Genomic DNA, 144179 nt, shown 5'->3' with positions numbered 1-144179 from the left:
GATCTGATGATCTCTTGTTTGAACAAAAAACTTCCCAGGTACTTTGCAAGGTACAGGGATCCTAAAGCAGAGTTAGTGGATTCTCTAGTAGCTCCATGGTCATTTCAACTGCTTATCTATTTCCTCCTCCGGGAAATCTACCCAGAGTTATTTCCAAGATATGTTTAGATAAATATTCTGTAATCCAGATTGCCCCAGCTTGCCTTCCAGGATTTGGTATGCAAATCTAATTCAGATGTCCGGAAGTCCTCCTTGGCCTCTGCCTCTGCAGTCAGACCTTCTGTCTAAAGGCCCATTTTTCCATCAGGATGTCAAGTCTTTGAGCTTGATGACATGGAAATTGAACAGTTAGTCCTTAGACATAGGAGTTAGTCAGATTCAGTAACTGAAGCCTTAATTCAAGTCATAAGCCTGTTACTAGGAAGATTTATCATAAGGTCTAGAAGGCCCTTATTTTTTGTGTGTGGATCATAGTTTTTCCTGCCATTCATTCAGAATTCCGAGTTTTCTGCTGTTTTTTAAAGGATGGTCTAGACCAGGACTTATATGCTAGTTCTTTGAATGGGCAGATTTGTTTCATAGGAAGAGTGCTAATGTTCATGATATTTATAGTTTTGTTCAGGTTTTGGTTTGTATTAAACCTGTAATCAAGCCAATTTCTCCTCCATCTTAACTTGGTGTTAAGGCTTTTACCGTCTTACATGCAAAACAATTTCTGTTTTAACCCCCATTAACCCCTTTAATTCAGGCATAGTTTTTTTGCAGCAACCCCCTTGGATATTTCCATATATGGAAGGTGCTATCCAGACCAGCAGAAAGCACACATGAACAATAGGAGGGCAGAGTCGTGATACAACAGAAGCTATTACAAAGCATGTGAGATCATCCCCATGGAAACAAGCAAGCCTCTTAACAACAAACAATAGCAATACCTGTCCTGTGAAAGTTATTGGATTTTAAACATAGAATAATATTTTAATCATCTTATTGTGCAATATAACACTCTTGAGCAGAGTATGCCTAAGGCAATAATATTAACTTTGTATGTTCATTTCTGATTAAAGGGTGTCATCTTATATATATGCATACATAATTTGCTGCTTATGTATATGAACAGTATATATATATATATATATATATATATATATATATATACACATATATACATATATACATATATATAGCACTGCAGATCGTTTTCTGAAGTTGGGGCAATATTGAGAAGTCAGATGATGTATGGATCTATGAGTATTATATATATATATATATATATATATATATATATATATATATATATACTGTGTGCACAATTATTAGGCAAGTGAGTATTTTTACCAAATCATCATTTTATGTATATTGTCCAACTCCAAGCTGTAAAAACTTGAATGCTTTTTGGATTTAAACATATCAGGTGATGTGTACTTGTGTAACGAGGGAGGGTGTGGCCTTAGGAGATCAACGCCCTATATCAAGGTGTGTATAATTATTAGGCAGTTGCTTTTCATCAGGCAAAATTAGCCAAATAAGAGATTTAACTGACTTTGAAAAGTCAAACATTTTAAAAAGTATTTCAGATGGATGCAGCACTCTTGAAAGTACTAAGATATTTGGGCATTATCACAGAACCATCAAATGTTTTGTTGCAAATAGTCAACAGGGTCGCAAGAAACTTGTAAATTAACTGCCAAAGATTTCAGAAGTGTTCAGTGCTCAGAGACATGGCCAAGGTAAGGAAAGCTGAAACCTGACCACCACTGAGCAAGACACATAAGTTGAAACGTCAAGACTGGACCAAGAAATATCTGAAGACAGATTTTTTTAAAGGTTTTATGGACTGATAAGATGAGAGTGACTCTTGATGGACCAGATGGATGGGCCCGTGGCTGGATCAGTAATGGGCACACAGTTCCACTTTGACTCAGATGCCAGCAAGGGGTACTGGTATGGGATGGTAATATTAAAGATGAGATAGTTGGACCTTTTCGGGTTGAAGATGGACTCAAAATCAACTCCCAAACCTACTGCCAGTTTTTAGAAGACACCTTCTTCAAGCAATGGTACAGAAAAAAGTCTGTATCTTTCAAGAAGCCCATGATATTTATGCAGGACAGTGCTCCATTGCATGCATTGAAGTATTGCACTGCGTGGCTAGCCAGTAAAGGCCTTAAAGATGAAAAAATAATGACATGGCCCCCTTCCTCACCTGACCTAAACCCTATTGAGAACCTGTGGGCCCTTCTTAAACAGGAGATTTAAGGTGAAGGAAAATAATACACTTCTCTGAACAGTGTCTGGGGAGCTGTGGTTGCTGCTGCACAAAAAGTTGATCGTCAACAGTTCAAGAAACTGATAGACTCCATGGATGGAAGGCTTATGACTGAAAAGAAGGTGGCTATATTGGTCACTGATTATTTTTTGTGGAAATTTCAGAAATGTTTATTTTAAAATTTTGAGTTGTTTGTTTATTATTCCCACTTTAACAGATAAAAATAAACAAGTGAGGTGGGAACATTTTCGTTTTTCATTTAGTTACATAATAATTGTGCACACTAATAGTTGCCCAATAATTGGATGTACATTTACATTAATATTATTTGTTTAATTGTTGTGTATTGGAACTTGTTCTATATAGTAGTTACAAATATGTTTCCATATACTTTTTATAAAAACATTATCCTTTTTTCAGTAGATAGCATATGACGGTGCTGTCCCTCTTCTACCCCCTTTGTTTGCATACATAATTATCCTCACAAGCATGACACCACAAGGACACTTATAAGGGGGGGGGGGGCAGGCTTCACTTGGCAACACTAAACAGTAAGTAATTTTGCAGATTTTTGGAAATGTTATTTAAATACTTTTAAGTGTCATGGGCCATGCCCGGATTTGAACCTAGGACTCCTGATTCTCTGCCTGCTTCTCTTTTCTTGGACCACTAGAGGTATTTGCTTATGCTTGCAGTTTTTTGGAGATCTGTTATCTGCAGTGGATTGCTTTCTGGCTCCACCTGCTTGTCAGCTGCAGGTGGTTTTGTAATCAGCTCTGCTATAAAAGGCTGCTTCACTATTCACTTTCTGCCCTGACATTGGGATTGATTCCATTGTTTTTGCCTCTGTTCAGCTTCCTGAATTCCTATTTTGTTGGTGTATTCCTGGCTTCTGAACTCGGCTTGCTAATTGACCATGCTTCTGGATTTTCCCTGAGCTTGATGAAAGATTGGACTGGTTTCCTGGTATACAGACCTTGGTTTTAATTCTGATGATTCCTGTGTCTCCAGTCTGTTCTGTCATGCTCAGCTGAGCAAGTTAAGGGATATGGAGCATATGCAAGGTGATAGCAGGCTAGGATAGTCTGGAGTACAGAAAGGAGCTAGTGGTTAGTGCTTTTTCAGGAATACCCCTATTAGAAATGTATTTAGTAACAGACAAGAAGAAGTAGATTATAGTACTGGAACTGGAGACGCCCACTGGAGGCCAAGACTGGATAGATGCAATCTGGATGGCAGGATACCAGCAGGCTCTGTGGCAGGATACAGGTATTACCGTAGAGATGCTTTGTTTCAGGAACAAGGTAAGCGTACACAGGTATTACCGTAAAGAAACTTGGTTTCAAGAGCAGGGCAAGCAGACACAGGTTCATATTAGTTTTCAACTACTCTCTTAGTACTATTAAAATGTAAGTCTCATGCATATGCATGTTTTCTGGGCCATACCTGTATTACAAATTGTGTTTAGGAATATTACGCTCTGATTCGAGCACTGATGGCCCATTTATATGCAAATATTGGAATACCCATACAGAACATGTGATTACAATATGATGCATACTCTGTGCCTCCCATAATTCAATTAACGCCCCCGATTATGTTGAATAGGAGATGGGGCAGGCATTGCTATTTAATGGAGGTATCAGATGCGAACATCTGCTCTTGACAAAGTTCCAACGTTATGGAACAAAACCCGTAGACTTGTATAGCTATTTTGTCCCTGTGAGGCATCCGTTACACCTTATGTTTGCTAACACTTGCCGGGAAAGTATACCGGAGTAGGAATGAATATGGTAAGCACGTCTCAATTCCCTGATATCCCTGTGAGGCAGCATCTACATAGGAGTTTTACGGACTAGTGCCGAGGGCATTTTTATCCTGTATGACAGTTATGCTTTTAAAGTTTTTAGACTATTATTCATCCCATTATGAGAGCTTACACACTTGGATGTGGACAGGGATTTGGGACACTATCAATCCAATTATATCTACACAGTTGTGACGAAAGGGGTGATACAGTCTGATGTTTTAATATATGCATGTAATCTTTTATATCTTGTGAGTAGCCTATTGTGTGGGGCAATAAATCAATGTTGTAACACTACTCTTGAATCTGCAGTGTGCATCTCTTTTCTTGTTTCATCAACGTTAAGATGCTTGTTTTCAGGAACAGGGTTAGCATACACAGGTATCACCGTAGAGATGCTTGGCTTCAGGAGCAGGGTAAGCATTCACAGGTATCACCTTAGATATGCTTGGTTTCAGGAACAGGGTAAGCATACACAGGTATCACTGTATAGATGCTTGGTTTCAGGAACAAGGTAAACATACACAGGTATCACTGTAGAGATGCTTGGTTTCAGGAACAAAATAAACATGCACAGGTATCAACGTAGAGAAACTTGGTTTCAGGAGCAGGGTAAGCATACACAACACAGGTATCACAGTAGAGATGCTTGGCTTCAGGAGTAGGATAAGCATACATAGGTATCAACGTTGAGATGCTGTGACAGGCTGGAGACACAGGATACACAGATACTGCTGTGACAGGCTGGAGACACAGGATACACAGGTAATGCTGTGGCAGGCTGGAGACACAGGATACGCAGGTAATGCTGTGACAAGCTGGAGACACAGGATACACAGGTACTGTTGTGACAGACTGGAGACACAGGATACAAGAGAATCGTCAGAATTCAAGCCATGGTCTGTATACCAGGAAAGCAGTCCGATCTTTCATCAAAGATACATAATAGATACAAATATATCAATTTGAATGTTTCTATTTTGAAAATTTCATAATTTGAATATTACATTTAGAGAAAGCATTAGAAATAGTATTACAAATATATAGATTAAAAAAATTTAAATTTGAATATTGCATAATTCAAATCGAATTATTAGAAAATTGAATATTAAATTTAAAGAAAGTATTAGAAATACTATTACATTAAAGTGATGATAAATTTCAGACTATAAAAATGTTGCAATGAAAAATATATCAGTTTTTTAAGTATATATATATATATATATATATTATATATATATATATATATATATATATATATATATATATATATGTAATAATAAAAGATTTATAATTGCTATTGTCTGTATTGTCTGTTCCTCCACCCCCTGCATGTCCTCTCTTGGCTGGGCGGTGATATATAAAGCAGTCCCACCCACTGTCTACATAGGCTTTCTAAGGGCTTTAAAGGGGCCGGACTTCAAGATTGTCAAATGACACACATGTTGATTGGATGTTCACTGGATTTGTCAGAAAAAAAAAATAGTTTATCCCAGTGGGCCGGCATAACATTGCAATAGAAGCATTATTTTTTGCAATAGTTTAACCCTTTTACAGATGGATTAAAAAAAAAATGTACACAGATACCTTTTGAATAGAAGAGATTAAATATATGGCATTTGATTGGTTAAGGTTTACCATCACTTTAAATTAATGTTAGAATGTTGTACAAACATTAAAAATTCGAAACGAATGAACAAATGTGTTAAAATTTGTTTCATGTTTCGAATTCACCCATCCCTAGTTGTGGATTTAATTCCTCATTGTAAAAAGATGTTTTTAAATCTCTCCCTTTATGTTATTACTCATGGACACAGCTTAAGTATTAGTTACCAGGAGTAATGGATTGTGGAGTTTTACCACCTGTATGAAAGAAAACAATTTAAGCTTACCTCTTTCCCTGCTCCTTTTATGGCTCTCATTCCTTTCCCTTACCTCACTATGCTTGTCTATACTTTAGACTGAGGTATATGTGAGGTGGGAAGGGTTTTATAGGGACCTTGAAGTTTGGGAATCTTTGCCTCCTCCTAGTGGTAGAGAATAATAATTCCCAGGAGTAATGGATTTTGGGCTCTCACCACCATGAAAGAAATGAATTTATCAGGTAAGCATAAATTATATTTTTATGCACCTTTCTCTAATTATGGGTGCTGCCATTTGGAAACCAGGTTTCACTGCAGGTATCTGAAGGAAAGTTGCTGCACATGTGCAAACATATTTGCAGTAAAAGCTAGATTTAAACATGGCGGCACCCATCACTAGAGGGTGGCAGGGAATAACCTCAGTCCTATGCTTATAAAATGTATTTAGGGCCAAATTACAAGATGAGTGCAAAATATCGCTACTGCTAAAGCGATATTTACGCTCAACTTAGTAATACCAGCGCACGCAAATGTGCGTTGATATTGCAAGTAAGATGCTTTGCACTCACGAGAGCGCGCTTCCATAGGCTCCTATAAGAGCCTCGTTCTCATGCCGACAGACAGGGTAATTCACGCAGCAATGGGCAGCAAATGTATATATATATATGTATATTATTATATACATATACAGGGAGTGCAGAATTATTAGGCAAATGAGTATTTTGACCACATCATCCTCTTTATGCATGTTGTCTTACTCCAAGCTGTATAGGCTCGAAAGCCTACTACCAATTAAGCATATTAGGTGATGTGCATCTCTGTAATGAGAAGGGGTGTGGTCTAATGACATCAACACCCTATATCAGGTGTGCATAATTATTAGGCAACTTCCTTTCCTTTGGCAAAATGGGTCAAAAGAAGGACTTGACAGGCTCAGAAAAGTCAAAAATAGTGAGATATCTTGCAGAGCGATGCAGCACTCTTAAAATTGCAAAGCTTCTGAAGCGTGATCATCGAACAATCAAGCGTTTCATTCAAAATAGTCAACAGGGTCGCAAGAAGCGTGTGGAAAAACCAAGGCGCAAAATAACTGCCCATGAACTGAGAAAAGTCAAGCGTGCAGCTGCCAAGATGCCACTTGCCACCAGTTTGGCCATATTTCAGAGCTGCAACATCACTGGAGTGCCCAAAAGCACAATGTGTGCAATACTCAGAGACATGGCCAAGGTAAGAAAGGCTGAAAGACGACCACCACTGAACAAGACACACAAGCTGAAACGTCAAGACTGGGCCAAGAAATATCTCAAGATTTTTCTAAGGTTTTATGGACTGATGAAATGAGAGTGAGTCTTGATGGGCCATATGGATGGGCCCGTGGCTGGATTGGTAAAGGGCAGAGAGCTCCAGTCTGACTCAGACGCCAGCAAGGTGGTGGAGTACTGGTTTGGGCTGGTATCATCAAAGATGAGCTTGTGGGGCCTTTTCGGGTTGAGGATGGAGTCAAGCTCAACTCCCAGTCCTACTGCCAGTTTCTGGAAGACACCTTCTTCAAGCAGTGGTACAGGAAGAAGTCTGCATCCTTCAAGAAAAACATGATTTTCATGCAGGACAATGCTCCATCACACGCGTCCAAGTACTCCACAGCGTGGCTGGCAAGAAAGGGTATAAAAGAAGAAAATCTAATGACATGGCCTCCTTGTTCACCTGATCTGAACCCCATTGAGAACCTGTGGTCCATCATCAAATGTGAGATTTACAAGGAGGGAAAACAGTACACCTCTCTGAACAGTGTCTGGGAGGCTGTGGTTGCTGCTGCACACAATTTTGATGGTGAACAGATCAAAACACTGACAGAATCCATGGATGGCAGGCTTTTGAGTGTCCTTGCAAAGAAAGGTGGCTATATTGGTCACTGATTTGTTTTTGTTTTGTTTTTGAATGTCAGAAATGTATATTTGTGAATGTTGAGATGTTATATTGGTTTCACTGGTAAAAATAAATAATTGAAATGGGTATATATTTGTTTTTTGTTAAGTTTCCTAATAATTATGCACAGTAATATTCGCCTGCACACACAGATATCCCCCTAAAATAGCTATAACTAAAAACAAACTAAAAACTACTTCCAAAACTATTCAGCTTTGATATTAATGAGTTTTTTGGGTTCATTGAGAACATGGTTGTTGTTCAATAATAAAATTAATCCTCAAAAATACAACTTGCCTAATTCTGCACTCCCTGTATATTTATGTGTTAATATGTCTATATACACATATTAACACATAACTATATATGTATATACACATATACATATATATTTACAGGGAACACATAGTTCCCATAGACTGCAATGTCTAAAACCCTACAGCCACCAACTTTAGCCCCTAAAAACTGCCTAGTGCAGTTGTTATTATTATTATTTTTTTTAAAGAGACATTACACATTTTTTTGAGGGGGCAGTTGGGGCACATTTAAAAAATTAACAAAAGGTTAATTTTTGAGTGCTAATTTCTACCACTTGTAATAGCTGGTTATTTATTGCGCCATAAATTAGTACTCCACTTGTAATCTAGCCCTTCGTGTTTAGTTTCCCTTTAGTAACTCATTGTTACGTCTACGTTCTTCAGGTACCATATCAGTGCATAGTGCAGATCTGCTCTAGATGGTTGCTTTAAAGAATCACAGTATTTTAATTTTTGATTTTTTCCTGAAAGGGCCATAATACCCAAATGTTTAAACACTTGAAAGTGATGCAGCATAGCTGTAAAAAGCCGACTAAAAAATATCACCTGAACATCTCTATGTAAAAAAGAAAGATATTTTACCTCAAAAAATCCTCAGTAGCCACCTCCCATTGTAAAGGATTTCTAAGCATCATATTAGTGTGTCTGTCCCGGGACAACTGAAGCGATGAGCATCGTGAACTCTCATATTATTTCACCAATCAGGTAAAGGAAGCTTACTATGAAATCTCATGAGAGTTAAGTCAAATCTCATGAGATCACAGTAAGAGTTCATGACCTCAGCACTGCTGATGCTGATTGGCTGCTGTTCATTTCTTCATTAATTTATTTATTTTTTTACCTGCAGCTGGGAGCAGCTGAGTATAACTTTTTACACAGAACTTACTCTGCTGAGCTGAGGAAATTGTGAGGTAAAATATCTTCCTTTTTTACATAGAGATGCTCAGGTGATATTTTCCTGTCAGCTTTTTACAGTTATACTGCATCAGTTTCAAGTGATTTAGCATATGAGTATTATGTCCCTTTAACTTCTATGTCTTTGTGCCCCGGGCTGCATCCTATGTTTGGTAAGGTCATGGCGTAGACGTAAGGGCTTGTGGCCGCAGTATTGTTATGTACTTATTTCATTTTGTATCCTTAATAGCTGTTATTTGTGTGTGATAGTATGAATATATACACTTGTAGTTACAATCTCTACAAATACATCCTCTGTATTTAATTCCATGCTTACTGAGTATAATATAAAGTATAGCATCTTTGATACGTCGTTCTCATAAAGCCCTGAACTGCGTCTCATTTCCCAGAGTTAATGTTAAGATAAATATTCAACGATTGCTTGAGGTAATCTAAAAAAACCTCTGTGGTATGTTTGGATATAATATTTTGTTTTTTTTTAATGTATTTTGTGGAATGAGGTGTTTTTGTCACTTTTTAGCCTATACAATTGCTTATCCCATCTCTAACTTATCAACAGGAACACTTAGTTAATGGAAAGATAGCGCTTGTTTTAGAACAGTGTACTTCAGAGACATAACATACTTTTGTGGTTTTTTTAATCCATTTTGTCCCTTCAAGAATGCTTGAATCTTTCTGCTATTAACATATTTGCCACCATCATGAACATATTTTCTACCATCGTGTTTTCCTATCAGCAAAGTTCTTCTGTTTGCATGATTCTATTTATGTATTTTGTTAAACATTAAAAAAAATTCTTCAACCTTTTTTTTTTTGTATTTTTTGTTTAATATTTTTGTAATGACTACATTTTAAAATGGAATCTTCCCTTTCAGGTAATTTGCAATTTCTTTTGTGCAATACTTAGAAACCACCTAGACACAACTTTCATTTCTATCATTTCATAGAATTGTGTACATAGACACATCAATTATTCATATTTCAATTCATTATTGACTCCTGTATACAATCAGTTGGGAACAATAATTTAATAACAAGTTTTTTTTTTTTTAGCAAGATGGAAATGTAAAATAACATAAGTGACATTTAATACGTAAAAACAGGTTTCTCTTTAAAGCTACATCATTTAATTTACACTTATACATAAGAACAACAGCAAGTGAATATCTATGCTTGTGCACCACAATCATTGTGTGAATAATGATAAATATGTGATTGATGGAGTAATGTCTGTGCACTTCACTTGAGTGTGTCGCTGTGAATATCTGTTAATAAAGTATTATGCCTAGTATATGCATCTGTTTATTTGTGAGAATAAAGATTTTGTGTGAATACAAGGAAGAATAGGGTCTCTCCAGCCTCTCCATCTTTACATAGTCCTGTTTTAGTTTGCACAGCTGATTCACTGAAATATGGAGAAATACGTGAGATTTAGGAGTACATTTATTAAGCTGCAGTTTTTGAGGCTATGTGGAGTAGACTCACATGCGCGAGCCTGCATCCACATGTTTAAGAGGCAGAAACGGCTTCTTTTGCCTCTCTGCCACCTCAGAGGTGGTGAGATCAGTCACCCAAAAATTCACTTGTTTGGTGTGATTGACATTCCCTGCTCTTGCTCAATTGCTGCACAGGAGCAGGAGTGGCATTGCACAACAAACATTTTGTGCAATGTCAATTTCGCCATGTGATGCAGTGACGATTGCAGTTGGACAGGATCGCTACTTGTGTACTTGTGAACCTGCAGTGATAAAACATTCTCCGTCAGAGAATCGTAAATCAGCTGTATATAATAACACAAGAACAGATGATTCTGAAGGTAGTGTGGCCTGTTTGTTGGATAGATCCCTTAGTGAAACCGCAGAGTGAGACATTGGCCTAAATGAAAAAAAAGATGTTTGTTAAACTAACATTTCACTCAAAAACTCACAGCAGCATCGCTTCTTGTAAATGGTGAGATTCAAAAAGATTTGTACCAGCCCCTCTTCAGATTGGCCAGTGTTGAGATCAGGTGCATTAAATGCAGCTGTTTATATTTTTCATCCATTAACTTCTCACAGCATTGCACTAAAACACTTCCACTGTCAAAAATACTGGTTTCACAAAAAATGCTTACAAAAATAAAAAACAAACAAATGAAAATGATGTCCTCTCTCATATGCGCCAAAAAAAAATTAGAAAAATAGAATAAAGTTAAATACATATATATATATATATAAAGACAACCTTGTCAGCTTTAAGATGGTGAAACACAGCCGCTAGACAAGATACTTCATAAGCGCAATAACATCTTTTTAAATCCCACGGTTTGGGTGAATAATAATGGACACTTCTTAAACTCCCCAAAACCTCTTGGAACACTCACTGCCATACCCCTTTTTCACATCTGTGAGAAACACATACCTTAACATAACAAAACCTTATTAAGAAAGAATGATTTTCCTGGAGTCATTCTGAAATAATTGATAACTCCAGACTAGTCATCAGAGCCATCCTGAAGAATGTCCACAGGCCAAAATATTTAAATGAGATGACTCTAGAGTCATTCACTGACTGTTCATGAAGTAATCAGTAAGGTAATCTGCTAATCATTCTGAAGTCATCACCCAGACTTTTTTTTACCATAGCCGATGACTTTACAAGCCTGATGATGTCTGATGATGTGCAAATGATTTCTACAGTAGTTTTATGATCACCAGATGACTGCCGGGTGGTCAATATACCCATCATGTCATGATTGAAATGAAATATTTGGACATTATAAAATTGTTAATTAAAAATGAGCATACTACAAAAGGAAAAAAGGTAAATTTCATAGAATTGCAAAGAAATGTTTGTTACACGCTTGGCAGTTATTAGTAGTGATGAAACAATCTTTGCACAAAATTTTCCTTCTCCATTTTCTGCAAATTCTTTGCTTCCATACATGTCTGTGAAAGTTTCTCTAACATTTAGGTTTTCACGTTTACCTTATCTAAATGTGAAAAATCTAGTTCTCATTTTATAATTAAACTTATTATTATTAATAATAATAATATTGTTATTATTAATAGTATTACTCTATTATTATTTTAGTAAAATTTTTAAATGCTCGCTGTTGTTCTATATACCAAGAGTTTCTTGTCACACTTGCAGACTTGTGTTTTGCTCCCCCAAAAGAGCGGAAGAGATGTCTTTATGAGTCAGTGAACATTATTAAGAAGTACTTAACTGATATTTTTTATATTAGGCTATGTTCACATAGCTGCAGATAATAAACAGTTGTAAAAATTAGCACAGAACCCCTCATCTGCTTCTGTGTAACTCACAGTTTAATACTCCCGCATTCCATTTAACCAGCAAATAACTCAGCAGTAAGTAACCATAAAAAAATGTGTTTTTTACGTCAACACAAAAAACATATATATAAACAGTGTTTTGCACATGGAGTCTTTTGTTTGTGAATCATTTGAGATAAACACAGTCTAGGAAAGTGGGTTTGACAGTTTTGTTAAATAGTGGTAGCTTGGTAATTATAGACTTCAAATGCATATAGGTTGTTTATCTGAAAGATATGTAAAAGCAATATATTGTTAAGATTCATATTTGTTATCCAGTGTAATTTTTGGCTAATCTTCGGTAGCCATTAAATAATTTCTGCAGTGTAAATTATTTGCACTTGGTTCAAATTATTGTTGATCAGTTACCAGTGATGTCAATGGGAGCCAATGATTCTAAACCGATATTTAGTAAAAAAATCTTTAGTATGTAAACTGCTGCTAGGCATAAATCATTAACATGGAATAACAGGGTAGGTCTGTCAGTCATTTCATCCATCATCCAAATCATTATACAGAGCAGTATGAGCCAGATTTATCAAAGGATCCGGTTGAAGACTCGCGTGAGCGAACTTGCAGCTGAGAGTTAAGAAGTTAGGTTTATCCTTTGGGGGTTTAAATATTAGTGTGTTTAGTGGTGGAGAATCATATCTGGGAAAATTACATTTTGGAAAAGTTTAGAAGGCGTGTATGGTATTTTCTGTGTATGGTATTTTGCAATGTATATTGTGTTCCTAGTAAATATATATGTGTGTGTGTGTGTTAATATGTGTATATACACATAGTAAAACATAAATATATATGTATTTATTCAAATACATATATATTTACACTTTTTTGCCATCTCTGCATGACTTACCCCTTTCACTGCACTAGTTCTTTTGCTGTGTCTCACGGCATGAGAACGAGGCTCCCATTGGAGCCTATGGAAGTACGCTCTTGTGCTTCCAAAATTTCACAAAATTTCTGGCTACTTTTCAGACACTGCATGAGAACTAGCGCAGCGAAGGGGGTAAGTAGCACCGCAATGGCCAGCAAAATTTAAATATATATTTATATACACATAAATATATATTTATATAAGCGTATAAATATATATTTACAGGGAACACACAGTTCCCCATAGATTGCAATTTAAAGGCACATTTTTTTAGTGACGTTTTTTCCAACTCCCCGTACCCACCACTTTTAACCCCTAAAAACTGCTTAGTGCAGTTTAAAAATAAAATAAAATAACAATGCTACATTTTACAGGGACCTCACATTATGTGGGTTGTTGGGAGACATTTAAAAAAAATTAACCAGAGGTCTGACCTCTGGTTAATTTTTTTAGCGTTAATTGCTACCATGAGCTCGGTATAACAATAACCAGCAACTTGTAATGGCTGGTTATTTATCCCGTGTCCGTAAACCTTCAAATGTAACCGTAGCCCTATATCGGTCCCTAATTGAAAGTAAAAGTGGTTATAAATGAGTGCTAGATGCATGGTGATATGTGGAAAAGAGTAAAAATTGGGAATTATAAAACATGGTGTGATGTGTCAAATGTAATAAAACTAATATATAAACACAAGTGGGTGTCATATGTTGATATGAAGTGAAATAACCTCATTTTACTAAATGATCCTAAATGTACATATATGTACATGTGTGGTGATGATGGAGATAAAATAAACCATTTAACCAACCACATGAAGAAATGCAATTAAAAAACTTACTGTTAAGAAAAAAGTAAAAAAAAATCAAGAAAAAAAGAGGGGGTATATATATATATATATATATATATCTATATCTATATATATATATATATATATATATATATATATATACACACACACATACATATATATATATATATATATATATATACACACATACATATATATATACACACACATACATATATATATATATATATACACACACATACATATATATATATATATATATACACACACATACATATATATATATACATATATACACACACATACATATATATATATATACACACACACATACATATATATATATATATATATACACACACATACATATATATATATATATACACACACATACATATATATATATATATATATATATATATATATATACACACATATATATATATTCTTCCAAAGAACGTAGGCACTCACTGGTCTTTAAACATAATCCATTTATTGATCCATAGAAAAAAGTCACATTAACATGACGTTTCGGTACATCGTTGTACCTTTATCAAATGTAGCAAAAGATAGATATTAAAAACTTCCTAAATAGCTTACCCCAATCCACAACCTAAATACCCCTAGTGTACACCACATGCCGCCAAATCTCCGTGAGTGTAGTCGGCGTCTGACGTCATCAAGGCGTGTTGGACTATGCGCCCTGTGAGATCGTAGAGCCGAAGTTGCCATAGCAACATGTAAACATAACACGGTTCATATGGTGGCGCTGATGTAACTCTGTGCAGCTATGTCAACCCCAAGTTATACAGCGCTATATGCTTAAACTGTGAAGCACATCCACACATATTACATCTGAGTAAAAAATACCCAAAAATCTGTAATAGTAGATCCAGCACCTACATGACAGCGCAGTATACAGGGAGACGACAGACTAAAAACTAAACTATGTACATATGTGTATCAATACAACATTACTATCAATCCTAAAATCTGTAATAGACCTGTGTATATTTATATGCCATAGCATCAATTAACAGTATCTAATTACATATATAGGAAAAACTGCCGGTTTACATTCATACCTAATTGTCATATGGTAGAAACATAGGAACACATGTGAGGGCCATTATGAGCCAAGTTATAGTCCATATGAGCACTTGCAGGTTGAAAGTGATCGCAGATATATTATTAAACAGATGTATGATGTTTCAATAGAAGGGACTAAAGTCCAGAGAGGTATTAAGGCCATATGGAGAGATGGTATTCAGTCTGTAGATCCACTTGGTTTCATATTGTAGTAGAAGATTTCCTCTGTCACCGCCCCTTGGCAGGGGGGGTATGTGATCAATAAGCATCGTGCGTAGGCTGGAGACCGCATGTTTGTGCTGAAGGCAGTGCCTTGCTACTGGCTGATCAGATTCACCAATGCGGAGGGCCTCACGTATCGCACATCAATGATTCGCCATGCGTTCACGAAAAGTTGTTACGGTTTTGCCAATATAGACACTGGAACATGGGCAAATGATCATATACACTACATATATGCTAGTGCATATTAAACAATGCCTGGTGTCAAACTTATGGTTGTTGTGAGGGTGCTGGAAGGAGTTGCCCCTAAGCATACCATTACAGGTAACACATCCCAAACAGGGAAAACAGCCCATCTTTGTAGGCTTGAGCCAGGTATCCTTCTTGTAATTTCTCATTGGGTCTGATTTGACCAGTATATCCCTTAGATTCCTTGTTCTTCGGTATGCTATTCTCCGGGTAGAGACCCTCCCAAATGGTAGCGTAGGATCACAGCTTATAATTGGCCAGTGTCTCCGGACCGCCTCAGTAAGATGCCTGGAGCTTGGTGTATATGTGGTAACCATGTTGATCTGTTCAGGGTCAGATTTTATAGTACGTTTCTTCATTCCTGACTTGGTAGGATCCATGAGGTCATCCTGTGCCTTTTTAACCATCTCCTTTGCGTAGCCCCTCTCCACTAATTTGGCATTCATCTCCTCAAGCTGTTTTTGCATCATAGGCAACTCACTGTTGTTCCTGATGACACGAGTGAGTTGGGAGGTGAGAATCCCCTTCTTTTGGTGCAGAGGGTGAAAGCTCCTCACATCCAACAAGGAATTGCGGTCGGTTGGCTTAGTGTAAAAAGAGGTGCCAAATCGAGTTACACCCTCTGCATCAACCTTGAAAATAGTGAGATCCAAGAAATGTACAGATGCTATGCTATCTTCCAATTTGAATCTAATGGGACTGGCCATGGTGTTCAAATGTGACACCCACTCAAGCAATGCAGTTTCACCCCCTCTCCACACTAAAAACACATCATCTATGTATCGCGTGTAGTACATGATATTACTGTTCTCGTATGGCCGCATCAATTCACGCTCGTACCACGCCATGTAGAGGTTTGCATAAGTGGGTGCCACATTCAAACCCATGGCCGTACCAGCTTTCTGTAAAAAGTAGTCACATTCAAATTTGAAATTTTTCTCAAGGCAATATGTCAACATCTCACAAAGAAATTCATTGGGTGGACCATTGTAAAATATATTACCAGCCACCATGGACCTGACAGCCTCCACACCCTCATGATGAGGTATAACCGTGTAGAGGCTGTCCACATCCATGGTCATCATCGCGTAGGTCAGCATATCCCTTGAGAATACGAATCATGTCTGGAGAGTCCTTTAAGTAGGACTCAGTATGCTTAACAACCTCTTGGAGGTGCGAGTCAATGTATATGGCCAAACTGGATAATATTGATCCTCTGCACCAAAGAAGGGGATTCTCACCTCCCAACTCACTCGTGTCATCAGGAACAACAGTGAGTTGCCTATGATGCAAAAACAGCTTGAGGAGATGAATGCCAAATTAGTGGAGAGGGGCTACGCAAAGGAGATGGTTAAAAAGGCACAGGATGACCTCATGGATCCTACCAAGTCAGGAATGAAGAAACGTACTATAAAATCTGACCCTGAACAGATCAACATGGTTACCACATATACACCAAGCTCCAGGCATCTTACTGAGGCGGTCCGGAGACACTGGCCAGTTATAAGCTGTGATCCTACGCTAGCATTTGGGAGGGTCTCTGCCCCCAGAATAGCATACCGAAGAACAAGGAATCTAAGGGATATACTGGTCAAATCAGACCCGATGAGAAATTACAAGAAGGATACCTGACTCAAGCCTACAAAGATGGGCTGTTTTCCCTGTTCGGGATGTGTTACCTGTAATGGTATGCTTAGGGGCAACTCCTTCCAGCACCCTCACAACAACCATAGGTTTTACATCAGGCATTGTTTAACATGCACTAGCATATATGTAGTGTATATGATCATTTGCCCATGTTCCAGTGTCTATATTGGCAAAACCGTAACAACTTTTCGTGAACGCATGGCGAATCATCGATGTGCGATACTTGAGGCCCTCCGCACTGGTGAATCTAATCAGCCAGTAGCAAGGCACTGCCTTCAGCACAAACATGTGGTCTCCAGCCTACGCACGATGCTTATTGATCACATACGCCCCCTGCCAAGGGGCGGTGACAGAGGAAATCTTCTACTACAATGGGAAACCAAGTGGATCTACAGACTGAATACCATCTCTCCATATGGCCTTAATACCTCTCTGGACTTTAGTCCCTTCTATTGAAACATCATACATCTGTTTAATAATATATCTGCGATCACTTTCAACCTGCAAGTGCTCATATGGACTATAACATGGCTCATAATGGCCCTCACATTTGTTCCTATGTTTCTACCATATGACAATTAGGTATGAATGTAAACCGGCAGTTTTTCCTATATATGTAATTAGATACTGTTAATTGATGCTATGGCATATAAATATACACAGGTCTATTACAGATTTTAGGATTGATAGTAATGTTGTATTGATACACATATGTACATAGTTTAGTTTTTAGTCTGTCGTCTCCCTGTATACTGCGCTGTCATGTAGGTGCTGGATCTACTATTACAGATATTTGGGTATTTTTTACTCAGATGTAATATGTGTGGATGTGCTTCACAGTTTAAACATATAGCGCTGTATAACTTGGGGTTGACATAGCTGCACAGAGTTACACCAGCGCCACCATATGAACCGTGTTATGTTTACATGTTGCTATGGCAACTTCGGCTCTACGATCTCACAGGGCGCATAGTCCAACGCGCCTTGATGATGTCAGACACCGACTACACTCACAGAGATTTGGCGGCATGTGGTGTACACTAGGGGTATTTAGGTTGTGGATTGGGGCAAGTTATTTAGGAAGTTTTTAATATCTATCTTTTGCTACATTTGATAAAGGTACAACGATGTACCGAAACGTCATGTTAATGTGACTTTTTTCTATGGATCAATAAATGGATTATGTTTAAAGACCAGTGAGTGCCTACGTTCTTGGGAAGAATATACATTATTGGTTTGTAGTGCACCTTGGCAGCTGGATTGTGTAAGATAGTGCTGTCCTTAACCTGGACTGTATTTATACATATATATATATATATATATATATATATATATACACATACACACACAGACACATACAAGAAAAAGTACATCTTGTTTACAAAGGTAGTGCAAATGCTATAGCAGAAAAAAACCTATACATCATAAAGCTGCCAGATCCATATTGGCATTCAACCCAGTTGGAGATAACATGCCCAGTTTATAAATCCAATAGGTCTCCCATTGGCATAGTTGGGTGAATCTATTGGAAGAATAAGATTTAACTATTTGTTCTATGGGAGTGATCATGAAGAGGTTAGAACATCCTTTATGTTTAAGATAACTATGTTTAGAAACACTATGATACTTAAACTTCTTTTTGACATTCCTAGAATGTTTGCCCCATCTGTCACTGATCCATCAACAAGTAAGCCCCACATATTGGAGTCCACATGTACAGTTAAAGAGATAAAAAACATACATGGAAGTTCAAAATAGGCGACTGTTAATGGGAAAAATTTTGCTTGTCATCCACATCCATGTGCCACAAATCTACACATCTGGCACTTGGCCCTCCTACATCTGTATACACCTGTCTTGTAAAGAAAAGTTTGTGCACTCTGTTCTCTGTTAATAGCCATATTTTTTGTGTAAAACCACCTTACTGGTGGCTAATTTATTCTTCAGCATGGGGGCTTGCCTATATACACATATAGGTCTCTCACCTATAATATTCTTAAGAACGGTATCAAGTCTTAAAATACTCAAATGTTTATGAAGAATTTTCTTAAAATTACTATTATAGGTAGAAATAAACAGATCATTATTATTAAAATTCCCAAATTCTTGTTAATAACCAATGGTAATTTCTCAATTTTTAGATAGACAGCTCTATCCTCATCCTTAGCTCTTTTATAGCCAAACTCAACGATCTCTCTAGGATAGTTTTTCTTGAGGAACCGTTCTTTGAGAATTTGGCCTTCTATCTCATAATCATCCAAGGTGCTACAGTTTCTACTGATCCTTTTAAAAATTGGCCATATATCACATTATTTTTCCAGGACTTATAGTGATTGTTGTGATAATCAATAGCTTTTCCAATCCACTGGTTTAAAATGTGGTCCTAGATTTAATTTCTCCTGAAGCAGTAAATGACAAATCTAGATCTAAAAACACTAGAGCTAGGGGTCAATTTATTATAGTGCGAGCGGACATGATACAATGTACATGATGAACATGATACAGCATATGCTGTCGGCATTTATCATTGCACCAGCAGTTCTTGTGAACTGCTGGTGCAATACCGCCCCCTGCAGATTTGTGGCCAATCGGCCGCTAGCAGGTGTATCAATCAACCCGATCATATTCGATCTGGTTGATTTCTGTCCACCACCTCAGAGCAGGCGGACAGGTTATGGAGCAGTGGTCTTTAGAAACAGGGCATCAAGCCCCTAGAATCTATATGACATGAAAACTGTAAACCCAAATCATCTATATAATGGCCATAGAATACTAGGTTTGCCTCTTTGGGTAAAGTCATAAATATATGACTCCTCAAATTTTCCCATATACAGATGAGCAAAATGAGGGGAAAACCTGGCCGTACCTTTAACCTGTAAATAAAATTGGTCTTGAAAAATAAAGTTGTAAAACATACTGCGCCAGAATACAAATGGAGCACTATCATTAGCGCGAGGAGCATTGACACAAGTGCCAGATCGAGGTTTTCTTTACGCTCATATTAAAAGTGGCGGGCTGTTAAAATTACCGCAAATTCATTTACGTGAGCTTGCAGTAATTTGAAAGTAAATGGGATCACGCGAACACAATCGCATTTACTGCTAAAAATTTTTTACATGACCTGAAAGGTCTGGTAGAGAGTTTATCCCGAGGAATAAGTAGCACTAAACTACACTGTGAACCCTTAAACCACCACCCCCATAAACCACCCCACCCCGACTGCAAAGTAAGCTTCTACACTGTTAACCCCTAAACCGCCACACACCCTACAGCAAAGTAAGCTTCTTGGCTATTAACCCCTAAACCGCCATCCCCCACATCACAAAGTCCCCACTTAACTATTAACCCCTAAACTACCAGCCCCCAAAACAAAATAGTCCACTAACATTTAAACACCCTAACCTAACACCCCCTAAATTAACCCAAAATAGACTAACTACCTTTGCAAAAACAAAACTTATTACCTTTAAAACCGTGGAAATCCATTTTGAATACTATCATGTACTGACCACAAATTTTGTTGAAACAATGCCGGTGATCGAACAGCAGTACCATTCTGTAAATGTCCTCTAATTCTGCCAAGTACATATTTTTTTAAAACCATTCTATGGGGTAAATTTATCATAGTGCGAGCGGACATGATACGATGTAGTGTATCATGTCCGCTGAACATCGATAAATGCAGACAGCATACGCTGTCGGCATTTATCAGTGCACCAGCAGTTCTTGTGAACTGCTGGTGCAATGCCACCCCCTGCAGATTTGCAGTCAATCAGCCGCTAGCATGGGGTGTCAATCAACCCGATCGTATTTATAACTTCTGTTTCCCGGTGAGCCTTAAGGCTCGCGTGGAAACAGGGGCATCAAGCTTCATAAGGAGCTTGATAAATCGGCCCCTATAACTTCACCGGCTTCTTCAGACATATGTGGCTTTAGTTTATTAAAAGCTCAAATCTCAATAGCAGGCAGAAATGTCAATGCAGATAAATGACGCATTTTTGTTGTTATTTTTGCACCTATTAACATTTATCCAATCATTCTCTTTAAAATGATTGGTATTATCCAGCCTAGGGTCTTTTTGGTTCTTTTTTACTCGGTTATAAGTATAAACCACCACTCTAAAGTAGTCATCCTGATTACTCGTCATTTGTAGTTTTTTAGTACTAATCTAATCATTTTGAAATGTATCTTTCCATTCTAAGACCTTTTTATTCACTTTATCATTTTTGGCCCCAGTGGAATTGTCGGAGACAGAATGTTAAAATCCAGAAAGATCATAATCCTGAATGTCTAAAGTCCCGAAAATAAAAATACAGAAAGAACAAAATCCCTAAATTAGAAAATCCCGAAAACCAATATCCCAAAAAAGCAATATCCCTAAACTTAAAAAAACTATAGATATGATGTTCTGTGGGGTCATCTTCACTATCATTTTGCCAACGCTTGGGGGGTTCACGGGGGGCGGATGCTAGAGGATCGGCGGGGCACCTCCTTGAACCCTGCAGGCAGAGGGGAAAAGATAGTGAATATATGGACTGCAGGATTTATTGGGAGATTATAGGGATAGATTATCTGCAATTGCACGAAGGAAGTCAGTAACAGCTGGAAGACTTTCACGATCATTAATTATATTTTGAATTGTTGCATCACAATGTATAGCGTCTTTTCTTCTTTTAGGGCATGGCTCTCCTCTGAGAATGCATTTGCATTCATTTTCAACATGGCACTGCACTTTTTGAAATTCTTCAATTATGTAGTATACACCAACATGAGCATTCCCTATTAAATTTTCCCATCTTCTGTGCCACGCTTCTACATTGTTTTGGGTACGTGGAAATCCATTTTAAATACTCTCATGTATTGATCACAGGAAACAATATAGGTGATCGAACAGCAGTACCATTCTTGAAAATGTCGTCTAATTCTGCCAAGTACATAATTATTTTCAAACTTCACCGGTTTCTTCAGGCATATGTGGCTTTAGTTTATTAAAAGCTCCTGGAATCTGAATAGCAGGCAGAAATGCCAATGCCGATATATGCTGAATTTTTAAACTGAAGTTTCCGTCACTGCCATATTGTATGACTAGCCCACTTGTCTGAATTTTTGAAATGGAAAAAACACACTTTATTGCTAACATCTATTCACTTTGAAAAGCTTTGATTGTATCTAATTCTAAATCTGTCATTATTGTTTGGGGATTAAATTGAAATTGATTTTCTTCTGCAAAGTGCACCAAATCTTCAAATAAGCGTTTATAAAGTGCATCACTTTTTCCAGTCATTAATACATAAACGAGTGGATACGTTCTGGAATTTAGTGCTCCAATAGGGGCATGAATTGTATATACTTGGTAAAAAACAGCTGGGATTGTTTTGAAGGTGCCATCCATTATCCAAAGTGAAGCACGCGCTAGTTTTTCAATGTTATACTTAGTGCTGAATATAAGAAGTCTGTCTTCTTCGATTGTCAAATCCCTAATTAGGAATTGTTCACCATTTAATGTGTTTTGTAATGCTGGAGGAACTTCTATGACAGCAAGAGTCCTTGGTTCTGAAGGTTGCTGAGATTTTCGAATTCTTTGATGAAGGGAATTTGTAGAAGGTAAGTATGGCGCTATTTCTGCAGAAAGATTGACAGGGGTGATTTCTTGTGTTTTTTTGCCTTCGTTTTCACTTCTTGTACAATCTTTGAAACATTTGCTCTACTTGTATTTGGAGAGTGGTTGTGGTCGACAATTTTTTTAAGTATATGCTGTGCATTTAAAAGTCTGGTTACTGCTTGACCGTAGCAACTCATTGATTTTCTATTTTCGCATACCCAATAATAATTATTGTCTACACTTTTATCTTTCACCATTAAGTAGCCTTGTACATTTAATTTATCAAAGCCTTTTTGTGAGGAAACAACTTCACAGAGCTCTTCCATTATTTGTTGTGTTCACCGGCAAAGATACATTAACAAGGTAATCTTGCGGGAATTTATTGTTTCGGAATTTTGGTTTTTGGTATTTTACCAGTTAGGGATTTTATTTTTCTGGAATTTTAAAATTCGGGATTATGAGGTGTCAGCATTTTTAAATTTTGATATTTAGAACTTCGGGATTTTGGTGTTCAGTCTTGTATATTTCGGTCTTTTGATATAGACCCAACCTTTTCACCTGTAGCAAAAGAACATGTACATTCCTCAAAGGAAAATAAATGTAAAGGTTACACCAATGGTCGGTATCTGTTTATTTCAAATGAGACAAATAACATGGGCCAGGAATATTCTAAATTCAAAGTATTTTGAATATGCAGAATGAACGATTGGTCCAAACCAAACATTTTGCTTGTGCACACGTCTAATGAATTCTCAACTTCATTCAATTTTGTCAGTGTGTTTTTCTAATCATCATTAACACCTCTGAAGCAGGAAATAGTTTCAATCTTGCTATTTTGTAATCAAAAAGATCATGTTTAACATCAAGCAAAATTGCCATTACAAGTTTGTAAAAAACTTATTTAAAGTGAATGTAAATTTTGATGCTAAAGTGCCCGGTTTTTAAAAATTTGATCAAAAACAGGGGCACTTTAATTCATCAAAATTTACATTTCACTCCTGTTGTGAACAAAAGCTTACCATTTAATCTTCACAGCAGCTCCTGCTTCCTCCACCCTTTGCAAAGCCTCTTGCTGGGTCTAAAATGAGGAATCCGGCTTCCTCCAATCACGGCGTTGAATCAGACACTGATTCCCCCGGGGGGAAGCTGTGATTGGAGAATGACCTATCCATCATATCTGACATCAGAAATGGCTTGCAATGACGGAACGGAGGAAGCTGGAGCTGCTGTGAAGATTAAAAGGTAACGGCTAGATTTAGAGTTTTGTCGGTAAAGACCCGCGTAGCTAACGCAGCTTTTTTTCCTACCGCTGTATCCAAACAATGCTGGTATTTAGAGTTGTCTGAAGGGCTTCGTTAGGCTCCAAAAAGGGAGCATTGAGCCGAATTTACCGCCACTTTAACCCTCAATACCAGCGTTGCTTATGATAGCGGTAAGCTGGCAAAACGTGCTCGTGCATGATTCCCCCATAGGAAACAATGGGGCAGTTTGGGCTGAAAAAAAACCTAACACCTGCAAAAAAGCAGCGTTAAGCTCCCAACGCAGCCCCATTGTTTCCTATGGGGAAACACTTCCTAAGTCTGCACCTAACACCCTAACATGAACCCCGTGTCTGAACACCCCTAACCTTACACTTATGAACCCCTAATCTGCCAACCCCGCTATCGCTGACACCTGCATTACACAATTAACCCCTAATCTGCCGCTTCGGACACCGCCGCCACCTACATTATCCCTATGAACCCCTAATCTGCTGCCCCCAACATCGCCGACACCTACATTATATTTATTAACCTCTAATCTGCCCCCCCTCAACGTCGCCGCCACCTAACTTCAAGTATTAACCCATAATCTGCAGACCGGACCTCACCGCTACTATAATAAATGTATTAACCCCTAAAGCTAAGTCTAACCCTAACCCTAACACCCCCCTAAGTTAAATATAATTTTAATCTAACAAAATAAATTAACTCTTATTAACTAAAGTATTCCTATTTAAAACTAAATACTTACCTGTAAAATAAACCCTAATATAGCTACAATATAATGAATAATTATATTGTAGTTATTTTAGGATTTATATTTATTTTACAGGTAACTTTGTATTTATTTTAACTAGGTACAATAACTATTAAATAGTTATTAACTATTTAATAGCTACCTAGTTAAAATAATTACAAAATTACCTGTAAAATAAATCCTAACCTAAGTTACAATTAAACCTAACACTACACTATCATTAAATTAATTAAATAAATTAGCTACCAATACCTACAATTAAATACAATTAAATAAACTAAACTAAATTACAAAAAAAATAAACACTAAATTACAGAAAATAAAAAATATTACAAGAATTTTAAACTAATTACACCTAATCTAAGCCCCCTAATAAAATAAAAAAAACCAAAATAATAAAAGTCCCTACCCTATTCTACATTACAAAGTAATCAGCTCTTTTACCAGCCCTAAAAGGGCTTTTTGCAGGGCATGCACCAAAGTAATCAGATCTTTTGCCTGTAAAAAAAAAATTCAACCCCCCCCAACATTCCGATCAGCCAATAGAATGCGAGCTCAATCTGATTGGCTGATTGGATCAGCCAATCGGATTGAACTTGAATCTGATTGGCCGATTGAATCAGCCAATCAGATTTTTCTTACCTTAATTCCGATTGGCTGATAGAATCCTATCAGCCAATCGGAATTCGAGGGACACCATCTTGGATGACGTCATTTAAAGGAACCTTCATTCGGCGAGCAGGCGTTGGTTGAAGAGGATGGATCCGCGTCGGCTGGGAAGAAGATGGCTCCACTCTGCATGGATGAAGATAGAAGATGCCGCTTGGATGAAGATGTCTGCCGGTCCGGATGTCCTCTTCTGCCCGGATAGGATGAAGACTTCTGCCGGTCTGGATGTCCTCTTCTGCCCCATCGGATGAAGACTTTGGCCCGGCTGGGTGAAGACGACTCAAGGTAGGGAGATCTTCAGGGGGGTAGTGTTAGGTTTATTTAAGGGGGGTTTGGGTGGGTTAGAGTAGGGGTATGTGGGTGGTGGGTTTTAATGTTGGGGGGTATTGTATTTTTATTTTCAGGCAAAAGAGCTTATTATTTTGGGGCAAGGCCCCGCAAAAGCCCTATAAAAGGGCTGGTAAAAGAGCTGATTACTTTTGTATTTTAGAATAGGGTAGGGAATTTTTTATTTTGGGGGGCTTTTTTATTTTATTAGGGGGCTTAGATTAGCTGTAATTAGTTTAAACTGCTTGTAATTCTTTTTTATTTTTTGTAATTTAGTGTATTGGTTTTTTTTGTATTATAGAATAGTTTATTTAATTGTATTTAATTGTAGGTAATTGTAGGTAATTAATTTAATTAATTTAATGATAGTGTAGTGTTAGGTTTAATTGTAACTTAGGTTAGGATTTATTTTACATGTAATTTTGTATTTAATTTAACTAGGTAGCTATTAAATAGTTATTAACTATTTAATAGCTTTGGTACCTAGTTACAATAAATACAAAGTTGCATGTAAAATAAATATAAATCCTAAAATAGCTACAATGTAATTATTAATTATATTGTAGCTATATTATGGTTTATTTTATAGGTAAGTATTTAGTTTTAAATAGGAATAATTTAGTTAATTTTAGGAATACTATTTAGTTTAATATAATTTAGATTTATGTTAGGGGGTGTTAGGGTTAGGGTTAGAGTTATGTTTAGGGGTTAATAACTATATTATAGTAGCGGCGACGTTGCGGGCGGGAGATTAGGGGTTAATAATTGTAGGTAGGTGGCGATGTTATGGAGGGCAGATTAAGGGTTAATATTATTTATTCTAGTGTTTGCGAGGCGGGAGTGTGGCGGTTTAGGGGTTAATACATTTATTATAGTGGCGGCGAGGTCCGGTTGGCAGATTAGGGGTTAATAAGTGTAGTTAGGTAGCAGCGAAGTTGGGGGGGGCAGAGTAGGGGTTAATAAATATAATATAGGGGTCGGGGATGTTAGGGGCAGCAGATTAGGGGTTCATAAGTATAACGTAGGTGGCGGCGATGTCCGGTTGGCAGATTAGGGGTTACATTTTTTTATTAGAGTGGGGCGATGTGGGGGGGCCTCGGTTTAGGGGTACATAGGTAGTTTATGGGTGTTAGTGTACTTTAGAGCACAGTAGTTAAGAGCTTTATATTCCGGCTTTAGCCCTTAAAGCTCTTAACTACTGACTTTTTTTGGCGTTAGGAGTCTTGTCGGTAGAGGCTCTACCGCTCACTTCTTCCAAGACTCCAAATACCAGCGTTAGGCAGATCCCATTGAAAAGATAGGATAGGATACGCAATTGGCGTAAGGGGATCTGCGGTAGCCTGGAATCGCAGTAGGGAAGTGAGCGTTAGACCCTTTCCTGCCTGACTATAAATACCAGCGGGCGGCCAAAAGCAGCATTAGGACCCCTTAACGCTGCTTTTGACGGCTAACGCCAAACTCTAAATCTAGCCGTAATTTTTTTTTCACAACAAGAGTGAAATGTAAATTTTGATGAATTAAAGTGCCCCTGTTTTTAATCAAATTTTTAAAAACCGGGCACTTAAGCATCAAAATTTACATTCTGACTATAGAGATCAATGGAGAAATAAATGTTGAAAAAAAACCCTAACACCTGTGATTGCGAAATTGCCATCTCATTTTCTCATTCTCCATTGAAGTCTATGGAGAGAAAAAAGTGGATAAAAAACACCCTACCCCTAAACCGCCATCCCCCCACATCGCAAAGTATCTAAATACATCTATGAACCCCTAAACCCCATCCCAACATTGCAAATAATAAATAAATCTATTAACCCCTAAACCGCTATCCTCCACATCGCAAAGTATCTAAATACATCTATTAACCCCTAAACTGCCATCCCACAAATAGCAGACAATACATCTATTAACCCCTAAACTGCCATTCCCCCACATCACAAACAATAAATAAATCTATTAACCCCTAAAACTCCCCCCCACAACTCAAAGTATTAAACTAATAAATAAACCCCCTAACCTAACACCCCCTAATTTAACCCCATTTAAAATACACATAAATTAAAAATATGCTTACCTGTAAAAGAAAATTAAAACATAATCTTAAGATAAAAAAAAACCTAACATTACTTGAAGAAAAAAAATGACAAAAAAATAAAAATCCTACATTAAAAAAAAATAAAAAAAACCCTGCCATTTGGGGCGGAGCATGGCCATGCTGGTGAATGGCGGTATGGCGGTGGGTAGGTGAAGCAACGTGCTCACTCACCACTCTAAGCCTAAACAAGGGAGAATCAAGACGCTCAGAAACTAAAATTTGGTAGCTATAATCCCAGAACACAGGGATCAAGTAAAATATGCGGTGAATAACAAAGGATCAGTGAATAGCCAAACACAGAGCGGCAAGACATCTGATGGAGTGAAAGCAGGTAGAAGTGAATTACTTGCTGCGCCCCGACACATGCTCACAAACCGAGACAGTCCAATTGTCGACTCCCAAATGCAGAGAACCACTGCCCATAGAGGAAAACTGAAAGCATCAAGAGCCGTAACAAACGGCATATAAAATATAACCGCAATTCCAAAGACGCCAATGCAGCCTAGAACTGCGCTTCCGGAATGCGGACCTAACATTAAGAAGCTGAAAACACCTTCCAAGCAGAGGTAAATAGTGCATACAGACACCGCACTTCATAACACCAGCATGAGTGAGTATCTAGATGCCAACTCTACACATTCATAACATGTAGATCTTTCTCTGCAGATCACACTTGCTTGGGGACATAGGATGGCCTAAGTATCAGGCATTAATATAAAAGCAGCAATTTAACATATTATTACTGATACTAGAACAGATCATACAGCATAGTCTATTACAGACACCTTATTGCAGCTGCCCACAACAAATATTATAACAAATATATAACAAGTGGGGAAAAAAATGGCTTCTAAATTTAGGGCAAAATTAGATAAATCGACCAAAAGCCAACCAGGGATGCAGACTTTAGTCAGCAATTTTTTTTTTCAGAATAGTAACAAATCTCAGCCAGAAATTGATCCAATAATACAAGATAACAATAGTCAGGAGAACACCATATCACCCTCTGCAGGGATATCAATGGACTATGTGAACCAAATTAAAGCTCATATAGCTAATCTTCCAACTAAAGCAAACTTTGATGTCCTTAAAAACCTGATCACCTCAGAATTAATAAATATGAAGAGGGAGATAAAGGTCATTGGTCAAAGGATTGAATACCTTAAAGAAGGGAAAGATGCCTTAAATACAATGTTTGATTCTATTTTTTCCGAGTCTAACATATACAGTTCTCAAATTGAAAATCTTCAAGAGAAAATGGAAGATTTAGACAATAGAGGATGCCGTAATAATTTATGGATAAGTGGGACTCCAGTATCTGTGACACACACAGAATTACAGTTATTTACAAGGCCTTTTCAAATATATACTAAAAGACCCGCAAGCTCCAGACCTAGAACTCAAAAGGGCGCACAGAGCACTGAGGCCTCCTCCTCTAACAAATGCACCACCCAGGGATATCATAGTAACATTCCTATGATACACAGATAAGGAAAAAATTTGGTAGAACACACAATCTTCTGTGACTATCAAATACTTGGACCACAGTCTTCAAATGTACCTAGATTTAAGTCCAACTATGGTGCAAAAGAGAAAAGAAAGAGAAACACATCAAATATCATTGGGGGTTCCCCTTCAGTTTAAAAGTAACACATAAAGGCAAGACAAGTACCTACAGAAACATTCAAAACTTACAATCCTTCTCAGAGGCATTGAATCGCTCATTCCAACAACCTCATCTGTCCAATACTAGGATACATGATCCATCAACATCCAAGCTTCACACCTCTTCTAGGGACTCATGTTTAAAGTGGACTAAAGTGTCACAAAAAAAGGAGAAAAGCAAAGCTAATACAGGACATGCCTTCTCAGAAGACAAGGAAGCCAATTAATTATTTCTTAGAAAGCACGAAATGGGTGAGAACTTTCCTTTATACATCTAGTTAATGATGTTAGGTTTAGAATTCAAAGTTAAACGTCTAGGCAATAATGACCTTTAATGGTTCCTATACAAAAATGGTTATGTTTTCCACACAAAAGTCTCATAATTTTCACAAGGTTATAATCTATTTATATATATGTGCTGTTTATCAGAGACAATGGACAATGAATACAGCAGTAATTATTGTCAAGTAAAGACTCAACGTACTATGAAGATGACTCTCGATTGAGATTAAATATTTTATAAAGCTGAAAGTGGTGCTGAGCTTTCTCCTCAGTACTTTGTTCTATAGAATGTTGTATCTAACTCTTAAAGTTGGATATATATTGCTTGTTGTTATGTTTGTTATGTTTATTTCAAGTTTATGTTTATACTTGTTGTCAGAATGTACTCATATATACAATTAACAAAGACAGTAAACATTTGTCCTACATAATATAATATACCAAGACATACATAATTCGTCAATAGTGATTTACTTCACCTCAAGCTTCAAACCCAATAACACATGTACACCAAAGATACTTTCTTCAATGCCAGAAAAAGAGATAAGCAATATAACATTCCTTACAGCTAACACCAAAAGCCTAAATAATCAGTATAAAAGAAACATAGCAATCAGAGACTTTAAACAAAAAAAAAGGTGATGTGATATTCATACAAGAAACACATTTTATTCAGGGTAAAGAACCAAAAACATTTTCATACAAATTTGGAAATGCTTATTACACTTCGAATAATACTAAAACAAATAGGGTGGGCATTCTCATAAGAAACTCTGCCCCATTTACTTTACTTAAAAAATACAAAGACAAACAAGGACGATATATTATATTGTTAGGAAAATGTTATAATTCCATGGTGACTTTGGTAAACATCTACGCTCCTAATTTTAAACAGGATAGTTTTTTAGGCAAGTGTCAAACAAAGTGCTGGAGATCTCTAAAGGAGCGATTATAATGGGCGGGGACATTAACCTTGCGCTAAACCCCGCTCTTGACAACTCCAATGGCTTGTCCTCTGTCCCACACAGAGTAATAAATTTGGTTAAACTTTCCCTAAAAGATCTCACAGTACATGATAAATGGAAAATTACATACCCTGATAAAAAAGAATATACTTTTTACTCACATCCACATCAACGACACTCACATATTGACTATTTTATGGTAGATGTCACTAACCTAGCAAAGGTCATTTGATTAAACATTTTACCAAATTCCTGGTCAGATCATTCCATAGTGAGTTTCGAATTCCATTGGCCGCACATACCTCAACGCCAATACGTATGGAGATTAGAGGACAATATATTGGATGACCCTATTGACTCTCAACGGGTGGAGAAAGCTATCATAGAGTACTTTAATATTAATAATGATATAAACATAGATAGTAGAACGTTATGGGATGCCCACAAAACAGTATTAAGAGGAGAATTAATCAGTATCCAATCCTATATGCATAAACAAACTAACAAAATTCTTAATGACACACTTAATAAATTGGCCGACCTTGAGACTAGACACAAAATCAACCCTCTAGATCAAGAATTGCTCCAAAAGATTTTTGAACACAAAACTCAAATCAACACTATGTTGGGCAAGGAATGTAAAAAAAGAACACATAAACTAGATCAACAATACTTTGAAGGAGATAATAAAAGTGGCCCAATTTTAGCCAGAAAATGAAAGAGGAAAATGCATAAAAATTATGTTTTAACGCTACAAAACAATCAGAACAAAGAACTACATACATCTGAACAAATAGCAGATGCATTTAAACATTATTATGAACAACTATATAACTTAGAATCTAAACAGGGTAGTGCAGAGAATAGCATAGCTGAAAAATCTGAACTTATACAGGATTACTTAAGTAATATTAACCTCCCCCAGTTAACACCTGAACAGAAAACCTCTCTCAATAAAAGTATCACATATAAAGAAATTAGTGAAGTAATTAATCAACTCCCAATAAAACCAGATGGTTTTACCAATTACTATTATAAAAAAATATAAAGACATATTAATACCACATATTTAAACCCTTTTCAACTTCATAACAGAAGACGCACCTTTTGCAGCGACAGAACTAGAAGCCCACATTGTAGTCCTACCAAAACCAGGAAAAACACCTAATAAACCCCAGAATTTTCATCCGATCTCTCTGTGGAATACAGACTTAAAAAATGGATGCAAAAATACTTGCGGACAGACTAAGCTCAACTCTCCCCACCCTAATCAACAATGATCATGTAGGCTTTATCAATACTAAAGAAGCTAAGGCACAGTTAGAGCCCTACCCCTTATAAATCCCATACAACTGAATAGCATACCCACAACGATAAACAGACGGGGAAAAAGCAAGATTTCAAACAAACTCAACCTAGGGAACCCATTCATATCTAAAATAATGGCATTATATGCAGCCCCCTCAGCCAAGGTCAGAGTCAATGGAATTTTGTCCGATACATTCCACATATCTAACGCAACCAGGCAGGGGTGCCCTTTTTGACCCCTACTGTTCGCATGCGTAGTAGAGGCAGTAGCTAGTAAGATAAGAATGAATGTAAATATATCAGGATCAGGAATATATCAGAAATTCATATTAGAGATACAGAACACTATACTATACTATACTACTATACGCGGATGGCATACTTTTCTTCCTTAAAAACCCAATGAAATCTATTCCCGTTCTACTGGTAGAACTAGATAGCTTTAACAAAGTCTCCAATTTCTTAATTAATAAATCAAAATCAGAGTTGCTGGCATTACACTGTGATAAGAACATCAAATAATGGTTTCATACCCTTTTTGAATACAAACATCACAACTAAAATATTTTATTGATCAACTTAACTCCTACAATAGAAGAGACGTTCATGGCCAACTACATACCCCTACAAAAAACTGTAATAGCAAATATGTCGTCATGGAGGTCAAAGAATATCACCTGGTTGGGCAGAATAAATACTATTAAAATGAATACCTTGCCTCACATTTTATATCTCCTTCAAACTCTGCCTATCCCTTTACTAGTACATTTTTTATCTTCCCTACAGAATAGAATATTTGAATTCATATGGGATAGACGTAAAGCTAGAATCAATAAAAAACTTATGTGCATACCCTTTAAAGGTGGAGGTTTGGGGGTATCCAATTTAAAAAATATAGACAGGCAATATATATGCAGAGAATAATAGACTGGTTTACCAACTTTCAGGCTTGGCTGAAGTTAGAACACGACATTTCTGAACAAAATCACCTAGGGTCGCTTTGCTGGCAGCGATGTTCCATATTTCCATAGTCTGTCACACAAAACACAATTATTACAGAAACATTTAGGATATGGGACACAATCCTAGTGGAATATCCTAATCTGTCTTTGAAATTTTCACCCAAGACACCACTGACAGATAATATTGACTTCTCACCAGGGGCATATCTACAGCATACGCATAAAACATCTCCCCAACAACTGATAATGATCTATCACTTAGTAAATGAACATAAATTACTCTCTTTTAAAGAATTTATTGACAAAGGTCTATTGGCGTTCAAAAACGGGTATTTTCTAAGACAATGCCACTCCTATATCCGAAAATATAAAGACAGAAGAAATTTGCTATGTTCCCTGACCCCTTTCGAGCTATTATGCAAATCCTCAACACCAATAAAGAAAACAATTACTTTATCATACTCACTACTACAATCAAATATACAAGGATTTATACCACATTATATTGACAGATGGAATGATGAACTCAACATAGAATTAACAAATAAAGACATGTCATACATATTCTAAAATATAACCAAAGTACCAGCCTCTAGCAGGATAAATCTAAAAAATATCCAAAGGTGGTATCTCACTCCTTCAAGAATACACAAGCTATTCCCATCAGCTGACGACAGATGCTGGAGGTGCGAACAATATTTGGGAACAATGACTCACATATGGTGGAATTTTCCCAAGCTTAAAATAATATGGGAAGCAATAGCTAAAGAAACCTCAAAAATGATAGATGTTGTATTACCACTAGACCCTTGCATATGGTTGTTAAACAATATCCTTAATATGATACCGTCTTATAAAAGGAATCTTCTATTCATTGCTAGCAACAGCTTAAAAGTTATCATAGCCAAAAATTGGAAGAGCAAGGAGAGTCCTACCATGGTACAATGGCAGAGTAAGTTCCACCATCTCCTAGAATTAGAGGAATATGTATATACCAAAAATAAAATGAGTATAGACATATACACACAAATAAAAATAACATATAAACATGGGTATAAAGCAAAACTGATAAAAGACATACACGAAACAGGACATCTCACAATTGGGGATGTTATGTACTTAAATATAACTCAGTGAAGTTAGTAAATAATTGACAGAATAAGAAAAAAAAAGAAATCTGACAAGGATATTTTTTCAAGATTTGTTATTTATTGTTATGTTAAAAAGGAAAAATTGACAGCAATACAGAAAAATTTAACCAACAATGTACTCTGTTACAAAAATGCATCAATACTAAATGTACATTATATATTTGGAATATTCTTTTTCATTATAAAGCTGTTTTAAAAAACAAAACAAAAAAAACCTGCCATTACCAAAAATAAAAAACCTAGCATTACCGAAAATAAAAAAAAACTACCATTACAGAAAATAAAACAACCTACCATTAAAGAAAATAAACCTACCATTACAGAAAATAAAACAACCTACCATTACATAAAATAAACCTACCATTACAGAAAATAAAAAAGCCTACCCTTACAAAAAATAACAAATTAAATTATCCAAAATAAAAATACATATATTTGTATTCTAATGCCCCTAAAAAAAAAACCCACCCTAAAATAAAAATAAAATCTACAAATAAACTACCAATATCCCTTAAATAGGCCTTTTGTATGGCCATGCCCTAAAGTTAACACTTCTTTTGCATAAACAATTAAACAATTACCCCCAACATTACAACCCCCCAAAATAAAAAAATCCTAACTAAAAAAAAACGAATCTACCCATTGCCCGAAAAGGGCATTTGAATGGGTTTTCTACTGCTCATAAAAAAAGCCTTAATCTCTAAAAACAAAAAACAAACAAAAATAAAAATAAAAAAACACTAGCCCCCAAAATTGGTACTCACCAATGATGAAGGGCAGCACTCCATCTTCATCCCTGTGGCGCTCCTTCTTCATCCATCACGGGACCATCTTCTTCAATCTTCATCCAGGCCATGGTCCATCTTCTATCTTCATCTCGGTGGTGGCTGTGAAGTCTTTGGCGAGGTTGGCGGCGACGTTGGTGATCCTCTTCAGAGCATCAACAGGGAGCTCCTCTTCATGCGAGTATGTAACACTACAGGGGAACGTTTTCAACTTTACCGAAGGAACATTTAAACTGTTTTAACAAAAACTAATGTAAATGTTCAGTGAATATTCAGCATTCGTTTATATTACAACAAAATGAATACTGAACAGCAAGGCAGACAAATATTCAGAAAACTAGATATTCTGAATATTCAGTCTGTAACATTTAGCGGAGCCACATGTTTCGGCCGTGCACACCTCTAGTTTTTATAATAAAGGTAGAAAAACACATTTTTTGCACACACCTAATTTAAAGCTCTACACCCTGGTGAGATTGTCTAAGATGTCTTGTCAGCACTGAAAGGTCCACTTAAAGAATTTACAAATGGCAAATTTTTAGCTTGAGAGCTGTGCAGGTTTCTACTCGTAAAAAGATAAAATATATTACAATATGATTCTAGAATAATAGCCAATGATTTCTCTCCATGCTGGTGAGTTTTGGTCGTCAGGCCATTTGTGTTTATTATTACAGGCTGTATTGCTTACTAGTGGGCGTTTCAAACAGTGCTTCTAGGGCATCTTCTCTCCAGTAATGCCAGATCTAGGTGGTGCGCTGTGTATCCATTCCTCACCAACAGAAAGAGGTAAACAAGTTAATTGGGTGTCTTTTTTTAATTGAATGCCCTATTTGAATCATACAAATTAAATTTGCACTTCCAAGTGCCTTTAATTGTAATTCCCCTCAAAATTTAAATCCACATAAATAAATTACATCTTTGAATAGAAACATAATTGAAATATACATTTATTGGCAAAAATTCTTCTAGTAAAAGTTATCATGTCAGCAATTAACAAATTGAGTCATTACCACATGATACAAGCACCTTAGGCTCTTTGAGCAAGTGTTGAGTTAAAATGCTGGTGCACGGTGTATACTTTAAGCGACACTAAACCTAAATGTTTTCTTTCATGATTCAGATAGAGCATGCAATTTTAAGCAACTTTTTAATTTTCTCCTATTAACAATTTTTCTTCATTCTCTTGTTAATGACCAAGGATGTGCCTGGTATGTCCTCAGGGGTTTCAAGCGGTGGAAGCGATCATGATCGCTTCCAGACGATTTCTGGGTATTGTAGTGATGCCTCAATATTGAGGCATCCTGAAATACCCTTTCCTAAGCTACCGATGTAGAGAGGGCCACGCTCTGGCCCTCTCGGCATCGGCCAGCAATAGTGCCAATCATTAGTGGCATGGGAGGGCTAGGAGGGAGGCGGGTGGGCGGCCTATCGCTGGAGGAAGCGAGATGAAGGGGGGCAGGAGCGGGTGGGACCGCTTCAGCCACACTACATCATGGCAGTCAATGGGAAGGAGGGAGGAAGGGGAAGGAGGGGAGGGGAATCCTATGTCCTATCTGGGAGGGGGAGGGGGTTTGCTAATGGGGGGGGCAGCTACACTACGGAAAAAAGTGGGTTTTTTATTTTTAATAATAAAAATGCAATAATTTAGAGTACCAGTACCCAAGATGGAGGCAAATAGGTAGAAGGGGTAGGGTTAGAGAGCTGTTTGGGGGGGTGGTAAGGGGAGATCCTACTCTGCAGAAAATTTATAATAAAAAAAATAAAAACTAAAATATAAACCCTTTTATTTTTATACTGATAGACTTTCTGCCAGTACTTAAGATGGCGGTGACAACTGTGAGGTGGGGGAGGGAAGAGAGCTGTTTGAGAGGGGCCAGGGAGGGATCAGGGGGTGGGATGTGTCAGGTGGAAGGCTGATCTCTACACTAAAGCTAAAATTAACCCTACAAGCTACCTAATTTACCCCTTCACTGCTGGGCATAATACAAGTGTGGTGCATTCATGATTCATGATTCAAAATTCATAATTTGTTTTTATTTGATCGCCTTTTGCGGTGAAATTGTGGTATGAAATATACCAAAATGGCCCTAGATCGATACTTTGGGTTGTCTACTAAAACAAAAATTTACATATGTAAAGGGTTATTGAGGGATTCCTCACAGATATCAGTGTTCCAATGTAACTATCGTTAATTTTGAAAAAAAAAAATGGTTTGGAAATTGCAAAGTGCTACTTGTATTTATAGCCATATAACTTGCACAAAAAAAGCAAAGAACATGTAAACATTTGGTATTTCTAAACTCGACAAAATTCAGAAACTATTTAGCATGGGTGTTTTTTGGTGGTTGTAGATTTGTAACAGATTTTGGGGGTCAAAGTTAGAAAAAGTGTGTTTTTTTAAAAAATGTCATCATATTTTATAATTTTTTTTATAGTAAATTATATGATATGATGAAAGTAATGGTATCTTTAGAAAGTCCATTTAATGGCAAGAACAACGGTATATAATATGTGTGGTTACAGTAAATGAGTAAGAGGAAAATCACAGCTTTTTCATTAGGGCAGTTTATTTTACCTATATCACCAACCTGTTTAATGGGAAAGTAAAAACATTTTAATTACAAGATATTTCTGTTGTGTTGCTAAAGAATAAAAAGTCAAAATGTTTTTTAAAACAAACTAACATTCTTTTTATTGCAATTGTTTGCCAACAGCAAAACTCCACATAACGTTTGTCTTATATAGAGGAGCCAATATGGTCTAGAGATAACAAGGCTAGCTACTGTCATAAATTTAGTACAAAATACATTGTTTTGCAGTTGTTGTCAGTTAAATCCAAATTAGGTAAGGATATGTAGCAGGGTTAGCCTTGAGAAGTCAGTAGGGTGCATTTCAAGTTCTGAGAATTAAAAAAAACACAATTTTCAGAGCTAAATTACATTAAACTGGGGCAAAATAATTAATTAAAATATATTGCAAATTTGTTTCATTATGCATAACAAAACATTTTATATAAAATGATTAAAGGGACATTGTACACTAGATTTTTCTTTGCATAAATGTTTTGTAGATGATCCATGTATATAGTCAATCTGGTAGTGGTTTTGTAAAAAAATTACAGTTTTGCTTATTTTTTAAGCACATTGTGCTGATTTTCACACTCCTAACCAAAGCCCACAGTATCAGATGTATCTTTAGAAGTCCATTTAATGGCAAGAACAACGGTATATAATATGTGTGGTTACAGTAAATGAGTAAGAGGAAAATCACAGCTAAACACAAACACAGCAGAAATGTAAAAATAAGCCTGGTCCTTAACGGTAAGAAAATTGAAAAATGCTCTGGTCACTAACGGGTTAAATACAATTTTGAAGCCTCTTTGATAATACATAATATATATATTACAAAAATGCTTCTGTTCAAATCTGAAAGTCATCCATGTGGATTATGATTTTGGCTAGAAAGTCCCTTTAATCTTTGTTTAAGTTAAATTTGCACTGTCTACTCTTGCTTCTCTCTACCCATAACCTGATATTGCTGTAGACCTAAGCATGCCATCACAGTGCACCATTGTAATGGTGACAAAAACATCTGTCTGTCTATTTGTAACAAGCTAACAACACACCAAATTGCAGACAGACTGCAGAGTGCCTGCATTTTACACAGTGCTATACAGGGAAACATGTTGCATGAAATAACCATCCCACCAATCCATAGATTTTGTATAGGCTAAACGTTAAAGCTAAAACAGTTGTTGTGGACTAAACTCTAGTTCAATATTTCTAAGTATACATCTTTTCTTAATGTCAGAAAGATTAAACTAAATGTAGCCACCAATCAGCAAGCGCTACCCAGGGTCTGAACCAAAAATGGGCTGGCTCCTAAGCTTACATTCCTGCCTTTTCAAATAAAGATACCAAAAGATCGAAGAGAAATTGATAATAGGAGTAAATTAGAAAGTTGCTTAAAATTACATGTTCTATCTGAATCATAAAAGAAAAAAAAATGGGGTTTCATATTCCTTTAGGCATTCCAAACCCATATAAAGTTACATTCAGATGTTTAGGATGAGAATCGGTGATAAAAAGTCTATTTCATTACAGGAAGGCATTGTATGTTCTATGTACTGTATGATCCCTGTGTCATCTACTAAATGCACGTTCATTAATTCATGTGAAGTTGGATAATCATCTCATATAAATAGACACTCGGGAGTTTGATTGCCAAAGAATCCCACAGATAGGTAATGTTTAATGTTACGGATCATTACTTACTGAAACATACTGATTTGATTCAATGAGCTTTCTGCTTTGCATAATAAATTTGCATTTCATGTGATGAGAAATATCACTCACGCTCACAAACAGTCATAATGCTGCTTCTTTTAAGTATATTTAAAGGGACAGCCTAACCATGAAATAAACTGCCCCTTTTTCATTAGGGCAGTTTATTTTACCTATATCACCAACCTGTTTAATGGGAAAGTAAAAACATTTTAATTACAAGATATTTCTGTTGTGTTGCTAAAGAATAAAAAGTCTAAATGTTTTTAAAACAAACTAACATTCTTTTTATTGCAATTGTTTGCCAACAGCAAAACTCCACATAACGTTTGTCTTATATACACTGTGTGCAGAATTATTAGGCAAATGAGTATTTTGACCACATCATCCTCTTTATGCATGTTGTCTTACTCCAAGCTGTATAGGCTCGAAAGCCTACTACCAATTAAGCATATTAGGTGATGTGCATCTCTGTAATGAGAAGGGGTGTGGTCTAATGACATCAACACCCTATATCAGGTGTGCATAATTATTAGGCAACTTCCTTTCCTTTGGCAAAATGGGTCAAAAGAAGGACTTGACAGGCTCAGAAAAGTCAAAAATAGTGAGATATCTTGCAGAGAGATGCAGCGTGTGGAAAAACCAAGGCGCAAAATAACTGCCCATGAACTGAGAAAAGTCAAGCGTGCAGCTGCCAAGATGCCACTTGCCACCAGTTTGGCCATATTTCAGAGCTGCAACATCACTGGAGTGCCCAAAAGCACAAGGTGTGCAATACTCAGAGACATGGCCAAGGTAAGAAAGGCTGAAAGACGACCACCACTGAACAAGACACACAAGCTGAAACATCAAGACTTGGCCAAGAAATATCTCAAGACTGATTTTTCTAAGGTTTTATGGACTGATGAAATGAGAGTGAGTCTTGATGGGCCAGATGGATGGGCCCGTGGCTGGATTGGTAAAGGGCAGAGAGCTCCAGTCCAACTCAGACGCCAGCAAGGTGGAGGTGGAGTACTGGTTTGGGCTGGTATCATCAAAGATGAGCTTGTGGGGCCTTTTCGGGTTGAGGATGGAGTCAAGCTCAACTCCCAGTCCTACTGCCAGTTTCTGGAAGACACCTTCTTCAAGCAGTGGTACAGGAAGAAGTCTGCATCCTTCAAGAAAAACATGATTTTCATGCAGGACAATGCTCCATCACACGCGTCCAAGTACTCCACAGCGTGGCTGGCAAGAAAGGGTATAAAAGAAGAAAATCTAATGACATGGCCTCCTTGTTCACCTGATCTGAACCCCATTGAGAACCTGTGGTCCATCATCAAATGTGAGATTTACAAGGAGGGAAAACAGTACACCTCTCTGAACAGTGTCTGGGAGGCTGTGGTTGCTGCTGCACGCAATGTTGATGGTGAACAGATCAAAACACTGACAGAATCCATGGATGGCAGGCTTTTGAGTGTCCTTGCAAAGAAAGGTGGCTATATTGGTCACTGATTTGTTTTTGTTTTGTTTTTGAATGTCAGAAATGTATATTTGTGAATGTTGAGATGTTATATTGGTTTCACTGTTAAAAATAAATAATTGAAATGGGTATATATTTGTTTTTTGTTAAGTTGCCTAATAATTATGCACAGTAATAGTCACCTGCACACACAGATATCCCCCTAAAATAGCTATAACTAAAAACAAACTAAAAACTACTTCCAAAACTATTCAACTTTGATATTAATGAGTTTTTTGGGTTCATTGAGAACATGGTTGTTGTTCAATAATAAAATTAATCCTCAAAAATACAACTTGCCTAATAATTCTGCACTCCCTGTAGAGGATCCAATATGGGCCTCCATTACATATAGAGCATCGACCGTAAAAGCTGGCGACGCCAGATTTTGTGCGATATTGGTATTACATATACACGTAGCATACAAGTTACGCGCGTAGTTTTCACCCTTTGCCCATTTTTTTTTTACTCATAGACTAACATAGAACAGACACGCAATTTGGTATCCAATATACAGCGTAAGGACTTACGCGCACAGAATTCAGAAAGTCTACTCCATTCTCATCTCGCCACAAATTGCAGGCGCAGCAACCCTTGCACTGACTTAAAAACCAACATAACTCTCTGAAGGCTTAACAAACACATGCTCAATCTCATACATATAAGCTGCTTGATCTCAAACAGTTAAACCTCTTCTAAGCATTTATTAGTCCTGCCCCTGCAAGTGTGTCAAACCAATCACAAACAGCACAACCTCTCACCCAGAAGCCTTAAAACACATGCCAGTGCATGCCCTCATTAGCCACCATGTTTCCCCTGCTTTACATACTGTAGATAGACAGCCTCATGGGGCACAAGGGGTGCTGGAAGCCCTACAAGCCCCTGTTGTTCATGATATACCCGCTGATGCCCTTGTTGCTGCTGAGGTCCCTGGTCATGGTGCTGTAGCTGTCCCTGCTCCTGCTGCTGCTGTCCCTGGTGCTGCCCCTGCTGCTGTTGTTGCTGCAGCTGGTCATAGAATTACATACTGCATATTTCCACTGCATGTAAGTGAAACTACTACATCCCACCCCCCTTCCCTTAACCACCCTATTTAATGAAAATATATCATTTGTTGAATTCATGTTTAGGTCACTATGATTTATTGACTATCATTAATAAGAATGAAAATGGATGTTTATACCTTATGTTCACACCTTCTGTAAATACATTATTATTTATATATATACCCACGTGGCAATTTATATTGAATGTGAGAAACCTTGATTTACATCTTAGAAGTGAATATTACTATATGTACCCTTCATACACAACTATGTGATGTGGTTTATAGAACATGAATATGTCATAAACATGATAATATTACCTTTTTTGGGCCATTTCCACACAGGCCTTATGATATGTTTTAACAATATTAGTGTACTAAAACACACCTCACATGGATGTGGATGACAATTATATGGTAAATAACAGAGGACAAGATTTATGGTGAACTATAAGAATATTTATTTCTTTTTAGGCTTCTTGGATGAGGGGGCTGATGTGACTGTAGTGGATTTCCTTGTTCTCCTGGTTTGAGAAGATTCAGATGTTTCTGCTGGAGTGCTGGCCACAGATGATAGGCTGGAGGCCGTGTCCTGCTGGTGTGTAAAGTGCTCAACCAACACACCCAAGAGTTGATTTTGTTCCCGCCATCTATTGTCCATTTGCATCTGCATATCAGACAGAATTTGCATCATCTGTGACTGGTTTTTAACAATTCCACTTAATGATGCTGCCATGTCCCTCTGCAGTTCTATGCTACGCTTGTGTAACCTCTCTTGGCTCCTGTGAAACCTCTCTTGGCCTCTTTGTCTGCTCTCGCAGCTTGTTATGAGCCTCCTCTGGAGTGCAATGTATTCCTCACCCAGGGGAGAATACAATGCATCCACAGGCTCTTGAGCAGCAGGGCTTCTAGTTGCTTGAGGTGCAGGTTCATCTGCATCTGCTGGTGCTTGTGGGACATTTTCAGCTGCATCTGCTGGTGCTTGTGGGACATTTTCAGCTGCATCTGCTGGTGCTTGTGGGACATTTTCAGCTGCATCTGCTGGTGCTTGAGTTCTTTCAGCTATATGTTCATCTGCAGATGGTGGAGCTCTCCCAAGTGAAGAGGATGGTGGAGCTCTCCCAAGTGAAGAGGATGGTGGAGCTATCCCAAGTGCTGAGGATGGTGGAGCTCTCAGGGTGGATTGATAGTCCCACTGATGACCAGTGTGTGACCACTCAGCCTGTCCAGTTGACACTTTTTGTGACATAGCCTGTGTGTAAAAGCCATGACTGCCCTGAGATTGTGTTGGAGGGGGGGAATACATGGACCCTTTGTGGCTGTCTTGGCTCCCCCTCAAAGCCAAAAGAAGAATATTCCTCTGGCCAGGAATCTTGCTAGGGGTCATATGTCAATGTTGGTGGCATCACTTCCGGGTCCTCAACTGAAGCCATCCAACCCTGCTCATGCCTGGGAGCATACTGTTCATGTGGTTGCCTGAAGACTGGTGGTGGTGGCTGCATGCCTGTGACTGGTGGTGGTGGTGGATGTGGCGGTATGCCTGTGACTGGTGGTGGTGGTGGAGGTGGCGGCATGCCTGTTTGCATTCTCGTGACAGGAGGTTCTGTGGAGAAGTCAAATGATGAGAGGGATTAGTACAGTCATATATATGTCCATGTGGGCATACAATGTACATTGATACATGCTAGGGCCTATACTGATTCTCATGTCAAACTCTATAACATGCATGTGCACATTGTGATTTGTGATATAAGGAATTTTAATATGTGCAGTATACAGGTATGTGTTTCATACAATAGTTATGTATACATGTCAATGACGGAAAAAATGTGTTCTTTAAGTGACACTATGGTCACACAATTTACTTTAGCCTGATGTAGGCACAGAACCTGCTTTCTTGAGCTAAAAGTATTGTGATGGCTATAGTGTCCATTTACTGAAAACTCTACATGTGGCTTGTGGCCTGTGTTACTCTGAGACATGTTTGTATTGCACTATTCCACCTCATATCATGAATTGCATTGTGTTAAATAGCATTAATGTCAAATATAATTGTAGATGTTTTTGTTAGTAGGCCAAATACCATGCTCCTCATTGTGTACATGAATGTGTGACATTAAAGGATGTTATATCTCAAATACATATAATACTGGTGTGTGGGATGTTACCCACCAGCATGATGTGCTGTGGTTGCAACCCCTGAGTAACGAGCCCCTGGAAGTCCACAGACTGCTGTGATACTCAGGGACCTGTGTATCATCTCCTGCCAGGTGTTATATTCGATGTCCAGGGGTGGACCACCGCCTGTTCCCCTCTGGTGCATAGGTTCCTGCCCCATCTTTTCTTTCACCCACCTCTTGCAGTTGTTCCACTGCTTTTTAAGGCCCTCAACAGTCCTCCTCTGCGGGGCCACACTGTTGACGGCATCCTCTACCGCCAACCATGCTGTTTTATGCCTTTTGGCACTGCCTTTGCCCTTCTCCTGGCCAAAGAGGGCACTGAATTGTCCATGATGGCCTGGACTAGGGCAACATTTTCATTGAATGAGAAGTTTGGACATCTCATCCTCTCATCCTCTGTGGACACCTGGCTTGCTCCCTGTGATGTCCCTGGTGTGGGTTCCTCCCTATCCTATCCCTCCTCCCCCCTTCTATCCCCATGTGCACCCTCTGTCCCTCTTCTAGATGTGCCTGGTCTCTGGGGCTCTCGGGCATCTCCGCTCCCATCATTCCTTCTAGCTCTCCCTCTCCCCACTCCACTTACTCCCTGGCGGGGACCCCACTGCTCCTCCTGTCCTCTACAATACTCCTCTCCCAGCCACTCTTCTCCCCTCCTCCCCTCCGCCCTATCTCTTCCTGCCATCCTCACACTACACACACTCACACTCACTCCCAGTTCACACACAATCACAACCAAACACTCAGCCTATCACACTGTAAAATTTAAATAAAATGTGTGAGGTGTTAGAAAAAAAAGTGTTGTGTATTTTGTATATGTATGTATGCAATATGTGTGCAATATGTAAAAATATGTGTAAGTGTACAAGCTTAATCAACCAACAATCCGACCTAACTAACTCCTCTGCTTGCGCCTTTCTCTCTACTCTGACTAATCCTCCACTCCAGTGTAGTGTGCTGTAGCTCAACGAACCATCCAAACACACTGAAGAAAATGGCGGCTGCGCATGGGTTTATATATGAATTTTGAATAGCGTAATTGTGAGAAGTCAGTAGGGTGCATTTCAAGTTTTGAGAATTAAAAAACACACAATTTTCAGAGCTAAATTACATCACATTGTGCTGATTTTCACACTCCTAACCAAAGCCCACAGTATCAGATGTATACGCGCGTTTACAGACTCCTGCTTGCTCCTGTTTATGTAATCTGTCTTTTCATATGCAGGGAAAGGGGGAGGAGTGTCTTCTCTTTTTGTTTTCCCAGCCCCTTTCAGTGGGTGTCCCAGACTAACTTCATCAACAGTGCTAAACTGGGAGCTTCTAAGTATGTTTTTAAATGGTTTTATACTGGATTTTTAGATCAGTATCGGTGCATATTCTTCTTTATCGTAGTGTCTATTACATGCAGTTATATGAAAATTGGTGTTTACTGTCCTTTTAATGCTTTAGCAAATAAGTGCAACTAAATAAGTGCAACTCCTCCAATTACCAGCCATATATTATCTGGTCAGGTGCAGAAATCCTCTGGGTATGTGACTTTACCTATGTATTTTACCCCATATCGGGAGAAATGTATAAAATATGACTGCTAAAACCAAATTTGAGTGGCTATTTTATTGAAATCTCCCATTACATGCATGACATATTAAAATGCTTGGAAGCTTGTTTAAAGTGTCTCACAGTTTATTATGTATTTCTAGGGCTTATGTCGTATTAAAAGACTATTCAAAGACTATAATCTCATAAGTACATGTAAGGTTACAAAGAGCCATCAGGCACAAAATGAATGATGTGCATATTAAAAAAAAAAAAGTCTGCAATTGTTATTTTTAGTTAATTGCTATGAGAGTCCTTACAATACAGTAGGATTTGTTGGCCCCATGCCAGAAGCAAGAAACAAATTTATTTTTTGTCAGACAGGGTAATTTTCTTGTCAGAGGTGATCCATTCCTTCATTTAAAAGTCCAATTAAGTTGCATTGTTTCACTCTAATATTATCTTCATTGTGGGAATTTGATGACTGATTATGAGTGGGTGAGCAAGCAAAACGAGTCAGGAACTAATTCCAAGAATATAGTAAGCTAATAAAAAAATATATTCTTGACACATTTACAATTATTTATGCATACAAATAGCACTAAAAAGGCTAAGTTAGAATCAGTCAGACTGTTAGGGCAAAGGCAGCTAAAATGTCAAACATAAATTCTGTTTTTCTTAAGACTGTGGGTTAAAAATCTTTTGCTGTGTAAAGGAGGCTAGGGATATGAGTAGAGCACTTTATACCAAAGGTTCCTTAAGTTAATAATTTAGGAAAGGTTTTTAGGTCACATGATAACTACAGCATAAGCCATTTTCTCAGTTGAAATGTCAGGATCACAAAACGTTTTATGGCAGTAGCATCTAGACAAAGATTTAGTTGCAGGGTAATCCCTTTTATATATTTTTTGACTTCTACTCCAAAATCAATTACAGAGAAATCTATTTAAAAAAAATGGTGAAATGTATTTTGTTTGAATAATAAAAGCGCATACTAAAGCAATAATGATATGCTCTAACTCATTAGAACATGTAATTTTTGCATTGATGATTCTAGATTACTATGGGATAGATTACGAGTGGAGCGCAATATTGCACTTACGCGGGCGGGATATTTGTGCTTCACTCAATAATACCGGCACACATAAATATGCGCTGGTATTACAAGTGTGGTGCATGTTCACATTGCCTGGAAGACAAGCACTCACAAGAGCGCCATTCCATAGGCATCAATGGGAGCCTCATTTTCATGCTGGCAGACTCCAGCAAACCACCTAGCGCATCGCAGAGGGCTATTCGTTCAGTGTTGGGCAGCAATAAATAAATATATATGAATACATAAACAAAGAGAAAAGCAAGTGCTGGTCGACAGTTGGAACTCCTGCACGCCCCCCCCCCCCGCTCCGGTGTCTCCCCTGGAGCTCAAACGCTAACAAGCCAGAACCGGGCAGGTAGCGATAAATACACAACAAAGGATGAATTCCCTGAGCCAAAACTGGTGTATCAATGTCCACTTAGAACAAAGGCATCACACTGCTGGAAAGTATTAGGTTAAAACATACCATTTAATTCACAAAGTAAAAGAACAGATCAGTCTCAGTGAAAAAGACCTGGAGCGTAGCACATGCGAAGATGATGCCATCTGACGCGTTTCACGCCCTCCTGGCGCTGTGTTAAAGATGTGGGTGTGAGGATCTACAGGCCTGTGTGATGCCTTTGTTCTAAGTGTACATTGATCCACTGGTTTTGGGCTCAGGGAATTCATCCTTTGTTGTGTATATGAATATATACATATAAATTTATGTGTATATATACACATATTAACATATACAAGCATTTACATATATATTTATAGTGAAAACACAGTCCCCCATTGACTCCTATGTAAAGGCCCTATAGGTGCCCGGTATTTTGTTCAAACACCCCCACATCCCCTCACTTTAACTCCTTATAACTGCTTTGTGCAGGTTAAAAAAAATAATAATAATATTTTTTTCTTTGGCACTACTGTCCTCTTTATTTGGGGGGCAACTTTTTATTTTTAACCAGACGTCTGACCTCTAAATTGCACTTAGCTCTCTCTTGTAATGGCTGGTTATTTAATGTGCGCCTGTAAAATGGAAAATTTGACATTAATATAGCGTCTCACTTGTAATTTAGACCTATGTGTTTAATCTCCACAAATGCCTCTTTTTTTCTCTCCAGATTTCTATTACTAGTGCACTGCTTTGACATTACAATCACTCTACATATCTTTGTAAGCCTATCTGGTTATTATAAAAAATTGTGAGGCCTATTTATCAAAGCGTCAACTATGTTGCATTCGCAGGCGTCAATACGCTTGCCAAAAATCGCGGCCGCGGATCTGAATACGATCTGCTTATTTATCAAAAAAGCCGTCAAAAAAATGCGCGTCAAGTACGGTGCGAAGAGCATCGGACTGGTGTTAACTAACAGTCATCGAACAAGCACATTTCTCTTTAGCACATTATTGTATATAGTGTAAATGTATTCTTTTCTTCTGTTATGTGTGATCAGTCCACGGGTCATCATTACTTCTGGGATATAACTCCTCCCCAACAGGAAATGCAAGAGGATTCACCCAGCAGAGCTGCATATAGCTCCTCCCCTCTACGTCACTCCCAGTCATTCTCTTGCACCCAACGACTAGATAGGATGTGTGAGAGGACTATGGTGATTATACTTAGTTTTTATAACTTCAATCAAAAGTTTGTTATTTTACAATAGCACCGGAGCGTGTTATTGCCTCTCTGGCAGAGTTTGAAGAAGAATCTACCAGAGTTTTTACTATGATTTTAACCGGAGTCGTTAAGATCATATTGCTGTTTCTCGGCCATCTGAGGGAGGTAAAAGCTTCAGATCAGGGGACAGCGGGCAGATGAATCTGCATTAAGGTATGTAGCAGTTTTTATTTTCTGAATGGAATTGATGAGAAAATCCTGCCATACCGTTATAATGACATGTATGTATACTCTACACTTCAGTATTCTGGGGATGGTACTTCACTGGAATTACTCTGTAAAAAGTACATTAACCTTTTAATAGGTATTTATTATGTTAAACGTTTTTGCTGGAATGTAGAATCGTTTGCATTTTCTGAGGTACTGAGTGAATAAATGTTTGGGCATTATTTTTCCACTTGGCAGTTGCTTGTTTTAATTGTGACAGTTTCGTTTCTCTCTCACTGCTGTGTGTGAGGGGGAGGGGCCGTTTTTTGGCGCTCTTTGCTACGCATCAAAAATTTCCAGTCAGTTACTCTTGTATTTCCTGCATGATCCGGTTCATCTCTAACAGAACTCAGGGGTCTTCAAACTACTTTGAAGGGAGGTAGATTCTCTCAGCAGAGCTGTGAGACTTATATATTGACTGTGATTAAAAACGTTGCTCTGTAATTTTTACGTTTCAAATTTAATTATTGTTACTTTACTAATGGGAACAAACCTTTGCTAAAAGTTGTGTTGTTTTTAAGGATTGATGCTATAACTGTTTTTCAGTTCATTATTTCAACTGTCATTTAATCGTTTAGTGCTTCTTTGAGGCACAGTACGTTTTTGTTAAATAAGATTGTAACCAAGTTGCAAGTTTATTGCTAGTGTGTTAAACATGTCTGATTCAGAGGAAGATACCTGTGTCATTTGTTCCAATGCCAAGGTGGAGCCCAATAGAAATTTATGTACTAACTGTATTGATGCTACTTTAAATAAAAGCCAATCTGTACAAATTGAACAAATTTCACCAAACAGCGAGGGGAGAGTTATGCCGACTAACTCGCCTCACGTGTCAGTACCTGCATCTCCCGCCCGGGAGGTGCGTGATATCGTGGCGCCCAGTACATCTGGGCGGCCATTACAGATAACATTACAAGATATGGCTACTGTTATGACTGAAGTTTTGGCTAAATTACCAGAACTAAGAGGCAAGCGTGATCACTCTGGGGTGAGAACAGAGTGCGCTGATAATACTAGGGCCATGTCTGATACTGCGTCACAGCTTGCAGAGCATGAGGACGGAGAGCTTCATTCTGTGGGTGACGGTTCTGATCCAAACAGATTGGATTCAGATATTTCAAATTTTAAATTTAAATTGGAGAACCTCCGTGTATTACTAGGGGAGGTTTTAGCGGCTCTTAATGATTGTAACACTGTTGCAATTCCAGAGAAATTGTGTAGGTTGGATAAATACTTTGCGGTACCGGCGAGTACTGACGTTTTTCCTATACCTAAGAGACTAACTGAAATTGTTACTAAGGAGTGGGATAGACCCGGTGTGCCGTTCTCACCCCCTCCAATATTTAGAAAGATGTTTCCAATAGACGCCACCACACGGGACTTATGGCAAACGGTCCCTAAGGTGGAGGGAGCAGTTTCTACTTTAGCTAAGCGTACCACTATCCCGGTGGAGGATAGCTGTGCTTTTTCAGATCCAATGGATAAAAAATTAGAGGGTTACCTTAAGAAAATGTTTGTTCAACAAGGTTTTATATTGCAACCCCTTGCATGCATCGCGCCGATTACGGCTGCGGCAGCATTTTGGATTGAGTCTCTGGAAGAGAACCTTAGTTCAGCTACGCTGGACGACATTACGGACAGGCTTAGAGTCCTTAAACTAGCTAATTCATTCATTTCGGAGGCCGTAGTACACTTAACCAAACTTACGGCTAAGAACTCAGGATTCGCCATTCAGGCACGTAGGGTGCTGTGGCTAAAATCCTGGTCAGCTGATGTAACTTCTAAGTCCAAATTACTTAATATACCTTTCAAGGGGCAAACTTTATTTGGGCCCGGTTTGAAAGAAATTATCGCTGACATTAAAGGAGGTAAGGGCCACGCCCTGCCTCAAGACAAAGCCAAAGCTAAGGCTAGACAGTCTAATTTTCGTCCCTTTCGGAATTTCAAAGCAGGAGCAGCACCAACTTCCACTGCACCAAAACAGGAAGGAGCTGTTGCTCGTTACAGACAAGGCTGGAAACCTAACCAGTCCTGGAACAAGGGCAAGCAGGCCAGGAAACCTGCTGCTGCCCCAAAGACAGCATGAACCGAGGGCCCCCGATCCGGGACCGGATCTAGTGGGGGGCAGACTCTCTCTCTTCGCCCAGGCTTGGGCAAGAGATGTTCAGGATCCCTGGGCGCTAGAGATCATATCTCAGGGATACCTTCTAGACTTCAAATTCTCTCCCCCAAGAGGGAGATTTCATCTGTCAAGGTTGTCAACAAACCAGATAAAGAAAGAAGCGTTTCTACGCTGTGTACAAGATCTGTTATTAATGGGAGTGATCCATCCGGTTCCGCGGTCGGAACAAGGACAAGGGTTTTACTCAAACCTGTTTGTGGTTCCCAAAAAAGAGGGAACTTTCAGGCCAATCTTGGATTTAAAGATCCTAAACAAATTCCTAAGAGTTCCATCGTTCAAAATGGAAACTATTCGGACAATCTTACCCATGATCCAAAAGGGTCAGTACATGACCACAGTGGATTTAAAGGATGCTTACCTTCACATACCGATTCACAAAGATCATTACCGGTATCTAAGGTTTGCCTTCTTAGACAGGCATTACCAGTTTGTAGCTCTTCCATTCGGATTGGCTACGGCTCCAAGAATCTTCACAAAGGTTCTGGGTGCCCTTCTGGCGGTACTAAGACCGCGAGGAATTTCGGTAGCTCCGTACCTAGACGACATTCTGATACAAGCTTCAAGCTTTCAAACTGCCAAGTCTCATACAGAGTTAGTTCTGGCATTTCTAAGGTCGCATGGATGGAAAGTGAACGAAAAGAAGAGTTCTCTCTTTCCTCTCACAAGAGTTCCATTCTTGGGGACTCTTATAGATTCTGTAGAAATGAAGATTTATCTGACAGAAGACAGATTAACAAAGCTTCTAAATGCATGCCGTGTCCTTCATTCCATTCAACTCCCGTCAGTAGCTCAATGCATGGAGGTGATCGGCTTAATGGTAGCAGCAATGGACATAGTACCCTTTGCACGTCTACATCTCAGACCGCTGCAATTGTGCATGCTGAGTCAGTGGAATGGGGATTACTCAGACTTGTCCCCTACTCTGAATCTGGATCAAGAGACCAGAAACTCTCTTCTATGGTGGCTTTCTCGGCCACATCTGTCCAGGGGGATACCATTCAGCAGGCCGGACTGGACAATTGTAACAACAGACGCCAGCCTACTAGGTTGGGGCGCTGTCTGGAATTCTCTGAAGGCTCAGGGACAATGGAATCAGGAGGAAAGTCTCCTGCCAATAAACATTCTGGAATTGAGAGCAGTTCTCAATGCCCTTCTGGCTTGGCCCCAGTTAAAAACTCGGGGGTTCATCAGGTTTCAGTCGGACAACATCACGACTGTAGCTTACATCAACCATCAAGGAGGGACAAGAAGCTCCCTAGCAATGATGGAAGTATCAAAGATAATTCGCTGGGCAGAGTCTCACTCTTGCCACCTGTCAGCAATCCACATCCCGGGAGTGGAGAACTGGGAGGCGGATTTCTTGAGTCGCCAGACTTTTCATCCGGGGGAGTGGGAACTTCATCCGGAGGTCTTTGCCCAAATACTTCGACGTTGGGGCAAACCAGAGATAGATCTCATGGCGTCTCGCCAGAACGCCAAACTTCCTCGCTACGGGTCCAGATCCAGGGATCCGGGAGCGGTTCTGATAGATGCTTTGACAGCACCTTGGAACTTCGGGATGGCTTATGTGTTTCCACCCTTCCCGCTGCTTCCTCGATTGATTGCCAAAATCAAACAGGAGAGAGCATCAGTGATTCTAATAGCGCCTGCATGGCCACGCAGGACTTGGTATGCAGATCTAGTGGACATGTCATCCTGTCCGCCTTGGTCTCTACCTCTAAGACAGGACCTTCTGATACAGGGTCCATTCAAACATCAAAATCTAACTTCTCTGAAGCTGACTGCTTGGAAATTGAACGCTTGATTTTATCAAAACGTGGTTTTTCTGAGTCGGTTATTGATACCCTGATACAGGCTAGGAAGCCTGTTACCAGAAGGATTTACCATAAGATATGGCGTAAATACCTATACTGGTGCGAATCCAAAGGTTACTCCTGGAGTAAGGTTAGGATTCCTAGGATATTGTCCTTTCTACAGGAAGGTTTAGAAAAGGGTTTATCGGCTAGCTCATTAAAGGGACAGATCTCAGCTCTGTCCATCTTGTTACACAGGCGTCTGTCAGAAAATCCAGACGTCCAGGCCTTTTGTCAGGCTTTAGCTAGGATCAAGCCTGTGTTTAAAACTGTTGCTCCGCCATGGAGTTTAAACCTTGTTCTTAACGTTCTACAAGGAGTTCCGTTTGAACCCCTTCATTCCATTGATATAAAGTTATTATCTTGGAAAGTGTTATTTTTAATGGCTATTTCTTCGGCTCGGAGAGTCTCTGAGTTATCAGCTTTACATTGTGATTCTCCTTATTTGATTTTTCATTCAGATAAGGTAGTTCTGCGGACAAAACCTGGGTTCTTACCTAAGGTAGTCACTAACAGGAACATCAATCAAGAGATCGTGGTACCTTCCCTGTGCCCGAATCCTTCTTCAAAGAAGGAACGTCTTCTACACAATCTGGATGTAGTTCGTGCCCTCAAGTTCTACTTACAGGCAACTAAGGATTTTCGACAAACGTCTTCCCTGTTTGTCGTGTACTCTGGTCAGAGGAGAGGTCATAAGGCTTCGGCTACCTCTCTTTCCTTCTGGCTTCGTAGCATAATTCGTTTAGCCTATGAGACTGCTGGACAGCAGCCTCCTGAAAGAATTACAGCTCATTCTACTAGAGCTGTGGCTTCCACTTGGGCCTTTAAGAATGAGGCCTCTGTTGAACAGATTTGCAAGGCTGCAACTTGGTCTTCGCTTCATACTTTTTCAAAATTTTACAAATTTGACACTTTTGCTTCTTCGGAGGCTATTTTTGGGAGAAAGGTTCTTCAGGCAGTGGTTCCTTCTGTATAATGAGCCTGCCTATCCCTCCCGTCATCCGTGTACTTTTGCTTTGGTATTGGTATCCCAGAAGTAATGATGACCCGTGGACTGATCACACATAACAGAAGAAAACATAATTTATGCTTACCTGATAAATTCCTTTCTTCTGTTGTGTGATCAGTCCACGGCCCGCCCTGTTTTTTAAGGCAGGTAAATATCTTTTAAATTATACTCCAGTCACCACTTCACCCTTGGTTTCTCCTTTCTCGTTGATTCTTGGTCGAATGACTGGGAGTGACATAGAGGGGAGGAGCTATATGCAGCTCTGCTGGGTGAATCCTCTTGCATTTCCTGTTGGGGAGGAGTTATATCCCAGAAGTAATGATGACCCGTGGACTGATCACACAACAGAAGAAAGGAATTTATCAGGTAAGCATAAATTATGTTTTTCTGAGCAGGACTAATTGTGAATATAGCAAGTAGCGACACATTTGGTGCAAAGTGGAGATTGAATTATTAAAAAGTATTTTTAAGATATGACATACATATTTTAGTATGTATATTCACACACACACACACATATATATATATATATATATATATATATATATATATATATATATATGTGTGTGTGTTATGTCAAAATCTTTTGCATACATATTTACATGTCCCGAAGTTCCTTTTTTTGTTATAAACAATGTTGTCTGTCATATCTCTGTGTTTATTTATACCACTATATGTATATATTGTAAATGTATTATTATTCTGAGCAGGAATAATTTCGAATATAACATGTAATCAGAGTATCATATGTATTTATTTGAAATCTATGGCTATTTTAAAGGGATAGGAAAGTGAAAATTTATGTTGCACTAGTGGGAGCTAGCTGCTAATTGGCGCCTGCACACATTTGTCTCTTGTGATTGGCTAAATAGATGTGTTCAGCTAGCTGCCAGTAGTGCAATGATGTTCCTTCAGCAAAGGTTAACAAGAGAATGAATCAAATTTGATAATAGAAGTAAATTGGAAAGTTGTTTAAAATGTTCTATCCAAATCTTGAAATAATATTTTGGGGTTTCCTGTCCTTTTAAGAGCTGGACCAGGTTTCTCTCTGCACCTGTCTTACCCATCCTGATTGTAATCTATTTTTAAAAACCACCCCTTCACAGGTGTTATAAAATGGCCTGGCATATAAGATGACATTTCTTACTGAAAAAGAAATTCAAGAAAAGGAAGAAATACACTGAACATATCATGACAGTAAAGAGGTGAATTTAGTTTCTGCTGTATCTGAATCATGACAGTTTAAAGTTAGGTGGGCTATCCCTTTGAGCTATCAGCTTAAGATTTTATTGAAACAAACATCAATTTGAATTTTAAAATCCTTGTCTAAAATATTACACTGTGTGTCCTAATGTTAGCATCAATGTTTATCTTTAATACTAATTTCACATATACATACTTTCAAAGTATAATACACAATGTAACAAATTGCACTTACAAGCTCTGATGAGTGATCAGTGACAGAAGTATCGAGCAATTAGATTCGTTAGTGATAGTTTATAATGTATATTTGAATCAGATTGGCTGATGTCATAAATCATGTGATTATGCATATTCCAATCAAAAGTGATGTAAAAATTCACTTAGTGTGTAGGTTATTTAGGAGTTTGCATCCTAATTGGTGCGAAAAGTGTTGCGTCAAAAATGGCGCGAAGTGGAGAGTGGGACTTGTATTACATGGCTTAAGCATGGTGCACATAGATTTTTTAAAAAAATAAAAAGGAAGTTAGCTATATTATGTTGTGTATTTATTTCATTTTTATCTCTATATCTATTAGTGCGACAAGTTTGGGGCAAAACTTTGCACCAAATATGTAGAAATAATATTGTCCCCTTGATTTGTAAAGAGAGACAAAGTTGTAGCATAATGCATCAGTAGTAATGTATTTTTCATTTTTATCCCTATATCTACTAGTGCACCAAATGTGGAGCAATAATATTGTTTGATTTTTGAAGGGTATACATATTTAATATTTTGTAATTGATGATATGCTTCATTGTCTTGTAGCATCAAACATAAGATTTCAGTGTTTTCCGACTTCCATTGAGTTCTTTGGCATCTGCAACCTCAAGGGCGGCGGATTGAAAACTAGGTACGTTGTGTCGGAAAAGACACGAGCATAACTGTTGAATTTTTGATAACTTCGTAAGAGCTTCAAATTGTGTCGAATAGGTAGGCGAGTGAACACAATTCCGCTCGAATTCCACGGGTTTTCAACTCGCATCGATCTGCATCTGATTTCAACATTTGATGATCTTGACGCTTTGGCGGATCAATCTCTCGACAATTACAACGCGGCATTCCAGCGTATTTTCAGTTGACGCCTTGATAAATAGTCCTCTGTGACTTGTGCAAAATAATGAAACATTATTTTATATGATGTAAAATTCAGTCATAAATAGAAAATGTATAAAAGTATTTTTAATCAACTTTGGGCAACTTCAAACTTTAATTGCCATTTTAGGCACATTTTAATAAAAATGGTTTCAACCATTGTAGTAAGGTTTTCCACAAGTTTTTTTGGAGTGTGTCTTTGGAAATTTGTGTCCATTTAACCAAAGGAGCATTTGTGATGTGAGGCAGTGATTTTGGACAAGTCGTTATGTCTCGCAATCAGCGTTCCAATTAATTCCAAAGGTGTTAAAAGGGGTTGAGGTCAGGGCTCTGTGCAGTTATGCTAGAACAAGAAAGGGACTTTCCAAAACTGTTGCCACAAAGTTGGAAGCACCCAATCGTCTAAAATGTCTTTGTATCCTGTAGCATTTCACTGAAATTAAGGGGCCAAGCCCAAACCCTGAAAAAAACAAAACAAACCATTATCCCTCCTCCACCAAACTTTACAGTAGGCACTAGGCATTCTGGTAGGTAGCATTCTCATCTGCGACACTAAGATTCTTCCACCAGACTGCCAGATAGTGAAGTGGGATTCATCACTTCAGATAACAGGTTTTCGCTGCCCTAGAGTCCAGTGGCGGCATTTTTTATGCCACTCCAGGCATTGCACACATTGATGTGAGGCTTGTTTACGGCTTGTTTGCCATGGAAACCAATTTCATGAAGCGCCTGACGCTTCAGAGGCAGAGGCAGTTTGTGGTGAGTGAAGCAACAGATGATATTTATGTTCTTTGCACCTCAACAATTGGCAGTTTTGTGTGGTCCACCAGGGCAAATCTAGTAGAGCACAATGAACAGACTCAAAGGTGGAATCCTATGACAATGTCACATTTAAAATAAAAAAACTCTTGAGTGTGATCCCTTGTACAGACAATATTTGTCTATGGAAATTTCATGGCTATGCTGGGTACTGGACTGGAATTATATATAGCAGAAAAGAACCAACACCCTCCACAAAATTATACTAAAGGGACAATAAACTAAAATTAAACTTTTATGACCCATGCAATTTTAAGTAACTTTCCAATGTACTTCTATTATATAAGTTGCTTTGTCCTTTCAGTATCCTTTGTTGCAAAGCATACACTGGTAGGCTTAGGAGCATCAATGCATTACAGGGAGTTAGCTGCTGATTGGTTGCAAACATAAAAGCCACTTGTCATTGGCTCAAGCGATGTGTTAAGCTAGCTTCCAGTAGTGCACTATGCTTCATCAACAAAAGATACCAAGAAAATTAATCAAAAATGTGTTTCATGTCCATTTAATCTCTAAACAATTTTATAAATTTCATGTTCCTTCTCTTAAATCTCTGCAATTTAAAGGTTGAAATGATGACACTAAATTGAACATATTATTTAAGAGAAATAAAAGGTGAATACAAGTGTAATCCTGATATTGTTTGTGCACTATTCAAAGTTGCTTATTTTCTTTATTTATCAAATATGTATTCAGTGTTTGGACACTTATAATGTCAAGCTAATCGTTTGTTTGTGGAGTATTTTTTCTTTCTTTTTCTGGCTTACTGGCATAGTGCTTACAGATGTCAAGTGATATTCTACAAAGTAATCTATAAAAGAGAATTACTACAATCATAGATAACGTGCAGATGCTGGAGTCATGTGACTTGGTATCCATGTTACTGTTTCATACGTCATTAGCCTAATGGGTTGTTTACAGTCTGCATCAATCATTTCTTGATTGGACTCTTTTATGCTTAGTGACAAATGCATGGAAAGCTTTAGTACATCGTTTAACAACTTTATCTGAACAATAGTTATTTAACTCGCTTGCTGCCATGGTCGCTTGCTGCTAAACCGTTTTGACAATATGTTTGCTGTTTATTGCAAACATCAAATTTTATTCATTTATATCATAAACTAACTGTATACTTTTATAATATACTATTATGTGAACATCAAGTTTCATCAGAGAAAACCTAAAGCTAGTCTATAAAAACCTTTTATTCTATTTTTGAAATCAACTCTTCAAAATTGTAAAAATAAAATGTTCACTAAAATAAATTAAATGAGCATTTCTAGAGTGCAGGACCTATGTTTTTTTTTTTTTTTTTTTTTGCCAGATTGCAATATCCAGATCTTTATTAATTACTTACAACATGTAGTTAGATTTCTATACTTTACAAAAATTATTTTTTGCCTTCTAGTTATGATTGTAGTGGGTAGTAATGTTTCTCTCCCTCTCTCTCCTCCTCTCTCTAAGGCCCCGATGTTCAAAAGTGCTACGAGGTGGCGAAATATTACAAGTGATCCACGGATATGTTGAGCGAGCTTGTCAGAATATTCCAAGCTCTCAACATAGCCGCATCGCTGAGAGGCGTTTACAATACACGCCAAAGGTCGGTGATCCTGGCTTAAGCAACACCCAGCACTGCCGACCATATTGGTGATGTATATAGTAAACAATCCCTGTAATATTACTGGCATCTGACTAATCAAATACCCCTAAACCGAAGTACCCCACATTGGGGCCGATTTAGCATTGTCTGTCCGATATGATATGCTGTAGCATATATCATGACCGACAGGCATCGCTAAATGCTGACAGCATACGCTTTCAGCATTTAACATTGCACAAGCAGTTCTGGTGAACTGGTTGTGCAATGATGCCCCCTGCAGATTTGCGACTAATCGGGGGTGTCAATCAACCCTATTGTATAGGATCGGGTGGATGCAGACCGCAGCCTCAGAGGCAGTGGACCAGTTATGTAGAAGTGGTCTTAAGACCGCTGCTTCATAACTGCTGTTTCCAGCGAGCCTGAAGGCTCGCTTGGAAACAGGGGCATCAGGGGCCACTCGGCCCTTGATAAATCGGCCCCTAAAACTAAACTAATAAACATCTAAACTGCCACATACCCACCGCAAATAGCTAACTATTAACCTCTAGACCGACACATACCCACCCCAAGTGCTATTAACCCCCTATGCCACCATGAACTTACCGCAAGTGCTAACTATTAACCCCCTATGCCACCATGAACCCACCGCAAGTGTTATTAACCCCTGCACTGCCATGAACCCACTGCAAATGCTAACTTTTAACCTCTAAACTGCCACATACCCTCTCAAGTGCTATTAACCCCCTATGCCGCTATGAACCCACCGCAAGTGCTAACTATTAACCTTCTATGCCGCAATGAACCCACTGCAAGTGCTAACTTAAAAAAATCTATGTAAAAAAAATTAAAAAATCCTAAACTGAAAAATCCAAACATACTCCATAAAATAAAAAAGTCCCCCCACAAATTAAAAAAAACCTTAAATCCTAACTCTAAAATATGGGTAAAATGCATTGTAGTGCAGTGATTACCCTCTCACCTGACACCAAACACCTCCCTGATCCCTCTCAAACAGCTCTTTTTGATCGCCTTCCCACTGTTACCGTCTTCTTCCACCATCTTAAGTACTGACAGGAAGTCTCCAGTATGCATTTAGGGGTTTTGTTTTTTTCCCCCAAATTATTTATTTTCTGTAGTGTAGGGCTACCACCTCCTTGATCTCTCTGAACTAGCTTTTAAAAACCTAGGCTACAAAATAAAATGAAAAATAACAAAGCCTATTCTAAAAAAAAGAGAAAAGAAAAAAGAACAGTAATAGAAAACACTCCTTAAATATTTCAAACTTAGCTACTCCTTAAAAAGTAAGAACTAAACAATAAATAAAACAATATAGGAAGAGTGCTAAATGAATAATAGTTATAACACAATAAATGATTATATTGCAAATAAGTTTTACTAAACAAAATGCTTAATAAAGCAATGAATAACATATGGCTAGATTGCGAGTTTTGTGGTAAGAGCGGCTCGGTACTAACTTGCAAGTTATTGTCACCGCTCACCTCCCTATAGCGCTGCTATTACAGGTTTACAAAAACCCGGCGTTAGCAGGCAATCAGTGAGCGTAGAGCAAAATTGAGCTCAATACCGCACTCCAATAACAGCGCTGCGGTAAGCTGCTTTTACGTGCTCGTGCACGATTTCTTCATAGACATCAATGGGGAGAGCCGGCTGAAAAAAAAGTCTAACACCTGCAATAAAGCAGCGTAAAGCTCCGTAACGCAGCCCCATTGATTCCTATGGGGAAACAAAATTTATGTTTACACCTAACACCCTAACATTAACCCTGAGTATAATCACCCCTAATCTGCCACCCCCGACATAGCCGCAACTTACATTACACTTATTAACCCCTAATCTGCCGCCCAGACACTGCCGCCACCTACCTACACTTATTAACCTTTTTTGAAGCCTGCTCCTTAATAAACCTTTTGGATTCACTTTGAGACCCAGCATTTTCCTTTCCTCATTGCATACACTTATTAACCCCTAATCTGCTGCCCCTGACATCGCCGCCACCTACATACAGTTATTAACCCCTAAACTGCCGCCCCCAACGTCGCTGCCACTATACTAAAGTTATTAACCCCTAAACCTAACCCTAAGTCTAACCCTAACACCCACTAACTTTAATATAATTAAAATAAATCTAAATACAAATTACTATCATTAAAGGGACACTGAACCCAATTTTTTTCTTTCATGATTCAGATAGAGCATGCAATTTTAAGCAACTTTCTAATTTACTCCTATCATCAATTTCTCTTCGTTCTCTTGCTATCTTTATTTGAAAAATAATTAATCTAAGCTAAGGAGCCAGCAAATGTTTGGTTCAGTACCATGGACAGCACTTGTTTATTGGTGCTGTCCAATCAGTAAGGACAACCCAGGTTGTTCACCGAAAATGGGCCGGCATCTAAACTTACATTTTTGCTTTTCAAATAAACATACCAAGAGAATAAAGAATATTTGATAGGAGTAAATTAGAAAGTTGCTTAAAATTCCATGCTCTATCTGAATCACAAAAGAAAAAATTTGAGTTCAGTGTCCCTTTAACTAACTAATTCCTATTTAAAACTAAATACTTACCTGTAAAATAAACCCTAACCTAGCTACAATATAACTAATAGTTACATTTTAGCTATCTTAGGTTTTATTTTTATTTCACAGGCAAGTTTATATTTATTTTAACTAGGTAGAATAATTAGTAAATAGTTATTAACTATTTACTAACTACCTAGTTAAAATAAATACAAATTTACCTGTAAGATAAAACCTAATCTGTCTTACACTAACACCTAACCTTACACTACAATTAAATCAATTACCCCCAAAGCATTGCCCCAAAGAAATCAGCTCTTTTACCTGTAAAAAAAATACAAACAACCCCCAACAGTAAAACCCACCACACACACAACCAACCCCCCCCAAATAAAAATCTATCTAAAAAACCTAAGCTCCCCAGTGCCCTGAAAAGGGCATTTGGATGGGCATTGCCCTTAAAAGGGCATTTAGCTCTTTTTACGCTCAAACCCTAGTCTAAAAATAAAACCCACCCAATAAACCCTTAATAAAACCTAACCCCCGAAGATCCACTTACAGTTTTTGAAGACCCGACATCCATCCTCAACGAAGCCAGGAGAAGTCTTCATCCAAGTGGGCTGAAGTCTTCATCCAAGCCAGCAGAGGTCTTCATCCAGACGGCATCTTCTATCTTCATCCATCCGGCGCGGAGCGGCTCCATCTTCAAGACATCTGGCGCGGAGCATCCTCTTCTTCGGACAGCGACTGACGAATGAAGGTTCCTTTAAGGGACGTCATCCAAGATGGCGTCCTTTAAATTCCGATTGGCTGATAGAATTCCGATTGGCTGATAGAATTCTATCAGCCAATCAGAATTAAAGGTGAAAAAATCCTATTGGCTGATGCAATCAGCCAATAGGATTTTTTCACCTTTAATTCCAATTGGCTGATAGAATTCTATCAGCCAATCGGAATTCAAGGGACGCCATCATGGATGACGTCCTTTAAAGGAACCTTCATTCTTCAGTCGCCGCCCGAAGAAGAGGATACTCCGCGTCGGATGTCTTGAAGATGGAGCCGCTCGGTGCCAGATAGAAGATGCCGTCTGGATGAAGACTTCTGCCGGCTTGGATGAAGACTTCGGCCCGCTTGGATGAAGACTTCTGCCGCTTCGTTGAGGATGGATGTTGGGTCTTCAAAAACTGTAAGTGGATCTTCTAGGGTTAGTGTTAGGTTTTACTAAGGGTTTATTGGGTGGATTTTATTTTTAGATTAGGGTTTGGGTGGAAAAAGAGCTAAATGCCATTTTAAGGGCAATGCCCATCCAAATGCACTTTTCAGGGCAATGGGGAGCTTAGGTTTTTTAGATAGGTTTTTATTTGGGAGGGTTGGTTGTGTGAGTGGTGGGTTTTACTGTTGGGGGAAAGTTTGTATTTTTTTTTTACAGGTAAAAGAGCTGATTTCTTTGGGGTAATGCCCCGCAAAAGGCCCTTTTAAGGGCTATTGGCAGTTTAGTTTAGGCTAGGGTTTTTTTATTTCGGGGGGACTTTTTTTATTTTGATAAGGCTATTAGATTAGGTGTAATTAGTTTAAATATTTGATAATTTCTTTTTTATTTTGTGTAATTTAGTGTTTGTTTTTTATTGTAATTTAGTTAATTGTATTTAATTTATGTAATTGATTTAATTGTAGTGTAAGGTTAGGTGTTAGTGTAAGACAGATTAGGTTTTATTTTACAGATAAATTTGTATTTATTTTAACTAGGTAGTTAGTAAATAGTTAATAGCTATTTACTAACTATTCTACCTAGTTAAAATAAATACAAACTTGCCTGTGAAATAAAAATAAAACCTAATATAGCTACAATGTAACTATTAGTTATATTGTAGCTAGCTTAGGGTTTATTTTACAGGTTAAGTATTTTATTTTAAATAGGAATTAGTTAGTTATTAATAGTAGGTTTTATTTAGATTTATTTCAATTACATTAAAGTTAGTGGGTGTTAGGGTTAGGGTTAGGTTTAGGGGTTAATAACTTTAGTATAGTGGCAGCGATGTTGGGGGCTGCAGATTACGGGTTAATAATTGTAGGTAGGTGGCGGCGACATTGGGGGCGGCAGATTAGAGGTCAATAAGTGTAGGTAGGTGGCGGCAATGTCGGGGGTGGCAGATTAGGGGTTAATAACTGTAATGTAGGTTGCGGCGATGTTAGAGACAGTAGATTAGGGGTTAATAATATTTTACTAGTGTTTGCGATGTGGGAGTACGGCGGTTTAGGGGTTAATAAGTTTATTATAGTGGTGGCGATGTCTGAAGCGGCAGATTAGGGGTTAATAATTTTATTTTATTATTTGCGATGCGGGAGGGCCTCGGTTTATGGGTGTTAGTGTACTTTTTAGCACTTTAGTTATGAGTTTTATGTTACGGCGTTGTAACATAAAAGCCATAACTACTGACTTTCAGTTTACGGTATGGATCTTGACGGTATTGGCTGTACCGTTCACTTTTTGGCCTCCCAGGCAGACTTGTAATACCGGCGCAAAGGAAAAAAGGACTTTTGGAAAGCTGCGGTAGTTACGTTGCATTACGGCTAAAAAAGTGTGCGGTGCAGCTAAACCTGCAAGACTCCAGCGGTAGTGAAAAAGAGCCTTAACTATGTTTTTTCCACTCATACCGCAAAACTCATAATCTAGTCGATAGGTATTACTTAATGAAATGCAATTGCAACTGATTAAGAAAGCAACACATAATAACTTATAGGAAAGTCCCGGTTTCCCAATAAAAATAAAACATAAAATCACACTGCAGTGGATATAGTGATATAGTACCTCTTTTTGTATGAATAAAAGTTAGATTCTATGAATCTTGGTACAGATGATCCTTGATTAATAACTGCTGAGAAGTTGGCGTCCTCCGTGTGAACTTCCGCGTCACGTGACTTGGTTAACGTAACTCAATACAGATCTGTGATAGGTGGGTAACATCAGATTCACCGCTTCATTCTGTGGAATGACCAAGTCTGTGAGAAAACTTTAATCCTACAGTTATACTAGCCGCGTAAGCGTTATACATGCTGCAGATGTATTTGTATTTGTAATCCAAAACAGCTCCTCAGCGAATATCTCCCACAGTGGTAACTCTGCAGTGGGGTTGCTCCACTGATGGATAATTCCAGTAATAGCAGTAATCAACTGTGAACACAATCTACGTATTTCGGCCAGGGTGGCCTTTATCAAGATGTTCACAGTCTGTTGTGTTGCCCTTAAATAGTGCTTTTCTCTATGGTAATTGGCCAGTTCATTTTTTAATTCAACCATGAGGGGAATGTTTCTTTAGTGTCTGGAGTGTGTGATTGATATTTTTCTCAGCCAATTAGAATAAGTTTATAAAAATTCAAAGTAGCATTGAGTAAATTACATTAGATAGATTGTTATAATGCTAGTATCATTTTTAACTATGAAGAATATAGAAAAACAGAAGCGCCACATGGCCTAGTGCTGTGTGGATTCGTGAAAGATGGTGTATAAGATGTTTACACTCACATTTAGTTGAGCACCCCATTAATTTGCACCAAGAGGGGTGCTCAACTAAATGTGAGTGTAAACTTCTTATACACCATCTTTCACGAATCCACACAGTACTAGGCCATGTGGCGCTTCTGTTTTTCTATATTCTTCACAGATTGCTGTTTTTGGATCTTGACCTTGATCCTCTCACAGACAGCTGCCTAGACCTCGATGCGCTCCATAAACTTGGGTCCCATTTCTAAAATTCCACTTATTGATATATGGAACTTTTTATTTGTTACGGTTTGTATTGAATCATTTATTTCTTTTTCACAATTTTGCTTATATTATATTTTATTTTCTGTTCATAGGACTGTTGTATTATCATTGTATTACCATTGTCTATCTATATACAGTCTGACTGTTGTATTACTATTGTCTATTTTTATATACAGGGAGTGCAGAATTATTAGGCAAATGAGTATTTTGACCACATTATCCTCTTTATGCATGTTGTCTTACTCCAAGCTGTATAGGCTCGAAAGCCTACTACCAATTAAGCATATTAGGTGATGTGCATCTCTGTAATGAGAAGGGGTGTGGTCTAATGACATCAACACCCTATATCAGGTGTGCATAATTATTAGGCAACTTCCTTTCCTTTGGCAAAATGGGTCAAAAGAAGGACTTGACAGGCTCAGAAAAGTAAAAAATAGTGAGATATCTTGCAGAGGGATGCAGCACTCTTAAAATTGCAAAGCTTCTGAAGCGTGATCATCGAACAATCAAGCGTTTCATTCAAAATAGTCAACAGGGTCGCAAGAAGCGTGTGGAAAAACCAAGGCGCAAAATAACTGCCCATGAACTGAGAAAAGTCCAGCGTGCAGCTGCCAAGATGCCACTTGCCACCAGTTTGGCCATATTTCAGAGCTGCAACATCACTGGAGTGCCCAAAAGCACAAGGTGTGCAATACTCAGAGACATGGCCAAGGTAAGAAAGGCTGAAAGACGACCACCACTGAACAAGACACACAAGCTGATACATCAAGACTGGGCCAAGAAATATCTCAAGACTGATTTTTCTAAGGTTTTATGGACTGATGAAATGAGAGTGAGTCTTGATGGGCCAGATGGATGGGCCCTTGGCTGGATTGGTAAAGGGCAGAGAGCTCCAGTCCGACTCAGACGCCAGCAAGGTGGAGGTGGAGTACTGGTTTGGGCTGGTATCATCAAAGATGAGCTTGTGGGGCCTTTTCGGGTTGAGGATGGAGTCAAGCTCAACTCCCAGTCCTACTGCCAGTTTCTGGAAGACACCTTCTTCAAGCAGTGGTACAGGAAGAAGTCGGCATCCTTCAAGAAAAACATGATTTTCATGCAGGACAATGCTCCATCACACGCATCCAAGTACTCCACTGCATGGCTGGCAAGAAAGGGTATAAAAGAAGAAAATCTAATGACATGGCCTCCTTGTTCACCTGATCTGAACCCCATTGAGAACCTGTGGTCCATCATCAAATGTGAGATTTACAAGGAGGGAAAACAGTACACCTCTCTGAACAGTGTCTGGGAGGCTGTGGTTGCTGCTGCACGAATGTTGATGGTGAACAGATCAAAACACTGACAGAATCCACGGATGGCAGGCATTTGAGTGTCCTTGCAAAGAAAGGTGGCTATATTGGTCACTGATTTGTTTTTGTTTTGTTTTTGAATGTCAGAAATGTATATTTGTGAATGTTGAGATGTTATATTGGTTTCACTGGTAAAAATAAATAATTGAAATGGGTATATATTTGTTTTTTGTTAAGTTGCCTAATAATTATGCACAGTAATAGTCACCTGCACACACAGATATCCCCCTAAAATAGCTATAACTAAAAACAAACTAAAAACTACTTCCAAAACTATTCAGCTTTGATATTAATGAGTTTTTGGGTTCATTGAGAACATGGTTGTTGTTCAATAATAAAATTAATCCTCAAAAATACAACTTGCCTAATAATTCTGCACTCCCTGTAGTCTAATTTTAGGCTTCATTTTTCATTTTTGACCAAGGGCTCCACTATATACTTATCATTTTAACTACAAGCATTACAGATAATGGTTATATACAGAAAATTATTACATATATATAAAATAAATAATATGCGGCTAGATTACAAGTTTTGCGTTAGGAGGGGTGCGGTGCTAACTTGCATGTTATTGTCACCGCTCACTTCCCTACAGCGCTGGTATTACAGGTTTACAAAAACCCGGCGTTAGCGTAAAGCTCAGTAACGCAGCCCCATTAATTCCTATGGGGAAACTAAATTTATGTTTACACCTAACACCCTAACATGAACCCCAAGTCTAAACACCCCTAATCGTACACTTATTAACCCCTAATCCCCCGACATCGCCGACAACTACATTATACTTATTAACCCCTAATCTGCCGCTCCGGACATCGCCGCCACTATAATAAACATATTAACTCCTAAACTGCTGCACTCCCGCCTTGCAAACACTAGTTAAATATTATTAACCCCTAATCTGCTGCCCCTAACATCGCCTACATTTACCTACATTTATTAACCCCTAATCTGCCTCTGCCTCCCCCCCAACGTCGCTGCCACTATACTAAATTTATTAAACCCTAAACCTAAGTCTAACCCTAACACCTCCTAACTTAAATATAATTAAAATAAATCTAAATAAAATTGCTATCATTACCTAACTAATTCCTATTTAAAACCAAATACTTACCTGTAAAATAAAGCCTAAGCTAGCTACAATATAACTAATAGTTACATTGTATCTAGCTTAGGGTTTATTTTTATTTTACAGGCAACTTTGTATTTATTTTAACTAGGTAGAAATAGTTAGTAAATAGTTATTAACTATTTACTAATTACCTAGTTAAAATAAATACAAATTTGCCTGTAAAATAAAACCTAACCTGTCTTACAATAAAACTTTAGCTTACACTACAATTAAATAAATTAAATTAATTAACTACAATTACCTAAATTACAAACAAAACCCCCCAGTAAATTACACAAAATAAAAAAAAGAAATCAGATATTTAAACTAATTACACCTAATCTAATAGCCCTATCAAAATAACCCCCCCCCAATAAAAAAATACCATAGCCTACAATAAACTGCCCTTAAAAGGGCCTTTGCGGGCATTGCCCCAAAGAAATCATCTCTTTTACCTGTAAAAAAATATGTATTTATTTTAACTAGGTAGTTAGTAAATAGTTACTATTTACTAACTAGTATACCTAGTTAAAATAAATACAAACTTGCCTGTAAAATAAAAATAAACCCTAAGCTAGATACAATGTAACTATTAGTTATATTGTAGCTAGCTTAGGGTTTATTTTATAGGTAAGTATTTAGTTTTAAATAGGAATTATTTAGGTAATGATAGGAATTTTTATTTAGATTTATTTTATTTAAAAAAAAAATTTATTGAGATATTTTCAAGGTTGGTAAACATTAAAGAGAAACATTCAAAATAACATTGATTGTTACAGTGGTATGGTAGTGATACAGTTTCTGTAAACTCGAGGTTAGCAATTATTGGTGGGATATGTTAAAAATACCAAACACGTACCATCTGGATTTATGAATTATCAGTAATTGCATTGATTATAAGAGTAGTAATGATACTGAAACTGATATCCTCCTGACCTTTAAAGATTTCGCCTTGTTACTGGAATTAGTGAGAGCGTCAGATTTATAGGGTTTGAGCTTTGGGGTGCTAATAATAACCTCAATTGTTGGGAGTATGGGAGGGGGGTGGGGAATTGGAGTGTGGCTAGCTATTTATGTATTCTTCCCATAGAAAGGATATTCTCTTAGTATGTGTATAATGGTATTTCTCCAGATGAATAAAATGTGTTACTTTCTTTTTCCATATTGAGGGAGATGGTAAATCTATTTTTTTCCAGTTTAATGGGATTAGCCTTTTTGCTGAATTGATCATAATAGTAAGAAGTGTTTGTTTTAATTTACATGTAATTTTTGGGAATTTGTTGAAAAGAAAAACTCAAGGGGTGAGCGGGAGTGACGCACACAAGGCCTTTTCAATCTCAGGTTTGAGAGAGAGCCAGTAAGATTTGACTATCGGGCAGGTCCACCATATATGTGCGAAAGTTTCCGTCTCCCCACAACCTCTCCAGCACATAGGAGTTGTGTTGGGAAATAAGTGATGTAGTCGAACAGGCGTATAATACCATCTTCTTAACAGTTTAGTATTAATTTCCATCATCGAGATAGATGAGGAGGCTTTATTCATTTGATGGTAAATATTTAGATTTATTTTAATTATATTTAAGTTAGGGGGTATTAGGGTTAGACTTAGGTTTAGGGATTAATAAATTTAGTATAGTGGCGGCGACATTGGGGATGGCAGATTAGGGGTTAATAACTGTAATGTAGGTTGCGGCAATGTTAGGGACAACAGATTAGGGGTTAATAATATTTAACTAGTGTTTGCGATGCGGGAGTGCAATGGTTTAGGGGTTAATATTTTTATTATAGTGGCAGCGATTTCGGGAGCGTCAGATTAGGGGTTAATAATTTTATTTTAGTGTTTGTGATGTGGGAGGGCCTCGGTTTAGGGGTTAATAGGTAGTTTATGGGTGTTAGTGTACTTTTTAGCACTTTAGTTATGAGTTTTATGTTACAGCTTTGTAGCGTAAAACTCATAACTACTGACTTTAGAATGCTTTACGAATCTTGCGGGATAGGCTGTACCACTCACTTTTTGGCCTCCTAGAAAAAGCTTGTAATATCGGCGCTATGGAAGTCCCATTGAAAAAAACTTCGCTCAAATTGCGTAAGTTAATTTGCGGTACGGCCAAAAAAAGTGTGCGGTGACCCTAAACCTGCAAGGCTCGTAATACCAGTGGTAGTGAAAAAGCAGCGTTATGAGCCTTAACGCTGCTTTTTTACTCATACCGCAAAACTCGTAATTTAGGCGTAAAATAATTAAAATAAATAATTCAATCAATTCAATTCAACATATGAGTAAATGTAAATTTATGGACTGGGTATTTGTAAGGAGATTTATGTCTATTCTTAAAGGTATAAAACTGTGTGCCTTAATATATATATTTTTTATTTATATATATATGTGCAGACCCTTAAATGCACTCACATATATTTAAATTCAAATGAAAAAATCCTATATATTAATATAAAAATATAAAATTATCAAAATATATAAAGTGCTGTCTGAGGTGCTATCTAAAGTGCTAATAGAATAGCAAATTAAATAAGAAATGTAAGTTAGAATAAGAAATTTAAGTCATGTTGATCCCATAATGTTTTAAAATTAAATATTCAGCTTCTTGTCTAAGTAGTAGATTGCGTATATTACCTCCTCTTATTTAAATTAACCTTTTTAATGCCATACAATTTGAACTTGAAGTGATTAGTGTTTCCATTGTGAATTTATTTGAAGTGCTTATATAAATAATACTGTATCATGTTCAATGTGTAATAGATGTACCTGTATTCTATCTTTTAAAGAACTACTCGTTTGGCCAGAATATTGAAAACCACAAGAGCATTGAATGCAGTAAATTACATCTTTTCCAGTACATCTTATTACTTCTTTAATTCTGACATAATAATCTGCATTATGAGATTTAACCTGTTTGATTTTAGTGCTATATTTGCATGCTTTACAGTTAATGCATGGATAGAAACCTACTAATCTATCTCAATATAGATCTATCTCTGATCATTTCTTTACTTTGTTTCCTTTATATTCACTTGGAGATAAAAGTTTTTTTTTAGTTTTTTTGCCCTTTTTAATTTTGTTTTACTTTATTCCCTAGTATCGGATCTTCCTTTATATAGTACTAGGTGATAAGGGCAGTCTATTTTTTAAAAATACAAACCCCCAAGCTAAAGTTACAAAAAATAAAAAAGTAAAATTACAGATAAAAATAAACAAAGCTCTCCAAAATAAAAAAAATAAACCTAAACTAATACCCCTATAAAAATAAAAAATCCCCCCAAAATAAAAATACCTCCTAATCTAATACTAAACTACCAATAGCCCTTAAAAGGGCCTTTTGTAGGGCATTTCCCTAAATTAAACATCTCTTTTACTTACAAAAATTACCAATTACCCCCTAACAGTAAAACCCCCCACCCAACAAACCCCCCAAAATAAAAATAACCTAACACTAAAAAAGCCTAAACTACCCATTGCCCCTAAAGGGGCATTTGTATGGTCATTGCCCTTAAAAGGGCATTCAGCTCTTTTACGGCCCTTAAAAGGGCAATCAGCTCTTTTCCATCCCAAAAAACCCTGATCTAAAAAAGCCACCCCAAAAAATAAAAAAAAGCCTAAAACTAAGCCCCAAATAGGTACTCACCGTTCCTGAAGTCCCATGGAGAAGGTCTTCTTCCAGGCGGCTCCATCATCTTCTATCTTCATCTGGAATGAAGACAGCGCGGAGCAGAGGTGTGGAGCTGTCTTCGTCCTATGTTTGCGCCGGTCCTCAACGGTGGTGGTCCTCGGCAACTGGGAGGCTCCTCTCAATCTGATGTCCGTCGTACACTGAAGATTGAATGCAAGGTACCGCATTCAATTTGCAGTACCTTGCATTCCTATTGGCTGAAATTTTGAAACCAGCCAATAGGATTAGAGCTTCTGAAATTCTATTGGCTGTTCAAATCTCATCCTATTGGCCAATAGGCATGCACGGTACCCCAATAAATATGGGGTATCTTGCATTTAATCTTCAGTGTGTGACGGACGATCGCATGAAGAGGAGCCTCTATACCACCGAGGACCACTAGCGAGGACCTCCGGCATTGAGGACTGCCGCTGAGGATTCTTGCATCGGGGGAAGCCAGCTCCGCACCTCTGCTCTGGATGAAGATAGAAGATGATGGACCCACCGAGAAGAAGACCTTCTCCGCCGGATTTCAGGAACGGTGAGTACGTTTTTGGGGCTTTTTTGTTAGGATTTTTTTTATTTTTTTTAAATATTTTTTTTTTAAGATTAGGGATTTAATGGGCTGTAAAAGAGCTGAATGCCCTTTTAAGGGCAATGCCCATACAAATGCGTCTTTAGGGGCAATGGGTAGTTTAGGTTTTTTTAGTGTTAGGTTTTTTATTTTGGGGGGGTTTGGTGGGTGGGTTTTTTTACTGTTAGGGGGGACTTAGTATTTTTTTAATGTAAATGTCATGTTCTTTGCTTCTGCGATTCTGTTATGTTGCGTTGCTTAGCAACATCCTTCACCTCTGAAGCTGTCTCACTCTGCTGACATGCTCCCTAAAGCCGTCCCATTCTGCTGACATCAGCCCGGGTTCAAATTTCCTTAACCTGATGCCCGTTTGTTTTTCCTTGCTGTGATTTTGTGAGTACTTATTTGGATACTTTGCTGCCTGATTTACTGTTAACAAACTTTGCTTGCTTGACCACGTCTCTGTTTAACCCTTTCAAACTTGAGGATTCTTTGCTGCCTGATATACTGTTAACGAACTTTGCTTGCTTGACCACGTCTCTGTTTAACCCTTTCAAACCTGAGGATACTTTGCTGCCTGATATATTGTTAACGGACTTTGCTAGTTTGACCATGTCTCTGCTTAACCCTCTCCAATCTGAGTCTACCTAGTTGTTTGATCTCTCGTTGCCAAATCATTGCCCGCCTGACTACGTCTATTCCTGACCCCATTCTCTGCAATCAAGCTTCCTGGTGGTATACCCTGGAATCTGTGAGTAACCTTCACAACATTGATTCATTCTTTTCCTGTGAGGCTCTCGTGGGGTCAGGTCCTGGTTTATACTCAGTGTGCTAGTGTGTTGTTATAGTTCATTTTAGCATTTGGTTCTGATTCGGGACTTTATCTAACCTGACAGTAAAAGAGCTGTTTAACTTAGGGCAATGCCCTACAAAAGGCCATTTTAAGGGCTATTGGTAGTTTAGATTAGGGGGTGTTTTTATTTTGTTTTTTTATTTATTTTCATAGGGATTAGGTTTAATTTATTAAATTTTTGATAATTTTGTTTATTTTTTTCTGTAATTTTAGAGTTTTTTATTTTTTGTAATTTTAGATGTTAGGTTTTATTTAAGTGTAAGTGCGTTGTGGGGGGTTGGCAGTTTAGGGGTTAATATGTTAATTCAGTTTATTGTGATGTGGGGGTTTGTCAGTTTAGGGGTTTATTGTGATGTGGGGGATTGTCTGTTTAGAGGTTAATAGGTTAATTAGGTTTATTGCAATGTGGGGGGTTGGCGTTTAGGGGTTAATATTTTAATTATGTTATTTGCGGATTAGGGGTTAATTACTTTATTAATTTGCGATGTAGGGGTTTGCGGATTAAGTGTTTGTTAATACTTGGTGCGGGAGGTTAGGTTTTTTTGTTATTCTGTGCAGGCGGTTTTGTGGTTTTTTTTTTTAAGGCTTCGGGTTTGCCTACGCTCCATCCAGGTGGATTCCTACCATTTTCAGAATCCACCTGGATGCAGCTTCTTTTGGCTGCCTAGTGCAGCCAACATTCCTTTGAGGATGCGTGCACAACTGGCGACACCGACGGACGCGTTACAAACGCGATTATTTTATAGATAGTGCCAGTGTTTTGTTAATATTTTTTTGAACTCATAATGCTTTAAGCTATAATTGGTAAAAAATGGTATAAAAAGTTGGTCATGTTTTAAAAGATTATGGGCTGATTTCTTCTCTTTTGGATTTAGAATAGTTTCTCTATCTAGAGTTTGGACCTTATTCTTAGCCTCATTGACATTCTCATGTTGTATCCTTTATCTTTAAATCTATTTGATAGTATTTATGACTGTATTTCAAAACTTTCAGCATTGGAGCAGTTCTTTTTCATATAAAGAAATTGTCCCTTTGGAATATTTGTCTTACATTTATCCAAATGGCAACTCTCGTTGTGAATATAATTATTTGCATCAATTGCTTTGAAATAAGTTCTAGTGTGGAAAGTATTATTTTTAACTTTATTTCTATATCTAGGAAATGTATCTTGCTACCGCTATATTCGTGTATAAAACTAAGACCTAAATTGTTTGTATTCCTTTACTATATTAAACGTTCTAGGAGTTCTACTTCTTTCTAGATGATACAAATGTTGTCTATGTAGCAATTATAATGCACAAGGTTCGACCCACAATTACAGTACCTTCTTCTATGATTTTTTTTTTTTTTTCTGATGCAACCAATGAAAAGGTTAGCATAACTGGGGGCGAACCTTGTGCCCACCGCTGTACCTTTTATTTGTAGGAAAATCCCCTCATTGAACAAGAAACTATTGTTTTTGAGTATGAATTCAATATATTTAATAAAAAAGATATTTTGTTGTTTCGATATATTTATGTCTTTGTCTAGGAAATATTTAGTAGCTTCTAAGCCTAGGGTATGATCAATGTTTTTGTAAAGCAAGTTGACATTGCACGTAACTAATAAATAAATATCTTCCCATGTTATAGTGTTCAAAATGTTTAAAGGAACATGAAACCCAAAACTTTTCTTTCATGATTCAGATAGATCATACAGTTTTTAAACAACTTTCCAATTTACTTCTATTTTTTAATTTTGCTTCATTCTCTTGGTATCTTTTATTCAAGAGGCAGCAATGCACTCCTGGGAGCTAGCTGCACACATTTGTAAGCCAATGAAAATGGGCATGCAAGTTCATCCACCAATTAGCAGCTAGCTTCAAGCTCCTGAGCCTATCTAGATATGCTTTTCAACAAAGGATACCAAGGAAATGAAGCAAATTAGATAATAGAAGTAATTTGCAAAGTTGTTTAAAATTGTATGCTCTATCTGAATCATGAAAGAAACATTTTGGGTTTCATGTCCCTTTAAGTATGCTGGTAATTGTGTGACATAATTTTGTAAAAAAGAATCGACATGTGATACATTTGATGTTAATGATCCAATGCCAGATATTATTGGGCAACCAGGCGGTTTGTTTAAATATTTATGGATTTTGGGAAGAAAATAAAATGTAGGAATTCTGGGATTTTTTATAATCAGGAAATCATATTCGGAATCTATTAAAATACCTATATCATTGGCTTCTTTTAGTATATTTCCCAATTCAGGGCTCGTTTCCATTGAGCCGTTAAAAATGGAGCCGTAAGCTACTGAAGTTGCCGGCAGCTAAAAGTAATTTAAGGTTCCATTTTAGTACCAGGTTTCCATTAAAATATTTAGCGCATTGGGTGCAGTCGCCCTTTTCGTGTAGGTGTAAGTTAGCGTTGTATTAATGCTTCCACCCAATGCCGGATTTTTTGAAAATAAATTGGGTACTATGGTAACCGACCTTACACTACACTTAGGGGTGATTTATCAAAGTAATACGCCCACAATTGCATGCAAAACTACGCATAAGACGATATCTCCATATTTATGTAAGCAATTTGCGCCTATAATTTCTTTGCACTCTGCTTGCATTCGCCTAGGCGCACGGGTGCGCTCCGGAGTGCACCAATATACATTAGTAATAGGTGTAATTTCACAGCATGACCTACAAATATGTGACCAGCTTCTTATTTATCATTGCTTTGCGCTGATAGTGAACTAAAATTTCTCCTTAAATTGCGTGTTCTTTATTTCACCATACATACATAGGCGAACAGCATTATTATACTGTACATTCTTTTACAGCTTGTGATGAGAACTTTCTTCTTTTAACTGCTTTATCCAAGGCTCGGCGCCAAGAAGAGACTGATATTTGCCAGAAATTTGCGCTTCCACAGGCGCATACAGGTTCCAAGAGTTTTCTTGCCCCATTGTGGTCTTTATAAGCCTTGACTGACAATAATTTATATATATATATATATATATATATATATATATATATATATATATATATATATATATATATATATATACACAGTATCTCACAAATGTGAGTACACCCCTCACATTTTTGTAAATATTTTATTATATCTATTCATGTGACAACACTGAAGAAATGACACTTTGCTACAATGTAAAGTAGTGACTGTACAGCCTGCAGCCTGTATAACAGTGTAAATTTGCTGTCCCCTCAAAATAACTCAACACACAGCCATTAATATCTAAACTGTTGGCAACAAAAGTGAGTACACCCCTAAGTGGAAATGTCCAAATTGGGCCCAAGTGTCAATATTTTGTGTGGCTACCATTATTTTCCAGCACTGCCTTAGCACTCTTGGGCATAGAGTTCACCAGAGCTTCACAGGTTCCCACTGGAGTCCTCTTCCACTCCTCCATGACGACATCACAGAGAAGGTGAATGTTAAAGACCTCGCGTTCCCCCACCTTCCGTTTGAGGATGCCCCGCAGATGCTCAATAGGGTTTAGGTCTGGAGACATGATTGGCCAGTCCATCACCTTTACCCTCAGCTTTTTTAGCAAGGCAGTGGTCATTTTGGAGGTGTGTTTGGGATCGTTATGTTGGAATACTGCCCTGCGGCCCAGTCTCCGAAGTGAGGGGATAATGTTCTGCTTCAGTATGTCACAGTACATATTGGCATTCATGGTTCCCTCAATGAACTGTAGCTCCCCAGTGCTGGCAGCACTCATGCAGGCACAGACCATGACACTCCCACCACCATGGTTGACTGTAGGTAAGATGCACTTACTCCTAACTGCACACGTTTTAAAATATATGGCATTTAAATATGCGCAAAATAGATGCCTAAAAAACTCATTTTTAATAATGAAGACATGGCGGCGTAAATATATTCACATATATATATATATATATATATATATATATACAGGCGAAGCACATAGACAAAACAAATTTGGAATCCAGCGAGGGATCCAAACAATAGGGGTGCGCTAAAGAAAAATGTGAATCAGTCACTTCACAAACCGTCAGTTTGATGATTGGATCGATATTGCCAAATGGCTCCTATGAGGCAAGACGGGTGAAGTAAATGCAGTTACGTGGTGATTATTGTTTCATTGAAGGCAGCTCCTCTAATCCTCGGTGTGGGGATTCTGTAGAATTAAAGTTGAGAAAGAGGGCGCCACATAGCGTAATATGTTTGAGACAACTTCAAAGGTAAAATGAATCAAAAATGCTTACCAAATGGAAATGCACCGTACTGTGACCGGTGCTGACAAGCCGGCTAACACTCACAGTGGTTAGTACACTGATGTCTGTGGTAAACTGCGTCTGTGTGCAGGTCGAGTGATTCTGTCTGACTCCTGTGTCGGAACGCTCACTTTCTCAGCCAACGTGATATTGTTTTGTTAAATTCACACTGCAGGTTAAGTGTGACACCTTGACCCTTGCAAATTGCCGGTAAAAGCAAAAAGGACAACTTCCGTGTGAGTTAAAAGATATTTATTCCATATAAAGTACTGCTACGCGTTTCTCGACCGTACCCGGTCGTTTCCTCAGGCATGAAATAATGGATACAATTGTTACAAAGTAAAAACCTTATATACAGGTGTGTATTAAAAACCGGAAGTTGTCAAAGCACCTAGAGTAACCAATAATAGCTTAGTTGATACGATGAGTGTAATTATCCCTGATTAGAAATTCAAATGTGAGTTAACCCATAACGGACTGGTATAAAAGATTTAATTTAACTGTTTTGTCTGAGCTCAAAAATACAATGAAAAAGGGGGAAGAAAAGAACCTGGAGTTTTGTTATCCATATTAGTCATATCTTACATGTAGTAAAGGTATAGTTGTTTTTTCTAGCATCAACAAAAGAAAGCATGATATTTTATAATCTATGTAGTTCATGTGTATGTTAGAATAAAATCACTTGCACACTAAAAAATTAAAAATTAAAAAACCAAGTTGTAGTGTTTTCCATTTTAGAAAAGGTAAACAAATTTTGTTGTTTTCAGTTTGAGTCTGTAAAGATTTGTTAAAGAGAACTTAAAGAGATATTTTATTGATATTAAATTGATAATAAAGGTATAGAATATCTATTGATGCAGGTGTGTGATTTATAGAGAAGGTGGGATTTGCCGGCCCTAGCCTAAAGAACGGAAAAAGTACCATATCATGTAATGGCAATTTTTTTGTTAAAAAGTATATAATATCTTAATTTTTAAAAATATATAAAAATAATTTTAATCTGAAAGTTTGCAGATTGTGTGAGGAAAAAGTGGAATTGGTACGGATTCCTCTTCAATAAATGGAAGTTGATAATGTAATTTAGCTATATTACTATGGGATTCCTATAATATTTGATCATGATAAATAGAATGAGTTGGATCTATAGTGTCTACTGACTTTTGATTTGATCAGAACAAACCCCTATGTCCGTTCTCCTGTATGTGAACAAATGTTGCTATTCTCCTATATGACCACTGTTGTACTAATTTGGCTAAACGCTATGTGAACCTATGTTGTAAAACTTCTTATATAGTTAATGATTGTGTAAGCGATCCTAGTCTTGAATGAACATGTAGTGCATGTCTGAGAAAGTGTGTATATATGTGAAAGTTGATGTGTGATGTCACAATAGATTGCTAATGAAAAATTTAGCTAATCTAAAGATATAGTAGGGTATGCATCTATGAGAACCATTTTTGAAGCATGTATATATAATATTATAATAACCGTATCGATCATATAGTGTCGAGAAAAAGATAAAGTAGAGGATCATTATTGTGTGAATGCCAATGTGCATAAAAATTAGGACCCATGTGCATGAAAGTAGTGAGTGTATAGATATATTCGTGGAATGAGAGATCTTGATCAGGTAATGAGAATCGTGTCCTTATCAGTTCTAAAGAGAATGGTAGAAGCCCGATTAAATAGTTTGTATGGGACTACCCTACTGGAAATCTTTGATGCAGACCAAATAGTGTTGGTCCACAAATGTTGCTAGTTTTTTTCAAAAAATAAAAGCAGTGGATGTGAAGCTGATGGTGCTTCTAGGTGATGTTGGGCGGATATTTAAGTCTATCAGTTCTAGGTTGAGCTAATTGGGAGATCTTGAGATCAAATCCTTATTAATGGTATTTACCACAAGGATGTATCTTATGAACTTATTTGTGAAAACATGTGCTTCAATTGATTGGGTTTTGATCTAATGGATATGGGATTTGAGATAGTGGGATCTGAAGTAGTTTATATTGAAAAAGATTAAATTTCCAGTTTTTGAGAGACCTTAATTGAAGGCTGCCAAATCCAGGTTGGCATTTAAACCATCCGGAAACAAGGTTTTTAATTTAAAAATCCAAAAGGTTTCTCGTTGTCTAAGTTTATTGACTCTGTTATAATCTGAGGATTTAGGGATAAAATCTATTGGTAGATATTTGAAAATGTAAGGATTGCCTTGATGTTTTGTTAAGCAGTGATTAGGGACACTGTGTTTGATATTAGATTTCTTGCAATTTTTACAATTGCGAAAATGCTCACCCCACCTTATTTTTGCCTTTCTGGTGGTGCGGCCAACATATTGTAGGCCGCATACACATTCCAATAAATATATGACAAAAAAGGAGTCGCAATTGAAAAAACCCTGGATAGGGAAAATTTCCCCAGTGATGTGAGACTTAAATTGTTTAGCACCAGATTTAATATATTTGCAAGAAACACATCTAATTTTACCACATTTATAGATTCCCTGTAGGCCAAAAATACCCTTTTTGATTTTATTGTCTTTAGATCTCTGTTGCATGTGTTTGACTATTTTGCTCGGTGCTGGTCTACTTCTCAATGTAGGAGCTCTCCTATAAACTATTTGTGGTTTGTCTGAAACTATATTTTTCAGTATGGGGTCCCTTTGGATGACATGCCAGTATTTGCAAATTATCTGTTGTATTTTGTAAAAGCTATTATTGTATTGTGTGATGAACATAGTGCTAGTTTGTTCAGTTATTTTGTCCCTTATCTGATTAATATTTTTGTTCTTAGATAATATTACATTTCTATCTAATAATTTTGTTCTCATTAGCGCCTGATCTAAAATGTGAGCAGGATAACTTTTTTCCATGAATCTATTGTATAAAATTTGGCTTTGGTCGATGAAGGTTTGATATTCTGAACAATTTCTCCTGATACGTCTAAACTGGCTGTATGGGACATTATTAATCCAGCTTCTATGATGGTTACTGTGGTATTCTAGATAGCTGTTGCTGTCCACATCCTTAAAGTGTGTTTTGGATGTTATAGTTAGATTGGGTCCCCAACTAAGTACTAAATCTAGATATTCTATTGAGACGGTTTGTATGTTAGCTGTAAAGGTGATTCCCATATCATTATTATTGAGATGTGATATAAAAGATTCGGCTGATTCTAAGCTGCCATTCCATATGAACAACAGGTCGTCTATGTAACGGCCATAGAATACCAGGCTCGCCCCAAGGTCCGCCTGGTGAATGTACACCTCTTCAAAAAGTCCCATAAAGAGATTGGCAAAACTTGAGGCGAACCTGGTACCCATGGCCGTTCCCCTGGTCTGTAAATAAAAACGATCTAAGTATAAAAAATAATTATGTTGCAATATGTACTTAATGCATTCCAAAATGAAAGCTTTTTGTTCCTTAGGTAAATACAGATCTTGTTCTAGAAAATGAGATACTGACGACAGCCCCAAATCATGGGTGATATTTGAATAAAGAGAACTGACGTCACATGTAATCCAAAGTTTAGTAGTGTTAGTAAGAGTGAGATCTTGTAACAATTGTAAAAGATGAGTGCTATCTCTAATGTAAGAAGGAAGTGTTATTACGAATTTCTGCAAGAACTGATCTATATAAAATGATAAATTGTATGTTAAATTCCCAATCCCTGCTATGATGGGACGTCCGGGAGGGTTGTTTTTATCCTTGTGGATTTTGGGAAGATGGTAATAATGTGCTATGCTTGGATTGTCTACTCTCAAAAAATCCCTTTCATCTTTATTCAGTATTCCTTGTGTAAAACCTTTCCCTATTAGTTTTCGATAGGTCTGTAAGAACAAAGGAGTGGGATCTTGTGATAGGATTTTATAATAATTGAAGTCCCCTAGGATTCTTTCTGCTTCTATGATATAGTCTTTGTAATCTTGAATGATGATCCCACCACCCTTATCCGCATCGCGAATAACAATATTCTGATTGTTCTGTAGGCTGTATAATGCTTTTTTGTGTCTATAAAATGAGTGATTTTTCTTTTTGGCCCCTGATTTTAACAATTTTTCACAATCTTCTAAGACCATATTTTGGTATAGTTCTATATATTTGTTGTTAATGTTCGTAGGGTTAAAATTAGATTTGTTTTTGACTGTTGTGTGTATGTATTCTTCAAATAAATGATCAGTTAAAACATCAACATTATCATTTGCCGTAATACATGGAATTAATTTGTTGGGTGTCATGTTGTCAGTTACTATCACCTGGGAATTTGTGTTATTGTAAGGGTCTTTTTTTAATTTTTTGTTAACAAAATATTTTTGTAAAGATAATTTTCGTGTGAAATTGTTCACATCAACGAATATGTTAAAAATATTTGGGGGGTTGGGTGGACAAAAAGAAAGACCTTTTTTGAGTACTCTTTTCTCCTCAATAGATAATGTGTGAGATGATAAGTTGAACAATCCCTGATCTAATCGGGATAATTCCGCTTTCTTGGCGGCAAGGCCTCTGCCCCTGCTGCCTCGTTTTCTGCTATATGTGGTCTTTTGGCCGACCTTGTTGGAAAATTTTCCGTTCTTGTATTGGGGCCTATCCCTAAAAAAGGTGGTGGAGGAAGGTGACTAGTGCTAGGACTTTCGGCATTTTCCACTATTGTGAGTGGACTGTATCTGTTGGCGTGTTCATATTGTTCAAAATTGATATTTGGTGTACGTGGACTGTCATTATGAGCCCATATGTGATTTGTTTGTGGGTCTGAGGTAGGTCGCCTCAAGTGTCGTGGCATGTTATGATGGTCGTTATCATCGTGTGTGATGTTGTGTTCCCTCTGAGATCTATAATGGCTCATTGGCTTCCAATTATTACCTGGTTGTGGTGGGGGATGCGCTTCTTGATGTTGATATGCCTGAACTGTCTGATATGATGTGTTATGATTAAAATGAGTGTTGTGATCATTGTGTGTTTTTTCTCTGTTTGAACTGTGTGTTTGGTCTCTATTATTGTATGGACGATGTTGTTGTGTTTTGTTGTGAAATCCTGCTGGTTGTGATCTGTCTTGGTTTGTGTTGTAGTTATAATAAATCCTGTTGTATGGGCTCATAATGACAGTCCACGTACACCAAATATCAATTTTGAACAATATGAACACGCCAACAGATACAGTCCACTCACAATAGTGGAAAATGCCGAAAGTCCTAGCACTAGTCACCTTCCTCCACCACCTTTTTTAGGGATAGGCCCCAATACAAGAACGGAAAATTTTCCAACAAGGTCGGCCAAAAGACCACATATAGCAGAAAACGAGGCAGCAGGGGCAGAGGCCTTGCCGCCAAGAAAGCGGAATTATCCCGATTAGATCAGGGATTGTTCAACTTATCATCTCACACATTATCTATTGAGGAGAAAAGAGTACTCAAAAAAGGTCTTTCTTTTTGTCCACCCAACCCCCCAAATATTTTTAACATATTCGTTGATGTGAACAATTTCACACGAAAATTATCTTTACAAAAATATTTTGTTAACAAAAAATTAAAAAAAGACCCTTACAATAACACAAATTCCCAGGTGATAGTAACTGACAACATGACACCCAACAAATTAATTCCATGTATTACGGCAAATGATAATGTTGATGTTTTAACTGATCATTTATTTGAAGAATACATACACACAACAGTCAAAAACAAATCTAATTTTAACCCTACGAACATTAACAACAAATATATAGAACTATACCAAAATATGGTCTTAGAAGATTGTGAAAAATTGTTAAAATCAGGGGCCAAAAAGAAAAATCACTCATTTTATAGACACAAAAAAGCATTATACAGCCTACAGAACAATCAGAATATTGTTATTCGCGATGCGGATAAGGGTGGTGGGATCATCATTCAAGATTACAAAGACTATATCATAGAAGCAGAAAGAATCCTAGGGGACTTCAATTATTATAAAATCCTATCACAAGATCCCACTCCTTTGTTCTTACAGACCTATCGAAAACTAATAGGGAAAGGTTTTACACAAGGAATACTGAATAAAGATGAAAGGGATTTTTTGAGAGTAGACAATCCAAGCATAGCACATTATTACCATCTTCCCAAAATCCACAAGGATAAAAACAACCCTCCCGGACGTCCCATCATAGCAGGGATTGGGAATTTAACATACAATTTATCATTTTATATAGATCAGTTCTTGCAGAAATTCGTAATAACACTTCCTTCTTACATTAGAGATAGCACTCATCTTTTACAATTGTTACAAGATCTCACTCTTACTAACACTACTAAACTTTGGATTACATGTGACGTCAGTTCTCTTTATTCAAATATCACCCATGATTTGGGGCTGTCGTCAGTATCTCATTTTCTAGAACAAGATCTGTATTTACCTAAGGAACAAAAAGCTTTCATTTTGGAATGCATTAAGTACATATTGCAACATAATTATTTTTTATACTTAGATCGTTTTTATTTACAGACCAGGGGAACGGCCATGGGTACCAGGTTCGCCCCAAGTTTTGCCAATCTCTTTATGGGACTTTTTGAAGAGGTGTACATTCACCAGGCGGACCTTGGGGCGAGCCTGGTATTCTATGGCCGTTACATAGACGACCTGTTGTTCATATGGAATGGCAGCTTAGAATCAGCCGAATCTTTTATATCACATCTCAATAATAATGATATGGGAATCACCTTTACAGCTAACATACAAACCGTCTCAATAGAATATCTAGATTTAGTACTTAGTTGGGGACCCAATCTAACTATAACATCCAAAACACACTTTAAGGATGTGGACAGCAACAGCTATCTAGAATACCACAGTAACCATCATAGAAGCTGGATTAATAATGTCCCATACAGCCAGTTTAGACGTATCAGGAGAAATTGTTCAGAATATCAAACCTTCATCGACCAAAGCCAAATTTTATACAATAGATTCATGGAAAAAAGTTATCCTGCTCACATTTTAGATCAGGCGCTAATGAGAACAAAATTATTAGATAGAAATGTAATATTATCTAAGAACAAAAATATTAATCAGATAAGGGACAAAACAACTGAACAAAGTAGCACTATGTTCATCACACAATACAATAATAGCTTTTACAAAATACAACAGATAATTTGCAAACACTGGCATGTCATCCAAAGGGACCCCATACTGAAAAATATAGTTTCAGACAAACCACAAATAGTTTATAGGAGAGCTCCTACATTGAGAAGTAGACTAGCACCAAGCAAAATAGTCAAACACATGCAACAGAGATCTAAAGACAATAAAATCAAAAAGGGTATTTTTGGCCTACAGGGAATCTATAAATGTGGTAAAATTAGATGTGTTTCTTGCAAATATATTAAATCTGGTGCTAAACAATTTAAGTCTCACATCACTGGGGAAATTTTCCCTATCCAGGGTTTTTTCAATTGCGACTCCTTTTTTGTCATATATTTATTGGAATGTGTATGCGGCCTACAATATGTTGGCCGCACCACCAGAAAGGCAAAAATAAGGTGGGGTGAGCATTTTCGCAATTGTTAAAATTGCAAGAAATCTAATATCAAACACAGTGTCCCTAATCACTGCTTAACAAAACATCAAGGCAATCCTTACATTTTCAAATATCTACCAATAGATTTTATCCCTAAATCCTCAGATTATAACAGAGTCAATAAACTTAGACAACGAGAAACCTTTTGGATTTTTAAATTAAAAACCTTGTTTCCGGATGGTTTAAATGCCAACCTGGATTTGGCAGCCTTCAATTAAGGTCTCTCAAAAACTGGTTTTTAATCTTTTTCAATATAAACTACTTCAGATCCCACTATCTCAAATCCCATATCCATTAGATCAAAACCCAATCAATTGAAGCACATGTTTTCACAAATAAGTTCAGAAGCATTCACTTTTTACATATTTCTAACATCAACATTCACACATCATCATCGTTAGCAGATTATAATTAATGAAACACACATATACATATATACTTTTAAGCCTTTCTTTATATTATCCATATTACCATGAACGTCTCCCTTATATCAGATACATCCTTGTGGTAAATACCATTAATAAGGATTTGATCTCAAGATCTCCCAATTAGCTCAACCTAGAACTGATAGACTTAAATATCCGCCCAACATCACCTAGAAGCACCATCAGCTTCACATCCACTGCTTTTATTTTTTGAAAAAAACTAGCAACATTTGTGGACCAACACTATTTGGTCTGCATCAAAGATTTCCAGTAGGGTAGTCCCATACAAACTATTTAATCGGGCTTCTACCATTCTCTTTAGAACTGATAAGGACACGATTCTCATTACCTGATCAAGATCTCTCATTCCACGAATATATCTATACACTCACTACTTTCATGCACATGGGTCCTAATTTTTATGCACATTGGCATTCACACAATAATGATCCTCTACTTTATCTTTTTCTCGACACTATATGATCGATACGGTTATTATAATATTATATATACATGCTTCAAAAATGGTTCTCATAGATGCATACCCTACTATATCTTTAGATTAGCTAAATTTTTCATTAGCAATCTATTGTGACATCACACATCAACTTTCACATATATACACACTTTCTCAGACATGCACTACATGTTCATTCAAGACTAGGATCGCTTACACAATCATTAACTATATAAGAAGTTTTACAACATAGGTTCACATAGCGTTTAGCCAAATTAGTACAACAGTGGTCATATAGGAGAATAGCAACATTTGTTCACATACAGGAGAACGGACATAGGGGTTTGTTCTGATCAAATCAAAAGTCAGTAGACACTATAGATCCAACTCATTCTATTTATCATGATCAAATATTATAGGAATCCCATAGTAATATAGCTAAATTACATTATCAACTTCCATTTATTGAAGAGGAATCCGTACCAATTCCACTTTTTCCTCACACAATCTGCAAACTTTCAGATTAAAATTATTTTTATATATTTTTAAAAATTAAGATATTATATACTTTTTAACAAAAAAATTGCCATTACATGATGTGGTACTTTTTCCGTTCTTTAGGCTAGGGCCGGCAAATCCCACCTTCTCTATAAATCACACACCTGCATCAATAGATATTCTATACCTTTATTATCAATTTAATATCAATAAAATATCTCTTTAAGTTCTCTTTAACAAATCTTTACAGACTCAAACTGAAAACAACAAAATTTGTTTACCTTTTCTAAAATGGAAAACACTACAACTTGGTTTTTTAATTTTTAATTTTTTAGTGTGCAAGTGATTTTATTCTAACATACACACGAACTACATAGATTATAAAATATCATGCTTTCTTTTGTTGATGCTAGAAAAAACAACTATACCTTTACTACATGTAAGATATGACTAATATGGATAACAAAACTCCAGGTTCTTTTCTTCCCCCTTTTTCATTGTATTTTTGAGCTCAGACAAAACAGTTAAATTAAATCTTTTATACCAGTCCGTTATGGGTTAACTCACATTTGAATTTCTAATCAGGGATAATTACACTCATCGTATCAACTAAGCTATTATTGGTTACTCTAGGTGCTTTGACAACTTCCGGTTTTTAATACACACCTGTATATAAGGTTTTTACTTTGTAACAATTGTATCCATTATTTCATGCCTGAGGAAACGACCGGGTACGGTCGAGAAACGCGTAGCGGTACTTTATATGGAATAAATATCTTTTAACTCACACGGAAGTTGTCCTTTTTGCTTTTACCGGCAATTTGCAAGGGTCAAGGTGTCACACTTAACCTGCAGTGTGAATTTAACAAAACAATATCACGTTGGCTGAGAAAGTGAGCGATCCGACACAGGAGTCAGACAGAATCACTCGACCTGCACACAGACGCAGTTTACCACAGACATCAGTGTACTAACCACTGTGAGTGTTAGCCGGCTTGTCAGCACCGGTCACAGTACGGTGCATTTCCATTTGGTAAGCATTTTTGATTCATTTTACCTTTGAAGTTGTCTCAAACATATTACGCTATGTGGCGCCCTCTTTCTCAACTTTAATTTTGAAGCACATAGACAGTTCACCTAGCCTTTGATAAATCACCCTCTTACACTCAATCACATATACGGCACCACATATAGAAGTACGGCGCATATATTTTACCTGTTGCTGACTGTTATGATAAAGGATACACCTAACGCATGCACAATATCTACCTCACAACCACCATCCCCCCACTGCAATAACAAATAAATGTTTTGACCCCTAATCTGCCAACCCCCATATTGCAAAGTATCTTTTAAAGTTATTAACCCCTAAACCGCCACCCCCCCACATCGCAGCTAACAATGAAATATATAAACCACTAAACCGCCATCCCTCACATCGCAAAGTACCTATTTAAACTATTAACCCCTAATCCACCATCCCTCCACAATACAATCTACCTATTTAAACTATTAACCCCTAAACCGCTATCCCCCCACAACGCAAAGTATTAATACCAATCTATATACCAAAATCTAAAATTAAAATAAAAAATCCTAACATTACATAAAAATAAAACCTAAGATTTAATTTAAATAGAAAATCTAAGATTACATAAAATAAAAAAAATCTAAAAATCACAAAAAATAAAAAAATCTAATAATACTAAAAAATAAACAAAATTCTGCTTCTTAGCAAAGGAATCAAGCTAATAAAGGATCAAATAAATAAGGATATTTGAGTTATTTCAGGAGTTATTCAGGGTTATTCAGGGTTATTCAGAAGTAAAGAATACTTATATTTTTCTTATTGTTAAAGTGTTGCATAGTTTAAAATGTCTCAGATACAGTGCAATGGGTGTTTTGCACTTTTTAAGCGTGCTACTTTTTGGAGATTTAGGGGCTGTCCTGTTTGCAAGCAGTTTTCCCTCTTAAGGGAAGAAATAGCTAAACTTCAAGCTAAGGTAAGTAACATACCTGTTACCTCTACAAAGCTGCCTCAGAAAGAAGCCCCTCTACCCCAGAGATCAGCAAGGAGAGGCAGATGGATCACTGTAGGCTCTGGAAGAATTAGAACAGTAGACCAGAAGCATTACCCACAACCTCTGCCATTGCAAAACTCCTATGCTGCTCTTGCCGCATACACTTGTGATGAGGAGATTGCTGTTTCTGAGCCCTCTGAAGCTGTAACAGGTCATTTAAATCTATTGGTACCTGATTCTCCAGGTAACATAACACAGGAAAGAACTGCAGATGTGTTTTTGAGGAAAAGACTGTTAGTGGGTGACTCTATTTTGAGGAATGTGTATTTAGGTGAAAGTAAAGGAGAAGCAAGGGAGGTTAGATGTCTTCCAGGAGCTACTGCTCACAGGGATAAGAATCATATTTTGAGAATTGTTAAGGCAGCAGGAAAGGGAAGTGAGTTAGATGTGATTGTTCATTTAGGAACAAATGATCTGGCTAGTAATCATGTTGCTGCTGTTCAGAAAGAGTTTTGTGACCTAGGTAATCATTTAGAGAGTGTGGCATCAACTCTATCATTTTCTGCTATTTTACCTGTGTATGGCCAGGAAGCAGGAAAGATGGAGCGGATAACAACATTTAAGTCTTGGTTAGATAAGTGGTGCAGGGAACGAGGATTTGGTTTTATTGGCCATTATAGCTCTGTTTGGAAAGATACTAGGTTATTTAGGAGAGATGGCTTGCATTTGGATGTTAAAGGAACAGAGTATCTGGGAGAGGAGTTTAAATGCTTTATTAGAAATCATTTAAACTAATAAAGGGGTAGCATTAATATATCCACCTGCCCCCCACAGCATGCCAAAACTGTTAGTCCAAGTAACAATTCTAGAAATTCTAGTAGAAAAATTCTTCGTGCCATGAGCACAAATGCTCGCAGCTTAGGAAATAAATTACCTGAACTAATTTCAATAATGACTAGGGACAACTTGGATTTAGTAGCTATAACAGAAACATGGTACAATGATTTGCATGACTGGGACATAGTCATACCTGGATACAGGTTATTTAAAAAGAACAGAGTAGGAAAGAAAGGTGGAGAAAGAAAGATGGAGGAGTTGCTCTGTATGTAAATGAAAATATAAAGGTTACTGAAATTGTAGGCACAAATGATGAGGTGGAAAGTATTTGGGTAACTTTGGAAATTGGAGATAAAAATGTGTTTAGAATAGGGGTTGTATATAGGCCTCCATTGCAGGATGAAAAACTGGACAATCTATTATTAGAAGAAATAACCAAAATGACCATGAAGGGTAAGGTTATAGTACTGGGGGACTTTAATTTGCCAGATATAGACTGGAAGATTCCTTCTGCTAGGTCAGCTAGAAGCAGGTATATTCTTGAATCTCTGCTAGGGGAATCACTTGAGCAATTAGTCAAGGAACCAACTTGTAAGGAAGATATATTAGATCTAATACTTACAAACAGTGATACAGTTTCAGATGTGTCTGTAGGTGAGAACTTAGGATCCTGTTTGGTTTAGTATTCATGTGCAGGAACTGTCCACCCAAACTAAAACAAAAGTTTTAGACTTTAGGAAGGCAGATTTTTCATTAATGGGAGAATACCTATTTAGAAGGGAAAACTCTTATTACAGGGGTTCAAGAACAGTGGGAATTTGTGAAATGTGCCATTTTAGATGCAACCGCACACTGTATTAGACATGTCTGTAAAAGTAAAAGAAAGCGGAAACCAATTTGGTTTTCCAAAGAAGTAGCACATGCTGTAAAGACAAAAAAGATAGCTTATAAAAATTACAGACACACACAAGCAGATGATGATATGAAAATATGGAGACTCCAACAAAAAAAGACTAAGCAGTTAATTAGGAAGGTTAAAGCGAAGATAGCACAGTCAGTAAAACATGGGGACAAAACATTCTTTAGATATATCAGTGAAATAAGAAAAAATAAGGTAGGAATAGTAAAATTGAAATCAGTTGATGGTAGAATAATAGAAGGAGATAAGCAGATTGCAGACTGTCTCAATGATTACTTCTGTTCTGTTTTCACAAAAGATTGTGAAGATAGAATGTCTACTTTAAGGGATGCTACGGAAAATAGAAACAAGCTTAACAGTAATCTTTTTACAGAGGATGAGGTTTTGTTAGCATTATCAACAATAAATGTTAAAAAGGCAGTGGGCCCTGATAATATTCATCCAAGGGTTTTAAAAGAACTTCGATCAGTGCTAACTGTCCCATTAACTGATCTGTTTAATCAGTCACTATTAACAGGAGCTGTCCCAGATGATTGGAGAATAGCAAATGTAATACCTCTTCATAAAAAGGGCAGTAGAGAAGAATCTGGCAACTACAGGCCAGTTAGTTTAACTTCAGTAGTAGGGAAATTAATGGAAAACCTCTTAAAAGAAAGAATTATGACTTACATAAAGACAAACAATTTAGAGGACCAAAATCAGCATGGTTTTACTTCAGGGAGATCATGTCAGACTAATCTAATTGACTTCTTTGATTATGTAACAAAAGTATTAGACAAGGGTGGAGCAGTTGATGTAGCATATCTAGATTTCAGCAAAACTTTTTACACCGTCCCACACAATAAACTAATTCACAAACTGTATCTCCTTGGTCTAGATTCAAAAATTGTGAACTGGGTGGAATGCTGGCTTAAGGACAGAAAACAAAGTGTCTTAGTAAATGGAGTTCATTCAGCAGAGGGGGCTGTTACTAATGGTGTTCCTCAGGGGTCAGTTCTGGGGCCTGTTTTGTTTAACATATTTATCTATGATATCAGCAAAGGGCTACAGGGGAAAGTATGTCTGTTTGCAGATGATACAAAAATTTGTAACAGAGTGGATGTTCCGGGGGGGGGGGGGGTGTAGACAAAATGAGAAGTGATATACAACAATTAGAGGATTGGATAAATGACTGGGATCTAAAGTTTAACACAGCAAAGTGTAAAATAATGCATTTAGGGAAGAAAAATCCAAATGTTAATTACAGACTCAATGACACTTTACTGACTGTTACAGGTGAGGAACAGGACTTGGGAATTATTATTTCAGATGATTTAAAACTTAGTAAACAATGTAGTAATGCAGCGAGTAAGGCTAGCAGAATGCTTTTATGTATTGGTAGAGGTATTTGCAGCAAAAATAGTAAGGTTCTTATGCCACTTTATAGATCATTAGTTAGGCCTCATTTTGAGTATTGTGTGCAGTTCTGGAGGCCATATCTTCAGAAGGATATTAACAAACTTGAATCTGTGCAAAGGAGGGCTACCAAAATAGTACATGGTCTAAAAAATTACCAGGATAGGCTCAATTACCTAAATATGTATAACTTAGAGGAGAGAAGGGAAAGAGGTGATATGATAGCAACTTAGTTTCAAGTACATTAAAGGGTTTAGTAAAACTGAGGCTGTGGGTATTTTACATAAAAGGGAAAATTCAAGAACAAGGGGTCATGAGCTCAAGCTAAAATGTAGTAGATTCAGGAGTAAGTTGAGGAAGCACTTCTTTACAGAAAGAGTGATTGATTTATGGAATAAACTTCCTCAAGAGGTAGTAGCAACAAACACTGTGGGGGACTTTAAAAATGCATGGGACAAGCATAAGGCTATCCTACAAACTAAATAAGTTTATACTGTTAGGTAATATCGGGCAGACTTGATGGGCCTATGGCTCTTATCTGCCATCAATATCTATGTTTCTATGTTTCTATCCCAAACAATAAAATTTAAACTTAATCGATTACCCCTATAAAAACAAAAATTCCACCCCAAAATAAAAACACCCCCTAATCTAATACTAAACTACCAATAGCTCTTAAAATAAGCAATCAGCTCTTTTACCTAAAAATAAATTAACCCCTAACAGTAAAACGGTCTTCCGATGTGTGGAGCGGTCTTCAGCGGCGGTGCGGTCATCCGATGTGGAGGCTCCTCTTCATGCGATCGTCCACCACACACTGAAGCTTGAATGCAAGGTACCCATTTTATATTTGGCGTCCCTTGCATTCCTATTGGCTGAAATATTCAAATCAGCCAATAGGATGAGAGCTGCTTAAATCCTATTGGCTGTTCAAATCACTGTGATGGATGAAGATGTCGCCGCCTGGATGAAGACTTGTAGTCACCTGGATGAAGATGGATGTCCGAACTTCAGGAACGGTGAGTACATTTTTTTGGGGTTAGTGTTAGGTTTTTTATTTTATTTTTTGGGGTGCTTTTTTTTAGATTAGGGGTTTCTTCAATGGGCAGCAAAAAAGCTATTTTAAGGACAATGCCCATGCAAATGCCCCTTTAGGGGCAATGGGTATCTTTGTTTTTTTTAGACATTTTTTTTATTTTGGGGGGTTGGTTGGGTGGGGGTTTTTCTATTAGGGGTTAATTTGTATTTCTTTTTAGAAAAAGAGCTGATTGCTTGAGGGAAATGCCCTGTAAAAGGCCCTTTTAAGGGCTATTGGTAGTTTAGTATTAGATTAGGGAGTGTATTCTTCTATTCTGTATTTTGGGTGGCATTTTTTTGTTTTTATAGGGGTATTAGATTAGGTTTAAATTTTATGAATTTTGATTATTTCTATTTTTATGTATTCTTAGATTATTATTTTTTTTCTGATTTTAGATTTTTTTTATTTTATGTTATCTTGGATTTTCTATTTAAATGAAATCTTAGGTTTTATTTTGTATGTAATGTTATTAATTTTGATTTTAATATTAGATTAGGATTTTTAATTTGATATTTTAATTAATTTATTAGTGTAATAGTTTTTTTTACTTTAGGTAATGGGGGTTAACTTAGGGGGTGTTAGGTTAGGGGGCTTAGTGATTAGATGAAAGGGACAGTCTACACCAGAATTTTTTTTTTTTGAAAGATAGATAATTCCTTTATTACCCATTCCCTAGTTTTGCATAACCAACACAGTTATATAAATACACTTTTTACCTCTGTGATTACCTTGAATCTAAGCCTCTGCAAACTGCCGCCTTATTTCAGTTCTTTTGACAGACATCCATTTTAGCCAATCAGAGCTGGCTCACTGGAACTCCACGTGCGTGAGCACAGTGTTATCAATATGACATACATTAACTAACACCCTCTAGTTGTGAAAAACTGTGAAATTGCCCTGAGAGAAGAGGTGGCCTTCAAGGGCTAAAGCATATTGACCTCCTAGGTTTAGCTTTCAACTAAGAATACCAAGACAACAAAGCAAAATTGGTGATAAAAGTAAATTGGATAATTGTTTAAAATTACATTCTCTATCTGAATCAAGAACATTTATTTTGGACTAGACTGTCCCTTTAATACTTTGCATTGTGGGGGGATGGCTGTTAAGGAGTTAATAGGTTAAATAGGTACTTTGCATTGTGGGGGAATGGCGGTTTAGGAGTAAATAGGTTAAATAGGTAGATTGCATTGTGGGGGGATGGCGTTTTAGGATTTTATAGGTTAAATAGGTAGATTGCGTTGTGGAGGGATGGCGGTTTAGGGGTTAATAGTTTAAATAGGTAGATTGCTTTGCAGGGGGATGGCGGTTTAAAGGTTAATACATTTTGTTGTTAGTTGCAATGTGGGGGATGGAGGTTTAGAGGTTTTTGCGGGTTAGATTTTGATAAAAAATAGGTCTCAAAAAGCTCCTTTTTCCTATTTTACACCTAGTTGAGCTTTGTTATTTTTCTCATTGTATCGGCAGCCTCCGACAGTGTATTTATGGTTTGTGCGGTCATTGGAAATATGGTATTATTTATAGATTAGCAGCTTCTGATACTTTCTATGGGACATGGCAGCCGGAGTCTGGTTGCCGAAAACATAATTTATGTAAGAACTTACCTGATAAATTCATTTCTTTCATATTAGCAAGAGTCCATGAGCTAGTGACGTATAGGATATACATTCCTACCAGGAGGGGCAAAGTTTCCCAAACCTCAAAATGCCTATAAATACACCCCTCACCACACCCACAAATCAGTTTAACGAATAGCCAAGAAGTGGGGTGATAAGAAAAAAGTGCGAAAGCATAAAAAACAAGGAATTGGAATAATTGTGCTTTATACAAAAAAATCATAACCACCACAAAAAAAGGTGGGCCTCATGGAACATTGCTAATATGAAAGAAATGAATTTATCAGGTAAGTTCTTACATAAATTATGTTTTCTTTCATGTAATTAGCAAGAGTCCATGAGCTAGTGACGTATGGGATAATGACTACCCAAGATGTGGATCTTCCACGCAAGAGTCACTAGAGAGGGAGGGATAAAATAAAGACAGCCAATTCCGCTGAAAAAAAATACACACCCAAAATAAAGTTTAAATCTTATAATGAAGAAAACTGAAATTATAAGCAGAGGAATCAAACTGAAACAGCTGCCTGAAGTATTTTTCTACCAAAAACTGCTTCAGAAGAAGAATACACATCAAAATGGTAGAATTTAGTAAAAGTATGCAAAGAAGACCAAGTTGCTGCTTTGCAAATCTGATCAATCAAAGCTTCATTCCTAAACGCCCAGGAAGTAGAAACTGACCAAGTAGAATGAGCTGTAATCCTTTGAGGCGGAGATTTACCCGACTCGACATAAGCATGATGAATTAAAGATTTCAACCAAGATGCCAAAGAAATGGCAGAGGCCTTCTGACCTTTCCTAGTACCGGAAAAGATAACAAATAGACTAGAAGTCTTTCGGAAATTCTTAGTAGCTTCAACATAATATTTCAAAGCTCTAACTACATCCAAAGAATGCAATGATCTCTCCTTAGAATTCTTAGGATTAGGACATAATGAAGGAACCACAATTTCTCTACTAATGTTGTTAGAATTCACAACCTTAGGAAAAAATTTAAAAGAAGTTCGCAACACCGCCTTATCCTGAGGGAAAATCAGAAAAGGAGATTCACAAGAAAGAGCAGATAATTCAGAAACTCTTCTAGCAGAAGAGATGGCCAAAAGAAAACAAAACTTTCCAAGAAAGTAATTTAATGTCTAGCGAATGCATAGGTTCAAACGGAAGAGCTTGAAGAGCCCCCAGAACCAAATTCAAACTCCAAGGAGGAGAAATTGACTTAATAACAGGTTTTATACGAACCAAAGCTTGTACAAAACAATGAATATCAGGAAGAATAGCAATCCTTCTGTGAAAAAGAACAGAAAGAGCAGAGATTTGTCCTTTCAAGGAACTTGCAGACAAACCTTTATCCAAACCATCCTGAAGAGACGGAAAAATTCTCGGAATTCTAAAAGAATGCCAGGAAAAATGATGAGAAAGACACCAAGAAATGTAAGTCTTCCAGACTCGATAATATATCTTACTAGATACAGATCTACGAGCCTGTAACATAGTATTAATAACAGAGTCAGAGAAACCTCTTTGACTAAGAATCAAGCGTTCAATCTCCATACCTTTAAATTTAAGGATTTGAGATCCTGATGGTAAAAAAGGACCTTGTGACAGAAGGTCTGGTCTTAACGAAAGAGTCCACGGTTGGCAAGAAGCCATGCAGACAAGATCCGTATACCAAAACCTGTGAGACCATGCTGGAGCCACCAGCAGAAAAAACGAGCATTCCTTCAGAATCTTGGAGATTACTCTTGGAAGAAGAACTAGAGGCGGAAAGATATAAGCAGGATGATACTTCCAAGGAAGTGACAATGCATCCACTGCTTCCGCCTGAGAATCCCTGGATCTGGACAGATACCTGGGAAGTTTCTTGTTTAGATGAGAAGCCATCAGATCTATTTCTGGAAGTCCCCACATTTGAACAATCTGAAGAAACACCTCTGGGTGAAGAGACCACTCGCCCGGATGTAACGTTTGGCGACTGAGATAATCCGCTTTCCAATTGTCAATACCTGGGATATGAACCGCAGAGATTAGACAGGAGCTGGATTCCGCCCATACCAGTATTCGAGATACTTCTTTCATAGCCAGAGGACTGTGAGTCCCTCCTTGATGATTGATATATGCCACAGTTGTGACATTGTCTGTCTGAAAACAAATGAACGATTCTCTCTTTAGAAGAGGCCATGACTGAAGAGCTTCTGAAAATTACACGGAGTTCCAAAATATTGAATGGTAATCTCACCTCCTGAGATTTCCCAAACCCCTTGTGCTGTCAGAAACCCCCATACAGCTCCCCAACCTGTCACACTTGCATCTGTTGAGATCACAGTCCAGGTTGGAAGAAAAAAAGAAGCCCCCTGAACTAAACGATGGTGGTCTGTACCACGTCAGAGGGTGTCGAACAATCAGTTTTAAAGATATTAAATGAGATATCTTTGTATAATCCCGGCACCACTGGTTCAGCATACAGAGCTGAAGAGGTCGCATGTGAAAATGAGCAAAGGGGAACACGTCCAATGCAGCAGTCATAAGAACCTAGAATTTCCATGCATAAGGCTACCGAAGGGAATGATTGAGACTGAAGGTTTCGATAAGCTGAAACCAATTTCAGACGTCTCCTGTCCAACAGAGACAGAGTCATGGACACTGAATCTATCCGGAAATCTAAAAAAGGTTACTCTTGTCTGAGGAATCAACAAACTGATTGGTTAATTGATCCTCCAACCATGTTCTTGAAGAAACAACACTCATAAAAAGCTGGAAAGGATCTTTCCATTGAAAATGAGCAAAGGGAATTGAATCCAATGCTGTTAAAACTTCTATGCATATATAGCAACTGAAGGAAATAATAGAGACTAAAGGTACCGACAGACGGAACCCAATACAAATTGTTCCTTGTCTGATAGAGACAAAGATAGTGACATAAACCATCTGGAAACCTAAAAAAGGTGACCCTTGCTTGAGGAATCAAGAGCTTTTGAAAAAAGATCCTCTAACTATGTCCTGAAGAGCAAATGAAACATATGAGAATCCGCATCCTCAGGAAATAATCTGAATGAAAACAGAAAAATGAAGAATATGCATTTATTGTATCTAAAGAAAACAAATAATGCTATCAATGACCACAAAAAGGCAGAATAGTTTGAATAAAACTCCAAAACCCAGTTCCTAGAAAAGGAACTGGAATAAAAACCCCAGAAGATTCCAGGTCTGAGCAGCGCTTGAACCCCATGGGTACCCAGCCATGCTTCAACAGTATCCAAAATATATAGGACAGAAACACACTGAAAGAAAGTGTTAGCCTTACTGGAATAAAATCAAAGAAATTTGGACAAAATAGAACCAAATAAATTTCAAAGAAGTCTTAACCTGCCCCTTACCAGCCAAGCTGGAATACAGCATGTGCATCACAACATTAAGGAGCTAATTTCGAACGCCAATTAAAAACATGTTACTTGGGAAAGAACTCAGGATTCGTTCCTTAATAAGAACAACCAAACTAGTATAAGCTTAAAGTTTTAGTCTTAGAACTCAATCTTGAAGCCCATAGTAACAGTTAAGAATTGAATCCAATTATAATTGATTATCTTAGAACAAAAGAAATATGGATTTTCTTTTTTTTTTTTTTTTTTTTTTTTAAATCACAGAATTAGATTAACCCTCATTTGCGAATATATTCAATAAAATGAAGACACAAATGAAATCATTAGCATGATAGTCCAGTTTAAAGGAACAGTCAAAACAGAGGACTTGCAAAATGCAAAACAACAAGACAAATGCAACGGCACCTAGTCTAGTAAATGTTGTCCCTTAACAATGCTAAAATAAATCATGATCTGATACTTGATCTTAAAGTAAACAGAAAAAAAGAAGCAATTGCAATATCACAGGACCAAGAAAAGTACCTGAAACTAAATAATTTTCCAAAAATAAGATACAACTATATAAAGGAAAATAAATACTATTTTGCTATAAAAAACAATAGTATAATTAGTAGGAGTAGAGATAGCTCCAATAAATTGGAGAACCCTCCAAATTGAATTTAACTGCTGACAAAGAATATAGTTTAAAAATAAAAGAAAATTCTCAGCCTATTCCATTCCCTAGTATGGGGAATTGGAAAGAAAACCTCTGAAATCACAGAAGAATAAAAAGGCAGAAATAGTGTCAGCTAGTCTTAAAGAACTAGTTACCTTAATATCCAAAATAATCAACACCTCTTCAACAAAGAACAAATGTACTTTAATAATAAAAAAAATATATAAAAAAGTAGATTTGTTAGTGTCAATATCTGATGAAGAGAATTTCTGAAAGAGAAAAAAACATCATCAGAGAAGGATAAATCAGTATGTTGTTGGTCATTTGAAACTTCAATAATTAAAAAAGAAGTGAAAAAGACCTAAAAATCGTATTAGAAGGCACGAAGTCAGACATAGCCTTAATCAGAAAAAATATTTCCTATAAATCTTCTAAACATTTCTTGCACTTAAGAATGGAAATGTAAAAAGCATAAATACTAATGGAATCTGCATGTAAAAGTATATCATAATAACTTATTACAAACCATAGCTAAAGATAAACATTTATAACATTTAAAATAAATGAACTTAGCTTTGGTAGAACTGAAACTCAGTTAAGCATTTTTCCAGAAGTGGCTTCTGACTCAGGGACAAACGGAGACATCTTGCAATATGTAATAGAAAAAACAACATATAAAACAAAATTGATCAAATTCCTTAAATGACAGTTTCAGGAATGGGAAAAAATGCCAGTGAACAAGCTTCTAGCAACCAGAAGCAATAAATAATGAGACTTAAATAATGTGGAGACAATAGTGACGCCCATATTTTTTAGCGCCAAAAAAAGACGCCCACATTATTTGGCGCCTAAATGCTTTTGGCGCCAATAATGACGCTACATCTGGAACGCCGACACTTTTGGCGCAAAAAAACGTCAAAAAAATGACGCAACTTCCGGCAACACGTATGACGCCGGAAACAGAAAAAAAAATTTGCGCCAAAAAAGTCCGCGCCAAGAATGACGCGATAAAATGAAGCATTTTCAGCCCCCGCGAGCCTAATAGCCCACAGGGAAAAAGTCAAATTTTAAGGTAAGAAAAAAATTGATTAATTCATATGCATTATCCCAAATATGAAACTGACTGTCTGAAATAAGGAATGCTGAACATCCTGATTCAAGGCAAATAAATGTTTGAACACATATATTTAGAACTTTATATAAAAGTGCCCAACCATAGCTTAGAGTGTCACAGAAAATAAGACTTACTTACCCCAGGACACTCATCTACAAGTAGTAGAAAGCCAAACCAGTACTGAAACGAGAATCAGTAGAGGTAATGGTATATATAAGAGTATATAGTCGATCTGAAAAGGGAGGTAAGAGATGAATCTCTACGACCGATAACAGAGAACCTATGAAATAGACCCCATAGAAGGAGATCATTGAATTCAAATGGGCAATACTCTCCTCACATCCCTCTGACATTCACTGCACGCTGAGAGGAAAACCGGGCTCCAACCTGCTGCGGAGCGCATATCAACGTAGAATCTAGCACAAACTTACTTCACCACCTCCATAGGAGGCAAAGTTTGTAAAACTGATTTGTGGGTGTGGTGAGGGGTGTATTTATAGGCATTTTGAGGTTTGGGAAACTTTGCCCCTCCTGGTAGGAATGTATATCCCATACGTCACTAGCTCTTGCTAATTACATGAAAGAAATTGAGGTATAAGGGCCATTGGAAGCAGTCAGTGAATGGTGATATTGTTTCCGACAGCCTATTTATTGGTTTGTGAGTGCACGCAAACCTAATTATGGCTCAATGGAAATGAGCCCTCAGTTTCTTGCTTTTTATTGGGTTATTTGGGAGTTTTTTATATGTTGAAGTGTCATTGAGTAACTGCCCTGAATGTATCCATAAGAACTATTCCACCACCCTTGACTGCCGGATTATTATATCTTTATTAGACTGTAGTTCTTTCATGGTGTTTAGCTCTTTCTTAGTCATATTCCAATTGAGGTATTTTGATTGGTCAAGTTTTTCTAGATCATTTTTTACCATTTGTTCAAATAATTTTATATGCTCACTTTTTTCTTGGGTGGGGAAAAAGGTAGATTTTGGTTTTAAATTACTGTGTGTGTACTGGCATTCTTTACCTTTTGTTACTTTCTTTTCAATGGGATTTAATAAATATATATATTTTTAAGTTCAGTTTGCAAACAAATTGATTGACGTTAATTAGCATTTCTAATTTGTTCAATTTACATGATGGAGCAAAGGATAGTCCTTTATTCAAAACTTCTTCTTGTGCTTTATTTAGTGGAAATTTACTGAGGTTAAAAATACCATTGTGGGTTATTTCAATATTTTAACTGATTTGTTTTGTGGTTCCTTGACCTCTCCTGCCTCTAGCCTTCTTTTGCCTCTTATGTTCTTTTTTGGGTTCTCTAATCCCTATTGCATTAGATCTGTTGAGGTCCCTTGTCGTATGGGGGAATTCCCTAAAAAATGCTCCTGGGAAAAAGAGTTCTCATAAGCATCTTGTTGTAGGGGTTGGTATCTGTTTCTAAGTGGTACCCTCCAATAATGATCATAGTTTCTCAAATGGTGCTGTTGTTTATTAGATCCTCTGTAATTAGAATCTATGGGTGTGAAAGAATAGTCTCTAGAATGCCAGTTCCCATTACGTGTATATTGTTCTTTTCTCTGTTGCTTCCAGTGTGGGTTGTAAGGGCTGGGGGTATGTTTATGAACTTCATCTCTGTTCTTTGGTTGTGATATGTAGGATAAGATGGTTTATTTTTGTTATATGTTGGATAAAATGGGTTATTATTGTTAGTATTACATGTTTGATAAGTTGCAATTGCAACTGATTAAAAAAGCAGCGCATAGATAAATAATAACTTATAGTGCTTGCTAGAGTGCCGCTTTCCCAATAAAAATAAAACATAAAATCACACTGCAGCAGATATTATGATATAGTACCTCTTCTGTATGAATAAAAGTTTTGGCGATATATGGAGAAAAGTTTGATCCAGCAACTCTAGCACACAGTCTCCTTCTGTCCGGTTTAAACGGAAGTAAAACAAAGGTTTCCGTTAAGCTGAATACTCCTGGAGTGCCGTAGCAGAAAGCAGTAGAACCAAACTGACAAAAGGTAATAGAAGTAGAAAAAATGCAGGCACTACAAATGATATTTTGATTACAAGTAAAATCCACAGTTTATTGATGAATACAAAGTAAATACCAATCCAATGAAAAGTGGAACAATCCAAAAATTTAACTCACAGTCAGGAAGTGGTGTGGACAAAGGCGTGTGTCTGACGCGTTTCGTGCCACCTACAGGCACTTACTCATAGACCTAATACATGTCTTTAACAAGGTACTATTTATATCCCCTAACAGATTAAAATTAACCCTAGAGTGACCATACTTAAATTTAAAACAGGACACAAAGGGTATTAACTAATACTTAATGCTTAAACAAGCACTACACACGTATAAATTAGCAGAAAATATGTACTAGCCAAATATAACCCACATAAATCTGAATGTACAAAGATACAATCATAAATATAAATATAACATTGATATATAGAAATATGGAAAATGCTAAATGTATATGAGTGGACTACAGTTAAAAAACATAGCAAACTTGTAAAAATAATTTTCTATATATATAATAATGTGGAATACACAAAGAATTATTATATGGCAAAAGTATAATTGACCTAAATGGTGCTAGAAGAAATAAAGCTAGCATGTTGGCTCTGTAAGATTATGTAAGTGAGACTCATCCATGTTAACTGATTAAGAGGAATGTACATATTATAAATAAATGAAAAGTATATTATTGAAATGTAAATTAAACATCAATAAAAAAAATGGTGTCACATTCTCTGTTCATTCCTAATGGACTTCTTGTCTTTAATTGGATAATCCAATAAATTTCGTTTCTTTGCAATATATTATATCTATTTCCTCCTCTAGGGGGTACAATAGCAACATCTATAATGTGGATAGAAAGGTCAGCTATATTAGTAAAATGTTCACCATTGAAGTGGTTAGCAATGGCTGACTCCTTAACATAATTCTTTGTATCCCTAAGATGTTCGCCAAATCTTTTTCTGACCTCCCTAGAGGTTTGGCACAAATTGCATGTGAGTAAATAGACAGCAAAGGTGGTGCCACAATTGGCATAAAAATTAATGTTGTACCTCTGCTTGGTGATATTACTCATAAAGTGATCACCTAAGCAAATGCGGGCACACATGTTACAATTTTTACTCAGGCATTTAAAGTTCCCTTGCTTTCTGAGCCACCTAGAGCCTGTTGAATGGGCTCTTATGACATTACTTGGAGAAAGGCTTCTAGCTAAAGTTTTCTTTATTTTTGGGACAAATTTACATGTTTTAATTATGGGAGCAAGAATAGGATCTCCTTCTAGTATATGGAGATGTTTCTGTAAAATTTTAGCTATTTTATTGTACTGACTGGTGTATTCTGTAGTGAAAACTATAGCTTCATTGAAAGAATTATCCTTGAATTTTTGATTAGAAACATTGTATAATTTAATTTCCTTTCTGCATTTTTCTAAAGAATTTTCACTACACCCTCTAGCTATAAGCCTGTTCTTAATGTCTACAGATTGAACTTCATAGACATCTAATGATTGGGTATTTTTTTTAACCTGAAGAACTGTCCTCTTGGGACAGCTTTAATAAAGTGGCTGGGATGCTGAGAAGTGGCATGCAAAATCGTGTTGCCTGCAGTAGGCTTCCGATAGGTTTTAGTGACAATTTTATTATCACTAATCTGTAGGGTTAAATCAAGATAATTCACCTCAAATGAATCGAATACTCCAGTAAATTTCAAATTCATGAAGTTATTATCCAAAAAGCCAATACATTTCTTGAACATATCTTCATCCACAGGTGTTTTTTAGGATGATCAAAACATCATCTATGTATCAATATGCAATATGTCTTCCAACCAAGTATTTAATACACTATAAATATGTTAGCTCCCACCAGGAGACATATAAATTTGCGAATGCCGGGGCAAACTTTGCCCCCATGGCCGTCCCGCAAATCTGTCTGTAGTAAATTCCTTCAAGCATAAAATAATTATGTGACAACAAAAACCTGAGTACATTGCCTATATACTTTTAAGTGTCATGTTCTAAACTCAATTCCCTTTCTAAGAAGAATTCTACAGCTTCAATTCCAAGATGTTGAGGTATTGAAGTGTAAAGGGAAGTTATATCTATTACTAACCAAGTAAAATCTGGTTCCCAAACCACAGTTTGTAGTGTATGTAATAAATGTGACTGGTCCTCTTTGGACAGCTTTAATAAGTTGGCTGGGATGCTGAGAAGTGGCATGCAAAATCGTGTTGCCTGCAGTAGGCTTCCGATAGGTTTTAGTGATAATTTTATTATCACTAATCTGTAGGGTTAAATCAAGATAATTCACCTCAAATGAATCGAATACACCAGTAAATTTCAAATTCATGAAGTTATTATCCAAAGAGCCAATACATTTCTTGAACATATCTTCATCCACAGGTTTTTTTAGAATAATCAAAAGATCATCTATGTATCTCACAAAAAGCAATATGTCTTCCAACCAAGTATTTAATACACTATAAATATGTTAGCTCCCACCAGGAGACATATAAATTTGTGAATGCCGGGGCAAACTTTGCCCCCATGGCCGTCCTGCAAATCTGTCTGTAGTAAATTCCTTCAAACATAAAATAATTATGTGACAGGGGTGGAGCCTGACCGTGCAGGAGAATAGTTGTGTTTCCTTAGAGCTCCGGAGCAAATAACTTGCCCAAACCATGTGAATATAGAGAAAAAGCTGTAAAAAGCAGATAATCTGCAATACCAAACCGAGGGGAGCAGAGTACTGACTGATTATAGCTGCTTTGAAGATCCAGAGGAACAAACAGATCACAAACAGCCGACACAGGCCTCAGCCTGAGTAAAGTTGACCAGCTTGCACAGGCACATTATGGCAAGAGACTCATACAGTGAACCCCTCCAGACCGGAGGAATATATTGTGGCAATTAACATTCTGGGAGGATATCACTGAAAGGAGAGATTGAAAGGAGAGCACTTGCATCGCTTCCGTCAGTGGAAAAGGCCCAAAACGACGGTGCTGAGAGACACGGTTTGCTGAACCAACGCACTAAAGGTAACATCATCCTTCCACTGGGCATAATAAACATATGCACACACAACAAGAGCTGGCCAAAAAGTCTTGAGAACGGACATAAGAGCCTAGTGTAAGGGAAATAGCTTACATATCTCTTCTTCCTCACCCCATAACTACGAATGACGCATGCCAAATAGGCCATATATAATCTAGGCCACGGAACCGGGTCGTGAAGGATATATCTGAAGGATAGCTGGCATAGAAAGGAACCCAGTGAAAGCGGAGCAGATTTAATAACCCTACACAGATATCATACTGCGTTTCCACAAACAAAGCCACGGGTAGAACCCTTCATAATAACTTTTTCAGTACCATCTGAACTTACAAGGGGAAACATTTTGAAAAGAATCAGGCCCTGAGATACCTGCAGACTCTCACTATACTAATAATATATATGGACTATCTAGAATGGCACAAAAGAAAGCAGGAGCACAAGACAAAGGGTCTAAAACAAGAAACATGAACCACTATTTAAAAAGTGCAGAACTGCAAGCTGTAGAAGAGGGGCCGTTACAGTCACAAACTGCAGTGAATTAAATTACACAAACATCAACAATGCCTACGGATACAACATGTTATGTAACCATAGAGGACCTAAAATCACTTTCCTCTAAAGAGGACATAAAAGGGGTTGTCATGGAGATAAAGAACTTGTTTAGTGAGCTGCGCAGGGACCTGACTGAAGTCACGCAGAGAGTGGCAGTGGTAGAACATACGCAAGCTGCCATACAAGATAAGTTAAAAAACACCACGACGCAAACACTGCAAAACACAAACACAGTTCAAACCCTACTAGAGCGCATAGAAGATTTAGACAATCTAAGCAGACTAAATAATTTGCGCATTAGGGGCATTCCTGAGTCAATAGGTCCTGGGGCATTGCAAGGATACCTGCAAGATCTTTTTAGAACACTTAAGGGCACACCCATGGCCCCAGAGATCCCGATAGAGAGGGCACACAGGGCCCTGCGCCCTAAACCATCTAATAAGGCCCCCCCAAGGGATGTTATCCTTAGGCTACTAAACTATAAGGAGAAAGAGGAAATCATCAAGAACAGCAGGAATAAACACCCGATTCAACATGCTGGGGTTCCTCTTCAGATATTCTCGGACCTAAGCCCAGTTACACTACAAAAGCGCAGGGAGATGAAATTCCTAACTACTACTTTGCAAGAACACAAGCTTCCATACAGATGGGGATTTCCCACCTGTATAATTGCCTTGAATGGCGAGAAAACGGCATTGTACAGATCTCTGGCTGACCTAGAGGAATTTTGCACTGCCTTAAACATAACACCACCAAGGCCTGAGGACTTTCCGCCGCAGACCACAATGGAAGAAAGGAGAGCTTCCCAAACATGACAGACTCCAGAAAGGAATAAAGGTACTGGCGACCTGACCTGAACAGGTGAGCTTGCGGGACACCCGCATGACAGATGAAGGACAGAGTGGGCCTGAAGGACAGAGTGAGCCTGAGAAATAAACGGGCCTACACCGGACTTCATTATAAAAGCAAAGAACTTGATGTGTTTTAGCTGCAACAAATCATAAAGATGTTAATGCAAAGAGTTAGAGCACACTTTTCCCTATTTACCCAGACTGGAGTTGCCAGTCTCCCCTCGGTTTCAATATATAGAAAAGTTATAAAATGATTTACAATTTATAGGATTTAAATATACATTGTATATTTATCTGTTAATGTTATGTAATTATACAGCCCTTCAAAACGGGCAAGTTATGGGCACTTTCCCTTATTGTAGACCTTTCTTTTAGAGAAAGAGCCTGGCATAGACTGTCATTTGGCTAACTAAAATCTCCACTGTCACCCCTACCCTACCCCATCCAACCCAACCTAACACCCCAAATCAGCATATTTGGTTCTAATATAACTTGGTTGTAGTAATTTTAGACTACTGTATTAGAGATATATTGGAACGTAAATAACTACACTGTCTATTTCAAAAGTGGTTATCTATTGCATTTTGTAACCTTACCCCACAGCCACCCTCCTTCTTTTCTGTCCCCTCCCCCCCCTTTTTATTTTTTTCTCTCCTTTAGTCTGTAGGTGAAAACCGCAACACAATGATTCCCAAGCAGTTCAGACCACAAAAACATCCACTCAAGTTCCTTACGATCAACGTGAAAGGGCTTAACAACCCAGGTAAGAGGTCTATAGTACTGAGAGACTTACAAAAACTACAGGGAGATGTTATCTTCATACAAGAGTCACATTTTATCAAAAACAAAGAGTCCAAGTGGCATAACAGTAGATACCCCACAGCCTATTTTTCATCAGGCCCCCGTAAACAAAATGGGGTGGGAATCTTGATACATAATAGAACATCTTTTCAATTGCAGAAATTTGACAAAGACAGAGAGGGTAGATATGTAATAGCAGTGGGCCTCTTGTATGGTAGACAAGTCACGCTAGTAAACATATATGCACCAAACACCGCGCAACATGTATTCTTTAGGAATCTTTCAAGCAAACTATTAGAAATGACCAAAGGAGTTCTGTTTGTAGGTGGGGATTTTAATGCCCCACTTAACCCAAAATTAGACACCTCCAACGGGGTTTCAAGTGTATCACATCAAATCTTAAAGCAAATAAATACAGTACTTAAGGATCACATGCTACATGACATATGGCGAACAATGCACCCAACAACATCAGATTATACCTATTATTCCAGCCCACACAAAAAATACTCTCGCATAGACTTTCTGCTTACTGACTCGCAGGGAATCGCATATGTTACGCGCAGTGATATTTCGTCAATCACGTGGTCAGACCATGCACCGGTCACGTTTGAGATGATGTTGCCGGACAAGCCTGCAACCCCATATATGTGGAGGCTTGAAGAGTATCTCTTAGACAACCCTATAGTGAGGGAGGACATTACCAACATGATAAATGAGTACTTTACTATAAACGTGACCGAGGACTTGCCTAGCCCAGTAATATGGGAAGCGCATAAGAGCGTAATTAGAGGGCATTTAATTAAAGGATTACTTTCTGTTATAATTTTTAAGCTAAACAACTAACATAAACAACTAACATATTAAAGTTAATAAACATTAATTAAAACCCACTGACCTATATTTTCTCCAAAACGAAGTTTCATAACGTTTTAAAAGTTATATCTTTTATTCGCAGATGATGTCACGTTATCCTGCCCACTATTTTCAGCACTGCATGTTCAAAATACTTAAACCTATAACTTTGTGTTTAAAGCGCCATTTTGAAACCTAGGTATTGTAAACGGATTGGTACAGAGCAAATGATACCCACGGAGTGGGTTTGGAAAACAATTAAATTTGCAGACAAGATTTCTGATATACGGTAGAGATATGTTAATGAAATGCTATTGATAAAAAACGTATTGGGGTAGTTAGTTAGTAACAGACATAGAAAATATTTACTTACAGTGGCCCTTTAAACATAAAGCTAAATTGCAAAGACAACACAGAGCCAAATACGACTCGATTCTTAGCAATATCATGAGCCTAGAAGACCGACACAAAAAAACCACACTAGACTTAGAGACAGAAAAAGCACTCCACCAAGCCAGATTAGAATTTAAACACTTACAGGAAGAGAACCAACACAAAGCATTAATATTGCAGCAAAAATATTATGAAGGGGGGAATAAGTCAGGGAAATTGCTGGACAGAGCTTTGCGAAGGTCACATCTGAAATCCTTTGTTCACACACTCAAAGATAACACAGGGAAAATGCATAAAGACAGTAATGCCATAGCAGACGCCTTTCGAAGCTATTATAGCAGACTGTATGACTTGAAGGCACAACCACTCTCACAGACCCTAGAGCAATACACAATCAGACATAAGACAAAGGAATATGTCCTCAACACTAAACTCCAGACACTGAGTCAGGAGGCCACTGACTTCCTCGAATCCCCCATCACCCAGGAGGAAATGCAAATAGCCATAAAGGACCTCCCTAACGGAAAGAACCCAGGACCGGATGTGCTGGGACCTAAATATTATAAAACATTCCTGACAGACTTACTCCCGCATTTGCAGGAATTATTTAATAGACTGCCTGAACTGAAACAATTGCTGTCAACAATGTTGACGGCATACATAACTGTCATCCCTAAGCCAGGAAAACCAGCAGATGAACCACAAAACTATAGACCTATTTCGCTTTTAAATGCGGATGTCAAGATACTGGCCAAGGTCCTGGCGAGCAGAGTAAACAAATTCCTACCCGAACTAATAGAACATGACCAAGTAGGGTTTATCCCGGGGAGAGAAGCGAGGGATAATACCCTTAAAGTGACACAGTTGATTGCTCACACCAAGAATAGGGGAGTGCCACTCGCCCTGTTATCTACAGATGCAGAAAAAGCGTTTGACAGGGTGAGTTGGCACTTCCTAATGACGGTATTGGAAGGGATGGGTTTTGGAGAAAAATTCCTTAAAACAGTCTTTTCATTATATTCCAACCCAAATGCGCAAATTAAGGTAAACGGGGTTCTATCGGACCCCTTCAATATTACTAATGGAACCAGACAGGGGTGCCAATTGTCGCCCCTGCTGTTTGCAATCACCATAGAAGCATTGGCAAATAACATTAGAGCTAACCCCCTAATAAAAGGGATAGAGATGGGAGGCAGGGAAAATAATTGGCCATGTACGCGGACGATTTATTATTCACAGTCACAGAAGTGGAGACAACTATACCAGCCCTCCTGGAGGAACTTGAGAGATATGGCGAAGTGTCTCATTTTCATCTAAATGGCACTAAGTCAGAACTCTTGAGTATCTCATTGACGCCCACCTCCTTGGCCTGGCTCAGGCAACATAGCCCCTTTGTACTCACGGATAAAACATTGAAGTATCTAGGTATCAAATTGGCAGTTGATGAAGCAGACATGTTCTCTAAGAACTACATGGCCATCAAAGCAGTGATCACAGCAGATCTCTCCACATGGAGACATAAGTCAATCTCATGGCTGGGAAGAATTCATGTCATTAAAATGAATGTTCTTCCCAGGATACTATATGTGCTTCAGACATTACCGATACCTATACCTGCAGCGTTCCTCCCTTCGCTGCAAAAAATAATAGAAGATTACATCTGGCAAGGGTTAAAACCTAGAATAAACAGGAGGACTATGTATTTGCCTAGAGACGAGGGTGGACTGGGTCTTCCTAACCTATTGCTCTATAGGAGAGCCATACTTCTCCAAAGAGTGGTAGAGTGGTGTCAGGGCAGCGAACAAAAGATATGGATACAGCTAGATAGAGGAGTATTGCAAACGGGAGATCTAGCATCCCTCTTATGGACTCATAAAAAACACAGACAAGCAGACCTTACCCACTATCCATTGTTGAGAGTATTGTTCACAGAATGGGATAGGACCTTACAGACAGACCCCCATGTATCGACAATATACTCACCTCTGACGCCTATATATGGTTACCCAGGACTACCACTGCAAATCATAAAAACAACACAACACACCTCATCGAACAGTAATTATGTAGGGACCTACATAACAGAAAATGGGGTAAAAACGAGGGAGGAACTTGAAAGGGAACAGACAGGTCCACCTATACCCTGGTTCGTCTACTTACAAATTTGCCACTATGTAACGACAAACAGGTACAAGCAACAGATGATAAGAAAGCAGACACCATTTGAACAGCTCTGTACAAAGAGTACACCCTCTAGACATTTAATATCTCTACTATACACATATCTCCTCAACCAGGAAGGAAACACACTGCCGGCCTACACTAAAATGTGGCACAGGGAACTAGAGGTAGAACTTACAGATGACAAGTGGCATAAGATATTTCGGGCTGTCAAGTCAACGTCCGTTTCAGCACACACACAGGAATCTCAGTACAAAACACCTGAGTCGCTGGTACCTCACACCCTCCGACTTAAATCAATTTACCGTAACACATCAGATAGGTGCTGGAGAGGGTGTGGAGGACAGGGATCTATGGTCCACATCTGGTGGGATTGTCACCTATTGCACAATTACTGGTAAGCGGTATGGGATAGGATGAAGGAGATTCTGGGGCTAGATATCCCGAGAACACCGGAGACCTTGCTTCTCCATAATCCCTTTAAAATAAAAGACCCAACCAAGAAAGCCCTTTTGTACCTGATGTTGGCGGGGGCAAAAAATTTGATACCCCTACACTGGAAAACAACACAGACACCTACACTAATAGAATGGAAGCAAAAAGTGCAGAGCCTTTTGACACTAGAGAGATATCATTATGCAAAAATAGCAAAACTAGATAGACACGACCTTATACTGCAGATGTGGGGTAACTTTGAGTGAGTTATTGAACTAACTGGAGAAACAAGACGGGAACAGTCCGACAAGAATAGAATATCCTCATATCCCCCTCTTTTTTTTTTCTTCTCCCCTTGTCCCTTATCTCTCCCTTTCCAATCCTTAACATAACCCCTCCCCCCCCATTTCCGTTTGGAGAGAAAGTTTGACCAAAGAATGGCAGATGTACCCAGGCCATGCTATGTTATTGAATATTATTATTTGTACTTAATTGATGTTTTACCTCAAAGGAGGTTAAGGAAAATGTTTTATAATAGGTTCAAGGTCTTGTTAAGATATCTCAAGTTAACAATCAGCAAAATGTTCAAAGACTGTAACAGGACAATATCAGAAAAATTGTGAAAATGTGAGCTCTTTATTTTAACATACAGGAAAATGTAAAACAGGAGACGAATTGGAACATAATAGACAACGTGTAAATAATACATATGTGAGTTAAATGTTACATACTTAAATTCCTGTACTTTGTTTTGATCAATAAAGCTCTTTTGAAAAAAAAAAAAAAAGAATTATGTTACAACAAAAACCTGAGTACATCGCCTATATACTTTTTAGTGTATATACTTTTTGAGGTATTGAAGTGTAAAGTGAAGTTATATCTATTACTTTATAACACCGAAAAGGTTTATAATTGGGCGGCTCTCAGAAAATTGCAAAGAGCAAATAGGAACAAATATAAAAGACAACAAAAACAGCATAAGGATGTGGATAAGTCAAATGAAAATCAAGAGGGACTTTCTTCACAATCTCCTAAATCTATATTAAAAAAGAAGAAGAATCATAAGTAAGTGGCCTTCAGTGGCTCTGAAGGGGACAACTCAGATACAGAAACATAATTTATGGGGACATTGTATGCCTCCACTTGTTCCTCCTCTCCTTCTTCTGTCTCTTCCTCGCTTTCCCCTCCTTCTTCTGCTTTTTTACAGGGCATACAGAGGGACAGATCAGAAGAGACACCTTTAGTAGTGAGACCCAAGACAAGACAGTCAGGGTTACCAGAAAAAGAAGAAGAAAAAAATGGAGGTCACAAAGGAACAGGAAAGCAGAAAAAGAAGAAAGGACATTAGTTGGTGACATTTTCAGCACTCAAGGAGACTTAAAGGGACAGTCTACACCAGAATTGTTATTGTTTTAAAAGATAGATAATCCCTTTATTACCCATTCCCCAGTTTTGCATACCCAACACAGTTATAATAATACACTTTTAACCTCTGTGATTATCTTGTATCTAAGCCTCTGCAAACTGCCCCTTTATTTCAGTTCTTTTGACAGAATTGCAGTCTAGCCAATCAGTGCCTGCTCCCAGATAACTTCACGTGCACAAGCACAGTGTTATCTATATAAAATACGTGAACTAACACCCTCTACTGGTGAAAAACTGCTAAAATGCATTCTGAAAAGAGGTGGCCTTCAAGGTCTAAGAAATTAGCATATGAACCTCCTAGGTTAATCTTTCAACTAAGAATACCAAGAGAACAAAGCAAAATTGGTGATAAAAGTAAATTGGAAAATTGTCTAAAATTACATGCTCTATCTGAATCATGAAAGTTTATTTTGGCCTTGACTGTCCCTTTAAATAATAACAATTCTGTTGGATTTAGCATTATTAATTTCCACTTCTTCACTTTCAGACAGAACTCATCTGCCTTTTAGTGAGGCCTGTTCTTTAGTACAACTCACTGACCTCTATAGTGGGGAGAGAAAAGAAACCTTACCTAATGACATCTTGAAACCTCATAAACTAAGATCTGACTTCTATCCTGTACATTACAGAGGTCCTCATATAAATGCCAATAAAAGAATGGTCCAGCAAGACATTCTTCAATTAGAAAATGTTTTGGACATCAGTACTGTCCCCCAAAATTTGAGTTATAAAGAGAGAATTGCCATTAAGTCTCTTAAGAACAATGAACACATTGTCATTAGAAACTTGGACAAGGGGGGCAGTATTGTTGTCCCAGATATAGAGTATTACTTCCCTGAAGCCAATATACAATTGTCAGACTCTAAGGTCTATCAGAAGCTTATAGGTAATCCTGTTATACGTTATAAGGATGACCTTATCAAATTGATAGCTGAGGGCATACATTTGGGAGTTTTCAGAGAAACAGATTATGATACCTTGGTCCCCACAAATTCCCTTGTCCCTATCTTTTACCATGTCCCCAAGGTTCACAAGGACCTCACTCACCATCCTGGTAGACATATTGTCTCTTGTTTGAGCCATTGGGGGCATGGTTAGATAGTATTTTACAACCTTTGGCTGTTAAACACTTGTCTTATCTCAAAGATATTTCACATTTATTACATACACTACAAACTGTGGTTTGGGAACCAGATTTTACTTGGTTAGTAATAGATATAACTTCACTTTACACTTCAATACCTCAACATCTTGGAATTGAAGCTGTAGAATTCTTCTTAGAAAGGGAATTGAGATTAGAACATGACACTAAAAAGTATATAGGCAATGTACTCAGGTTTTTGTTGTCACATAATTATTTTATGCTTGAAGGAATTTACTAAAGACAGATTTGCGGGACGGCCATGGGGGCAAAGTTTGCCCCGGCATTCGCAAATTTATATGTCTCCTGGTGGGAGCTAACATATTTATAGTGTATTAAATACTTGGTTGGAAGACATATTGCTTTTTGTGAGATACATAGATGATGTTTTGATCATTCTAAAAAAAACCTGTGGATGAAGATGTGTTCAAGAAATTTATTGGCTTTTTGGATAATAACTTCATGAATTTGAAATTTACTGGAGTATTCGATTCATTTGAGGTGAATTATCTTGATTTAACCCTACAGATTAGTGATAATAAAATTAGCCTACTGCAGCCTACTGCAGGCAACACGATTTTGCATGCCACTTCTCAGCATCCCAGCCACTTTATTAAAGCTGTCCCAAGAGGACAGTTCTTCAGGTTGAAAAAAAAAAATACCCAATCATTAGATGTCTATGAAGTTCAATCTGTAGACCTTAAGAACAGACTTATAGCTAGAGGGTGTAGTGAAAATTCTTTAGAAAAATGCAGAAAGGAAATTAAATTATGCAATGTTTATAATCAAAAAATCAAGGATAATTCTTTCAATGAAGCTATAGTTTTCACTACAGAATACACCAGTCAGTACACTAAAATAGCTAAAATTTTACATAAACTTCTCCATATACTAGAAGGAGATCCTATTCTTGCTCCCATAATTAAAACATGTAAATTTGTCCCCAAAAAAATGAAAACTTTAGCTAGAAGCCTTTCTCCTAGTAACGTCATAAGAGCCCATTCAACAGGCTCTAGGTGGCTCAGAAAGCAAGGGAATTTTAAATGCCTGAGTAAAACTTGTAACATGTGTGCCCGCATTTGCTTAGGTGATCACTTTATGAGTAATATCACCAAGCAGAGGTACAACATTAATTTTTATGCCAATTGTGGCACCACCTTTGCTGTCTATTTACTCACATGTAATTTGTGCCCGGTTCAATATGTTGGCCAAACCTCTAGGGAGGTCAGAAAAAGATTTGGCAAACATCTTGGTTATACAAAGAATTATGTTAAGGAGTCAGCCTTTGCTAACCACTTCAATGGTGAACATTTTACTAATATAGCTGACCTTTCTATCCACATTATAGATGTTGCTATCGTACCCCCTAGAGGAGGAAATCGATATAATATATTGCAAAGAAAAGAAATTTATTGGAGTCCATTAGGAATGAACAGAGAATGTGACATCAATTTTTTTATTGATGTTTAATTTACATTTCAATAATATACTTTTCAATTATTTATAATGTACATTCCTCTTAATCAATTAACATGGATGAGTCTCACTTATATAATCTTACAGAGCCAACATGCTAGCTTTATTTCTTCTAGCACCATTTAGGTCAATTATACGTTTGCCATATAATAATTCTTTGTGTATTCCACATTATTATATATATAGAAAATTATTTTGACAAGTTTACTATCACCTAGATTTAGAGTTTTGCAGCCAAAGGGGTGCGTTAGCTACGCGTGTTTTTTTTCTAGTGTTGCTTCTTAACAACGCTGGTATTTACAGTTTTCTGAAGGGCCGCGTTAGGCTCCAAAAAGGGAGGGTAGAGCATAATTTACCGCCACTTAAACCCTCAATACCAGCGTTGCTTACGGTAGCGGCTAGCTGGAAAAACATGCTCGTGCACGATTCCCCCATAGGAAACAATGGGACAGTTTGGGCTGAAAAAAACCTAACACCTGCAAAAAAGCAGCGTTAAGCTCCTAACGCAGCCCCATTGTTTCCTATGGGGAAACAGTTTCTAAGTCTGCACCTAACACCCTAACATGAACCTCGAGTCTAAACACCCCTAACCTTACACTTATTAACCCCTAATCTGCCATCCCCGCTATCGCTGACCCCTGCATTATATAATTAACCCCTAATCTGCCGCTCCGTACACCGCCGCAACCTTCATTATACCTATGTACCCCCAATCTGCTGCCCCTAACATCGCCGAACCCTATATTATATTTATTAACCCCTAATCTGCCCCCCCCCCCAATGTCGCGCTACCTTACCTACACTTATTAACCCCTAATCTGCCGACCGGACCTCACCGCTACTCTAATAAATGTATTAACCCCTAAACCGCCTCACTCCCGCCTCAAAACCCTATAATAAATAGTATTAATCCCTAATCTGCCCTCCCTAAAATCGCAGACACCTAACTTCAAGTTTTAACCCCTAATCTGCCGACCGGACCTCGCCGCTACTCTAATAAATGTATTAACCCCTAAAGCTAAGTCTAACCCTAACCCTAACACCCCCCTAAATTAAATATAATTTTAATCTAATGAAATAAATTAAATATTATTAACTAAAGTCTTCCTATTTAAAGCTAAATACTTACCTGTAAAATAAACCCTAATATAGCTACAATATAACGAATAATTATATTGTAGCTATTTTAGGATTTATATTTATTTTACAGGCAATTTTGTATTTATTTTAACTAGGTACAATAGCTATTAAATAGTTATTTACTATTTAATAGCTACCTAGTTAAAATAATTACAAAATTATCTGTAAAATAAATCCTAACCTAAGTTACAATTAAACCTAACACTACACTATCAATAAATAAATTAAATCAATTAACTACAAGTACCTACAATTAAATAAACTAAACTAAATTACAAAAAAACAAACACTAAATTACAAAAAATAAAAAAAGATTACAAGAATTTTAAGCTAATTACACCTACTCTAAGCCCCCTAATAAAATAACAAAGCCCCCCAAAATAAAAAAATTCCCTACCCTATTCTAAATTAAAATAGTTAACAGCTCTATTACCTTACCAGCCCTTAAAAGGGCTTTTTGCGGGGCATGCCCCAAAGAAATCAGCTCTTTTGCCTGTAAAGAAAACACAATACCACCCCCCAACATTACAACCCACCACCCACATACCCCTACTCTAACCCAAACCCCCCTTAAATAAACCTAACACTACCCCCTGAAGATCTCCCTACCTTGAGTCATCTTCATTCAGCCGAGCACCAATGGACCAAAAGAAGACATCCGGAGCGACAGAAGTCTTCATTCTATCCGGGCAGAAGAGGACATCCGGACCGGCAGACATCTTCATCCAAGCGGCATCTTCTATCTTCATCCATCCGACGAGGAGCGGCTCCATCTTCAAGACCTCCGGCGCGGAACATCCTCTTCCTACCGACGACTACAGACGAATGAAGGTTCCTTTAAGTGACGTCATCCAAGATGGCGTCCCTCGAATTCCGATTGGCTGATAGGATTCTATCAGCCAATCGGAATTAAGGTAGGAAAAATCTGATTGGCTGATTGAATCAGCCAATCAGATTCAAGTTTAATCCGATTGGCTGATCCAATCAGCCAATCAGATTGAGCTTGCATTCTATTGGCTGATCGGAACAGCCAATTAGCGCAAACGTTTTAAAACAAAATTACCCCTTTGAATTTTAAAAAACCCCTGCTGTTTTACAGACCCGCTCTCTGTAATCTTCTGAGCTGGTCTGTTTTTTTCAAACAGCGCATCGGGCCAGCTGTATAGTCACAGCCCGGCCCGACCGCGCCATAGCACTAAGTGCAGCTCTCTCCTGCTCTGTTAAAAAAACAGACCCGCTCAGAAGATCACAGAGAGCGGGTCTGTAAAACAGCAGGTTTTTTTAAAATTCAAAGGGGAAATTTTGTTTTAAACGTTTGCGCTAATATAATGTTATATAATTCTGCACTATGTGCAGAATTATATAACATTATTTTTAAGGTTTACTGTCCCTTTAAATAGGACTTTTCTCTATGCTAATTGGCCAGTTCGTTTTTAATTCAGCCAATAGGAAGGAAGTTCCTTTAGTGTCTGGAGTGTGTTATTGACATATTTCCTAGCCAATAGGAATAAATTTATAAAAATACAAAGTAGCATTGAGTAAATTACATTAGATACATTGTTATAATGCTAGTATAATTTTTGTTTTATTGTCTAAAAAAAAAAAAAACACCCCAAAAAACCCTAACTAACCCCACAAGGGTTACTCAGATCTGATTGGGACTCTGGCTCCTCTTGATCCGTTGCGGGCCCATCTTCATCCGGGCTCCAGGCGCTGGGGGCCCATCTTTGCGACAGCGAAGGCAGACTTTGATGGGCTCTTCTGCGCCTCTGTACCGCATATTCTTTTCTTTGGATTTCTTCGTGGAGCCCTCCTCTTTGTGTGATCTCCGCCACACACTGGCCTAGATTTGGAGTTTGGCGGTAGAAGGGCTGTTAACGCTCCGCAGGCTTTTTTCTGGCCGCACCATAAATTTAACTCTGGTATCGAGAGTTCAAACAAATGCTGCGTTAGGCTCCAAAAAAGGAGCGTAGAGCATTTTTACCGCAAATGCAACTCTCGATACCAGAGTTGCTTACGGACGCGGCCAGCCTCAAAAACGTGCTCGTGCACGATATCCCCATAGGAAACAATGGGGCTGTTTGAGCTGAAAAAAAACCTAACACCTGCAAAACAGCAGCGTTCAGCTCCTAACGCAGCCCCATTGTTTCCTATGGGGAAACACTTCCTACGTCTGCACCTAAAACTCTAACATGTACCCCGAGTCTAAACACCCCTAACCTTACACTTATTAACCCCTAATCTGTCGCTCCCGCTATCGCTGACCCCTGCATATTTTTTTTAACCCCTAATCTGCCGCTCCGTAAACCGCCGCAACCTACGTTATCCCTATGTACCCCTAATCTGCTGCCCTAACATCGCCGACCCCTATATTATATTTATTAACCCCTAATCTGCCCCCCACAACGTCGCCGACACCTGCCTACACTTATTAACCCCTAATCTGCCGAGCGGACCGCACCGCTACTATAATAAAGCTATTAACCCCTAACCCGCCTCACTAACCCTATCATAAATAGTATTAACCCCTAATCTGCCCTCCCTAACATCGCCGACACCTAACTTCAATTATTAACCCCTAATCTGACGACCGGAGCTCATCGCTACTATAATAAATGGATTAACCCCTAAAGCTAAGTCTAACCCTAACACTAACACCCCCCTAACTTAAATATAATTTACATCTAACGAAATTAATTAACTCTTATTAAATAACTTATTCCTATTTAAAGATAAATACTTACCTGTAAAATAAATCCTAATATAGCTACAATATAAATTATAATTATATTGTAGCTATTTTAGGATTTATATTTATTTTACAGGCAACTTTGTAATTATTTTAACCAGGTACAATAGCTATTAAATAGTTAAGAACTATTTAATAGTTACCTAGTTAAAATAATAACAAATTTACCTGTAAAATAAATCCTAACCTAAGATATAATTAAACCTAACACTACCCTATCAATAAATTAATTAAATAAACTACCTACAATTACCTACAATTAACCTAACACTACACTATCAATAAATTAATTAAACACAATTCCTACAAATAAATACAATTAAATAAACTAGCTAAAGTACAAAAAATAAAAAAGAACTAAGTTACAAAAAATAAAAAAATATTTACAAACATCAGAAAATTATTACAACAATTTTAAACTAATTACACCTACTCTAAGCCCCCTAATAAAATAACAAAGACCCCCAAAATAAAAAATTCCCTACCCTATTCTAAATTAAAAAAGTTAAAAGCTCTTTTACCTTACCAGCCCTGAACAGGGCCCTTTGCGGGGCATGCCCCAAGAATTTCAGCTCTTTTGCCTGTAAAAAAAACACATACAATACCCCCCCAACATTACAACCCACCACCCACATACCCCTAATTTAACCCAAACCCCCCTTAAATAAACCTAACACTAAGCCCCTGAAGATCTTCCTACCTTGTCTTCACCATCCAGGTATCACCGATCCGTCCTGGCTCCAACATCTTCATCCAACCCAAGCGGGGGTTGGCGATCCATCATCCGGTGGCTGAAGAGGTCCAGAAGAGGCTCCAAAGTCTTCCTCCTATCCGGCAAGAAGAGGACATCCGGACCGGCAAACATCTTCTCCAAGCGGCATCTTCGATCTTCTTGCATCCGGTGCGGAGCGGGTCCATCTTGAAGCAGGCGACGCGGATCCATCCTCTTCTTCCGTTGTCTCCCGACGAATGACGGTTCCTTTAAGGGACGTCATCCAAGATGGCGTCCCTTGAATTCCGATTGGCTGATAGGATTCTATCAGCCAATCGGAATTAAGGTAGGAATATTCTGATTGGCTGATGGAATCAGCCAATCAGAATCAAGTTCAATCCGATTGGCTGATCCAATCAGCCAATCAGATTGAGCTCGCATTCTATTGGCTTTTCCGATCAGCCAATAGAATGCGAGCTCAATCTGATTGGCTGATTGGATCAGCCAATCGGATTGAACTTGATTCTGATTGGCTGATTCCATCAGCCAATCAGAATATTCCTACCTTAATTCCGATTGGCTGATAGAATCCTATCAGCCAATCGGAATTCAAGGGACGCCATCTTGGATGACGTCCCTTAAAGGAACCGTCATTCGTCGGGAGACAACGGAAGAAGAGGATGGATCCGCGTCGCCTGCTTCAAGATGGACCCGCTCCGCACCGGATGCAAGAAGATCGAAGATGCCGCTTGGAGAAGATGTTTGCCGGTCCGGATGTCCTCTTCTTGCCGGATAGGAGGAAGACTTTGGAGCCTCTTCTGGACCTCTTCAGCCACCGGATGATGGATCGCCAACCCCCGCTTGGGTTGGATGAAGATGTTGGAGCCAGGACGGATCGGTGATACCTGGATGGTGAAGACAAGGTAGGAAGATCTTCAGGGGCTTAGTGTTAGGTTTATTTAAGGGGGGTTTGGGTTAAATTAGGGGTATGTGGGTGGTGGGTTGTAATGTTGGGGGGGGTATTGTATGTGTTTTTTTTACAGGCAAAAGAGCTGAAATTCTTGGGGCATGCCCCGCAAAGGGCCCTGTTCAGGGCTGGTAAGGTAAAAGAGCTTTTAACTTTTTTAATTTAGAATAGGGTAGGGAATTTTTTATTTTGGGGGTCTTTGTTATTTTATTAGGGGGCTTAGAGTAGGTGTAATTAGTTTAAAATTGTTGTAATAATTTTCTGATGTTTGTAAATATTTTTTTATTTTTTGTAACTTAGTTCTTTTTTATTTTTTGTACTTTAGCTAGTTTATTTAATTGTATTTATTTGTAGGAATTGTGTTTAATTAATTTATTGATAGTGTAGTGTTAGGTTAATTGTAGGTAATTGTAGGTAGTTTATTTAATTAATTTATTGATGGGGTAGTGTTAGGTTTAATTATATCTTAGGTTAGGATTTATTTTACAGGTAAATTTGTTATTATTTTAACTAGGTAACTATTAAATAGTTCTTAACTATTTAATAGCTATTGTACCTGGTTAAAATAATTACAAAGTTGCCTGTAAAATAAATATAAATCCTAAAATAGCTACAATATAATTATAATTTATATTGTAGCTATATTAGGATTTATTTTACAGGTAAGTATTTAGCTTTAAATAGGAATAAGTTATTTAATAAGAGTTAATTAATTTCGTTAGATGTAAATTATATTTAAGTTAGGGGGGTGTTAGTGTTAGGGTTAGACTTAGCTTTAGGGGTTAATCCATTTATTATAGTAGCGATGAGCTCCGGTCGTCAGATTAGGGGTTAATAATTGAAGTTAGGTGTCGGCGATGTTAGGGAGGGCAGATTAGGGGTTAATACTATTTATGATAGGGTTAGTGAGGCGGATTAGGGGTTAATAACTTTATTATAGTAGCGCTCAGGTCCGCTCGGCAGATTAGGGGTTAATAAGTGTAGGCAGGTGTCGGCGACGTTGAGGGGGGCAGATTAGGGGTTAATAAATATAATACAGGGGTCGGCGGGGTTAGGGGCAGCAGATTAGGGGTACATAAGTATAACGTAGGTGGCGGTCGGCAGATTAGGGGTTAAAAAATTTAAATCGAGTGGCGGCGATGTGGGGGGACCTCGGTTTAGGGGTACATAGGTAGTTTATGGGTGTTAGTGTACTTTAGGGTACAGTAGTTAAGAGCTTTATGAACCGGCGTTAGCCCAGAAAGCTCTTAACTCCTGCTATTTTCCGGCGGCTGGAGTTTTGTCGTTAGAGCTCTAACGCTCACTTCAGAAACGACTCTAAATACCAGCGTTAGAAAGATCCCATTGAAAAGATAGGATACGCAATTGACGTAAGGGGATCTGCGGTATGGAAAAGTCGCGGCTGAAAAGTGAGCGTTAGACCCTTTAATCACTGACTCCAAATACCGGCGGTAGCCTAAAACCAGCGTTAGGAGCCTCTAACGCTGGTTTTCACGGCTAACGCCAAACTCCAAATCTAGGCCACTGTTTTTTTATTTTTCAGAATAGGCTTTGTTATTTTTATTTTGTAGGCTATGTTTTTTTAGGTTAGATTTATATATTTTGGGGGGTGGGTGGTTACTTGAATGTAGGTGTGGGTTTTCGTAAAATATTTTTTTTATGAAAAAAAAAGTGATCGCTTTAAGGCAATGCCCTAAAAAAGGCCCTTTTAAGGGCTATTGTAATTTATTTTAGAGTTATGGTTTAGGTTTGTTTTTTTTTAATTTTGTTTTTTATTTTATGGGGCGTGTAGTTTAGTGTTAGGTATATTTTTTATGCAAAAAGCTGTGATCGTTTTAGGGAAATGCCCTAACAAAAGGCCCTTTTAAGGGCTATTGTAATTTATTTTTGAGTTATGGTTTAGGGTTTTATTTATTTTGGCCTAGATTTGGAGTTTTAGAAGGGGTGCGTTAGCTACGCGTGCTTTTTTTTGGCCGCACCTTTTAAATACCGCTGGTATTTAGAGTTCACAGAATGGCTGGGTTTTCAGTGCGTTAGGCTCCAAAAAGGGAGCGTAGAGCATAATTTACCGCCACTGCAACTCTCAATACCAGCGGAGCTTACGGACGCGGCCAGCTTCAAAAACGTGCTCGTGCACGATTCCCCCATAGGAAACAATGGGACAGTTTGAGCTGAAAAAAACCTAACACCTGCAAAAAAGCAGCGTTCAGCTCTTAACGCAGCCCCATTGTTTCCTATGGGGAAACACTTCCTAAGTCTGCACCTAACACCCTAACATGAACCCCGAGTCTAAACACCCCTAACCTTACACTTATTAACTCCTAATCTGCCGCCCCCGCTATCAATGACCCCTGCATATTATTTTTAACCCCTAATCTGCCGCTCCGTACACTGCCGCAACATACATTATAGTTATGTACCCCTAATCTGCTGCCCCTAACACCGCCGACCCCTATATTATATTTATTAACCCCTAATCTGCCCCCCACAACGTCGCCACCAGCTACCTACAATAATTAACCCCTAATCTGCCGACCGGACCTCACCGCTACTATAATAAAGTTATTAACCCCTAATCCGCCTCACTCCCGCCTCAATAACCCTATAAGAAATAGTATTAACCCCTAATCTGCCCTCCCTAACATCGCCGACACCTAACTTCAATTATTAACCCCTAATCTGCCGACCGGACCTTGCCGCTACTCTAATAAATTTTTTAACCCCTAAAGCTAAGTCTAACCCTAACCCTAACACCCCCCTAAGTTAAATATAATTTAAATCTAACGAAATAAATTAACTCTTATTAAATAAATTAATCCTATTTAAAGCTAAATACTTACCTGTAAAATAAACCCTAATATAGCTACAATATAAATTATAATTATATTGTAGCTATTTTAGGATTTATATTTATTTTACAGGCAATTTTGTATTTATTTTAACCAGGTACAATAGCTATTAAATAGTTAATAACTATTTAATAGCTACCTAGTTAAAATAATTACAAAATTACCTGTAAAATAAATCCTAACCTAAGTTACAATTAAACCTAACACTACACTAGCAATAAATTAATTAAATAAAATACCTACAATTAAATACAATTAAATAAACTAACTAAAGTACAAAAAATAAAAAAGAACTAAGTTACAAAAAATAAAAAAATATTTACAACCATTAGAAAAATATTACAACAATTTTAAACTAATTACACCTACTCTAAGCCCCCTAATAAAATAACAAAGCCCCCCAAAATAAAAAAATGCCCTACCCTATTCTAAAATTAAAATAGAAAAGCTCTTTTACCTTACCAGCCCTTAAAAGGGCCATTTGCGGGGCATGCCCCAAAGAATTCAGCTCTTTTGCCTGTAAAAAAAACATACAATACCCCCCCCAACATTACAACCCACCACCCACATACCCCTAATCTAACCCAAACCCCCCTTAAATAAACCTAACACTAAGCCCCTGAAGATCTTCCTACCTTATCTTCACCACACCGGGTATCAGCGATCGGTCCAGGCTCCGATGTCTTGATCCAAGCCCAAGCGGGGGAATGAAGACATCCATCCTCCGGCTGAAGTCTTGATCCAAGCGGGCAGAAGAGGACATCTGGACCGGCAAACATCTTCATCCAAGTCGCATCTTCTATGTTCTTCCATCCGATGATGACCGGCTGATCTTCAAGACCTCCAGCGCGGATCCATCCTCTTCTTCCGACGACTAGACGACGAATGAAGGTTCCTTTAAGGGACGTCATCCAAGATGGCGTCCCTCGAATTCCAATTGGCTGATAGGATTCTATCAGCCAATCGGAATTAAGGTAGGAAAATTCTGATTGGCTGATGGAATCAGCCAATCAGATTCAAGTTCAATCCGATTGGCTGATTGGATCAGCCAATCAGATTGAGTTCACATTCTATTGTCTGATCGGAACAGCCAATAGAATGCAAGCTCAATCTGATTGGCTGATTGGATCAGCCAATCAGATTGAACTTGAATCTGATTGGCTGATTCCATCAGCCAATCAGAATTTTCCTACCTTAATTCCAATTTGCTGATAGAATCCTATCAGCCAATCGTAATTCGAGGGACGCAATCTTGGATGACGTCCCTTAAAGGAACCTTCATTCGTCGTCTAGTCGTCGGAAGAAGAGGATGGATCCACGCTGGAGGTCTTGAAGATCAGCCGGTCGTCATCGGATGGAAGAACATAGAAGATGCGGCTTGGATGAAGATGTTTGCCGGTCCGGATGTCCTCTTCTGCCCACTTGGATCAAGACTTCAGCCGGAGGATGGATGTCTTCAGCCCCCCGCTTGGGCTTGGATCAAGACATGGGAGGCTCTTCTGGACAAATCGGGACCCGGTGTGGTGAAGACAAGGTAGGGAGATCTTCAGGGGCTTAGTGTTAGGTTTATTTAAGGGGGGTTTGGGTTAGATTAGGGGTATGTGGGTGGTGGGTTGTAATGTTGGGGGGGATATTGTATGTTTTTTTTTTACAGGCAAAAGAGCTGAATTCTTTGGGGCATGCCCCGCAAAGGGCCCTTTTAAGGGCTGGTAAGGAAAAAGAGCTTTTCTATTTTAATTTTAGAATAGGGTAGGGCATTTTTTTATTTTGGGGGGCTTTGTTATTTTATTAGGGGGCTTAGAGTAGGTGTAATTAGTTTAAAATTGTTGTAATATTTTTCTAATGTTTGTAAATATTTTTTTATTTTTTGTAACTTAGTTCTTTTTTATTTTTTGTACTTTAGTTAGTTTATTTAATTGTATTTATTTGTAGGTATTGTATTTAATTAATTTATTGATAGTGTAGTGTTAGGTTTAATTGTAGATAATTGTAGGTATTTTATTTAATTAATTTATTGATAGTGTAGTGTTAGGTTTAATTGTAACTTAGGTTAGGATTTATTTTACAGGTAATTTTGTAATTATTTTAACTAGGTAGCTATTAAATAGTTATTAACTATTTAATAGCTATTGTACCTGGTTAAAATAATTACAAAGTTGCCTGTAAAATAAATATTAATCCTAAAATAGCAACAATATAATTATAATTTATATTGTAGCTATATTAGGGTTTATTTTACAGGTAAGTATTTAGCTTTAAATAGGAATAATTTATTTAATAAGAGTTAATTTATTTCGTTAGATTTAAATTATATTTAATTTAGGGGGGTGTTAGGGTTAGGGTTAGAATTAGCTTTAGGGGTTAAAAAATGTATTAGAGTAGCGGTGAGGTCCGGTCGGCAGATTAGGGGTTAATACTTGAAGTTAGGTGTCGGCGATGTTAGGGAGGGAAGATTAGGGGTTAATACTATTTATTATAGGGTTATTGAGGCGGGAGTGAGGCGGATTAGGGGTTAATACATTTATTATAGTAGCGGTGAGGTCCGGTCGGCAGATTAGAGGTTAATAAGTGTAGGCAGGTGGAGGCGACGTTGGGGGCGGCAGATTAGGGGTTAATAAATATAATATAGGGGTTGGCGGTGTTAGGGGCAGCAGATTAGGGGTACATAGGGATAACGTAGGTGGCGGCGGTGTGCGGTCGGCAGATTAGGGGTTAAAAAATTTTAATAGAGTGGCGGCGATGTGGGGGGACCTCGGTTTAGGGGTACATAGGTAGTTTATGGGTGTTAGTGTACTTTAGAGCACAGTAGTTAAGAGCTTTATGAACCGGCGTTAGCCCAGAAAGCTCTTAACTCCTGACTTTTTTCTGCGGCTGGAGTTTTGTCGTTAGATTTCTAGCGCTCACTTCAGCCACGACTCTAAATACCGGCATTAGAAAGATCCCATTGAAAAGATAGGATACGCAATTGACGTAAGGGGATCTGCGGTATGGAAAAGTCACGGCTGGAAAGTGAGCGTTAGACCCTTTCCTGACTGACTCCAAATACCAGCGGGTGGTAAAAACCAGCGTTAGGAGCCTCTAACGCTGGTTTTGACGGCTACCGCCAAACTCTAAATCTAGCCATTTGTATTTTATTTTATGGGGCATGTAGTTTAGTATTAGTTATATTTTTTATTTTGGATAATGTATTTTTTATTTTCTGTAACTTAGAATTTTTTTTAAAAAAAATTGTAACTTAGTGGGGTTGGTTTATGGTGGGGTTTAGTTAGGTTTAGTTGTTAGCGTAGTTTGCGTTGGGAGGTGACGGTTTAGGCTTTAATTTCCTAACTACCCCCCATACCTGTATGGAGGTTGATTGGGTGATTACTGTTATTTATTATTTTGTAGGCTTTAATCTCCTAACTACCCCCATACCTCTATGAGGGTTGATTAGGTGATTAATGGTGGTTACCATTTATTAGGCCTTAATAACCTAAACACCCCTCATACCTGTATAACGGTTGATTAGGTGATTTATGATGGTTACCATTTATTAGGCCTTAATATTCTTTTAACTATTGTATATAAATTAATATGTATTTATTTTTTCTTGTTGTGTTTTTTTATTTTAAATATATATATTTTAAAATGTATATTCATGTTACAAAAGATATTTGTGTTAAAATTGTTTTATTTCATAACAGGCATGCAGTTATGTGATACTATAATTATAATACAACTGTCTTTTATAACATTAATATGTATTTTAAAAATATATATTAATTTACAATAATAAATGTATCAAGCAAAAATATTTACATTTTAATTTATATATCCAATACTTAAACTAATATTCATTTTACATGACAATGGATTTTATTTCAAAGATTGTAGATATAATGTAGTCAGAAGGTGAATACAAATAAAAAAGATACTCAGTTCCCACTGTGAAACAGTGACAGAGGATAACAGAGGCGCAACACAAAAGGCTGACGATAATTCCAACGATCCAACCAAAGGGCAGCTCTTCAAGAAGGAGAATATAAGCTGGATAACAAAGGAAGAGAAAAAGAATGCGCTCCAATGGCGTATTGTCTCTGGAGTAAGGTCCCCCAAAAACCGCACTTAAAGGGACAGTACACTATAAAATTGTTTTTCCCTTAATATGTTTCCAATTACTTTTTTTACCAGCTGCAGAGTATAAAATGTATGAGATTTGCTTTTTTAAGACTTATTTGTGTATATGAATAAGCTGATTTTGTGTTTTGAAGCCACAACCTAATAAAATAGGTTGAGCTTGTAGGTATAATCAGATCTCATTACTTTATCACATTGTGTACATATACCTGCTTCTTTATCTTATATCTGTCCATAAACCAATCACCAATACTTGGAGAGAACAATGGAAAATTAACATTTTATTACCTTATCTCTTCGATAACCCACTGGGAGTGTAATTTCTTCTACTGGCTGTGTTTACACATCTTGGCCTTAAGGCCAAAAACATTCAGGATGGGTGGGGATACCACAGGCTAAATAAACTATTTCAAATGCCAATATTAGGGTAATGGAAATACTTGCAAACAATTTAATGCACTCCAGCAGGTAAAGTGTATCATTGGGAACAAGGAACAAATTAAAGGGGAGAACATTTTTGAGTAAACTGTCCCTTTAATGGCCCCAAAGGAAATATACTCACGAATTTCTAGCACTAATCACAAAGTGCAATATCAAATGGTCTGGGTGATTAGGAGCTCCCAGATAGCTCTCATCCAATATAAGCAGTGTCCTGGGTACTCACAGCATTTATAAAACACCATACAGGTTCCCAATATGTAGATAAACACACTTTAAGATTATCTTGCGAAACACGTTCAGCTATTTTTTATATATGTGCTATTAGCACTTTTAATAAATCACTTCTCACTTATAAACAATTCTAAGTGTGTTTATCTACATATTCGGATCCTGTATGATGCTTGGTAAACACTGTGGGTACCCAGGACACTGCTTATACCGGATGTGAGCTATCTGGGGAGCTCCCAATCACCCAGACCATTTGATATTGCACTTTGTGATAAGTGCTAGAAATTTGTGAGTATATTCCCTTTGGGGCCATTAAGTGCGGTTTTTGGGGGACCTTACTCCAGAGATAATACGCCATTAGAGCGTCTTCTTTTTCTCTTCCTTTGTTATCCAGATAATGTAGTCAGGCCTTACACTGATATTCAATATTTAAACAGTTAAGCATGTATATTGCATAATGGTTTAACTATTGCATATACGTTAACGTGTTAATGTAAGCTTTTTGTGTTTATTAGAGATAACATAAATATCTATATTAATATAGATTTATGTTATAGTAGTCAGTATCATTAAATTATATATTTACATAAGAGGCATGCAGTTATGTATTTCTTTAATATTAATTATACTGTCTTGGGCCTAAGCTTACACAGTTAGTTTTAGGTTATGGCAGATAGGGGTCAATGTTTAAAAAATATTCATAGTCAATTACAATGCATATTGTTTAAATTATTGTAGATATATTTAAAGGGATTTAATGTTTGCTTAATATTATTTTAAACATAAACATATATTTCTCCTGTTAAGTGTAGTCAGTCCACGGGTCATCCATTACTTATGGAATATTTCTCTTCCTAACAGGAAACTGCAAGAGAATTACCCAGCAGAGCTTGCTATATAGCTCCTCCCCTCACCTGTCATACTCAGTCATTCTCTTGCAGCCTAACTAGATAGGAAGCTGTGAGAGATCTGTGGTGTTTTTTAACTTAGTTTATTTCTACAATCAAAAGTTTGTTATTTTTAAATGGCACCGGAGTGTGTTGTTTATTCTCAGGCAGCTTTAGAAGAAGAATCTGCCTGGGTTTTTTTTCTATGGTCTTAGCAGACGTAACTAAGACCCACTGGCTGTTCTCATCTGAGGAAAAGTGAGGTAACTTCAGAGAAGGGGAATAGCATGCAGGGTCCCCCTGCAACAAATAGGTATGTGCAGTAAATTATTTTCTGAGGAATGGAATTGACTGAGAAAATACTGCTGATACCATTGTAAAGTAAGTTCAGCCTTAAATGCAGTGATAGCGACTGGTATCAGGCTGATGTGTGTGTGTGTGTACACTGAATGTATTTTCTAAGGAATGGAATTGACTCTGAAAATACTGTAAATACTGAAATAATGTATGAGCCTTAACTGCAGTAAAAGCGACTGGTAGCAGGCTTGTAAATAATAATACATAACTTTTTAATGTATGTTTAAAACGTTTACTGGCATGTTAATCGTTTTTTGTGAGGTACTTGGTGATAAAACTTATTGGGGCTTGCTTTTACCACATGGCCATTTTTTTTTCTGCATAGAAACAGTTTCTGAGCTTCCCCACTGTTGTAATATGAGTGGGAGGGGCCTATTTTAGCGCTTTTTTGCGCAGTAAAAATTCAGTCACAATCTGTCTACTTCATCCTCCATGATCCAGATCGTCTCTAGAGAGCTCAGGGGTCTTCAAAATCCATTTTGAGGGAGGTAATCAGTCACAGTAGTCCTGTGACAGTGTATTTGACTGTGAGAGAAACGTTAATTATATAATTGTTATCCGTTTTTGGGTACTAAGGGGTTAATCATCCATTTGCTGGTGGGTGCAATCCTTTGCTAACTTAATACATTTACTGTGAAAATTTGGTTGCTATAACTATTTTTGTTCATTGTTATTTCAACTGTGTCAGTTTTTCTGTGCTTCTTAAAGGCACAGTAACGTTTTTTATATTGCTTGTAAATTAATTTTGAAAAGTATTTCCAAGTTTGCTAGTCTCATTGCTAGTTTGTTTAAACATGTCTGACTCAGATGAATCTCTTTGTTCACTATGTTTAAAGGCCAATGTGGAGCCCAATAGAAATTTATGTACTAATTGCATTGATGCTACTTTAAATAAAAGTCAATCTTTACATGTAAAGAAATTATCACCAGACGACGAGGGGGAAGTTATGCCGACTAACTCTCCTCACGTGTCAGTACCTGCGCCTCCCGCTCAGGAGGTGCGTGATTTTGTGGCGCCAAGTACATCAGGGAGGCCCTTACAAATCACTTTGCAAGACATGGCTACTGTTATGACAGAAGTATTATCTAAGTTGCCAGATTTAAGAGGCAAGCGCGATAGCTCTGGGTTAAGGATAGAGCGCGCGGATGAGATGAGAGCCATGTCAGATACTGCGTCACAGTTTGCAGAACTAGAGGACGGAGAGCTTCATTCTGTGGGTGACGGATCTGATCCAGGGAGACTGGATTCAGAGATTTCCAATTTTAAATTTAAGCTAGAGAACCTCCGCACATTGCTAGGGGAGGTATTAGCGGCTCTGAATGATTGTAACACGGTTGCAATTCCAGAGAAATTATGTAGGTTGGATAAATACTATGCGGTACAGGTGTATACTGACGTATTTCCTATACCAAAAAAGCTTACAGAGATTATTAGCAAGGAGTGGGATAGACCTGGTGTGCCTTTTACCCCTCCTCCCATATTTAGGAAAATGTTTCCTATTGACGCCACCACACGAGACTTATGGCAGACGGTCCCTAAGGTGGAGGGAGCGGTTTCTACTTTAGCTAAGCGTACCACTATCCCGGTGGAGGATAGTTGTGCCTTTTCAGATCCAATGGATAAAAAATTAGAGGGTTACCTTAAGAAAATGTTTGTTCAACAAGGTTTTATTTTACAGCCCCTTGCATGCATTGCGCCTGTCACTGCTGCGGCAGCATTCTGGTTTGAGTCTCTGGAAGAGGCCATTCGCTCAGCTCCATTGGATGAAATAATGAACAAGCTTAAAACACTTAAGCTAGCTAACGCATTTGTTTCTGATGCCGTTGTGCATTTAACCAAACTTACGGCTAAGAACTCCGGATTCGCCATCCAAGCGCGTAGAGCGCTATGGCTTAAATCCTGGTCAGCTGACGTGACTTCTAAATCTAAATTGCTTAATATTCCTTTCAAAGGGCAGACCTTATTCGGGCCCGGCTTGAAAGAAATTATTGCTGACATTACGGGAGGTAAGGGCCATGCTCTACCTCAGGACAGGGCCAAATCAAAGGCCAAACAGTCTAATTTTCGTGCCTTTCGTAACTTCAAGGCAGGAGCAGCATCAACTTCCTCCGCTCCAAAACAGGAAGGAGCTGTTGCTCGTTACAGGCAGGGCTGGAAAGTTAACCAGTCCTGGAACAGGGGCAAGCAGGCCAAGAAACCTGCTGCTGCCCCCAAGACAGCATGAAGAGAGGGCCCCCTATCCGGAAACGGATCTAGTGGGGGGCAGACTTTCTCTCTTCGCCCAGGCTTGGGCAAGAGATGTCCAGGATCCCTGGGCGTTGGAGATCATATCCCAGGGATACCTCCTGGACTTCAAGACTTCTCCTCCACGGGGGAGATTTCATCTTTCAAGGTTATCAGCAAACCAAACAAAGAAAGAGGCGTTTCTACGCTGTGTACAAGACCTCTTACTAATGGGGGTAATCCACCCAGTTCCGCGGACGGAACACGGGCAAGGATTCTATTCAAATCTATTTGTGGTTCCCAAAAAAGAGGGAACCTTCAGACCAATCTTGGACTTAAAAATCCTAAACAAATTTCTAAGAGTTCCATCATTCTAAATGGAGACTATTCGAACCATCCTTCCCATGATCCAAGAGGGTCAGTACATGACCACGGTGGACTTAAAGGATGCCTACCTTCACATACCGATTCACAAGGACCATTACCGGTATTTGAGATTTGCCTTCCTAGACAGGCATTACCAGTTTGTAGCTCTTCCCTTCGGATTAGCTACGGCTCCAAGAATCTTTACAAAAATTCTAGGATCACTTCTGGCGGTACTAAGACCGCGAGGCATAGCGGTGACTCCGTACCTAGACGACATTCTGATACAAGCGTCAAGTTTTCAAACTGCCAAGTCTCATACAGAGATAGTCCTGGCATTTCTGAGGTCGCATGGGTGGAAGGTGAACGTGGAAAAGAGTTCTCTATTACCACTTACAAGAGTTCCCTTTCTAGGGACTCTTATAGATTCTGTAGAGATGAAAATTTACCTGACAGAGGCCAGGTTATTAAAACTTCTAAATGCTTGCCGTGTCCTTCACTCCATTCCACACCCGTCAGTAGCTCAGTGCATGGAAGTAATCGGCTTAATGGTAGCGGCAATGGACATAGTACCATTTGCGCGCCTGCATCTCAGACCGCTGCAATTGTGCATGCTAAGTCAGTGGAATGGGGATTACTCAGATTTGTCCCCCCTACTAAATCTGGATCAAGAGACCAGAGATTCTCTTCTATGGTGGCTCTCTCGGCCACATCTGTCCAAGGGGATGACCTTTCGCAGGCCAGATTGGACGATTGTAACAACAGACGCCAGCCTTCTAGGCTGGGTAGCAGTCTGGAATTCCCTGAAAGCTCAGGGATTATGGACTCAGGAGGAGAATCTCCTCCCAATAAATTTTCTGGAGTTAAGAGCATTATTCAATACTCTCCTAGCTTGGCCTCAGTTAGCAACATCACGACTGTGGCTTATATCAACCATCAAGGGGGAACCAAAAGTTCCCTAGCGATGTTGGAAGTCTCAAAGATAATTCGCTGGGCAGAGTCTCACTCTTGCCACCTGTCAGCGATCTACATCCCAGGCGTGGAGAACTGGGAGGCGGATTTTCTAAGTCGCCAGACTTTTCATCCGGGAGAGTGGGAACTTCATCCGGAGGTCTTTGCTCAACTGGTTCGTCGTTGGGGCAAACCAGATCTGGATCTCATGGCGTCTCGTCAGAACGCCAAGCTTCCTTGTTACGGATCCAGGTCCAGGGACCCGGGAGCGGTGCTGATAGATGCTCTGACAGCCCCTTGGGTCTTCAACATGGCTTATGTGTTTCCACCATTCCCAATGCTTCCTCGTTTGATTGCCAAGATCAAACAGGAGAGAGCTTCGGTGATTCTGATAGCGCCTGCGTGGCCACGCAGGACCTGGTATGCAGACCTAGTGGACATGTCGTCCTGTCCACCGTGGTCTCTGCCTCTGAGACAGGACCTTCTAATTCAGGGTCCTTTCAAACATCCAAATCTAATTTCTCTGAGGCTGACTGCATGGAGATTGAACGCTTGATTCTATCAAAGCGTGGTTTCTCGGAGTCGGTTATTGATACCTTAATACAGGCTAGGAAGCCTGTTACCAGAAAAATTTACCATAAAATATGGCGTAAATATTTACATTGGTGCGAATCCAAGAGTTACTCATGGAGTAAGGTTAGGATTCCTAGGATATTGTCCTTTCTACAAGAGGGTTTAGAAAAGGGCTTATCTACTAGTTCGTTAAAGGGACAGATTTCTGCTCTGTCTATTCTTCTACACAAACGTCTGGCTGAAGTTCCAGACGTTCAGGCTTTCTGTCAGGCTTTAACTAGGATTAAGCCTGTGTTTAAGTCTGTTGCTCCGCCGTGGAGCTTAAACTTAGTTCTTAATGTTCTTCAAGGCGTTCCATTTGAACCCCTTCATTCCATTGATATCAAGTTGTTATCTTGGAAAGTTCTGTTTTTGATGGTTATTTCCTCGGCTCGGAGAGTCTCTGAGTTATCTGCCTTACATTGTGATTCTCCTTATCTGATTTTCCATTCAGACAAGGTAGTTCTGCGTACTAAACCTGGGTTCTTACCTAAGGTAGTTACTAACAAGAATATCAATCAAGAGATTGTTGTTCCATCTCTGTGTCCTAACCCTTCTTCAAAGAAGGAACGACTTTTGCATAATCTGGACGTAGTCTGTGCCCTGAAATTCTATTTGCAGGCAACTAAGGATTTTCGTCAAACTTCTTCCCTGTTTGTCGTTTACTCTGGACAGAGGAGAGGTCAAAAGGCTTCGGCTACCTCTCTCTCTTTTTGGCTTCGTAGCATAATACGATTAGCCTATGAGACTGCTGGACAGCAGCCCCCTGAAAGGATTACAGCTCATTCTACTAGAGCTGTGGCTTCCACCTGGGCCTTTAAAAATGAGGCCTCTGTTGAACAGATTTGCAAGGCTGCGACTTGGTCTTCGCTTCACACTTTTTCAAAATTTTACAAATTTGACACTTTTGCTTCTTCGGAGGCTATTTTTGGGAGAAAGGTACTTCAGGCAGTGGTTCCTTCTGTTTAATGTTCCTGCCTTGTCCCTCCCTTCATCCGTGTACTTTAGCTTTGGTATTGGTATTCCATAAGTAATGGATGACCCGTGGACTGACTACACTTAACAGGAGAAAACATAATTTATGCTTACCTGATAAATTCCTTTCTCCTGTAGTGTAGTCAGTCCACGGCCCGCCCTGTTTTTACGGCAGGTCTAAATTTTAATTAAACTCCAGTCACCACTGTACCCTATGGTTCCTCCTTTCTCGTATGCTTGGTCGAATGACTGAGTATGACAGGTGAGGGGAGGAGCTATATAGCAAGCTCTGCTGGGTAATTCTCTTGCAGTTTCCTGTTAGGAAGAGAAATATTCCATAAGTAATGGATGACCCGTGGACTGACTACACTACAGGAGAAAGGAATTTATCAGGTAAGCATAAATTATGTTTTTCAAATATATCTTTATATTTGAAATAATATCAAGCAACTATTACATTTCTATTAAGATATCTCCAGTACTTTAAATAATCTAATTTTACACGACAATGCATATTTTTCCGGTCCTCCGGTGGTCGCTTGCCGCCGGCGGTCTGGAAATCAATTCCGGTCCAGCACTGAGTTCCAGGAGCCCAGATATGCCAAGCAGGTTTTTCTGGTCCACTGGCAGTCTGTGGCTCAATTCCAGTCCGGCACTGATTTCTGGGAGCCCGGATAGGCCCAAGCAGGTTTTGCCGGTGCTACTGGTGTTTTAGCGCATCTCTGTGACACATTATTTAAACATTGATGATAACTTTAGCGACATAGCTATATAGTTATAATAAAGTTTATTACTTATTGTATAGTTTATTACTACATATATATATATATAGTTATTTTTTTACTGTAGGCAGTTAGATGGGCATTACAGTGTTTACACATTACATCAGTGTAGGCGGTATTAGGGACTTAGATGGGCATTCCGGGGGTGTGTAGCTTAGGTGTGACGTAGGTGTAAGCGGTCAGTAGGTGTGATGTAAAAATAGGCATTTAGGGGGAGTTAGCGAGGTGTGCTAGTGGGAGTAGCCTGCACTTTGCTTGGGACACATCAACACAAGATCGATATGTTCAAAGCAGCAAAGTACAGATTGTGAGGAGGGTAGCTACTATGTTTGTCTCGACAGCTATCAGCTGCTGAGACAATCTTCGCCTGCGCTAGTTAGTGAAGGTGTATTAAAACTTAGGCACCCACGGCAATATTTGAAGTGCCTACATGGAAACTAATTTTAGTTTCAGTGAGTGCACTGTTTGCGCTGTGTAAGCACACTTCGAATAGGGCCCCCCTCCATAGTAAAATGCTGACGAGCAGCAATGTTGTCGATGTGGGCGGTGACGTCATGCTCCCTTTGACTTCTATGAGAGCGACATCGCAGCTCGCCGTCATTGCTCGGACACAGCCCTTTTTCTTTACATTCCAATGGATCATTGGGCTATGATGCCGTTTACTTCCATTATCAAATTTGCTTCATTCTCTTGGTATCATTTGTTGAAGGAGGAGCAATGCACTACTGGTTTCTAACTGAACACATGGGTGAGTCAATGACAATCGGTGTATATATATATGCAGCCACCAATCAGCAGCTAGAACCTAGGTTCTTTGCTTCTCCTGAGCTTACCTTAGATAAACCTTTCAGCAAAGGATAACAAGAGAAGGAAGCACATTTAATAATAGAAGTAAATTGGAAAGTTTTTAAAAATTGTATGCTCTGTCTAAATCATGAAAGTATAATTATGACTTTACTGTCCCTTTAACTAAGCTTTGCAATATGGACAGACTCAGTGGGCATTTTGGTTCTCATCATCCTTCAAAATCTGTAAAGATGGTTGAAAATGACATTGAATTTAAAGGCAAAAACTAAAAGAAAAAAAAAAATCTTGTGGACAGATTATGGCAGCAGAAAATAAATTAGATTGTACCTTTCATTGACAGGGGATCCAAAGGTTATACAGTTAGGATCAAAAACATTGTCACAATAATATGATTTTGTACCACAATGTTCAATTTAGATGTAGAAGTAGGATACATAATGAAGATACATACACACATACATATGTACAAACACATAAATACATACACACATGCAAATACGCACACACCTTCTAGCCCTTTTCAATCAAACACCTTGTCATATACCATATCCTTTTAAAACATTTTTTAAACATTTATTTTAATGAAACCATATATTTTACTGTAAATAAGTATAAATATGAGTGATATGCTCTATTTTTAGTTGTTTTTTATTTGGGTTTTTTTTAGCTTGTGTTTGGTTATACTACTTTTATTCGAGCCCTAACACTTTACTTCAGGTCTCAAGGTGTGCTCCTTTTTTTGTGCACAACACAGAGACTTGTAATCTGAGCAATCTTTAGTGCGGTTTCTCTATCCATTGAAAGTATAGGTCATACTAAAAAAAAGTCGACCGCACTAATCATGCGTTGGTAAAACAGTCTGTTTTATTGTAATAAAAAAGCACAAAACAGTGGATTATACTAAAAAGAAATAATTTCAATATGTATTATTTGTCATTTCAAAAGAATTTTACTTTTGATTTACTTGTGTAGTGTCCATTACTTCCTGTCACAGCCCTAAAAGGAAGCTGGGGTCTCTACATTAAGGCTTATCTAGTTTGATGTCCTAAATCTTCTAGAGGAACATTATCTGGTTTACTATTCAGATAATGCTAAAACACTGTAAGCCTGTTTTGCTTATGTTCAGAAGAGGCAGAATGCAAATTAAGGTCAAAATATGTCTCCTCTCGTATCTCCCTGAGGGCAAGAAAACAAGCACATTTTTATTTTTATTTAATTTGTTTCTTTTTATGTTTACTTTGATTTAAACTATTTGTTTTTACTAAAGGATTAATGTTTCATATCCCTTTAAATATAAATATATAAAAATATGGATATAATATGCAATTTTAACTTACCACTTTTAAGTATACCTTACAATCCTATTTTGTTAGAAACTAAAAGCAAAATATGTAGCTTATTAACACTTTAGATTCTCTATAAATACATTTTAATATTTTTATTGGAATTTATCCAAGTACTTTATCTATATCCATGTATTGTGCCAAATATATCATTAGTTCTGACAATTCAGACGTTCTGCGTCAATGCAATGGAAAAAAAAAAAAGTTAGATCTTGTCTTTGGCACAAACCTATATTTATACTGTAGGTTGCTATTTGGTAAACTCTATTGTTAATATATATTATCAGTCAGATGCAGAGAATTTATACAAATACAAATACAATAGTAATTATTTTACTTTGCCTTTTTGTTAGTCTAAAGTTATCTATGTAAAGCTCAATCAATTGTACAAAACATTTTTATACATGGTGCCCTTTTATGGCCTTAAATGAACTCTTTTTTTATTACTAAATAAAGTTAAAAAAGGAAACGTCCTGAATGCAATAAAACAAAAGTATTTTTCATGCAGAAAAAAACATCAATTAAATAAAATAAGCTAAAAAATGCATCAAAATCAACAAACATTCCTACAACTCTCCCACCTTCTACTCCTCACACCAAACTTCACAGAAACATTAGGTCTTTAGATCAGCAACAACTTGCTAATTCCCTTCAACCGCTCCTCTCATCCTTCCCCACGTTTTCCTGCCCTGAACAATCTATCTGCCACTATAATTCCACCCTTATATCCGTCCTTGACAATCTCGCCCCTCTTACCACTGCTAGGAAATCACACACTCAACCCCAGCCCTGGCATACTCCTCTAACACGGTACCTACGCAGATGTTCCCGTACTGCTGAACGGCATTGGAGAAAATCACGGAGTTCAGCTGATTTTCTTCATTACAAATTCATCTTGAACTCCTACTACTCTGCCCTTACTCTCCACAAGCAACACTACTTCTCTACTCTTATCTCTAATCTTTCTTCAAACCCAAAACGTCTGTTCTCCACTTTCAATACTCTCCTCCGCACTCCCCCACTTCCTAATACAACTTCTCTGTCAGCCCAAGACTTTGCCAGTCACTTCATTAACACAATTGACTCCATCAGACATTATATCAGATCTCAACACAATTCCATTCTCTCCCCCCCCTCAAATACTCTCACTCAACCACAACCCTCATAACCTGAAACTTAGTTCATTCTCCCCTGTTACTGAGGATGAAGTCTCAGCACTTATACTACGCTCTCACCTCACTACCTGTCCCCTTGACCCTATCCCCTCACAGCTGCTCCCCTCTCTCTCTGCTACCCTTACCCCTATACTAACACACATTTTCAACCTCTCCCTCAGCACTGGTACATTTCCCTCATCGATGAAACATGCGCTGGTCACACCTATCCTCAAAAAACCTTCCCTTGATCCTACCTCCCCATCCAACTACCGCCCAATTTCCCTCCTCCCTCTTGCTTCAAAGCTTCTCGAAAAACTAGTACATGCACGCCTATCCCATTTTCTTACGTTAAACTTCCTCCTTGACCCGCTGCAATCTGGATTTCGTCCCTATCACTCCACAGAGACAGCTATTGTTAACGTCACCAACGACCTACTCACAGCTAAATCAAAAGGCCACTTCTCTCTGCTTATCCTCCTTGATCTGTCCGCAGCCTTTGACACTGTCGACCACCCTCTTCTGCTCCAAACCCTCCAATCCTTCGGCATCTGTGACACAGCCCTTTCGTGGCTCTCTTCCTATCTGTCAAATCGTACCTTCAGTGTAGCCTTCTCTGGGGCCTCCTCTGCCCCGTCATCACTTTCTGTCGGAGTACCGCAAGGCTCCATCCTTGGTCCCCTTCTCTTCTCAATCTATACGTCATCACTAGGTTCCCTAATAAAGTCCCACGGTTTCCAATATCATTTGTATGCCGATGACACCCAAATCTACTTCTCTGCACCAGAACTATCTCCTTCCTTGCTAACCTGTGTCACTAACTGTCTTTCTCACATCTCTTCCTGGATGTCCTCTCACTACCTCAAGCTAAATCTCTCCAAAACTGAGCTCCTAATTTTCCCCCCTTCTTCCAAAATCTCCACCCCTAATATCTCTATAACTGTCGACAACTCCATCATTACCCCTACCCCGCACGCCCGATGTCTCAGGGTCACATTTGACTCAGATCTTTCCTTCACTCCTCACATTCAGTCATTGGCTAAAGCCTGCCGCTTTCACCTTAAAAACATCTCTAAACTAAGATTTTAATCCACTCTCTCATTCTTTCCTGCCTTGATTACTGCAACTCTGTCCTCTCTGGTCTCCCCACCTGCCGCCTAGCTCCTTTACAATCCATAATGAATGCCTCTGCCAGACTCATCTTCCTTACACGTCGCTCTTCATCTGCTGCGCCTCTCTGCCAATCCCTTCACTGGCTTCCTCTTGCATCCAGGATCAAACACAAAACTCTCACTCTGACATACAAAGCCCTCAACTGCACTGCTCCCCCCTACATCTCAGACCTTGTCTCCAGATACTCTCCCTCCCATCACCTTCGCTCTGCTCATGACCTCCTACTCTCCTCCTCTCTTGTCACCTCATCACACTCCCGTTTACAGGACTTCTCCAGACTGGCTCCCATCTTGTGGAACTCTCTGCCTCGCTCCACAAGACTCTCTTCTAGTTTTAAAAGCTTCAAGTGCTCCCTAAAGACTCTACTGTTCAGGGACGCATACAACCTACGCTAACCTTTCCTAATACCAGTTCCTCTCCTCCACTGCAATCCCCTGAACCCTCTTAGTATGTAAGCCTAAAAGTCCAGCTGTTTGTGGATCACCTTCTTAAGAGCTGACTACAACAGTGCAACTCTTGGCAGGGCCCTCTACCCTATAATTGTTTTGTTGTACTCCCCCTTTGTTTATAGCGCTGTGGAATCTGTTGGCGCTCTACAAATAACCGATAATAAAAACATTCTAAATAAAAGGGCAAGAGACAATATAATAAAGATAATTTGAATTAAAACAAGATTAAACTTCACACAGCAGCCAATTTTATCAATGAATTGTGGGTTCAATTGACTTAATCTGAATGTGGCAAATTGTAAGAACATTGAACATAGTTATTTAAGAGTAGAATTTGCTTATTTTCCAATCAATTATCGTCCTCCATAATAGATTAGTACATATACAAGTATAGATCAGCACAAAAACTACTTTAATGCCTCGATTACAAATCTATGAGCTATAGTAAGACATTTGCATTAGTGGGAGCCAAAATAGATTTTTTTAGAGGTGTCTATTTTCTACAGTGATTTCAAATATTATTGAAGTCTCAGTGAAACTGTAGCATGTATATACAGTGACCCAGGGATGGCAGCCTGGTGACCACATGCAGCCGCAGAAATAGTTTTTTTTGCCCCTTGAAAAAGTGGAACTAAAATGTGTGCTTTGGGGGCTTCAGATGGCTACAACTCACATTTGGCCGCTGGAGTTACTATGGAACAGAGAATAGCAGTCAGAAATTACCTTGCAATTGTACCATAATCTGGCACTGTTTAGCTGAACATTTTTAGGAAATATGTTATTATTTGTGCGCTTTATATATATGTATGCTTCTCATAAAGTTTCTAAAGCATTGATCTGTCACCTCTTTTGTTAAAATGTTATCACTACAATAAGTAATTCAATATACGTCATTGAAAAGTTACGGAACATCTGGATTACCTACACCCTGCATACATATATTTAACCTAGGCGTACTAAATTGGTCAGGGTGCTTGTGTCAAATAAATATCAACTTTGTAGCTGATTCATTTCAGACTCTTCATCTCTCTGTGTTATGAATATAGAAAATGCTTGTTACAGTGCAGTCACAATACTATATTAAGTATAACATGTTCAGAACAGTGAGAATTTATACCAAGAGAAAAAAGCAAATTTGATCATGTAAACCAAATATATTTAATTTTGCATTTACTGTCCATTTAAAGGTACTAATTTTCTTCAGATCTACATGTCTTTCAGATAACATGTAAGTTAAAACTAATGTATATAAACATTATAAGCAGAACATTAATTTAAAGGGACATAATTTATATATTTTTAAAAGATAGATGATCCCTTTATTACCCATTCCGTAGTTTTGCATAACAAAGACAGTTAAATAAAAATACACTTTTTACCTCTGTTATTAACTTGTATCTAATTCTCTGTAGACTGCTCCCTTTTGACAGATTTGCATTTTAGCCAATCAGTGCTGACTCCTGGTCAACTCCACAGGAGTGAGCGCAATATTATCTATATGGCATACATGAACTAGTGCTGTCTAGCTGTAAAAAACTGTCAAAAAGCACTGAAATAAGGTGGCCATCAAGGGCTTAGAAATTAGCATATGAGCCTACCTAGGTTTAACTTTCAACAAAGAAAACCAAGAGAATAAAGCAAATTTGATAATAAAAGTAAATTGGAAAGTTTAAAATGCATGCTGTATTTGAATCATGAAAGTTTAATCTAGACTGTCCCTTTAATAGAAAACCATTTTGAAGCTTAAAGGGGACATCAAATATTTTTTTCTATGTATTTACTCTAAAAGAGGCTTTTTTTAAAAAAAAAAAAAAAAAAAAAAGTATTTTGTTTTTTGTTTTTATGCAGATCCTGTCCTAAATAAAGCTATTTTTTAATACTTTTTTGTTGTGTTCCTATACATCAATATAATGGTGACAAAAAAGTAAATATACACGAGTAAGCAATTAGAATGTCATCCATCTGTTTAGATGATTTGAAGGCAATTTAAAATAATTACCTCAGTTCACGCCAACTGTTGAAATTGTTATAAATGAAGACTGAATTAGCTATAGCAGATCAGTTCAACTTAACTAAATTGTCATAAAATTAAACTGAAATCTTGCATCTCTGTCATGAAATAAAAACTGAATTTATTAACTTATCATATTTGCTTCAAAAAATTTCAGAGAATGAAAACAGATTTATATCACTTTTTAGTTTCCTTTTTGCTGTCGTAATTCATTCTAATTTTTTATATCTCAAATCATTATAAATTATAAAATAGTCAGTTCATAATTCAATATTACCTTTAAACAAAACTCTTCCTCATATATACATATATTAATATATGTTTTTAAGTTTGATTTTACTGTTCACGTGTCATAATTACTTAAGACTTTGAGATGATAATATAAAATGATAAATCATATTTATAAAAAAAAATCTGCAATATATGTTCATTATTTATTTTGTCCCCCTTTTCTGTAAGTCCATTCTGAAATTGTGAGCTTTTCAATTCCTGTTAGAAATGGAAGTGTAGACCACTGTTATATTCCACATGGCCATTGGCTGCACACTATAGTGACCTATTTATAAATGTCCCTAATAGGCCACAGCAGAGAAGGTAACCTAAGTTACAACATGGCAGCTCCCATTGTTCTATAGACACAAAATTTACACTTATTTTGTCAAAATTTAAACAACTAATTAAACTTTAAAAAATACATCTACGTTATTCTCAGACTAATCTTTTCTTTTTAATCCATCATTCTATCTAGCATTTATTTAGTGTTTAATATCCCTTTAATTACTGTAGTTTCTGAAGTGCAGCAAGTGTCTGTTCAGGGGGTGCCCCAGAGGTTGAGACGTGGTAAGAAAGACACTGTGCCCCATTTATTAAAGGGACACTGTACCCAAAAAAATTATTTTGTAATTCAGAAAGAGCATGCCATTTTAAGCAACTTTCTAATTTACTCCTATTATCAATGTTTCTTCATTCTCTTGCTATCATTATTTATCTAAGCTTATTTTTGGTTTCAGTACTCTGGACAGCACTTTTTTATTGGTGGATGAATTTATCCACCAATCAGCAAGGACAACCCAGGTTGTTCACTAAAAATGGGCCGGCATCTATACTTACATTCTTGCATTTCAAATAAAGATACCAAGAGAATGAAGAAAATTTGATAATAGGAGTAAACTAGAAAGTTGCTTAAAATTTCATGCTCAATCTGAATCACGAAAGAAAATTTTGGGGTACAGTGTCCCTTTAAGCTGCACATGCAGCCTCAGACTTTAGCATTTCAGACCCCACTTACTGAATCTAATAAAGGGTATTAAACAGAAAAGGAATTCCTCATATAGTGCCAGATTACAAGTGGAGATGTATTTAATGCTCCCCCTCACGCGCTAACTCAGCTAGAAGTAAGCTTTTTGCACGTGTCGAAAAGTGCTCGTATTACAACTTGAAAGTAAAAAGTTTTTGCTCGTGCGCTAACTCGTTGTGTGCAAAAGCTGAAGTTCGAATATTGCAACTGCATTAACTTATTCTGCCCTAGAAGTCAATGGAGCAAAAAAAGTGGGGAAAAAACACCCTACTCACGCACAAATCCGATTGCATAGTGTCAAGTGCGCTAACCTGACATGAAAATATGAATATTACACATTCCAATGTTCTTCTATTTAGTCATAAATACATATTTCTACATATATCTGATGATATTTTGGTACAATATATATCTATACCTAAATATATATATATATATATATATATATATATATATATATATATAGATGATTATATATATAGGTATAGATATATACAGATATATATATATATATAGGAATATATATTAAAAAATACTTAGAACATATTCTGCTATGTGCAGAACACTGGGATGTGAAATATTTAAACTAAATGCACACTATAACACTTTATTAAATACAAGTCCTAAAGCCCGTATACACTGGCCATTTTTTTGCAGTACAGTGGTTCCACCCTTTGCTCTCTCTCTATCCCCCCTCTATTTTGCTGTCTCTGCCCCCTCTCTTTTGCTCTCTCTCTCCCCCCTCTCTTCTGCTCTCTCTCTCCCCCTCTCTCTATTTTGCTCACTCTCTCCCCCTCTCTTTTACTCTCTCTCCCCCTCTCTTTTCCTCACTTTCTTTTGCGCTCTCTCCCCCCCTCTCTTTTGCGCTCTCCCCATCTCTTTTGCTCTCTCTCTCTCCCCCTCTCTTTTGCGCTCTCTCCCCCTCTCTTTTGCTGTCTCTCTCCCTCTCTTTTGCTCTCTCTCCCCCTCTTTTGCTCTCTCTATCCCCCCTCTTTTGTTCTCTCTCTCTCTCCCCTTTCTTTTGCTCTCTTTCCCCCCTCTCTTTTGTTGTTTCTCTCCCTCCATTTTGCTGTCTCTCTCTCCCTCTCTTTTGCTGTTTCTAACCCCCCCTTTATTCTCTCTCCCCTTTTTTTGTTCTCTCCCACCTCTATTTTGCCGTCTCTCTCCCTGTCGTTTGCTCTCTCTATCCCCTCTCTTTTGCTCTCTCTATCCCCCCTCTTTTGCTCTCTCTCCCCCTCTCTTTTGCTCTCTCTCTCCCCCCTCTCTATCCCCCTCTCTTTTGCTCTCTCTACCCTCCCTCTTTTGCTCTAGTTCCCCCCTTCTTTTTTGATGTCTCTCGCCCCCTCTCTTTTGCTCTCTCTCCCCCTCTCTTATGCTCTCTCTCTCCCCTCTCTTTTGCTCTCTCTCTTTCCCCCTTTCTTTTGCGCGCTCTCTCTCTCCCCTCTCTTTTGCTCTCTCTCTCCCCTCTCTTTTGCTCTCTCTATCCCCCCTCTTTTGTTCTCTCTCTCTCTCTCTCTCTCTCTCTCTCTCTCTCTCTCTCCCCTTTCTTTTGCTCTCTTTCCCCCCTCTCTTTTGTTGTTTCTCTCCCTCCATTTTGCTGTCTCTCTCTCCCTCTCTTTTGCTGTTTCTAACCCCCCCTTTATTCTCTCTCCCCTTTTTTTGTTCTCTCCCACCTCTATTTTGCCGTCTCTCTCCCTGTCGTTTGCTCTCTCTATCCCCTCTCTTTTGCTCTCTCTATCCCCCCTCTTTTGCTCTCTCTCTTCCCCCTCTCTTTTGCTCTCTCTCTCCCCCCTCTCTTTTGGTCTCTCTCTCCCCCCTCTCTTTTGCTCTCTCTCTCCCCCTCTCTTTTGCTCTCTCTATCCCCCCTCTTTTGCTCTCTCTTTCCCCCCTCTTTTGCTCTCTCTATCCCCCTCTCTTTTGCTCTCTCTACCCT

This window comes from Bombina bombina, chromosome 3, assembly GCF_027579735.1.
Source record: "Bombina bombina isolate aBomBom1 chromosome 3, aBomBom1.pri, whole genome shotgun sequence".
Classification (NCBI taxonomy): domain Eukaryota; kingdom Metazoa; phylum Chordata; class Amphibia; order Anura; family Bombinatoridae; genus Bombina; species Bombina bombina.
The sequence above is the reverse complement of the archived record's forward strand: the minus strand, read 5'-3'. Positions refer to the sequence as shown.